Genomic DNA, 119,682 nt, shown 5'->3' with positions numbered 1-119,682 from the left:
AGCCCCCAGGAAGACGTCCCGTGGCAGGCAGAGACGATTTCAGGCAATGAGTGTGGCAGAACGGGCTCCAGCCCATGATGGCACCAGTAGACCAGTCAATCGAGGGATTGTGTTGCTGGAGCCAAGAGAATCCCAATACTCCAGGAACCTGTGGAGACTCAATTAGCAGGAATTGGATCGTCTCACTGTGGTTCCTCGAAAATCGTAGGTTGATGGGGGTGGTGTTGTGGGTGACCCGGCCTATAGAGCGCCCATCCAGCGCTCACATTCAAGGGAATGGAGAGGGGTTGAGTGGGGATGCCCAGCTCGGACGCCAGGGTAACGTCCATAAGACTCACATTGGCCCCCGAGTCGCCCCCGAGTCGATGAGTATCTGGAGAGACTTAGACTGGTCACCCCACAGCAGGGTGGCATGGAGAGGGGGGCAAGTAGGGGGAGAAGCAAAATTGTCCTTAAGACCCACCAGAGTACTCATTCCTACAAATGAGCTAGGTCTCTTGAAGGGACAGGTAGACATAATGACCTGCAGTATCGCAATACAGACAACTCTGGGTGTCTGCGTACGTGTTCGGCTGGAGACAGCCTAGCCCTGCCGTGCTGCATCGGCTCGGGAAAAGGGCTAGGCTGCATCGGCTCCAGAAAAGGTCAAACTGAGCTAAAGGGTAGAGCTGCTGCTTTCAAGGACTGGGACTCTAACCCGGACACTTATAAGAAATCCCGCTATGCCCTTTGACGAACCATCAAACAGGCAAAGCGCCAATACAGGACTAAGATTGAATCGTACTACACCAGTTACGACACTCGTTGGATGTGGCAGGGCTTGTAAACTATTACGGACTAGAAAGGGAAGCACAGCCGCAAGCTGCCCAGTGACACAAGCCTACCAGACGAGCTAAATTACTTCTATGCTCGCTTCGAGGCAAGCAACACTGAAACATGCATGAGAGCAGCAGCTGTTCCGGACGACTGTGTGATCACACTCCATAGCTGATGTGAGTAAGACCTTTAAACAGGTCGACTTTCACAAGGCCGCTGGGCCAGACGGATTACCAGGACGTGTACTCCGAGCATATGCTGACCAACTGGCAAATATCTTCACTGACATTTTCAACCTGTCTATCAGACCTCAAGATCCAGATGCAGAGGAGACAGAGGGCTGTGAGACAAAGGTTTAATTATTGATACATGAAAAGTGGGATGTATACGGATGGTGCAGGGCAACAGAAGACGAACAGCAGAGAGGGTTAAGAATCTTAGAGATGGGGAAAGGGCCGATAAAATGGGGGAAAGTTTCTGGTACTCCACCTGGAGGGGCAGATCCCGAGGGGACAGCCATATCCTATTCCTCTCGCTCAGGCTAGAGTGGGGGCTGATAACCCATCAAACACTCAAAAGGTGAGAGACCAGTGGCTGAGCGGGGAAGGGTGTTGCGGGCGTATTCCACCCACACGAGTTGCTGGCTCCAGGTGGTGAGGTTGGCGAAGACGAGTCAGCGAAGAGTTGTCTCCAGGTCCAGATGGGCTCGTTCTGACTGGCCGTTAGACTAGAGGTGAAACCAGGAGGACAGGCTGGCCGACGACCCAATGAGTGTGCAGAACGACTTCCAGAACCGGGATGATAACTGAGGACCACGCACGGTAGGTTCCTTCGTGTCCACATCCCCAAAGAACTATCATGTTCCAAACACACCAAGACAGTCGTAAAAAGAGGGCATGACAATGCATATTCCCCCTTAGGAGACTGAAAAGATTTGGGATGGGTCCTCCGATCCTCAAACGGTTCTACAGCTACACCATCGAGAGCAACCTGACTGGTTGCATCACCGCCATACGCAGAGGGTAGTGCGTACGGCCCAGTACATCACTGGGGCCAAGCTTCCTGCCATCCAGGACCTCTATACCAGGCAGTGTCAGAGGAAGGCCCTAAAAATGGCCAAAAACTCCAGCCACCCCAGTCATTCTCTCTGCTTCCGCACTGCAAGCAGTACCGGAGTGCCAAGTCTAGGTCCAAAAGGCTTCTAAACAGCTTCTACATCCAAGTCATAAGACTCCTGAACAGCTAATCAAATGGATACCTGGACTATTTACATTTTTCCCCCCCACCCCCATATTTATACTGCTGCTACTCTGTTTATTATCTATGCATAGCCACTTTACCTTGCCTACATATTACCTCAATTACCTCGACTAACATGTGCCCCTGCACATTGACTCTGTATCGGTACCTCCTGTATATAGCCTCGACACTGTTGTTTTATTGTTGCTCTTTTATTTGTAAAAAAAACAACTTTATAAACACGTACCTTTCTTAAAACATTGTTGGTTATGGTATTTGGCGCATGACAAAATTATAGCTTGAAAGGCCATGCCACAAAAGTCCAGAGAAAGAAAGAAAGAGAGAGAGAACAATGAATCTAAGACCCTTTTATAAGCAGTCGAGTTGTTCGGTTTCAAAATATAAGTTGTTGATCAATAGTATTACTGTAAAGTTAACCTTCAATCAGGTATCAGACCTAATATGCATCTCCCTTTTTCCACATTTTGTTACGCCTTGTTCTAAAATGGATTAAATTAATAATTTTCCTCATCAATCTACACACAACACCCCAAAAATTCAGCTCACGTGTGGTAAATTCAATTGATTGGACATGATTTGGAAAGGCACACACCTGTCTATATAAAGGTCCCACAGTAGACAGTGCATGGCAGAGCAAAAAAACAAGCAATGAGGTGGAAGGCATTGTCTGTAGAGCTCCGAGACAGGATTGTGTCGAGGCACAGATCTGGGGAAGGGTACCAAAACATTTCTGCAGCATTGAATGTCCCCAAGAACACCATGGCCTCCATCACTCTTAAATAGAAGAAGTTTAGAACTACCAAGACTCTCCCTAGAGGTGGCCGCCTGGCCAAACTGAGCAAGAACCCGAGGGTCACTGACATAACCCCAGTGTTCCTTTGTGGAGATGGGAGAACCTTCCAGAAGGACAACCATCTCTGCAGCAATCCACCAATCAGGCCTTTATGGTAGAGTGACCAGATGGAAGCCACTCCTCAGTAAAAGCACATGACAGCCCGCTTGGAGTTTACCAAAAGGCACCTAAAGGACTCTGATCTGATGAAACCAAGATTGAACTCTTTGGCCTGAATGCCAAGCGTCACGTCTGGAGGAAACCTGGCACCATCCCTACGGTGAAGCATGGTGGTGGCAGCATCATGCTTTGGGGGTGCTTTTTAGCGACAGGATCTGGGAGACTATTCAGGATCGAATGAAAGATGAACAGAGCAAAGTACAGAGTTCCTTGATGAAAACTTGCTCCAGAGTGCTCAGGACCTCAGACTGGTGCGAAGGTTCACCTTCCAATAGGTCATCAACCCTAAGCACACAGCCAAGACAGCGAAGGAGTGTCTTTTGGACAAGTCTCTGAATGCCTTTGAGTCTCCCAGCCAGAGCCCTGACTTGAACCCGATTGAACACCTCTGGAGAGACCTGACAATTGCTGTGCAGCAACGCTCCCCATCCAACCTGACAGATCTTGAGAGGGTCTGCAGAGAAGAATGGGAGAAACTCCCCAAATACAGGTGTGCCAAGCTTGTAGTGTCATATCCAAGAAGACTCGAGGCTGTAATTGCTGCCAAAAGTTCTTCAACAAAGTACTAAGTAAAGGGTATGAATACTTAAGTAAATGTGATATTTCCTTTTTTTTGTTTATATACATTTGCAAACATTTCTAAAAGCCTGCTTTCGCTTTGTCATTGTGGGGTATGGTGTGTAGATTGAGGGGAGTAAAAACGATTTAATACATTTTAGAATAAGGCTGTAACGTAACAAAATGTGGAAAAAGTCAACGGGCCTGAATACTTTCCGAATGCACTGTACGTGATGTAACCTCGGCTTCTCAGAGGTGAGACAATTGGGGTTAGAGAGATAATACAGAGAATCTGAATTCCTAAGACAACACAGGAAATTCTTGCATACAGTTGATAAGAAGAGTCACTTCGGGGGCTGCCCTCCGTAATATTTTGTGTAGATGGGTGAGATAAATCATCTATTTAATCCATTTTGAATTCAGGCGGTCACACAAGAAAATGTGGAATGAGTCAAGGGTTATGAATAGTTTTTGATGGGTCTGTATATACCTATTTATATTTCTTCTTACATTTTCCTATAATAACAACATTAAGTCTGGTTCATCCTTGCGAGCAATTTCCAAACGACTGAAGGTACCATGATAATCTGTACAAACAATAGTACGCATGTATAAAAACCATGGGACCACGCAGCTGCCATACCGCTCAGTGAGGAGACGCGTTCTGTCTCCTAGAGAAGAATGACCTTTGGTGCGAAAAGTGCAAATCAATTCCAGAACAACAGCAAAGGACCTTGTGAAGATGCTGAAGCAAACCGGTACAAAAGTACCTATATCCACAGTAAAACGAGTCCTATATTGACATAACCTGAAAGGCCACTCAGCAAGGAAGAAGAAGCCATTGCTCTAAAACCACCATTAAAAAAGCCAGACTACGGTATGCAACTGCATATGGGGACAAAGATCATACTTTTTGGATAAATGTCCTCTGGTCTGATGAAACAAAAGTAGAACTGTTTGGCCATAATGACCATCGTTATGTTTGAAGGAAAAAGGGGGACGCTTGCAAGCCAAAGAACACCATCCCGACCGTGAAACACAGGGGTGCCAGCATCATGTTGTGGCGGTGCTTTGCTCCAGGAGGGACTGGTGCACTTCACAAAATATATGGCATCATGAGGGAGGAACATTATGTGGATATATTGAAGCAACATCTCAAGACATCAGTCAGGAAGTTAAAGCTTGGTTGCAAATGGGTCTTCCAAATGGACAATGACCCCAAGCATACTTCCAAAGTTGTGGCAACATGGCTTAAGGACAACAAAGTCAAGGTATTGGAGTGGCCATCACAAAGCCCTGACCTCAATCCTATTGAAAATTTGTAGGCAGAACTGAAAAAGCATGTGTGAGCAAGGAGGCCTACAAAACGGACTCAGTTACACCAGCTCTGTCAGGAGGAATGGGCCAATTTTCACAGAACTTATTGTGGGAAGCTTGTGGAAGGCTACCAGAAACGTTTGACCCTAGTTAAACAATTTAAATGCAATGCTACCAAATACTAAATGAGTGTATGTAAACTTATGACCCACTGGGAATGTGATGAAATAAATAAAAGTTGAAATAAATCACTCTATTATTCTGACATTTCACATTCTTAAAATAAAGTGGTGATCAATCAATACAAACACTACAAAACAAAGAACGTAAATGAACGTAACGAAAACCGAAACAGTCCTATCTGGTGCAAACACAGAGACAGGAACAATCACCCACAAACACACAGTGAAACCCAGTCTACCTAAATATGGTTCCCAATCAGAGACAATGACTAACACCTGCCTCTGATTGAGAACCATATCAGGCCAGACATAGAAATAGACAAACTAGACATGAAACATAGAATGCCCACTCAGCTCACACCCTGACCAACCAAAACATAGAAATGTACAAAGTAAACTATGGTCAGGGTGTGACAGTACCCCCCCCCCCCCAAGGTGCGGACTCCGGCCGCAAAACCAGAACCTATAGGGGAGGGTCTGGGTGGGCATCTGTCCGCGGTGGCGGCTCTGGTGCTGGACGTGGCCCCCCTTCACCGTAGTCTTAGTCCCCCACCTTGTCCGCTTCCGTGACCTCCTAGCCACGGCAACCCTACTTAATAACACGGGACAGAGGGGCAGCTCGGGACAGAGGGGCTCTTCAGACTCCGGCAGCACAGGAGAGGAGGAAGGCTCTGGCAGATCCTGGCTGACTGGCGGATCTGGAAGAGTCTGGCTGACTGGCAGATCTGGAAGAGTCTGGCAGACTGGCGGATCTGGAAGAGTCTGGCAGACTGGCGGATCTGGAAGAGTCTGGCAGACTGGCGGATCTGGAAGAGTCTGGCTGACTGGCGGATCTGGAAGAGTCTGGCTGACTGGCGGATCTGGAAGAGTCTGGCTGACTGGCGGATCTGGAAGAGTCTGGTGGATCTGGAAGAGTCTGGCTGACTGGTGGATCCTGGCTGACTGGCGGATCTGGAAGAGTCTGGCTGACTGGCGGATCTGGAAGAGTCTGGCTGACTGGCGGATCTGGAAGAGTCTGGCTGACTGGCGGATCTGGAAGAGTCTGGCTGACTGGCGGATCTGGAAGAGTCTGGCAGACTGGCGGATCTGGAAGAGTCTGGCGGATCTGGAAGAGAATGGCAGACTGGCGGATCTGGAAGAGTCTGGCAGACTGGCGGATCTGGAAGAGTCTGGCTGACTGGCGGATCTGGAAGAGTCTGGCTGACTGGCGGATCTGGAAGAGTCTGGCTGACTGGCGGATCTGGAAGAGTCTGGCTGACTGGCGGATCTGGAAGAGTCTGGCTGACTGGCGGATCTGGAAGAGTCTGGCTGACTGGCGGATCCTGGCAGACTGACGGCTCTGGCTGCTCCATGCTGACTGGCAGCTCTGGCTGCTCCATGCTGACTGGCGGCTCTGGCTGCTCCATGCTGACTGGCGGCTCTGGCTGCTCCATGCTGACTGGCGGCTCTGGCTGCTCCATGCAGACTGGAAGCTCTGGCTGCTCCATGCAGACTGGCAGCTCTGGCTGCTCCATGCAGACTGGCAGCTCTGGCTGCTCCATGCAGACTGGCAGCTCTGGCTGCTCCATGCAGACTGGCAGCTCTGGCTGCTCCATGCAGCTCTGGCTGCTCCATGCAGACTGGCAGCTCTGGCGGCTTCTTGCAGACTGACAGCTCTGGCTGCTCCATGCAGACTGGCAGCTCTGGCAGCTCCTTGCAGACTGGCAGCTCCTTGCAGACTGGCAGCTCCTTGCAGACTGGCAGCTCTGGCTGCTCCATGCAGACTGGCAGCTCCTTGCAGACTGGCAGCTCTGTCTGCTCCATAAAGACTGGCAGCTCCGGCTGCTCCATGCAGACTGACAGCTCTGGCTGCTCCATGCAGACTGACGGCTCTGGCTGCTCCATGCTGACTGGCAGCTCTGGCTGCTCCATGCTGGCTGGCGGCTCTGGCTGCTCCATGCAGGCTGGCGGCTCTGGCTGCTCCATGCAGGCTGGCAGCTCTGGCAGCGCTAAACAGGCAGGAGACTCCGGCAGCGCAGGAGAGGAGGAAGGCTCTGGTAGCGCTGAACTGGCGGGAGACTCCGACAGCGCAGGAGAGGAGGAAGACTCTGGCAGCGCTGGAGAGGCGAGGCGCACTGTAGGCCTGATGCGTGGTGCTGGCACTGGTGGTACTGGACCGAGAACACGCACAGGAAGCCTGGTGCGGGGAACTGCTACCGGAGGGTTGGGGTGTGGAGGTGGTACTGGATAGACCGGACCGTGCAGGCGCACTGGAGCTATTGAGCACCGATCCTGCCCAACCTTACCTGGTTGAATACTCCCAGTCGCTCTGCCAGTGCGGCAAGGTGGAATAGCCCGCACTGGGCTATGCAGGCGAACCGGGGACACCGTGCGCAAGGCTGGTGCCATGTAAGCCGGCCCAAGGAGACGCACTGGGGACCAGATGCGTAGAGCCGGCTTCATGGCATTTGGCTCGACGCTCAATCTAGCCCGGCCGATACGCGGAGCTGGAATATACCGCACCGGGCTATGCACCCGCACTGGGGACACCGTGCACACCACTGCATAACACGGTGCCTGCACGGTCTCTCTAGCCCCCCGGTAAGCACAGGGAGTTTGCGCAGGTCGCCTACCTGGCATAGCCATACTCCCTGTGAGCCCCCCCCCCAATACATTTTTGGGGCTGACTCTCAGGCTTCCATCCGCGTCGCCGTGCTGCCTCCTCATACCAGGGCCTCTCCGCTTTTGCCGCCTCCAGTTCTTCCTTGGGGCGGCGATATTCTCCAGGCTGAGCCCAGGGTCCTTCACCGTCCAGTTCCCATGTCCATTCCTTCTCTTGCTGCACCTTGGGGCGGTTTAGCCCAGGGTCCTCTCCCATCGAGGATTTCCTCCCAAGTCCAGAAATTCTTGTTATGTTTCTCCTGCTGTTGCTGTTGCCTGTATACACGCTGCTTGGTCCTGTTGTGGTGGGTGATTCTGTAACGGTTCTCTTGTGGTGAAGGAGAGTCGGACCAAAATGCGGCGTGTAGATTGCGATCCATGTTTAATAAACAAACGTAAAAACACGAATCAATACAAACACTACAAAACAAAGAACGTAAATGAACGTAACGAAAACCGAAACAGTCCTATCTGGTGCAAACACAGACACAGGAACAATCACCCACAAACACACAGTGAAACCCAGGCTACCTAAATATGGTTCCCAATCAGAGACAATGACTAACACCTGCCCCTGATTGAGAACCATATCAGGCCAGACATAGAAATAGACAAACTAGACATGAAACATAGAATGCCCACTCAGCTCACACCCTGACAAACCAAAACATAGAAATATACAAAGTAAACTATGGTCAGGGTGTGACAGGCTGACAACTTTTGAAGAAAGTTTGGAGCTTGGAGTGAGATTTTCTATGTGAATTACATTGCCCCCCTAGCACAATCCCTAGAAGGGGGACTAGGACAATTGTACTTTTTTGAAGCCCATTTCCTGCCATTTTATGTATTTTGACATGGCTTAGGCCTATGACCAGGCCTAAACCAAGCATGCTGGTAACTATTATTATTTATTTATTTTTAGGTGGTTTGACACTTCATTCAGACGGTAATGAAATGACAACATAGACAAAATATGATGCCTTTATGAGTTGTGAGTCCCCCTACCATCTCTGCTTAGCATGGGCACAATACTAAAATGTCAACAATTTGATTTGATTCCTGGAGCATTTTAATATCCAATGCTAGTGTGCATGACATTCAAAATTCTCTGTGAATGGCTGCAAAAATACATAGCTTCATTCATTTTCAAAAACACAAGTAGGCATATCAGATTTTCAAATATGTGATTACACTGGCAAAATTTGGGAAGAAGTGTAATAATAAAATACATTCAGGGAATAACAGTAGTATTCTTGCTGACAAGCACAGTAGTTTCTATATTTTAGCCCATTGTTAAGAATGAGAATTGTTCCACTGATCAGACCAAATAAACTACATGGATAAAAAGACATCTTGAAGACAAGATGGGATAAATTTGCACCTACACCCTAACTAGACAAATTATTCTTATATGTACACTACCGTTCAAAAGTTTGGGGCCACTTAGAAATGTCCTTGTTTTTGAACAAAAAGCTCATTTTTTTTCTCCATTAAAACAACATAAAATTGATCAGAAATACAGTGTAGACATTGTTAATGTTGTAAATGACCATTGTAGCTGGAAACAGATGATTTTTTATGGAATATCTACACAGGCGTACAGGGGCCTATTATCAGAAACCATCACACCTGTGTTCCAATGGCACATTGTATTAGCTAATCCAAGTCTATCATTTTAAAAGGTTAATTGATCATTAGAAAACCATTTTGCAATTATGTTAGCACAGCTGAAAATGGTTGTGTTGATTAAAGAAGCAATAAAACTGGCCTTCTTTAGACTAGTTGAGTATCTGGAGCATCAGCATTTGTGGGTTCGATTACAGGCTCAAAATGTCCAGAAACAAATAACTTTGATCTGAAACTTGTCAGTCTATTCTTGTTCTGAGAAATGAAGGCTATTCCATGTGAGAAATTGGCAAGAAACTGAAGATCTGGCACAGAACAGTGCAAACTGGCTCTAACCAGAATAGAAAGAGGAGTGGGAGGCCCCGGGGCAACAACTGAGCAAGGGGACAAGTACATTAGAGTGTCTAGTTTGAGAAACAGACGCCTCACAAGTCCTCAACTGGCAGCTTCATTAAATAGTACCCGCAAAATACCAGTCTCAATGTCAACAGTGAAGAGGCGACTCTGGGATGCTGGCCTTCTTTTCAATATGTGAGATATAAGAGGTGTGCCGTGAGAGCGTGAGAAGAGAGTCAAATGCATTTGTCTCACGGCAAATGCGTGAGAGTTGGTAGCTCTGTAGCCGGGTGATTCTGCAACTTCGGGCACTTTGGCCCGGCAAGCTTTCAGAAATTAAAATGTATTGAAACACCATTTTACCAGTTTTATAATCGGTCTTTGATTTGTCTAGAAATAATATCTGATGTCTGCGATCGTACTATTCAGGAATTGATATACTTGTAATTTTTCTCAGACAGCCATAGACATGTCATTTCCATCACATCATTAAACATCCATTTTAGTTGAAAATGAAATATTTAAAAAAATTAACACATTTCTTATACGTTTGTACATGAACTTGCATTGAATATTATTTTAAAGTGCTTTTTAAGGTTTTCCTAAAATGAATAATTCAACACAATGCCTGAATGTAAAACTTGCCTTTGTGACAGCTGAAAATATTTATCATAAAAAAAGATATTTCCACCCAACCTTTTTGTGAGATTATGATAACAACCATATGATTTCCCTATCTAAAACAAATCAATGTAAATAATACACAATATACTAATTTACCTAATTTGTGGAATGTCCAACACAGGTGTGGAGGGTCACCTGCGTGTGAGAATCACCAAAGTGAACTGCCTGGATTTTACTGGTGTATTTGCACAGATAGTTCTCTCAGTGGCACAACTTTGGTTTTAGACATGGGGGGGGGGGGGGGGGGGGAGAAATAATTATTATAATTTGTTTAATCCGTGCATGGTCCTAAAGCACACCGTTGCCTCATTTTGTATCACATTCAAGGGGACAAAAATGCTGTGAAAGTTACTCCCCTGAGTTCTCTGCAAAGTCAACATGCACGATGATCTCTTTCCGCAGATTCTCTTCGTCTGGAGTATTGGTGTCGAATGTTGTACATGTTTCCCCAACTTCTCTTTCAATCCTTTGGAGAAGTCCTCCAGCAGAATATGCAGTGTGCCACACAAATGTCAAATGTTCAGTGATTTACTCCATGTTTCCCTCTTTGTTTTTCCTTCTCTCTCTCTCTCTCTCTCTCTCTTCAGCTTTGTTTTTCCACTCAAACCACCATGTCTGCTCACCAGCATCAAAGTCCGATTTCGAAGCTCTTTGGTTTGGCAAAGGGAGAACTTGCACTCTTTCTTCGGGTTCTCCCAGCACAAAGACTCAATAAGGTTCCCATTGTTGCTGCAGCTGATCACTTTGCGATGCTGTAGTTTGTCCCCCATGGACTGGAGGTTGGCGTGGGTTTTGGCATGGGTCCCTATCCTGGACCGTTTGGCTTGACACCCCAAAAATACATCTTTTAAAGAATTCATAGTAGGACATCTCTGAATATTCCCTCTTAAAATCCTGAATTGTGCCATTCAAGAAGCACTTCTGCCCCCCCCCCCCCCCCCTTTCCTCATTAGTGTCCTTTTTCCCCAGTTGTTGAACTGTTGTTCATAGAATCGAGTGATTTTCTCCTCTGTGGCTGTTCTAATTGTGTTAACCTGCTTTTTCCTGGAGTATTGACTTGTTGGCCTGTTTTCATTTGCCCTCAACGCTTTTGCTGAAAATCTAAATTCTCTGTTTGCAGCTTTGACCAGGCCATACTTTCTCAGGATGTTGCCTCTGAGCATTTTTAAGCCACTTGTTTGTCCTCTGGCAATGCACTTAAAAAATAAAAAAAACTTTTGCTTTAACTCTGCAATGATGGCATTTTGAAACAATAAAATCCTTCAATTTCTTCAGAGTTCCCTTCATTTTCTGTTTTGTCTTTGTTGAATCTTGTCTATCCATTTTCACCTATAGTTGAGCATACCTTTTTTTTGGTATTTCTCAGTTTTCCATTAAGCTTTTATCAAGTATGACTTTTGTCATGCAAGGATCTCTATGTTTCTGAGTGACTTCTTCCAACCTTTTTCCTTCCAGCAAGTATTAGACTTCTCTTTTCTGTTGCAGATTGTTACGCACACTTCTTGGTTGGGGGGGGGGAAACGCAACACCCTGCTACACTCAACTCCCCATGGAGTGAAAGAGGTATGTGACTGTAGGTACGGGTAAGGATGACAGAGGCAGAGAATATTACCTTTAACAGGGAATTCATTCTTCCTTCACAAGGTAATTTGGGGAAAGGGGCTGGACGGAAACAAAGCAAAGAAAGTAAGAGTTAAAGAGCCCCCTCTCCTACCTTACCTACCCACTACTTATTCTTAACGCCACCTGGTGAGCTAACCAAATACAGGGGGTGGTTCGCCCAGGTCTTACCAAGTGTACATAGACTGAGTACATACTACGGGTATATGTATGCCCGCAGGCCTCTTGCCTAAACACTCCCAAGGTGCCTTCCCCTTTCCCTAGGGGAACAAAAACAGAATAATTACTAACATAAAGTGAGCAATTTCAATAATCAAAAACACAGTCCTTTTGACATACACATTCCTCTGCAGGACCGGCTACAAAACACTTTACAACAAATTATACAGACCCCACAACAAAACACAGGAAATACAAAGAAGCTCTCTCTTCCTCAAAGGAACACTGGCTTTTCAAGCTGCAGAAGGAGTTTGTAATTGAAAACAGCTGTTTCCCCTGACGAGAGGGAGGGTTCAGAGCTCCAATCGTCAATGGGGCCGACCAATCGGCTGCTTAGAATCCAGGAAGCCATTTCCTGAAATACACTCATACAAGCACATACAAACCCAAAACAACACAAAAACTGGGGAACATAACACAGATGATGAGGAAGGGGTATAATAAGGGCATGCATCAGGGCAGGTGAGTTAGGGGCAGGTATGATGGCCTCATGTTCTGGCTGCAGGTCATCTAGTGACTAAGGTGTTGTGTGTTACCTGATAGGTAGGTCTGCATTGCAACTGTTTTCTTTAAAGTCTGTCATCTATTCCGTTGGTTGCATTTCCATTGCCATCTCTTGCTTCTTTGTTCTCGCTTTGTAAGCTTAAAGATGGATATCACTTCTCCCTTCTCTTTTTTCTTCCAGTATCTCTCCCTGTCTTTTTGCAGATGTTCCTGGTATCATATAGGATCGTTTTTTATTTTGTTTCTGTCTCCGACCTCTGTGCTGTTTTATGTGGCATATTCTAAAAACAAAGGAATACAAGTTAAGTTTTCCAATTGTGCACACCTTGGAGCATTTTCTAGATTAAAGTAATTTTAAACATGATTAAATAAGCCTAAAGTAAAAAGTAATAACATAATGGATTTTTGTCATTTCCACCACGTTCTGTCCTTTCCATCACAGTTAAGTTTGTGATGGAAATGACTGTGATGGAAATGACTGTGATGGAAATTACGCTTCTGCTGTTTTTGGAGATACACGACAGACTGCTTAGCATGCTTTGGCCAGTATTACAGCTAGCATATGGTTTACACTAAATACATCAAATATATATATATTTTTAAATCTAAATTCTACCACAAATTATAGAAATTGTTGGCTGTTTGGAAATGACTGACAATAAAAATATTCTCCACACAAACAATATTTACCTCGGTTTTTCTTCAACTTCTGGACGTCACAACTGGAACAACTGTCCTCTACAGCCATGTGCTTCAGTGTCACAATATGTTTCCATAATAACTTAGATTCTCTTGACAAAACTTTATTAATGAGGAATTTTCCCTCAGTGGTAGAAATGACACCACTACCAAAGGACAGGTATATTTTGTGTAAATAACAATATAAAGGGCATACTCACAATAAATATTGATATAGATTGAATTTAATTGATTCTTTCTCTAGAAGATAACATTACATCATGTGTAATTATTAATGTGTTCTCATGGGAAAACATAGTAGAAGCTCAAAAGTCTGGGTCAGGGACAAGGACAAGGGCAGAACAGTGAAATCGAGGTGTAAAATGCATCTGAAAAGTAACTAAAATACTTGATAGAGAGGTGTTGAAAAAAATGGGGTGATTTATAGTGTGAACTTAATAAAAACGTTTTTTTTAATAAAATCCCCAAAATTGACCCTGAGGACATAGAAGTTCCCGTAGTTGCAGAATTACTCGTTATTATCTTCTATTTTGCCAAAAGGCATATGTCTATATAGGCCTCAAATTAAAAACAAAACAAAACAATCTGTTCTATTAGTTGACGATATGACACATTGGCCTCTCATCTTATAAATTCCTTGCAGAGTATCAGATGTCACAATGACTGGGTGTTTTACATCTCTGAATCACATATCAAGCCCAATCTGATTGGGCAACCATAAACGTGACTGTAAAAAAGACGGGTTGGTATGCAATTAATAGCCTATCAATTCTCATAAAAAGTCTGAAAATATAGGACAAATAAGTCTGGACACCCGATGAGTCGACCTGACCTTCATATTTCTAGTTGAAACTTTTCCCTGACGTTTGTTCACAATAAGATATTGAGCTGGCCTACCGACATCCTAACTGAGTCTAATCAGGAATGCGACATCATTTTAGTGTACCGCACGCCATGGGCGTTACATTTACCGAAAGGTTGCAAGATCAAATCCCTGAGCTGACAAGGTACAAATGTGTCATTCTACCCCTGAACAAGGCAGTTAACCCACTGTTCCTAGGCCGTCATTGAAAATAAGAATTTGTTCTTAACTTCTTATGGTATAGGGGATGCTTGCCAAAAACCAGGGAAAATGCAGCGCGACAAATTCAAATAAATTGATATAAAAATCTAACTTTCATTAAATCACCTATGTAAGATACTCAATTAAAGCTACACTCGTTGTGAATCCAGCCAACATGTCAGATTTTAAAAAGGCTTTTCGGCGAAAGCATAAGAAGCTATTATCTGATGATAGCACAACAGTAAACAAAGAGGGTAGCATATTTCAACCCTGCAGGCGCTACACAAAACGCATAAATAAAATATAAAACATGCCTTACCTTTGACGAGCTTCTTTTGTTGGCACTCCAATATGTCCCATAAACATCACACTTGGTCCTTTTGTTCAATTAATTCCGTCCATATATATCCAAAATGTCAATTTATTTGGCCCGTTTGATCCAGAAAAAAACAGCTTCCAAAATGCGCAACGTCACTACAAAATATTTCAAAAGTTGCCTATAAACTTTGCCAAAATATTTCAAACTACTTTTGTAATACAACTTAAAGTATTTTTAAACGTTAATAATCGATCAAATTGAAGACGGGTCTATCTATGTTCAATACAGGAACACAACAAACCAAGCTACTTTTCAAGGCTTGCGCAACTCTCAACAGTGTTACGCAGTTCCTAGTTGGCCCTACTTCTTCATTGCACAAATGAATAACCTCAACCAAATTCCAAAGACTGGGGACAATAAGACTGGGGACAATATAATAATATGCATATCTTATATTCTTGGCATGAGTAGCAGGAAGTTGAAATTGGGCACACTATTTATCCAAAAGAAAGTTAACTGACTTGCCTAGTTAAATAAAGGTAATAAATAATTACATTTCTATCATGTTAAATGAGTGCAGTTGATACATTGTATAACAAATTTTGCTTCACCCAAGTGTAGCACATTTTGTAAGCATAGGTGGCAGAAATGATGAAAATTAGGATATCTAGCTAGGGCATAGGGTACTAGGGGGTAACGAGCCCCCCCTGTAATTCACATTAACGCCACAAGATGTGACAATTATTTTCCCAACACTTTCCTTGGCTGCCACTGCCAGAATAACGAAAACATTATTCTGTATCATCACAACTTTTGGAGATATTTCAACAAAAAATGTTGTGCTACGTTGCTAAAATGTATCAACTTTTGATCAATTTTCACAGAGTGCTAGATAAACGTGACACGTAGACGTGACAGAAAGCCTTAAGATAAAAAATCCACTCGTTTAGAGAGAAAAATTTAGATAATTTTTTTGGTAATTGGATGAGTGTGTTACCCCTTTATGGTTATGAATATGTGAAACCCTATGCCATAAATATAAAAAGTGTAAACTGTAGCCATTTATTTGCCTTTATAGTTAATTTGCCTAAGCATAACCTTCATCCAAGTAAAAACATTTTTCCAAATGTTGCTTTTTTGTGTCAGCAATTAGACATTGTTTTTAGGGGGGGCTTATTATCCCTTAGTAACCCACAGGAGATGCCAAACGGGAGGATTTCTATAAAATATCTTAAATGACCGATCTGCTGAAGTTGGTTACTTAACTAGCCAAGCTAGCTAACTTTAGCGACCTAGCTATTGTTTCTGTTTTGATGCCCTCAAGACTTCTATTGTGTCTGCTTTTTGTGGAGCTGCTGTAGCATAGTTATGAAGTATTTTGGACATTTTCCAATTTTGTTGTTATGCCAGTTATTCTCCTGTTGCTTGGCAGAACTGTGTGTGTGTGTGTGTGTGTGGTGTTGTATTCGGTTCTAATCATTGCCCTTTTGATACCCAGGCTAGAATAACACATTCATTGAATAGCCTAAGTAATTGTTAACTGCATCAGCTGACACTTGCTTGTTGTAGCTTCTTAGCATTCATTTTTGAAAATTAAAGATCTTGCTTGTAGAAGGTGGTGAAAGATATGTACTTGTAACAAATGAGTTAGTAAGTCAGCCAACATTGAACGTAAGGGTACAAGGTAAACCACCTAGCTAAGCAGCTAATGTTACCCTGTGCGTAGCACACGGTGGCTAGCTATCTAGCCATACAGCAAAGGGAGAGGAGAAAGTGGAGTACTGGTAGCCCATTTCTAGATCTGTAGCCATGCCAAAAACTGTCCAACAGTAGCCACGAGGGCATCCCCCCTCAGTGTGCAGTTGTCAGCTACAAGGCCATACATAGAGGTGTGAAGACTGTGTGTGTTCCACTCACTCCAGTCAAGGGCATCTAATACAAGGAGGGGATTTCAGCAGCAGCAAGTGCAGCTCCCAGTTATTCCAGTAGAGCTGAGGCTGGTCTAGGATGAAGCTCAGACGTTTTCCAGACTCCTTAGTGACCAACAAGTGGACAGCTTCTAGCTCTGGTCCAGAGTGTTCCCCCACTAACTCCCACAAAATACCTTGGCTAAACAGCACCTAGCCTTGAGAGTTGGGAAAATATAGTTATTTTAACTTGGCCATAAACCACTCTGGAACTACTAAACTACCTGCGTTACATTCACTGAGCTTTACAACCCTAAAACTAGGCAGTGACATGTTTGAACTGAGCTGTGTATCAGATTCATGGGTCTTAGATTCTCTGCTAAGACTGCCGTGTTGGGAGGGAGGAGAATCCGAACCAAGGAAAATGTGAGACACACAGAGAGCGGGTTCCAGACGTGGACTCAGAGGCTTAGGTGAAGCGTTCAGCTGTTTTGTCGAGTTCATAATTCACTCAGCACATCCTCACATTGCCTTGGTTCCCCTTAGCATCCGGCTATATTTAACTTCCATGCACCATCTATAATATCCTCCGCAAGTGAAGTTACTTCAGGAGCAGCACCTTGAAAATGATCTGTTCTAGAGACGGCAAAGTATTTAGCTGTTTCACCTGATGCCTTTCTGACCTGTGACCTTTTTAGCAAACGGGTTGCTAGTTTATACAGTAGATCCCCCTCCCTTCAATATATCACTCTTTATAGGGACATGGTAGCCTTTTTCTCTATCACTACAGATTGAAAGAGACCAATATCTCCCAGAATTCTTTTGATCGTTTTATCAGAAAATTGAAAGATCTGAATGGTGAGAGTGTTGCATCAGAAATCACTGCCTGCCTCTACTCTCTGATCCAGACAGTCAAGTTGGGAAATGGGCTGTTTTTCTACCGCAGCAGGATGGCATGGAGATTATCCTGTCGCTAGAGTTTCATCGGACTTAGTTGGGCTCTGGGACACATGGTTCTGTCCGTCAAAGTTAGGAAGAAAGCGGTACTGAAGAGATGGCGCCTGCTTTGTGTAGCTGTCTGGACCTGTTTAGGCTAGGAAACCCCACAGATAAATACCACATGGATTGGCAAACTTATAAATGTTATTTGGACATGTTTGCCATGCCGGCGAGTGGTGGGAGGAGCTAGGTGTGTGATGGAGGAGTGAGGGCGGGACTCATCAAGCCCTTTGGCATCTAAGTACAGTGCCTTGACTTATTCAACATTTTATTGTTAGCCTGAATTCAAAATTTATTTTTTTAAATTATTCTCACACTCATCTACATACAATACCCCATAATGACAAAGTGAAATCATGTTTTTAGAAATGTATTGACATTTAAATACAGAAATATCTATTTTACATAAGCATTCACATTCCTGAATCAGTACATTTTAGAATCACCTTTGGAAGCATTTACAGCTGTGTCTTTCTGGGTAAGTCTCTAAGAGCTTTGCACAATTGGATTGTACAATATTTACCCATTATTCTTAAATCAATTCTTCAAACTCTGTCAAATTGGTTGTTGATCATTGTTAGACAACCATTTTCAAGTCTTGCCATAGATTTTTCAAGCAGATTTAAGTCAAAACTGTAACTCGGCCACTCAGGAACATTCACTGTCTTCCTAAAAGCAACTCCAGTGTAGATTTTTTTTATTTTAAACTAGGCAAGTCAGTTAAGAACAAATTATTATTTACAATGACGGCCTACCCCGACCAAACCCTCCCCTAACCCGATGACTCTGGGCCAATTGTGCTCTGCCCTATGGGACTCATGACTGGTTGTGATACAGCCCAGGATCGAACCCTGGTCTGTAGTACTGGTCTTAGACCGCTGCGCCATTCAGGATCCCAAAGATAAATGCGGCCTGGTGTTTTAGGTTATTGTCCTACTGCAAAGTGAACTAATCTTCCACTGTCTGGTGGAAAGCAGACTGAACCTGGTTTTCCTCTAGGATTTTGCCTGTGCTTAGCTCCATTCTGTTTATTTTTTATCCTAAAAAACACTCCCTGGTCCTTAACGAATACAAGCATACCCATAACGTGATGCAGCCAATACTGTGCTTAAAAATATGGAGAATGGTACTCAGTAATGTGTTTTGCAGGATATGTGTTTTGGAATATTTGTATTCTGTACAGGCTTCCTTCTTTTCACTCTGTCAATTAGGTTAGTATTGTGGAGTAACTACAATGTTGTTGATCCATCCTCAGTTTTCTCCTATCACAGCCATTAAACTCTGTAACTGTTTTAAAGTCAAATCAATAGTCAAATCAAATTTTATTGGTCGCATACACATATTTAGCAGATGTTATTGTGGGTGTAGTGAAATGCTTGTGTTCCTAGCTACAACATAGAAGCAATATCTAACAATACACACAAATGTAAAATAGTTTAATTAAGAAATATAGAAATATTAGGATGAGAAATGTCAGAGTCTGGAGTATAAATATATATCTCTGCACGGTTTCCTTCCTCTAGGGCAACTGAGTTAGGAAGGATGCCTATATATTTGTAATCTTGAGTGTAATCCAAAGTGTAATTAATAACTTCACCATATTCAATGTCTGCGTTTTTTTTACCCATCTACCAATAGGTGCCCCTCTTTACAGGGGCATTGGAAAACCTCCTTGGTCTTTGTGGTTGAATCTGTGTTTGAAATTCACTGCTCAACTGAGGGACCTTACGGATAATTGTATGTGTGGTGTACAGAGATGAAGTAGTCATTCAAATATCATGGTAAGCACTACTATTGCACAAAGAGTGAGTCCAAGCAACTTATTATGTGACTTGTTAAGCACATTTTTACCCCCGCACTTATTTAGGTTTGCCATAACAAATGGGTTGAATACTTACTCACGACATTTCAGCTTTTCATTTTTTATTAATTTGTTAAAGTTTTGAAAAAGATAATTCTACTTTTACAATATGAGGTATTCTGGGCCAGTGCTCCAAAAAAATGTAAATGTAATACATTTCAAATTCAGGCTGTGACAGCAAAATGTGGAAAAAGTCAAGGGTTGGGAATCATTTCTGAAGGCACAGTAGATGGTATATCTGCGATGCCTAATTCCCGCTGTTACTTAAAAAAAAAGTATTTTATGTTTATTACCCTGAGCCATTCATCCCACTATTCAGAGGTCGTTGGGAAGTTTTAACCTAATGTGGCGCTACTGGGTGCGATACAATGGGGCACCAATTCATCCTGTCAACTTTAGCCAATCCTGCTCAACTTGGCAGCAATACACATCTCACAGGGGAATGTACTGTAGACCATTATGCAGGAGGACAAATGAGCTGATGAATGATAGCCCAGTGAAATAAGAGCTTAATATCACTTCATCTCTTGTGACCTTTCAACTGTGACTGCTGTGGCAATTCCACCATTGGCCCTCTTGCTTGATCCCTAACCTGTGCCTTTTTGGAGAATGACAGATATGGGTAAGCTATGCAAACACAGCATGTGATTTAACCACATCAGTCATGGTGTGTGAAAGGCACTGGCAGGAAATGGGTTTGGAGTGAGGAGTGGGTCAACAAATTATTTTTTATTTATTTATTTTTTTAAATATTTTTTTTGAATTTCTACCCCTTTTTCTCCCCAATTTCGTGGTATCCAATTGTTAGTAGCTACTATCTTGTCTCATCGCTACAACTCCCTACGGGCTCGGGAGAGACGAAGGTTGAAAGTCATGCGTCCTCTGATACACAACCCAACCAAGCCGCACTGCTTCTTAACACGTATCCAACCCGCGTATCCAACCCGGAAGCCAGCCGCACCAATGTGTCGGAGGAAACACCGTGCACCTGGCAACCTTGGTTAGCGCGCACTGCGCCCGGCCCGCCACAGGAGTCGCTGGTGAGCGATGAGACAAGGATATCCCTACCGGCCAAACCCTCCCTAACCCGGACGACGCTAGGCCAATTGTGCGTTGCCCCACGGACCTCCGTGGGGCAACGTCGCGGCCGGTTAGGACAGAGCCTGGGCGCGAACCCAGACAAGTGCATTAGAGTGTCTAGTTTGAGAAACAGATGCCTCACAGCACAACCGTTTTCAGCTGTGCTAGCATAATTGCAAAAGGGTTTTCTAATGATCAATTAGCCTTTTAAAATGATACACTTCGATTAGCTAATACAACGTGCCATTGGAACACAGGAGTGATGGTTGCTGATAATGTAGATGTAAAAATCTGCCGTTTCCAGCTACAATAGACATTTACAACATAAACAATGTCTACACTGTATTTCTGATCAATTGTATGTTATTTTAATAGACAAAAAATTAGCTTTTCTTTCAAAAACAAGGACATTTCTAAGTGGCCCCAAACTTTTGAACGGTAGCATATACACTGCTCAAAAAAATAAAGGGAACACTAAAATAATACATCCTAGATCTGAATGAATGAAATATTCTTATTAAATACTTTTTTCTTTACATAGTTGAATGTGCTGACAACAAAATCACACAAAAATTATCAATGGAAATCAAATTTATCAACCCATGGAGGTCTGGATTTGGAGTGACACTCAAAATTAAAGTGAAAACTACAGTACACACTACAGGCTGATCCAACTTTGATGTAATGTCCTTAAAACAAGAATGAGGCTCAGTAGTGTGTGTGGCCTCCACGTGCCTATATGACATCCCTACAACGCCTGGGCATGCTCCTGATGAGGTGGCGGATGGTCTCCTGAGGGATCTCCTCCCAGACCTGGACTAAAGCATCCGCCAACTCCTGGACAGTCTGTGGTGCAACTGGTTGGTGGATGGAGCGAGACATGATGTCCCAGATGTGCTCAATTGGATTCAGGTCTGGGGAACGGGCGGGCCAGTCCATAGCATCAATGCCTTCCTCTTGCAGGAACTGCTGACACACTCCAGCCACATGAGGTCTAGCATTGTCTTGCATTAGGAGGAACCCAAGGCCAACCGCACCAGCATATGGTCTCACAAGGGGTCTGAGGATCTCATCTCGGTACCTAATGGCAGTCAGACTACCTCTGGCGAGCACATGGAGGGCTGTGCGGCCCCCCAAAGAAATGCCACACCATGACTGACCCACCGCCAAACCGGTCATGCTGGCAGCAGAACGTTCTCCACAGCGTCTCCAAACTCTGTCACGTCTGCCAGTGGCGAATTTGCCAATCTTGGTGTTCACTGGCAAATGCCAAACGTCCTGCACGGTGTTGGGCTGTAAGCACAACCCCCACCTGTGGACGTTGGGCCCTCATACCACCCTCATGGAGTCTGTTTCTGACCGTTTGAGCAGACACATGCACATTTGTGGCCTGCTGGAGGTCATTTTGCAGGGCTCTGGCAGTGCTCCTCCTGCTCCTCTTTGCAGAAAGGTGGAGGTAGCGGTCCTGCTGCTGGGTTGTTGCCCTCCTACGGCCTCCTCCACATCTCCTGATGTACTGGCCTGTCTCCTGGTAGCGCCTCCGTGCTCTGGACACTACGCTGACAGACAAAGCAAACCTTCTTGCCACAGCTCGCATTGATGTGCCATCCTGGATGAGCTGCACTAACTGAGCCACTTGTGTGGGTTGTAGACTCCGTCTCATGCTACCGCTAGAGTGAAAGCACCGCCAGCATTCAAAAGTGACCAAAACATCAGCCAGGAAGCATAGGAACTGAGACGTGGTCTGTGGTTACCACCTGCAGAACCACTCCTTTATTGGGGGTGTCTTGCTAATTGCCTATAATTTCCAATGTATTGTCAATCAGTGTTGCTTCCTAAGTGGACAGTTTGATTTCACAGAAGTGTGATTGACTTGGAGTTACATTGTGTTGTTTAAGTGTTCCCTTAATTTTTTTGAGCAGTGTATATTTTATTGGTCAAATATTTGGGGAAGCCTGGCTTCCCTTGGCATCCATGAATACAAAACACTGCAAAGATTGCTAAAGTGTGACTGCCCTTGTGTTTCTTGGCCAGTTATATCATTTTGTTCACACATTAGGTTGTTTTTCAATATTACTTTGAGTTTGCTGCAACTGTCTGCTGCTAGGAATACATCGCCGTCTTGTCCTGAAGCCACTCCTGGACTGTCTTGGCTGTGTGCTTAGGGTCATTGTGCTGTTGGAAGGTGAACCTTCACCCCAGTCTGAGGTCCTAAGTGCTCTGGAGCAGGTTTTCATCACAGATGTCTCTGTACTTTGCTCTGTTCATCTTTCCCTCAATCCTGAATAGTCTCCCAGTCCTTGCCACTGAAAACATCCCTACAGCATGATGTTGCCACCACCATGCTTCACCGTAGGGACGGTGCAAGGTTTCTTCCAGACGTGACGCTTGTCATACAGGCCAAAGAGTTCAATCTTGGTTTAATCCGACCAGAGAATCTTGTTTCTCATGGTCTGAGAGTCTTTTTAACTCCAAGCGGGCTGTCATGTGCCTTTTACTGAGGAGTGGCTTCCGTCTGGCCACTCTACCATAAAGACCTGATAGGTGGAGTGCTGCGGAGATGTTTGTCCTTCTGGAAGATTATCCCATCTCCACAAAGGAACTCTGGTGCTCTGAGTGACCATCAGGTTCTTTGTCACCTCCCTGACCATGGCCCTTCTCCCCCGATTGCTCAGTTTGGCCGGGCGGCCTGCTCTAGGAAGAGTCTTGGTGGTTCCAAAATTCTTCCATTTAAGAATGATGTAGGCCACTGTGTTCTTCAATGCTGCAGCTATTTTTGGTACTCTTCCCCAGATCTGTGCCTCGACACGATCCGGTCTTGGAACTCTACAGACAATTCCTTCGACCTCATGGCTTGGTTTTTGCACCGTCAACTGTGGGACCCTATACAGACAGGTATCTACCTTTCCAAATCATGTCCAATCAATTGAATTTACAATAGGTGGACTCCAATGAAGTTGTAAAAACATCTCAAGGATGATCAATGGGAACAGGATGCACCTGAGCTCAATTTTGAGTCTCATAGCAAAAGGTCTGGATACTTAAGTAAATAAGGTTTTTACATTTTTAATTTTTAATACATTTGCAAAAATGTCGAAACCTGTTTTCACTTTGTCATTATAGGTTATTGTGTGTAGATTGCTGAGGAAAGGTTTAATGTAATCAATTTAAGAATAAGGCTGTAACATAACAACATTTGGAAAAAGTCAAGGGGTCTGAATACTTTCCGAAGGCACTGTATATTTAAAACGACACACATAGCCTACCTACTGTATATGTACAGAGAAACAAAATATTTAGGTCAAATAGGGGAGAGCCGTTGTACCGCGAGGGGTTGCTTTATCTGTTTTTTCAAACCAGATTTACTGTTCAACTGAGCAATCTGAGATGGGAGTTCCATGCAACCATGGCTCTATACTGTATAATTGTAGCGGGGTGCGTAATAGGCGGCAGAGAAGTCAGGCGCAAGAGAGCAGAACTGGGTAGTAACCGGAGATTTATTAAGCAAAACCAATGGCATCCAGAACAACAAGATAAATGGGCACAAAAATAACCCGCTGTGCACTCATGGGGAACGTGCACAAGCACTACAATAAACAATCCCACACAAAGACATGGGGGGAACAGAGGGATAAATACACAACAAGTAAATGAGGGAATTGAAACCAGGTGTGTGGAAAAACAAGACAAAACAAATGGAAAATGAAAAGTGGATCGACTATGGCTAGAAGACCGACGACGCCGACCACCGAGCGCCGCCCGAACAAGGAGAGGACCCGACTTCGGTGGAAGTCGTGACAATAATACTGTATGTTTTATTGAATTTGTTATGGTTTAGGTGACTGTGAAAAGACCCCTGATGGCATGTCTGGTGGGATAAGTGCGTTTGTCAAAGCTGTGTGTAAGTTGACTATGCACACAATGTTTCTTATAAAAAGAAGAAGTAATGCAATCAGTCTCTCCTCAACTTTTAGCCAAGAGAGACTGGCATACATGGTATTGAATTTAGCCGTCTGATTACAATGAAGAGCAAGATGTGTCGCTCTGTTCTGGGCCAGCTGCAGTTTTGTCCTTCTTTGTAGCACCTGACCATATGACTAGGTAATAATCAAGATAAGATAAAACTAGAACCTGCCGAACTTGCTTTGTGGAGTTTGGTGTCAAAAAAGAAAATAATCTCTTGATCATGGACAGACCTAGCTTTTCAACCGTTGAATCAATGTTTCGACCATGATTTACAATCCAAGGAATTTGCCGGAACAGGCACAAAACGAATTTGTTGGTCAGAGGAGAGCTTCCCATCCAATATGACATAAGCACAAATGGGAAAACCATCATAGCATGTTTATTATATAATTGTCTGGTGATTTATGAACTTGCGTGGGTATATCCACACTACTGATGCCGGGCAAGGCTTGCCTCACTGCAGTAAAGCCAAAGCTATCTTAGCGTGTGTAATAACACTGGTCTATTTTGGAGGAGAGGCTGACAGGAGAGATATGTCAGCTGTTCAGCATTAGGCTTTACCAAAGTAGAAAAAAAAGAGAAAGGGGCACTGGCTGACCATCGGCTCTGGAGACCGTGTGGTAGGCTAGCCCTCCAACCTGGGCATTCTCTCTCCTCGCCAAACCTTTGTTGTTAATCTTGAGGGATTTGGGGTGAAAGAAGACAAGGATCGGACATACCTTTCATGACAGGCGGACAGTTTTGGCAGCTTTTTTGTCCAGCTGAAAGTGGTATTTTTGTAAGGATACTGAGAGGGCATGTGAGGAAAGAGATTTTCCCAGAATACAGCTGAGCAGGCTTAAGGTGGGTACACCACCGTAGGTGGTCAGAGTTCTATTTCTGATACTGTATGTTATTGTATCAAAAGAAATCACTGCCATTGACCATTTTCTGGCGCTTATTTATATGCGTCAGGAAATTGATAATGATTGGGGACCATAATGCTCGTTGGTCTGAGAATTATAATATTACAGGCAGGTGTTCACGTGAACATTTAGTATAACTTCAAAGCTGCTTGGCGTTGTATCTATCTGATGTTCTGCTCTATGTTCCTGCAGTGACAAGTTGTGAGTATGTCATCCATCAATTAGTAGTGTAGACTGAATATCGTACTACGTGCTCACACTAGCCAGTTGCCCATTTGGCCAATGTTAATGTGATCCAGTCGTTTAGATTTTTTAACTTCTGTGGAAATGGATACATGGAAAATGACACAGTCCCGAGTGGGAGATGCATGACGGTTAATCATATATTCTCTCCACAGCTGTTTGGATATAGAAATATGTGAAGTGACTTTGGCTGACCTCCTTTGTCGATAACCTTATTGGGTTTCATGGCATTGGGTCTGTGAGACAATGTTGTCTGAGATTGAGAATGCGTTTTGTATTTCTGTATTGCGCACACGGCACCACGTGAGTAAAACCGATGTGACGTGGCAAGTCATTTGATGAGGTCTTGTCCTTGGATGGCCCTCCGCCATTATCAAGCTTCATGCCCCTCCGAGTGGGTGGAGTCTTAATAACCTTTCAACTCATCGATTGGTTAATGTTTTTGTATTCTATGTCAGTCAGTCATACTGATTGACACCTTTTCGTTTGTTTAACCCATTTCGAGGTGAATGGAGTCTCCTAACATACATACTACACATGTAGACTGCTGGAGGGGGCAGCACAGCTGACGCTAAATTGTCAGGTGACAGAGATGACTTGTCATCTTCATGATGTCGGGTGCCAGCCAGCCATGCCACATCACAGTATAGCCATGTTAAAGTGTTGCTCTCGAGTCCACGTTGGTCCTTCATTTTGAAAAATGTCTACGAGAGTGAGAGAGTGGAGGGGTTATTTACAAGTCAATAGGAAGGTTTCCTTGACTTATAGCATGTTAAAAAATATATATATGCATCAAACTGTGCCATTTTAGCCCTAGGGACAACCTAGATACATACGGACGGAAAGCCAACCACTATCAGAAGTGGTTGAAGCCACCCCTCCTGACGAACCATGGGAGACAAGTCTGGGAGCAAAGTAGCTGCTGCAAGTAAGGCCACATTCTATGCTGTTACTTTTCTTTTGACTTTGTTTTTCCGCTCTTATTTATTCAATATCCCCCCCCCCCCCACTTGTTGGAACATATCTTACTCTCTGTCTACAGAGAACCAGATCCATCTCCGGGTAGTGAAGGGGCTGGAGGATGTGGATGTGCGTGAGAGGGAGGGCTGCACGTTCGAGGTGACCCTCAACCTGTCCTACATAGCGGGCACGTGGACCAAGGACGGGGTCAGGCTACAAGCCAAGCCCACCTGTCACATCGCTGCCCATAAGAATAAACACACTCTCACCTTCACCCGGGTCACCGTAGGAGACACTGGCCTGTTCTCCTTCCAGACTGACGGCAGCCAAAACTGGATCCAAACCTCAGGCCAACTCACTGTCATAGGTAACAGCATGACAGAACACAACAGTTGAGAGGAATAATGCAACGGGGACAATTGTCTGACCCTCCCTCAGTCTAGCGTTTCTGTAATTGTTGGAAGTCTTATTGCCTATCTGTTTCTATGTTAGCCCGATATTTTCTCACTGACTTATCATCCAGACTAATGGCTTGGCGAAAAATACATGTAAAATCACAGATAAATCCCAGTACAGACCACAATACATCATAGCACATAATTTGATCGAATCGCATACTGGATCTCTAGGTAATGTGGGGCCTATCTGTCTGTGTTTGTCTCCCTGTGGTTGTCTGCCAGCCAGAGACATACAGATTGTGAAGGAGTTGGAAGATGAGGAAGTGACTGAGAGGCTGAGCGTGACCTTCCTGTGCGAGGTCAACTGTGAGGACGTGGACGGGCGTTGGTACAGCGACAACACCAGGATCAAACACGGAGACAACGTCAAGATCAGGCACGAGGGTGAGCATGGGCCACAACTGAGCCACAATGTGTTTATAGCTCCGTATACTTCCGATGATATGTATTAACCCTAGATGACTGACAGGAGGCACTGTTGAAATGCAGAGAAAGTTTTACCTTACTAAAAGTTGACAATGAACACTTTTTATAATTGTATAGTAACAGCTTTAACAGGTGTATTATATCTGTCTGCCTTGGGCATTTCATCACTTTACCTGAAGCAATCAACGATGACTTCATAGTGGCTTATAAGTATGCTATAACACACCATAGAGGTTATGATGTAGTAATAATGATGTGCTGCTCATTGACAAAAACAATACATTAGAATCATCACACTGATGGTCATAATACTGTATGATCCTTGAGGAAAAACTGACCAGCGCTATGTTGCTGTACATTATAAGTGGTTATAAACTTGGTGGTTCGACCCCTGAATGCTGATTGGCTGAAAGCCGCAGCGTATCAGACCGTATACCACGGGTATGTCAAAACATTTATTTTTACTCTTCTAATTACGTTGGTAACCAATTTATAATAGCAATAAGGATCCTCTGGGGTTTGTGGTATATGGCCAATATACCACGGCTAAGGGCAGTATCCAGGCACACCGCGTTGCGTCATGTGTAAGAACAGCCCCTTGCTGTGGTATATTGGCCATATACCACACCCCCTCGGGCCTTATTGCTTAATTCTAATTATACATATGATGCACTAGGAGTATTGGTACATGGAATTATGAGTCTATTTAAGTCTTTATGTGAGTGTATAACTATGCTTATAGGGCATTATTACGCTATCGTAGTGCATTATGAGTACATGTATAATGCATTACGCATATGTTCTTCCTAGAAAGTGTTACCATATTTTTTTACTGTCCCCATTAATGTTACTGTCCCCATTACAAAAAACACATACTTAAAGACATGCAATTTTGTCCTTGAAACATTTTATTAAAGTACAGTAGGATTCCATTCATTCCTATGGAGGACTGCTCCTACTGGGGAGTGCCAATATGGCGGCCGGTGGCTTCAAAGCCTCTCATTGGCCATTAAATAGCATCAGCAATCCAGGGGTTATACACACAATTGAAAATGACCAATGAAACACCTATTTCCATCTGAATACAGGTAAAACTCACACCATGTGCTTCAAGTCTGTAAGGCCAGCAAATGCTGGGGAGATCAAATTCACTGCAGACAGGGTCTCCTGCTATGCAACTCTCACGGTAAAAGGTGAACAACATCTATTTTTAGAATCAACGATCTCGATGTTCGTCAATGACAAAAAAAACTGTAATCTGGCCTCAGTGGCCTCATCAGGTGAAGCTTTAATAAACAATGGTTCAGTGTTACCCCTATTTCTACAGAGCTGCCTGTGCAGATAGTGAAGCCTCTGAGAGTGAAGATTGCTATGTACAAACACAAAGGACTGCTGGAGTGCCAGGTGTCCAGGGCCAACGCCCTGGTCAGGTGGTTCAAGAACAGGAGTGAGATCCAACCCAGCAAGAAGCACCAGATTGTTAGCGACGATGTCTACAGGCAGCTGCACATTGATGACGTGGCCTCGTCAGACGAGGACACCTACACCTGTGATGCTGGCGATGACAAGACCTCCTGCCAACTACTAGTGGAGGGTGAGATGCTCAATGTAATTCATTCTGACTTATTGTCTGGTCAGCTTAACATACTAGTTCCAATGTTAGGTATATTTTTATGCTGAATGTTCATAAGCAGTTTACAAGCAGACCTTCATATAAAGTGTTACACCCTCATACTTACCCGTAAGTCACCAAAACACATCATTCAACTAAACATACTACACGGCTAAAAGTATGTGAACACCCCTTCATTAGTGGATTCGGCTATTTCAGCCACACCTGTTGCTGACAAGTGTATAAAATTGAGCAGACAGCCATGCAATCTCCATAGACAAACATTGGCAGTAGAATGGCCCGTACAGAAGAGCTCAGTGACTTTTAACGTGGCACCGCCATAGGATGCCACCTTTCCAACAAGTCAGTTCGTCAAATTTCTGCCCTGCTAGAGCTGCCCCGGTTAACTGTAGGTGCTGTTATTGTGAAGTGGAAACATCTAGGCTCAGCCACGAAGTGGTAGGCCACACAAGCTCACAGAACGGGACCGACGAGTGCTGAAGGGCTTAGCACGTAAAAATAATCTGTCTTCGTTTGCAACACTCACTACCGATTTCCAAACTGCCACTGGAAGCAACGTCTGCACAAGAACTGTTCATTGGGAGCTTCGTGAAATGGGTTTCCATGGCTGAGCAGCTGCATATAAGCCTAAGATCACCATACACAATGCCAAGCGTCGGCTGGAGTGGTGTAAAGCTCGCCGCCATTGGACTCTGGAGTAGTGGAAAAGCATTCCCTGGAGTGATGAATCACGCTTCTCCATCTAGCAATCCAATGGACGAACCTGGGTTTGGCGGATGCCAGGAGAACGCTACCCTGTCCGAATGCATAGTGCCAACTAATAAAGTTTGGTGGAGGAGGAATAATGGTCTGGGTCTGCTTTTCATGGTTTGAACTAGGCCCCTTATTTCCATTGAAGGGAAATCTTAAAGGTACATTCTAGACAAGTCTGTGCTTCCAACTTTGTGGCAACAGTTTGGGGAAGTCCCTTTCCTGTTTCAGAATGACAATGCCCCTGTGCACAAAGCGAGGTCCATACAGAAATGGTTTGTCGACATTGGGGTGAAAGAACTTGACTGGCATGCACAGAGCCCTGACCTCAACTCCATTAAACACTTTTGGGATGAATTGGAACGCCGGCTGCGAAGCAGGCCTAATCTCCTAGCATCAATGCTCTTGTGGCTGAATGGAAGCAAGTCCCTGCAGCAATGTTCCAACCTCTAGTGGAAAGCCTTCCCAGAAGAGTGGAGGCTGTTATAGCAGCAAAGGGGGGACCAACTCCATATTAATGCCCATGATTTTGGAATGAGATGAGTAGGTGTCCACACACTTTTGGCCATGTAGTGTATGTTCACACTGATAACCCAACTATCTACATTACTCAATTCCTGGGTGTACACTTTCCTTTGAAGTAGCTCTAAGTGATGATGCTGATCCAACGTGTGCTCCCTGTGCATGCAGAGCAGGCGATCAGCATAGTGCAGGGGCTGAGGTCTGTGGAGGTGACCGAGCCCAGGGAGGCCATGTTCCAGGTGGAGACCAGCCTGAGGGCAGGGAGGCCCCCAAAGTGGACCCTGGACGGAGAGGTCCTGATGGACGGGCCTGAACTGAGCATAGACCGGCAGGGCACAGTGCACACCCTCTGCTTCATCAGCACGGACAGCTCTATGACCGGCCCTGTGCAGTTCAACGCCGGGAAGAGCCGCTCCACCGCACAGCTCACCGTGAAGGGTAAGGTTGATTGTCACCAAGTGGAAGTTGGAACGATGCCCTGCTTACTGTTGACAATGACCCTCCAGGCTCTAGGGTAGAGTACTGTATTGTGAGAGGTGTTTCCCGTTGGGTTCATACTTTGCTTTTTAATCCCTTAAACAGACTAAGATACAGTATTATATCATTATCCATCCCTGTGCCTTTCCAGAACGCCCTCTGAAAGTGGTCCAGCCCATGCCAGACGTGGAGGCTAAAGAGAACAGCTCAGTCACACTGAGGTGTCAGTTTGCCCCCTCCCCCAGGGTGGTGCGCTGGTACAGGGGCCGCACTGCCCTGCAGACATCCAGCAAGTACAGCATGAGGACGGAGAAGAGCCAGGCAGAGCTGACCATCTTGGGCCTCAAGGAGAACGACACTGGCCAGTACAGCTGTGTGGCTGGAGGGTCAAAGAGCACAGCCAAGGTCGATGGTGAGGATGCTGTTGAACATACAGTATTAAAGAGAACAACAAATATTTTTCAGGGACAAAGCTTCAACGTTCAGATGGTTGATCATGGAAATCAGCTTCATGCTTGATGAAGTGAAACTCTTTGTATAAAATGTAATCTACACTGCTTCACCTATACTGTGCAGCTTCAGTGATAATTCCAGATAAGCCAGTGTTTGGAGGATACATTGGCATGGGTGTGGTTACGCCAGAGACGAAGTCGAGGGCCGGCAAACCGTGCCAATATATCCTCCAAACACCTGCTTCGAGGACATTATCAAATAAAATGTTATTTGTCACATGTGCCGAATACAACAACCTTACAGTGAAATCTTTACTTACGAGCCCTTAACCAACAATGCTTTAAGAAGTTAAGAAAAATATGTGTTAAGTAAAATGATGTAAATAAGAAATAGAGTAACGCAATTAAACAGCACCAATAAAATAACTATGCATAGATAATAAACAGAGAGTAGCTGCAGCATATTAGAGGACCCTTTGATTAACTGTTCAGGGGTCGTATGGCTTTGGGGTAGAAGCTGTTAAACAGCCTTTCAGACCTAGACTTGGCGTTCCGGTACAGCTTGCCGTGCAGTTTGCAGAGAGAGCAGTCTATGACTAGGGTGGCTGGAGTCTTTGACAATTTTATGGCCTTCCTCTGATACCGACTGGTATAGAGGTCCTGGATGGCAGGAAGCTTGCCCCAGTGATGTACTGGACCGTACGCACAATCAATCAATGAAATGTATTTATAAAGCCCTTTTTTACATCAGCCCATATCACAAAAGTGCTATCCAGAAACACAGCCTAAAACCCCAAACAGCAAGCAATGCAGATGTAGAAGCACGGTGGCTAGGAAAAATTCCCTAGAAAGGCAGGAACCTATGAAGAAACCTAGAGGAACCAGGCTCTGTGGGGGGCCCAGTCCTCTTCTGGCTGTGCCGGGTGGAGATTATAACAGTACATGGCTAAAATGTTGAAACGTTCACAGATGACCAGCAGGGTCAAATAATAATATTCACAATGGTTGTAGAGGGTGCAACAGGTCAGCACCTCAGGAGTAAATGTCAGTTGGCCTTTCATAGCCAATTATTCCGAGTTAGAGACAGCAGGTGTGGTAGAGAGATAGAGTAGAAAAGGTCCGGGACAACGTAGCACGTCCGGTGAACAGGTCAGGGTTTCATAGCCGCAGGCAGAACAGTTGAAAATGGAGCAGCAGCATGACCAGGTGGACTGGGGACAGCAAGGAGTCATCAGGCCAGGTAGTCCTGAGGCATGGTCCTAGGGCTCGGGTCCTCCGAGAGAAAGCGAGAGAGAGAGGAAAAAAGAGAGAAAGAGAATTAGAGGGAGCATACTTAAATTCACACAGGACACCAGAAAAGACAGGAGAAATACTCCAGATATAATAGACTGACCCTAGCCCCCAACACATAATCCATTGCAGCATAAATATGGAGGCTGAGACAGGAGGGGTAGGGAGACACTGGCCCTGTCCACGATACCCCCTGGACAGGGTCAACCAGGCAGATATAACACCACCCACTTTGCCAAAGCACAGGCACCACACCACTAGAGGGATATCTTCAACCACTAACTTACTACCCTGAGACAAGGTCGAGTATAGTCCATTAAGATCTCCCCCATAGCACAAACCCGAGGGGGGCGCCAACACGGACAGGACCCACTGAACAGATGAGTCTTCAATAAAGACTTAAAGGTCGAGACCGAGTCTGCGTCTCTCACATGGTTAGGCAGACCATTCCATAAAAATGGAGCTCTATAAGAGAAAGCCCTACGTCCAGCTGTTTGCTTAGAAATTCTAGGGACAATAAGGAGACCTGCATCTTGTGACCATAGCGTACGTGTAGGTATGGATGGCAGCACCAAATCGGAAAGATAGGTAGGAGCAAGCCCATGTAATGCTTTGTAGGTTAGCTGTAAAACCTTGAAATCAGCCCTAGCCTTAACAGGAAGCCAGCGTAGAGAGGCTAGCACTGGAGTAATATGATCACATTTTTGGTTCTAGTCAAGATTCTGGCAGCCGTGTTTAGCACTAACTGAAGTTTATTTAGTGCTTCATCCAGGTAGGAGGAAAGTAGAGCATTCCAATAGTCTAATCTAGAAGTGTCAAATGCACAGATACATTTTCCTGCATCATTTTTTGACAAAAAGTTTCAGATTTTTGCAATGTTACGTAGATAGTTAACAGCTGTCCTTGAAACAGTCTTGATATGTTCGTCAAAAGAGAGATCAGAGTCCAGAGTAACGCTGAGGTCCTTCAGTTTTATTTGAGACAGCTGTACAACCATCAAGATTAATTGCCCAGATCCAACAAAAGATCACTTTATTTCTTGGGACCTAGAACTGGCATCTCTGTTTTGTCTGAGTTTAAAAGTAAAACTACCCTCTGTAGTGCCTTGCGGTCGGAGGCCGAGCAGTTGCCGTACCAGGCAGTGATGCAATGGTGCACCTGTAGAATCTTTTGAGGATCTGAGGACCCATGCTGAATCTCCTGAGGGGGAATAGGTTTTGTTGTGCCCTATTCACAACTGTCTTAGTGTGTTTGGGACATGTTAGTTTGTTGGTGATGTGGGCACCAAGGAACTTGAAGCTCTCAACCTGCTCCATTATAGCCTTGTCGATGAGAATAGGGGTGTGCTCAGTCCTCCTTTTCCTGTAGTTCACAATCATCTCCTTTGTTTTGATCACGTTGAGGGAGAGGTTGTTGTCCTGGCACCATACAACCAGGTCTCTGACCTCTTCAATATAGGCTGTCTCATCGTTGTCAGTGACACTGTTGTGTCATCTGTAAACTTAATGATGGTGTTGGAGTCGTGCCTGGCCATGCAGTCATGAGTGAACAGGGAGTACAGTATTGGACTGAGCACACACCACTGAGGGGCCCCCGTGTTGAGGATCAGCATGGCAGATGTGTCGTTACCTACCATTACCTCCCGAGTGGCGCAGCGGTCTAAGGCACTGCAGTCCCTGGTTCGAATCCAGGCTGAATCACATCTGGCTGTAGGGTGTCCCATAGGGCGGCGCACATTTGGACCGGCGTCGTCTGGGTTTGGACGGTGTAGGCCGTCATTGTAAATAAGAATTTGTTCTTAACTGCTTTGTCTAGTTAAATAAAGGTTAAACAAAAAATATAAATAAATACTACCTGGCGGTGGCCCATCAGGAAGTTCAGGATCCAGTTGCAGAGGGAGGTTTTTATTCCCAGTGTCCTCAGCTTTGAGGAAACTATGGTGTTGAACGCAGAGCTGTAGTCAGTGAATAGCATTCTCACATAGGTGTTCCTTTTTATACAACGGGTTACCAACATATTCAAATAATGATTTACATATTTTCATAAAAACTTTACTTCGATGAATGTATTCATACTATTTCCTCCTTCCACAAGATATTGTCACGATACAAATCTTTGGTTGCTACCCAAGCCGGCTGGTCGTTCATTCTATTCGTTCGGTTGCCAGAGACGCGACCCAGTCATTAATGTTTTTTTGTTCTGTATCTATGGATGCGACCCAGTCGTTCGGTCTAAATGTTCTATTGCCATACTGGCTGGCAACGTTCTTATCCCTTGCTTGCTAGCTAGCCAACTACGGCTAAATTACAGTCACATCAAACAGTGCAGACTGAATAACAACAAAGTAGCTGCATTTTCATTTGGTTAAGCTGTTTTCTAGTGACATTTATTTGGATAGATCCAATACAATGAGCTAATGATGTGTGATTTCACCTGGCATAAATAATGTGCTCTCTTGCCTGGTTCTGTTGTTCAAAGGAGCTAGCCAACAACACAGCTACAACAATCACTTCAAACTGAAGCTGGAAATACTGCAAATTAGCTGCACTTTCTTTCGTTTGACCTGTTTTCTATTGATATTTATTTGTATGTATCCATAGAAATGATGCTGATTCATGATTTCGACTGGCTGAGAAAAGCTGCCTGCCTGTCTGTCTCATTCCGACTCGAGATTCGTTCATTACTATGCGACAACTGGAGATCGAATTTGAATAATAAGACAATGTTGCAAATGTCGGAGAGACAGACAGTAAGGTTTAAACTATTCTCCGCTGTTGAAAACCAAAATGTTAGTCTAAAAGAAATGTGAGATAATGTCTAGATGCTTTTTATAGTGGAGATCAAGTTTATAAATTGCCTGGCTGGGCTGATGAGACAGTGGATTGCGCAGTCAGATGGAACAGAGTAAATCGGCATTTAAACATCAGAGATTTAGCCGGTGGTAACTTGTGGAAAAAACTCCGGCTGAAATGCGGTTATAATTAATCAGCATTCAGGATTAGACCCACCCCTTGTATAAAATATTAACGACAAGAAAACCCTTACACCATGGATATGAACTATATATACTTTTTTCAGTGCGAAGGCTGAAGATCGTAAGGCACCTGGAGCACGTGAAGGTGGAAGAGGATAGCAACGCCACATTCACATGTGAACTCAACTACGTGGTAGCCAATGTACAGTGGCTTCTGAACGACAACCACCTCAACGCCAACACTGTTGCCAGGATTCAGAACATGGGCACCATTCACAGCCTCACCATCAAAAATCTCCGCCCACAGGAGAGCAGGGTGACCTTCAAGGCTGGCCTTCTCACAGAGTCCACCTCCCTCAAGGTCAAAGGTATGCCTTGTACAGTTGTCACTTTTCACTTGTGAGCTGCCACTGCAAGAGTAATTGAGAAACTAATGTAATTCTAGTGGTTGTATGCTCCTAGTCAGTACAGAGTTTGTTTCTCCCCAATCTGGAGATCTAATTGGAAAATGAAGCAAATATAGTAGACTTGGTATTTCTGAGATCTGAAGATGATTAAAATGATCTCCTTAAGTAACTCTGAATGAGCAAGATATCTATCAGCTACTGATGCATGGAAGAACGTAAGAGATTTGGATTAGATCAGTAGCTAATGTGTTCGTACTGTTTTTCGTCTCCTCCAGAAAAGCCAGCAGTGTTCCTCAGGTCTCTAGAAGACATGTCAGGGGAGGAGGAGGGGAAGGTGTGTCTGCAGTGTGAGACCTCTAAGGAAATGGCCACCCCCGTCTGGAGGAAGGATGGTACGGTCCTGGACAGCAGTGACAAATATGAGCTGCTCATGTTTGGGAAGTCCTTAACGCTCATCATCCATAGTCTGAGTAAGGATGATGCAGGCCACTACAGCTGTGACTTGGGCACCAGCCAGACCAAGGCCAAGGTCACTGTACATGGTATGTATGGTCCAGATCATCAGTGAGGTCTGGTTCAGAAATTATTGGACCAGAAATCCATCTGATCCATTTGATCGTCAATCAATTGTCTATCACACTGAAATCTCCCTCCACAGACATTCACATCACCATCGCCCAGCGTATGAAGACCGTCTCTGTTCTGGAGGGCGAGAGCTGCAGTTTCGAGTGCATCCTCTCTCACGATGTCATCGACGAGCCCTCCTGGACCCTGAACGGTCAACTTGTGATCAGCAACAGCCGCATCCAGATCGGAAACAAGGGTCGCAAATACAAGATGACCATCAGAGACGCAACTGTGACTGAAGCCGGGGACGTAATCTTCTTCGTCAAAGACCTCAGCTGCAGGACCATGCTGTTTGTCAAAGGTGAGTGTCTGAAATGTATACGAAGCTGGGTGTCATCATGGCCAGTCATGACCTAATCTCATGAAAAGCAAAAAGAGTATTGCACTCAAGTAATATGAATTACTCTATAATGTGTGTTTGTTTCTAAAGAGAACCTATAGCGACATATGTCTGTGTCTCTGATGTGCCTCCCATGTGCCTGCTGTAAACATATGTGTCCCTAGAGAAAATCTGATGCGATATGTAACCCTACTCCTATAGAGAAGCCAGTGCATGTGTTCAGGGACATGATGAGCGTTAAAGCCACCCCAGGGGAGAACGCTGAGCTGAGCTGTGAGATCACCAAGCCTGAGGCCTTCATCCGCTGGCTGAAGAATGGCCATCAGATCAGGCACAGTCGCCCCAAGTACGAGATCAGTGTGGAGGACCACCTGGTACGGCTGGTTATCACGAACACCTGCATCAGAGACTCTGGGGAGTACTGCTGTGAGGCTGACGGCATTGCCACCCGGGCCAAGCTGGAGGTCAGAGGCAAGTACTGGGTGGTACTACAGTATTTCTGTAACGGTATAGTGCTGTTTAGAAAAGTTGTGGATTTGTGTCACATGCACATTCGATTAATTGTGACTAAACTTTGACTCGAAGCCTCAAGACTCAGGACTCGACTTTGACTTGAGACTGATGACTTGAACGACTTCTTTTAAAATGTTCTGGACAGTTTTTGTACTGCTTTTGTACCTTGTTGTCGCTCCATACACCTGCTCGGGTGTAGCACACAGGAAGTGCATTTAACCCCTCCCACCCCTGCAGAGCTGCAGCACACATTTGCTCGGGAGCTGCTGGACACACGGGCCGAGGAGAAGAGCAAGGTGATGCTGGAGTGCGAGACGAGACTGCCGGCCAAGCGGGTGACCTGGCTGAAGGGCATGGCAGAGCTCCGGGCGGGCAGGAAGTATGTGATGAAGCAGAAGGGCGTGGTTCTCTACCTCACCATCAGCTGCCTGGAGAAGGTTGACACCGACGTGTACACCTGCGATGTTGGCACCATGCAGAGCCGGGCGCTACTGACCGTGCATGGTAAGGCCATAGAAATAGAATGAATAGAACGCTCTTTCCCATTCAAGTCAGCATTCAGTGATAGGTGGAATGGCAGGCATTTTGAGTATACCCCTTCTATGCAGCTTGCGCGTTTCATGTTAAATCCCTGTGTGTGGGATCTCTGCAGGTCAGAAGGTGTTGATCATGGACGAGCTGGAAGATGTTGAGTGTCTGGAGAATGACACGGTGATGTTCAGGTGTCGTATCTGTCCCAGCGATTATGTTGGGGTCAAGTGGTACCTGGATGAGACCTTACTGTACACCAATGAGCTGAATGAGATCCAAGTGATCCCGGGGGGCTACCACAGCCTCACGTTCAAACAACTGGCTCGTAAAGACTCGGGCACCATCTCCTTTGAGGCAGGCGACAAGAGGTCCTACGCCTCGCTGCTTGTTAGAGGTAACGTCAGCGTAAAGTTGTTCTGTTTAATGAACATCTATTAACACACTGTACTATTACAACAACTATTCACAACATGTAAATGATGTGTCAATCATTTTTGTCCAGAGCGTATGTATTTGACATGTTGTCTATGTAATCTACCCTTCCCGTGGTAAAGAGAGACGTCCCACCATCACCAAAGCATTGGAGGACTGTGAGGCCATTGAGGGAGGCGGTTTGGTGCTGGTGTGTATCACCTCTAAGCCATGCCACATCCTGTGGTACAAAGATGGCTGCCTAATGTGGATTTCCTCGAGGTACCACGTCAGTCGCTCAGGTAACGAGGCCAGGCTGACCATCAGGGAGGTCAGTAACAGCGATGCTGGGGTGTACGAGTGCAGCGCTGGGTCGGTCAGCACCAAGGCTGTCGTCACTGTAAAAGGTGAGAACAGGACCTTTTCTCCTTCATTTGATCATGTAGTAAGTAGTAAGGTATGCGATAGTGGTCATAGCCAAATATGATAACAATTATTTCAAAAGACAAAACAGGATTACTTCTTTACCTGTTTGCTTTACAGCTCCCCCTAGAGTATTCTTGTCACAGTACAATGTACAGTATTACTCATTGGGAGATGCTGTTCTTTTTTCTATTCCAGCCATTCCAGCTGAGTTCACCCAGCCGCTGCAGAGCATGGAGGTAAAGGAGGGGGAGGATGTGACCCTTTCCTGTGAGTTCTCCCTGCCGGGGGTTGCGTTCCACTGGAGGAGGGGCTTGGAGACCCTCAGAGCTGGAGAGAGGTACCTGATGAAGCAGAAGAGGTCCTTCATCTCTTTGACCATCACAGGCCCGAAGCCTCAGGACTCAGGAGATTACACCTGTCAGTGCCGAGACCACAGAACCACAGCCAGCCTCACAGTCCACGGTAAACGCCATCCTTGCTTTTCATTTCAATTCAATGCATCATATGGAGTAAAAAATTATAATTTTGCATTATCACACCCACAAATTAAACCCAATCTATCTGAAGATTAATATAACTATTTTTCATAGACATTTTCCAGTGTCATTCAGTCTTCATGCCTGTTGGTGGTTAATACTAAAATATGGCTATTTACTCCCCAGCCATCCCCATCTCCTTCACACAACAGTTGAAAAATGTTCAGGCCGAGGAGGGCAACAGTTTAACGTTGCGCTGTGAGCTTTCTAAACCAGGAGTCCCTGTGGAGTGGAGGAAAGGGGAGGAGCTGTTAAAGAATGGAGTGAAGTTTCAGATAAGGAAGAGAGAGACCATATCGGAGGTTCAGATATGGAAAACTGTGCCTGAAGACAGTGGAGTCTACAGCTGTGAGTGTGCGGACCAAAAGACCACAGCCACCGTCAAAATCAGCGGTAGGAAGTTTCTCAGCTTTATTATGTTTTTATGTAGAGCTAATCTTTCCTGAAGTTACATTTTATAAATGTACATTTCGGACATTTACATGAAGGCAATAAAACATTTTTTTTTAAATGCTTGTACTATTGTACTATTCTCATATTTTCTTTCTTCATGTTTATTCAGCCCTGCCTGTTACCTTCAAACAAAAGCTGAGGAACGTGCATGTTGAAGAGGGGAACAATTTGGTGTTACACTGTGAGCTCTCTAAACCAGGAGTCCCTGTAGAATGGATGAGGGGAGGAGAGGAGCTGCTGAACAACGGAGAACGGTTTCAGATAAGACAGAGAGAGTTGGTCAATGAACTGAAGATAATAGATGCCAAACCTGAAGACAGCAATATCTACACCTGTGTTTGTGGCAATGTGGAAACCACAGCCGGTGTTACAGTCACAGGTAAGGGTTTGAGACAACTGAGAAAATATTTCAATTCACATTGAATTCATATCCATTGTGAACAAAATTGTAAGCAGTGCATCAGCATGAAATCACTGTCCTTTAAGTGAATATAAGGCATTTCATGTCTCTCTTTGCCATGGTGTCTTCCAGCAATTCCCATCACTTTCAAGCAAAAGCTGAGGAACCTGCAGACTGAGGAAGGGAACACCATCTCGCTGCACTGTGAGCTGTCTAAAGCAGGGGTGCCAGTGGAGTGGAGATTGGGAGGAGAGAGGATACTGCAGAATGGAGACAAATACCAGATCAAGCAGACGGACTCAAAACTGGAACTCCTCATCAGGGAGGCTCTGCCAGAGGACAGTGGAGTCTACAGCTGTGTGTGTCGAGACAAGAAGACCAAGGCCACTGTCAAAGTCATTGGTAGGGGGGGGGGGGATGCTCTGTGCTCTAATGAAACAACTGTCACTGGTGTTAATGGCATATAAACTTGGTTAAACTAGAGTCGACTAGAGGGTTCATTCAATGGCCTTCATCTTATCTACCGAAGGGAAAGGTTTCTCAAGGCTGTTCTAGCTTTCAGTACATTCAATGTTCACTCTATGATGAAATTGTTTTTTTTCCCCCAAGCTGTACCTGCCACCTTCAAAGTGGGTCTGAAGAAACAGGAGGCCCCAGAGGAGGGCAGCATAACCCTGCACTGTGAGCTGTCTAAGGCTGGGGTCTCAGTGGAGTGGTGGAGGGGGGAGACAGAACTGTCCCAAGACCTGTCTGGAGGAAAGTACCAGATGAAACTGGAGGGGAAAATAGCTGAGATGACCATTACCAATGTGCAACCGGAGGACATAGGGAAGTACAGCTGTGTCACTGGAGACCAGAAGACCACCGCTGAAGTTAAAGTGCAGGGTAAGGAACATTTGATATCAATGCTTTTCCTTCTAAATAAGCTAATTTACTTCTTTAGGTTAGAGGTGGAAGGGTTGAGTGACTCCCGCTTTGAGACCATAAAAATAGTTAGTTTCTATTTGTACTTCTTGCGCTCATACAATATGAACCAATGTTAATGTTTCCACAGCTCTCCCTGTAATGTTCACACAAGAGGTCCAGAACGTGGTGATCAAAGAGGGGGACAGTGGGGAGTTCTGGTGTGAGCTCTCCAAGCCTGGTGACCCAGTAGACTGGAGGAGGGGCAGAGTCCTCCTGAAGTCTGGAGACAAATATGAGATGAGGCAGGAGGGACGCATCACTAAACTGCTCATCCATAACGTGGAGGAGAGGGATGCTGGGAAATACACCTGTAAGAGTCGAGATGCCAAGTCAACTGCTGAACTGACCGTAACGGGTGAGTCAGACCAAACCTATGAATGCACTCTCAGACATTTTTCTTTTAATGTGTGGTCTGTGAACATGGCTAGATTTTTGATTAACCATGACTTCATTAGTTGTAAATTCTTGGTTATCTGCACAAACCCTGGCTATCATTTTGAATCAGTAATACAACATTGGGTTTAATGATGTATTTACTAAATATCTAACTAATCCCACAGAATTACACATACACATAATTAAATCATAACTTGATTACAAATTACTTCATAAAGGAAAAAGTCCCTAGCGGGCGGAACAGATATGACAGCTTGTTACACAAAAGAAAAGGGGCTTGGTTGAGTGAAGGAGTGGGAAGACTGAGGAACAAAGGGAAGAAGCTGGGCTATCGTAAATAGAGTATCTTATGCATTCTAAATTATCGCCCATTTGGAAAAGGAAAATGCAATAAATATTTACTCTGAGCTGCGCTTCGCTAGGTTGGTGGTAGATGGAAGGCCGTGTTGCCAAACCAAGTCCTTTGTCCTTTGAAGAATGTCTCTGGTGGTCAATTGGATACGTTGTAGTAACGCCGTTGTGTGATAGACGGGCTCTGTCTGTTCCTTCCTAACCCTCATTTGCAGTGGCTGTTTCTATCTCAACGGCTAGGAGATATCACTTCTGTAGTGAATAAGAGTTCAAAGTTCACACCATTCGCAACCAAAGCTCACGCTGATGTTGGCTTCGTTCTGACATAGGACCGTCGTCCTACATCCCCGGAACAGGAAGTTCTATTGTCGTCAAGGGCTTATATAGGAAGGGAGAGGAGGGTGTGTTTGAAAAGTTTTATAGCCCATGTCCCGTCACAGGGCGGGACACTGATTGAGCAGCCCTATCTTATGAAAACCCACATCTCACATTTTAGAAGCTAAAATCACATTTCATCCCATTACAAATAATTTAATATTCAAACATTTAAATTGAACAACAATTCCATGTGAATCCGATAACTCTGTAGACTTTCCACTGTAGAGTTTGTCATCTTATCATTGATGAGAATGTCTCAGGTGACAACCGAACTGACATCATACTCATTAAGTACCACCGCATATGTTCAATTGTTCGGATTACCAGAATATAGTTCATTTCCCCCCACCTACTGATGTTCCCAGAATCTCTATGTTAACCAAGGGTTTTGCAAATGTAACCTCAGTAGGGTAGAGAGAGGAAAAAGGGGGGAAGAGGTATTTATGACTGTTATAAACCTACCCCCCAGGCCAACGTCATGACAGTTCTATATCTTCCTGTGGACCCATGATTTAAGTACTCAGCACTGAAAGAGCTTTGTCCCTTACTTGTAACTGTTTGGTTACCTGCTTATTGTCCTGTAAAGGGTTAATAGATCAGAGTCCTTGAATATGAACGTTGTCAGGCAAGTTCAAGGACCAGAATGCTCTATATGATTTAATCCTTTACAGGACATTTATGACTGGGATTACTGCAATCGAAGTTTCTTGAAACCACTGTGTGCAGAAAACAAATCCTCAGATCAGTGTTACTGCGAGTCTTTTGGTGGTTGCTGTCTGTGTGTAAGTTGTGAAGTGAGCAGAAAATGGATCGCTGTGGTCATTATCCTCCTGCTCAACCTTTTCAGTGATCCAAAGAGGCTGCCTAGTAATCGTATGTCTGGGGCACACAAGTGCAATAACTAGGCATACCCAGGGCTGTGGCGGTTATGAAATGTCATTAGCTGGTGATTGTCATGCAAATAACTGTCGGTCTCACGGTAATTGACCGCTAATTAACATAAACACATGTAGCATCTCCTGGCTTCCGCACATAGCCCACAAGCCCCCGATGCAGACCTTTGGAGCATCTAGTTAAATAAAGGAATAAATAAAAATCTACATTTTAAAAAGTCTAATAGACCCATGTAATATAGCCTACACCTTCACAATAAATCCATTCTTTCTTTTAAACAGGTCTAAAGAAGCATGATATGAAGAAAATGTAGTTTATTTCAGAAGAACAGAATAGCATTCTCTGATGTTAGGTCCTGATCTGGTTATACCAAATGGCTGTGGGCTACACTTGTTCATTTAGCAGACAAGATTTGCTTAGAATTCCTTGGCATTATTTTATAGTATGAATAATACAGTTGAACAAAGCTGAATAAAATAGAAAGGATATTTTCTCCAAACAATTTGAGGGAGTGAGCAAATATGGCTGTTCTGTGTTGAGCGGTATTCCTATATGCTTAACTTAGAGTTATTAATGTAACTTTCGTTGTTCTACAAATGTTGGGCTATATATTTAGATTTTTATGCAACTCTAATGATAATTTGAAAAAAGTTGCTTGAAAGGCATGAGCTCTGCTTAGTTTTTTTTGCGCAGGCTACACACACTACATCAGTCACTTATTCACAATTTGACAAGCACTTGATAATGCCTAGAATTTAACGGAATTCAACGGCAGCATCACCTTTGTGTGGCGTACTGCACCGTAATAAAATCCATACCTTTTGTGCCAGTGGCCGTTGTACCTCTCTCCCTGAGTGCTGTGCGCTCCGAATCACCTCTCACTCACATGGCTCTCCATCAAGTGATCGGGTCTTTCTCACAGGCTACAAGTGAATACAGACACATCGGGGACTCAACTGCGCGCACCCTTATTCAATTCCGAGGTGCGTTTTGAAGATATTGGAAGAACTGTCCATATTTACTTTGCGTCAGCCAACAAGATGAGTAGGCCTAACGAACAGCAAAAGAACTAGCCTATGTCAATCTACTATCCCCCATAGTACAAAAGTCGACCTATTCTGTGTGAGAAATAAATATTCCAAACATAGTCTGGGACAGTTGTGGGGTGCAATAGATCCCAAATTAATACAACCACTAGCATCAAAAAAATTTTTTACGCAATGTGGCTGATGCAACAGATCAGAACGTTCAGCTTAAAATGTTGATAAACTATTAGGCTATTTCTTCACATTATAAGCGCAGCAATGCGCACATGGTAGTAGGCAGTAAGCGCAAATGTTTCATTAGCGGAAAACACCATTATCAAAAGTTACCCAAATTCAATTATGCATGTAATGCTTTTATTATAAAGGGGAATTTTTATGATGAAAGTTATCTTTCCCAAACTTGAAACTCACACATTGCTTATGTATGCCAGTTAGGCTTTACACCCCTTGTAAAGTGGACTAATGTGTTTAATTTTTTTGGACACTTTAGTTGTGATACAAACCTTATCAAAACATATAGGCCTATGGGCTAGCCTACATGAGGTGTGCGACTATGATTAGAAGAAATCGGGGAAAAATGTGTTGTTTTTTATGCGGGGCATCATTCAAATCAAATTTATTTATGAAGCCCTTCTTACATCAGCTGATATTTCAAAGTGCTGTACAGAAACCCAGCCTAAAACCCCAAAACAACAAGCAATGCAGGTGTAGAAGCACGGTGGCTAGGAAAAACTCCCTCCCTGATAATATATCATTCACAAGAGATAGGCTAATATTGTCACCCATCAGACTATTCTTGATTTAATCTTGCCTTTACATATACAAAATAATATGTGTGAAATTTGTTTTGATTTAGAATGGACCCTTATCATGCACTTGTATCGAAACAGGGACAACAAGAAAAAAAAAAAAGTAATCTATGCATTTAAATAGTGAATGGAGGACGCTTTTCATATGGTTCATTTTCATGCAAGCCAGGTAGGCTATACTCCTATTGTAAATATAAACAATGTGCTTAATATTAGGAAAGTTGAGAAATAAATCTAGAAGGCCTAGCCTATAGAAAGCTGATGTGATCCTCCTCTTTTTAGTAGAGGCCATCACTCTGTTTTCTCACGCAATTGCATAGCCTATAGAAATGTTGCACAACATGAGCTCTCATGGGCTCTCATGAAGTGTTTGATTCGATTTTTGATAACATTTGCATTGATGCCAGAGTGATTAGTGGGGCAATAGAGTGCTGAGTACCATGCAGTTAGCAAGTTTGGTAGGCTACTAATGATCATCAGCAGCATCATAGCTTGGAGAAGCCTAATTACCGTGACTAAACGGCCACATGGAATTTGACTGCCTTCATAACTTGTGACCGCCAACCCTAGGCATACCACATTTAACTCTTCATTTAGTCAACAAAAAACAGTGCAAAATGAATGGGACGTTGCTAAGGAGACCGTGCATGTTCATCACTGATTCTTCAATGAGCAACGAGCCAGTAAAATGCCCTGTTGCCTGTAGCAATGTGCCTGAGAACCAATAATAACATTGTCTCGCAGCGCTGCTCTGAAAGTGAAAGAATAAACCGGATGCTGCATCAAAAAAAATATGTCTCGTCATTGTGAAGAAGAGTACTGTATTTCAGCTTTCATTCCACCCCAGGAAATCCAAAAGCTCCTCTGGATTAGTGAATTCTCTCTGTGACAGAAGTACAAGCATAAAGCATGACATGGACTAGCCCATTGTCCTTTCCACGTGCAAGTTGTACTACCACTCACTACTGTTCCTGGTTTTCCTCAGGCCCACCCCCCACTTTCAAAGAACAGCTGAGGAATGTGGAAGTTGAGGAGGGTAAGACTGTGACGCTACACTGTGAACTGTCTAAAGCAGCAGCCTCAGTTGAGTGGAAGAGGGGAGCAAAGCTGTTGACGAATGTAGCCAAGTACCAGATGAGGAAGAAAGATTTACTGGTGGAATTGAAGATTATCAACGCGAATCTGGAGGACAGTGGGGTTTACGCCTGTATTTGTGGCGAACAAAAGACCACAGCAACTGTTACAATAAAGGGTGGGTATATTTTGGTTATGTTAAGTGCAGAAGTCATGAGTTGTTTGATGTCTTACGGAGATGTTGGAGAAAGCTTGAATGTTTAATTGGGAAAATGGACTGCAGATTTAATCAATAGGACACACGTTTTGTATTCAATCCCAGTCGCTTACATAAACAAAGGGAAATGTAGGTTTCATGTAGGTTTCGACTACCCTCTCCTATGGTGTCTTTCAGCTCGCCCAGTCACATTTATAGAAGAGTTGAGGAACGTTCAGGTTGAGGAGGGCAACACTGTGACGTTGCGCTGCGAGCTCTCCAAAGCAGGGATGTCGGTTGAATGGAGGAGAGGAACAGCTCTTCTGCAGAACGGAGAGAAGTACCAGATGAAGCAGAAAGATGCAACGTTGGAGCTGGTCATCAGGAAAACCTTGCCCGAGGACAGTGGTGTCTACAGCTGCGTGTTGGAAGACCAGCAAACCTTCGCCACCATCATTATCACTGGTAGGAGGAACACTTTTTGTTGTAGTGTGTCTTCTTGACATTCAAAATTCACAGTGTACCCTTCAATCCCACACACGGTTGATGTTATGGGTTTGTATCATTCTTCAGCCATTCCAGCCACTTTCAAACAGACGTTGAAAAACCAAGAGGCTCTAGAAGAGGGCAGCGTGACGTTGCGCTGTGAGCTGTCTAAATCGGGGGTCCCTGTGGTGTGGCTGAAGGGAGGGGAGCTGCTGAGGGAAGGTGAGCGGCACCAGATGAAGCAGGAGGGCAGGACCGTGGAGATGGTCATCAGGAATGCGGTCCTTCAGGATGCTGGGGAGTACAGCTGTGTCACAGCCTGCAACGTCAAGACGACAGCTGATATCAAAGTTAGGGGTATGTTCCAAAACTGACGTTCAGGCCTGCTCAACACTAATATTTTGATGTGCTTCTGAAAATGTCAATGTCTTTAAATGTCGTGTTTGGATTAAGTGAATTTTCTATAAGGAGGGATGGGGATACACATGAGATTGACCCTGCTTGTCAAATAACATGCCACTGATGGATAGAAATCAAAGCAGTTGAGCCAAATGATGTTTCTCACGGTCTTAAATATGTCTTCTTGTCAGCTCTCCCTGTAATATTCACACAAGAGGTCCAGAACGTGGTGATCAAAGAGGGGGACAGTGGGGAGTTCTGGTGTGAGCTCTCCAAGCCTGGTGACCCAGTGGACTGGAGGAGGGGCAGAGTCATCCTGAAGTCTGGAGACAAATATGAGATGAGGCAGGAGGGACGCATCACTAAACTGCTCATCCATAACGTGGAGGAGAGGGATGCTGGGAAATACACCTGTAAGAGTCGAGATGCCCAGTCAACTGCTGAACTGACCGTAACGGGTGAGTCAGACTGGTTATATTGACACACTTTGAGTATACACTTAGTTATATGTTGTTAATATGTATGCAACAAAAATATACTGTATAAACCCTCGAAGACATAGGCCTTATACATGCCCTTTGTATTTGTGACTGCATCTGCTTGCAGTTTCTGATATTTCATGGGTCCGTGCAGTAACTGAGTTTGACACTTTTCCGCTGTGAGGACTTTATAGGAGTTTTACGATTTACTTTTGCTTGTTGTCCCCAGCTCCTCCCGTCACGTTCACGGTGAAGTTGAAGAACCAGGAAGTCGAGGAGGAGAACAGTGTGACGTTATTCTGCGAGCTCTCTAAACCAGGACTGACGGCAGAGTGGAGAAAAGGAGAGGAGCTGCTGAAGAACGGAGTAAAGTACCAGATAAAGAAGAGAGAGGCAACGATGGAACTGACAATAAGGAATGCAGTGCTCGAGGACACCGGATTCTACAGCTGTGTTTACGCAGAAGCCAAAACCACCGCCACTGTCAACATCACCCGTAAGAGGAGTTTGCTCTGAACTGAGAGTGCTCTTAAATCTTGAAAACTCAACAGCTGACATGCAACATTTATGGGGATTGTATTAACAGTGAATTTATATAAAATAAAATAAACAATTAACAAAATATAAAAATATTATTTTTGAGTAAAATATCCCTTTAAGCACTTAATGACATATTTGCAAAGCACTACAAATGGTTGGTTTGGATCTCATGTCCTCAGCCATTCCTGTCACCTTCAAGATGGGTCTTAAAAACCAGGAGGCCTCAGAGGGGGGCATCGTGACCTTGCGCTGTGAGCTGTCTAAAGCTGGGGTTCCGGTGGAGTGGTGGAAAGGGGAGGAGGAGGTGAGCCCTGGAGGAAGGTACCAGATGAAGCTGGAGGGAAAGATAGCAGAGTTGCACATTAGAAACATCCAGCCAGAGGACGTGGGGGAGTACAGCTGTATATTCGGAGATCAGAAAACCACTGCTGAAGTCAACGTGAGAGGTACGTTACTGTTGCCTGGCTGTCATTTTGTGTTTGTTGGACATGAAATGCTCATTTACCAGGAAACAAAGTGTTGATGTATGGGCCTCCCCAGCAACTGTAACAAAGTGTTCTAGAATTCGCAATAAGCAAGAGGTCAATGCAATTGCTCTCTCTAGGAATAAAACAATACATATTCAATATATTCTAGAACAATGTTTTGCCATGACAGACAAATCGTAGCCTACACAGTATCGTATATACTCTGTGTCGTGCAATGGCCCCAAAGGACAAGGCATTTTCTGATGATGTCGCTCTCTGGTCCATACAGCTGCTGCCTCAGTGTTCTTTGAGAAGGAGCTGGAGAGCAATGTGGTGATGGAGGGGAAGTCCGTGGTCCTCTCCTGTGAGGTATCCAGTGCCACTGTCCCCGTCACCTGGAAGAAGGATGCCTGCCTGGTCACAGATGGGGAGAGGTTCATTGTAAAAAAGAAAGGTCCCGTTCACACCCTGGAGATCGAGAAGCTGAGTCTGGAGGACGCCGGGGAGTACAGCTGCATCACTAGGGGAAAGAAGACCACGGCCATGCTGGTTGTGAAAGGTAGGCCTAACCCAATCTTAGTGGGGGCTGAAGTAAATCTACAGTACTGCATATCCTCTTTAAACTTACACAATTATAGGAACACAATGAGTCTTTGTTTCACCCTGTTTTGGTACGTGATTAGTGTGGGTAGAGGATAGCTTATATCTTTTCCACAAACATAAGGGATGGTGGTAGACCATCAACCAGATAAGATGACTTAATTGCATTTTTTTGCATAGGTCATCAAATCTCTGTATGGCTTGCTACATTAACCTATTAAAAACGCTCCGGAGTCTAACTCTTTCTCTACAGAGCGTGTGAAAATATTGTCCGGACTGAAGGACATGAAAGTCACAGCCGGGCAGGACGCAGTGTTTGTGTGTGAGCTGTCCCACGCCGAGGTGAGTGAAGGCGAGTGGTGGCTGGGCTCCAGCCCACTGCAGAAGAACGAAATGAACCAGATGAGCTTTGAGGGCCACCAACACTGCCTGGTCTTGACCATGACCACCCCGGAGGAGACCGGGACCGTGGCCTTCGTGGTTGGGGAGGAGAGAACCTCTGCCCAACTGCTAGTTGTCCCCAAACCCAAAGGTGTGCTGCCTCTTTTAATTTGTTCATGGACAGTACAATGCAAAATTATTCTCTTTAACCACTCATACAGTATGTGTATGCAATTAGGGCGCATTTACTTAGTTTAATCTGTTTCCTGTCTCTGTCAGTACACATTGAGAAGAAGCCCCAGGACATTGACATCATGGAAGGGGAGACAGCCACCTTATCCTGTACGACCTCTGACCTCATTACCCCTGTCACATGGAGAAGGAACAACATGCCCCTCCTGAACGGAGATAAGTATGAGACGCGTAAGAAGGGCAAGCTCAACCTCCTGCTCATCCATGAGACGGAACCAGAGGACTCTGGGATATACTCCTGTGACACTGGAGACATGCAGAGCGATGCCAATCTGACGGTCAATGGTAAAGACATAAAGCAACGTTGTTTTTCTGTACCTTAGTTAGAGTACGTTATTCTTTGACTTATCCTCGTGGGCTATTCTATGGGGATATTCTGTAAGTGCAATACTCACCTTAAGATGTATTTTATGAACATGTGAGTGAAACTAACTTTCTTCCATCTACCCAGAGCTACCACCGTACTTCGAGGAGGAGCTGCAGGCTGTGGAGGCTGAGGAAGGGGGCACAGCCTTTCTGTTTTGTGAGCTGTCTAAGCCCGGAGTCCCAGTCCAGTGGAGGAAAGGCCGGCTGCCTCTCAGGCCCAACAGGAAGTACCAGATGAAACAGGACGGCTGCGTGTTTCAGCTACACATCCTGGAGCTGAAGTCCGAGGACAGTGGCAGCTACTCGTGCCAGGCAGGCTGTGTGGAGACCACCGCCTCTGTGTCTGTGAAAGGTATGTGTGTGATTGGTTGTGTAATGGCACACACCTGCTGCATGTAGAGGACGCACACCTCATCAAATCAAATCAACTTGTAGTCGTCTCATGCGCCGAATACAACAGTGAAATGCTTTATTACGAGCCCCTAACCAACAATGCAGTTTAAAAAATACAGATAAGAACAAGAGATAAAAGTAACAAGTAGATTACAGATAGATTTACAGGTAGATTGAATAGCAGCAGTGAAATAACAATAGCGAGACTATATACAGGGGGGTACCGATACAGAGTCAATGTGCGGGGGGCACTGGATATTTGAGGTAGTCTGTACATGTAGGTAGAGTTATTAAAGTGACTATGCAAAGATGACAACAGAGAGTAGCAGTGGTGTAAAGAGGGAGTGAGAAGGGTTGGGGGGCACTGCAAATAGTCTGGGTAGCCATTTGACTAGATGCCTAAAAGCCTCCGGTACCATTTGCCGTGCGGTAGCAGTGATGACAGTTTATGACTAGGGTGGCTGGAGTCTTTGACAATTTTTAAGGCCTTCTTCTGACACCGCCTGGTATAGAGGTCTTGGATGGCAGGAAGCTTGGCCCCAGTGATGTACTGGGCCGTTCGCACCAACCTCTGCAGTGCATTGCGGTCGGAGGCCGAGCAGTTGCCATACCAGGCAGTGATGCAACCAGTCAGGATGCTCTCGATGGTGCAGCTGTACAACAGCTCATCACGGTCATATTCAGTGCAACAAAACTCCAAGAAGTATAAACTATAAACACAAATATATTTGTACTGTACACATTTTGAGAGTTGACTTTCCTCTGTGTTCAGTTAAAGTACTCATTGAGAAGAAGCCCCGGGACACCGTCGTCATGGAAGGGGAGATGGCGACCTTATCCTGTACGACGTCTGACCTCACTACCCCTGTCACATGGAGACGCAACAACATGCCCCTACTTAACGGAGACAAGTATGAGAACCGTAAGGAGGGCAAGCTCAACCTGCTTCGCATCCACAATGTGGACCCAGATGACTCTGGGATATACTCCTGTGATACTGGAGACATGCACAGCAGCGCCAATCTGACTGTCACAGGTAAGGATTTCCCACCATCTAGAGAGAAGCAACATAACCAGGAACTCAGGTGTATCTCAGGGGGTCACAATATTCAGAATTCTTTCTGTGTATTACTCACCCTAACATTGGTCAAATGGAACATAGATGTGTAAGAGAGGGCAACAATGGGAGGGTGGGACAAGCTTGTATTGGGTGGAGTAAATAGGGGAGAACTGGGACAGAGTTGTGGAGTGGGATGTTTTTGGTTTGGGAGACAGAGAAGGAAGAACATAATAATACTAAGAATTAGACAGGACCCAAATATAACAGGTATCGATCGGTATTAGTAAACATGAATATAAAATAAACATATTTGCAGGTGATCTCCTGATATACCTGACCAATTTTGAAAACTCAATGCCCTCTTTGCTAAAAATATTTTCAGAATCACTAACATCTCAGGATATAAAATTATCGTGGAAAAGACAAAATATTGGAAAAAAAATCATAATATCTCATGACATACAGCAATCCTTTAAGTGGATAACAAAACATATGAAATACTTAGGATGCTTAATAAGTGACAACAAACAACAAATATATAAAGATAACATTATTCCATTACTCAACAGTATGAAATATGATGTAATAAAATGGAATAATCTTCCCATAAACCTTACAGGTAGATGACATTTCTTTAGACTGGCATGACTCCCAAAGTTTTTGCATTTATTTTCAGGTAATACCAATTACCCCACTGAAGACGTTCTTTAAAAAAGTATACTCGTTATAAAATCCATAGAAAAAAAAGGAAAGTTTGACATCTTCCTAAATCTGAGGCTGGTTTTTATCTTCCAGACTTGGAATTGTATCAACTCACTACCCAATAATTTAACTTGCTACATATAGGTAAATGCACTAAAGAGGAACAATGGGTACATATTGAAGATGTGCATGCTCATCCCCAGAATCTTTTCACGTGTCTATTTTCAAAGGACAAAGCTAAGAACATAAATAACTTTATGTTTTAATAAGGACACTATAACAATATGGTGGAAAAATGTACGTACTCTGCAAGAACCAGTATCTCTCCCTAAAAACACAACCTTATTGAACAATCCTTTGGATAGTTTTTCAGAATTCACTGATAAATTGATCCACATCTTACAATATTACAGTACAATATTTTGAATAATCTCTTTCTATTACTCACCCTAACATTGGTCAAATGGAACATAGATTTGGAATTCCCTTATTGTCTTCCAACTACCTAGAGCTGGCTCCATGCTTTGAAGAAGAGCTGCAGGCTGTGGAGGCTGAGGAAGGAGGCACGGCCTTCCTTTCCTGTGAGCTGTCTAAGCCCGGAGTCCCAGTCCAGTGGAGTAAGGGCCGGCTGCCTCTCAGGCCCAACAGGAAGTACCAGATGAAACAGGACGGCTGCGTGTTTCAGCTACACATCCTGGAGCTGAAGTCCGAGGACAGTGGCAGCTACACGTGCCAGGCAGGCTGTGTGGAGACCACCGCCTCTGTGTCTGTGAAAGGTATGTGTGTGATTGGTTGTGTAATATCACACACCTGCTGCATGTAGAGGACTCATACCTCATCAAATCAAATCAACTTGTATTCGTCTCATGCGCCGAATACAACAGTGCAATGCTTTATTACGAGCCCCTAACCAACAATGCAGTTTTAAAAAATACAGATAAGAACAAGAGATAAAAGTAACAAGTAGATTACAGATAGATTTACAGGTAGATTGAATAGCAGCAGTGAAATAACAGTAGCGAGACTATATACAGGGTGGTACAGATACAATGTGCGGGGACACTGGATATTTGAGGTAGTATGTACATGTAGGTAGAGTTATTAAAGTGACTATGCATAGATGACAACAGAGAGTAGCAGTGGTATAAAGAGGGAGTGAGAAGGGTTGGGGGGGGCACTGCAAATATTCTGGGTAGCCATTTGACTAGATGTTCAGGAGACTTATGGTTTGGGGGTAGAAGCTGTTTAAAAGCCTCTTCGAACTAAACTTGGCTCTCCTGTACCACTTGCCGTGCGGTAGCAAATAGCAAAGAGGTCAGTCTATGACTAGTGTTGCTGGAGTCTTTGACAATTTTTAGGGCCTTCTTCTGACACCGCCTGGTATAGAGGTCTTGGATGGCAGGAAGCTTGGCCCCAGTGATGTACTGGGCCGTTCGCACCACCCTCTGCAGTGCATTGCGGTCTGAGGCCGAGCAGTTGCCGTACCAGGCAGTGATGGTGCAGCTTTACAACAGCTCATCACGGTCATATTCAGTGCAACAAAACTCCAAGAAGTATAAACTATAAACACAAATATATATGTACTGTACACATTTTGAGAGTTGACTTTCCTCTGTGTCCAGTTAAAGTACTCATTGAGAAGAAGCCCCGGGACACCGTCGTCATGGAAGGGGAGACGGCGACCTTATCCTGTACGACGTCTGACCTCACTACACCTGTCACATGGAGACGCAACAACATGCCCCTACTTAACGGAGACAAGTATGAGAACCGTAAGGAGGGCAAGCTCAACCTGCTTCTCATCCACAATGTGGACCCAGATGACTCTGGGATATACTCCTCTGATACTGGAGACATGCAGAGCAGCGCTAATCTGACTGTCACAGGTAAGGATTTCCCACCATCTAGAGAGAAGCAACATAACCAGGAACTCAGGTGTATCTCAGGGGGTCACAATATTCAGAATTCTTTCTGTGTATTACTCACCCTAACATTGGTCAAATGGAACATAGATGTGTAAGAGAGGGCAACAATGGCAGGGTGGGACAAGCTTGAATTGGGTGGAGTAAATAGGGGAGAACTGGGACAGAGTTGTGGAGTGGGATGTTTTTGGTTTGGGAGACAGAGAAGGAAGAACATAATAATACTAAGAATTAGACAGGACCCAAATATAACAGGTATCGATCGGTATTAGTAAACATGAATATAAAATAAACATATTTGCAGGTGATCTCCTGATATACCTGACCAATTTTGAAAACTCAATGCCCTCTTTGCTAAAAATATTTTCAGAATCACTAACATCTCAGGATATAAAATTATTGTGGAAAAGACAAAATAATGGAAAAAAAAAATAATATCTCATGACATACAGCAATCCTTTAAGTGGATAACAAAACATATGAAATACTTAGGATGCTTAATAAGTGACAACAAACAACAAATATATAAAGATAACATTATTCCATTACTCAACAGTATGAAATATGATGTAATAAAATGGAATAATCTTCCCATAAACCTTACAGGTAGATTACATTTCTTTAGACTGGCATGACTCCCAAAGTTTTTGCATTTATTTTCAGGTAATACCAATTACCCCACTGAAGAAGTTCTTTAAAAAAGTATACTCGTTATAAAATCCATAGAAAAAAAAGGAAAGTTTGACATCTTCCTAAATCTGAGGCTGGTTTTAATCTTCCAGACTTGGAATTGTATCAACTCACTACCCAATAATTTAACTTGCTACATATAGGTAAATGCTCTAAAGAGGAACAATGGGTACATATTGAAGATGTGCATGCTCATCCCCAGAATCTTTTCACGTGTCTATTTTCAAAGGACAAAGCTAAGAACATAAATAACTTTATGTTTTAATAAGGACACTATAACAATATGGTGGAAAAATGTACGTACTCTGCAAGAACCAATATCTCTCTCTAAAAACACAACCTTATTGAACAATCCTTTGGATAGCTTTTCAGAATTCACTGATAAATTGATCCACATCTTACAATATTACAGTACAATATTTTGAATAATCTCTTTCTATTACTCACCCTAACATTGGTCAAATGGAACATAGATTTGGAATTCCCTTATTGTCTTCCAACTACCCAGAGCTGGCTCCATGCTTTGAAGAAGAGCTGCAGGCTGTGGAGGCTGAGGAAGGAGGCACGGCCTTCCTTTCCTGTGTGCTGTCTAAGCCCGGAGTCCCAGTCCAGTGGAGTAAGGGCCGGCTGCCTCTCAGGCCCAACAGGAAGTACCAGATGAAACAGGACGGCTGCGTGTTTCAGCTACACATCCTGGAGCTGAAGTCCGAGGACAGTGGCAGCTACACGTGCCAGGCAGGCTGTGTGGAGACCACCGCCTCTGTGTCTGTGAAAGGTATGTGTGTGATTGGTTGTGTAATATCACACACCTGCAGCATGTAGAGGACTCATACCTCATCAAATCAAATCAACTTGTATTCGTCTCATGCGCCGAATACAACAGTGCAATGCTTTATTACGAGCCCCTAACCAACAATGCAGTTTAAAAAAATACAGATAAGAACAAGAGATAAAAGTAACAAGTAGATTACAGATAGATTTACAGGTAGATTGAATAGCAGCAGTGAAATAACAGTAGCGAGACTATATACAGGGTGGTACAGATACAATGTGTGGGGACACTGGATATTTGAGGTAGTATGTACATGTAGGTAGAGTTATTAAAGTGACTATGCATAGATGACAACAGAGAGTAGCAGTGGTATAAAGAGGGAGTGAGAAGGGTTGGGGGGGCACTGCAAATATTCTGGGTAGCCATTTGACTAGATGTTCAGGAGACTTATGGTTTGGGGGTAGAAGCTGTTTAAAAGCCTCTTCGACCTAAACTTGGCTCTCCTGTACCACTTGCCGTGCGGTAGCAAATAGCAAAGAGGTCAGTCTATGACTAGTGTTGCTGGAGTCTTTGACAATTTTTAGGGCCTTCTTCTGACACCGCCTGGTATAGAGGTCTTGGATGGCAGGAAGCTTGGCCCCAGTGATGTACTGGGCCGTTCGCACCACCCTCTGCAGTGCATTGCGGTCTGAGGCCGAGCAGTTGCCGTACCAGGCAGTGATGCAACCAGTCAGGATGCTCTCGATGGTGCAGCTGTACAACAGCTCATCACGGTCATATTCAGTGCAACAAAACTCCAAGAAGTATAAACTATAAACACAAATATATATGTACTGTACACATTTTGAGAGTTGACTTTCCTCTGTGTCCAGTTAAAGTACTCATTGAGAAGAAGCCCCGGGACACCGTCGTCATGGAAGGGGAGACGGCGACCTTATCCTGTACGACGTCTGACCTCACTACACCTGTCACATGGAGACGCAACAACATGCCCCTACTTAACGGAGACAAGTATGAGAACCGTAAGGAGGGCAAGCTCAACCTGCTTCTCATCCACAATGTGGACCCAGATGACTCTGGGATATACTCCTCTGATACTGGAGACATGCAGAGCAGTGCTAATCTGACTGTCACAGGTAAGGATTTCCCACCATCTAGAGTGAAGCAACATAACCAGGAACTCAGGTTTATCTCAGGGGGTCACAATATTCAGAATTCTTTCTGTGTATTACTCACCCTAACATTGGTCAAATGGAACATAGATGTGTAAGAGAGGGCAACAATGGGAGGGTGGGACAAGCTTGAATTGGGTGGAGTAAATAGGGGAGAACTGGGACAGAGTTGTGGAGTGGGATGTTTTTGGTTTGGGAGACAGAGAAGGAAGAACATAATAATACTAAGAATTAGACAGGACCCAAATATAACAGGTATCGATCGGTATTAGTAAACATGAATATAAAATAAACATATTTGCAGGTGATCTCCTGATATACCTGACCAATTTTGAAAACTCAATGCCCTCTTTGCTAAAAATATTTTCAGAATCACTAACATCTCAGGATATAAAATTATTGTGGAAAAGACAAAATTATGGAAAAAAAAAAAAATATCTCATGACATACAGCAATCCTTTAAGTGGATAACAAAACATATGAAATACTTAGGATGCTTAATAAGTGACAACAAACAACAAATATATAAAGATAACATTATTCCATTACTCAACAGTATGAAATATGATGTAATAAAATGGAATAATCTTCCCATAAACCTTACAGGTAGATTACATTTCTTTAGACTGGCATGACTCCCAAAGTTTTTGCATTTATTTTCAGGTAATACCAATTACCCCACTGAAGACGTTCTTTAAAAAAGTATACTCGTTATAAAATCCATAGAAAAAAAAGGAAAGTTTGACATCTTCCTAAATCTGAGGCTGGTTTTAATCTTCCAGACTTGGAATTGTATCAACTCACTACCCAATAATTTAACTTGCTACATATAGGTAAATGCTCTAAAGAGGAACAATGGGTACATATTGAAGATGTGCATGCTCATCCCCAGAATCTTTTCACGTGTCTATTTTCAAAGGACAAAGCTAAGAACATAAATAACTTTATGTTTTAATAAGGACACTATAACAATATGGTGGAAAAATGTACGTACTCTGCAAGAACCAGTATCTCTCCCTAAAAACACAACCTTATTGAACAATCCTTTGGATAGCTTTTCAGAATTCACTGATAAATTGATCCACATCTTACAATATTACAGTACAATATTTTGAATAATCTCTTTCTATTACTCACCCTAACATTGGTCAAATGGAACATAGATTTGGAATTCCCTTATTGTCTTCCAACTACCTAGAGCTGGCTCCATGCTTTGAAGAAGAGCTGCAGGCTGTGGAGGCTGAGGAAGGAGGCACGGCCTTCCTTTCCTGTGTGCTGTCTAAGCCCGGAGTCCCAGTCCAGTGGAGTAAGGGCCGGCTGCCTCTCAGGCCCAACAGGAAGTACCAGATGAAACAGGACGGCTGCGTGTTTCAGCTACACATCCTGGAGCTGAAGTCCGAGGACAGTGGCAGCTACACGTGCCAGGCAGGCTGTGTGGAGACCACCGCCTCTGTGTCTGTGAAAGGTATGTGTGTGATTGGTTGTGTAATATCACACACCTGCTGCATGTAGAGGACTCATACCTCATCAAATCAAATCAACTTGTATTCGTCTCATGCGCCGAATACAACAGTGCAATGCTTTATTACGAGCCCCTAACCAACAATGCAGTTTAAAAAAATACAGATAAGAACAAGAGATAAAAGTAACAAGTAGATTACAGATAGATTTACAGGTAGATTGAATAGCAGCAGTGAAATAACAGTAGCGAGACTATATACAGGGTGGTACAGATACAATGTGCGGGGACACTGGATATTTGAGGTAGTATGTACATGTAGGTAGAGTTATTAAAGTGACTATGCATAGATGACAACAGAGAGTAGCAGTGGTATAAAGAGGGAGTGAGAAGGGTTGGGGGGGGCACTGCAAATATTCTGGGTAGCCATTTGACTAGATGTTCAGGAGACTTATGGTTTGGGGGTAGAAGCTGTTTAAAAGCCTCTTCGAACTAAACTTGGCTCTCCTGTACCACTTGCCGTGCGGTAGCAAATAGCAAAGAGGTCAGTCTATGACTAGTGTTGCTGGAGTCTTTGACAATTTTTAGGGCCTTCTTCTGACACCGCCTGGTATAGAGGTCTTGGATGGCAGGAAGCTTGGCCCCAGTGATGTACTGGGCCGTTCGCACCACCCTCTGCAGTGCATTGCGGTCTGAGGCCGAGCAGTTGCCGTACCAGGCAGTGATGGTGCAGCTTTACAACAGCTCATCACGGTCATATTCAGTGCAACAAAACTCCAAGAAGTATAAACTATAAACACAAATATATATGTACTGTACACATTTTGAGAGTTGACTTTCCTCTGTGTCCAGTTAAAGTACTCATTGAGAAGAAGCCCCGGGACACCGTCGTCATGGAAGGGGAGATGGCGACCTTATCCTGTACGACGTCTGACCTCACTACCCCTGTCACATGGAGACGCAACAACATGCCCCTACTTAACGGAGACAAGTATGAGAACCGTAAGGAGGGCAAGCTCAACCTGCTTCGCATCCACAATGTGGACCCAGATGACTCTGGGATATACTCCTGTGATACTGGAGACATGCACAGCAGCGCCAATCTGACTGTCACAGGTAAGGATTTCCCACCATCTAGAGAGAAGCAACATAACCAGGAACTCAGGTTTATCTCAGGGGGTCACAATATTCAGAATTCTTTCTGTGTTTTACTCACCCTAACATTGGTCAAATGGAACATAGATGTGTAAGAGAGGGCAACAATGGGAGGGTGGGACAAGCTTGAATTGGGTGGAGTAAATAGGGGAGAACTGGGACAGAGTTGTGGAGTGGGATGTTTTTGGTTTGGGAGACAGAGAAGGAAGAACATAATAATACTAAGAATTAGACAGGACACAAATATAATAGGTATCGATCGGTATTAGTAAACATGAATATAAAATAAACATATTTGCAGGTGATCTCCTGATATACCTGACCAATTTTGAAAACTCAATGCCCTCTTTGCTAAAAATATTTTCAGAATCACTAACATCTCAGGATATAAAATTATTGTGGAAAAGACAAAATAATGGAGAAAAAATAATAATATCTCATGACATACAGCAATCCTTTAAGTGGATAACAAAACATATGAAATACTTAGGATGCTTAATAAGTGACAACAAACAACAAATATATAAAGATAACATTATTCCATTACTCAACAGTATGAAATATGATGTAATAAAATGGAATAATCTTCCCATAAACCTTACAGGTAGATTACATTTCTTTAGACTGGCATGACTCCCAAAGTTTTTGCATTTATTTTCAGGTAATACCAATTACCCCACTGAAGACGTTCTTTAAAAAAGTATACTCGTTATAAAATCCATAGAAAAAAAAGGAAAGTTTTACATCTTCCTAAATCTGAGGCTGTTTTTAAATCTTTCAGACGTGGAATTGTATCAACTCACTACCCAATAATTTAACTTGCTACATATAGGTAAATGCTCTAAAGAGGAACAATGGGTACATATTGAAGATGTGCATGCTCATCCCCAGAATCTTTTCACGTGTCTATTTTCAAAGGACAAAGCTAAGAACATAAATAACTTTATGTTTTAATAAGGACACTATAACAATATGGTGGAAAAATGTACGTACTCTGCAAGAACCAGTATCTCTCCCTAAAAACACAACCTTATTGAACAATCCTTTGGATAGTTTTTCAGAATTCACTGATAAATTGATCCACATCTTACAATATTACAGTACAATATTTTGAATAATCTCTTTCTATTACTCACCCTAACATTGGTCAAATGGAACATAGATTTGGAATTCCCTTATTGTCTTCCAACTACCTAGAGCTGGCTCCATGCTTTGAAGAAGAGCTGCAGGCTGTGGAGGCTGAGGAAGGAGGCACGGCCTTCCTTTCCTGTGAGCTGTCTAAGCCCGGAGTCCCAGTCCAGTGGAGTAAGGGCCGGCTGCCTCTCAGGCCCAACAGGAAGTACCAGATGAAACAGGACGGCTGCGTGTTTCAGCTACACATCCTGGAGCTGAAGTCCGAGGACAGTGGCAGCTACACGTGCCAGGCAGGCTGTGTGGAGACCACCGCCTCTGTGTCTGTGAAAGGTATGTGTGTGATTGGTTGTGTAATATCACACACCTGCTGCATGTAGAGGACTCATACCTCATCAAATCAAATCAACTTGTATTCGTCTCATGCGCCGAATACAACAGTGCAATGCTTTATTACGAGCCCCTAACCAACAATGCAGTTTAAAAAAATACAGATAAGAACAAGAGATAAAAGTAACAAGTAGATTACAGATAGATTTACAGGTAGATTGAATAGCAGCAGTGAAATAACAATAGCGAGACTATATACAGGGTGGTACAGATACAATGTGCGGGGACACTGGATATTTGAGGTAGTATGTACATGTAGGTAGAGTTATTAAAGTGACTATGCATAGATGACAACAGAGAGTAGCAGTGGTATAAAGAGGGAGTGAGAAGGGTTGGGGGGGGCACTGCAAATATTCTGGGTAGCCATTTGACTAGATGTTCAGGAGACTTATGGTTTGGGGGTAGAAGCTGTTTAAAAGCCTCTTCGACCTAAACACAAATATATATGTACTGTACACATTTTGAGAGTTGACTTTCCTCTGTGTCCAGTTAAAGTACTCATTGAGAAGAAGCCCCGGGACACCGTCGTCATGGAAGGGGAGACGGCGACCTTATCCTGTACGACGTCTGACCTCACTACACCTGTCACATGGAGACGCAACAACATGCCCCTACTTAACGGAGACAAGTATGAGAACCGTAAGGAGGGCAAGCTCAACCTGTTTCTCATCCACAATGTGGACCCAGATGACTCTGGGATATACTCCTGTGATACTGGAGACATTCAGAGCAGTGCCAATCTGACTGTCACAGGTAAGGATTTCCTATCAGAAATTTCCTATCATATCCAGGGACTTATCCAGGGACTTATCTTGTGGTTATTTCCTTTATTATCAAATGAGGAAACACAAACTTATCACACAAGTCAGAGTTATACTTAAACTAAATCTTTATTCACTTATTAATAAAGATCTTTGTATACTTTGTTTCGGGGCTCTCGATGACTCATCTAAGGGTGGTTCGTCGACCAGCCATCATTATTGTAGATCACTCACAAGTGAATGATGTGAGTGCTCTACAATAATGATGGCTGGTCGACGAACCACCCTTAGATGAGTCATCGAGAGCCCCGAAACAAAGTATACAAAGATATTTTATAGCAAAGATACACCCCCTTAGTCTATATGACAAACAACAGATGTGTGGAATGGGTCACAAGGTTGGGTCACGAGGTTGATTTGTATGAAAGAAATGAATCATTCACAGCAGAAGATATCTGCGGTAAATCCACTGTCAGCATTAAGCCCCAGAGGACCGCTCAGTTCAGAGACACAATATACTTCTAAGAACCCACTATTCTGTTGCAACCATTTGATGCAATAACAGTATTATAACATAATATTGTAATTTCGCTCCTCCATTTTGAGAATTCTCTCAACTTTAAAGAAAATGACACGATTTAGAAACATTAATTCACATGTAGAAAACAAATAGGGCAGCAAACAACTTTTGACTCAAACATACAGGAAAAAAACTCCCTTGCACTTGTATACAACCGTTGTAAATGACCATACGTTGGTTCATTGAGCCTTTAACCTTAACATAAAATTATCCTTCATTGGGAATGATGTAAACATTGAAACATCGTTAACAAATGATCTGCAGTTTAAATCGAAGTACATTTTTCATCAGTACGAAACAAATCATCATGTTGATGCTAAGCATATATACATAATAACTATTTCCATCCCAGAAACTAAAATGAGCATATCTTATTGGACAAATCAAAGTAGTGACGATTTTGTGCTGGTCAAGGGCAGACAGGTCTGGATTGAACCAAGGACTATTTCTATTCCTAGTTCAATTTTTTTTGAATGGGGCATGCTTATTTAAGATGGTGAGGAAGGCACTTTTAAAGAATAGCCAGGCATCATCTACTGACGGGATGAGGTCAATGTCAGGATACCCCAGCCAGGTCAATTAGAATGGCCTGCTCGCAGAAGTGTTTTAGGGAGCGTTTGACAGTGATGAGGGGTGATCGTTTGGTCGCAGACCCATTACGGATGCAGGCAATGAGGCAGTGATCGCTGAGATCTTGATTGAAAACAGCAAAGGTGTATTTGGAGGGTGAGTTAGTTAGGATGACATCTATGAGGGTGCCCGTGTTTACGGATTTTGAGTTGTACCTGGTAGATTCATTGATAATTTGTGTGAGATTGAGGGCATCAAGCTTGGATTGTAGGATGGGTGTTAAGCATGTCCCAGTTTAGGTCACCTAGTAGCACAATCAATTCACATATGGTATCGAGGGCACAGCTGGGGGCAGAGGGAGGTCTATAGCAAGCTGCAACAGTGAGAAACTTGTTTCTGGAAAGGTGCATTTTTTGAAGTAGAAGCTCGAATTGTTTGGGTACAGACTTGGATTGTAATACAGAACTCTGCAGGCTATCTTTGCAGTAGATTGCAACACCGCCCCCTTTGGCAGTTCTATCTTGGCGGAAAATGTTATAGTTAGCAATGGAGATTAAGGTTTTTGGTGGTTTTCCTAAACCAGGATTCAGACACGGCTAAGATAGGGTTATCAGAGTGTGCAAAAGCAGTGAGTAAAACAAACTTAGGGAGTAGGCTTCTAATGTTAAACATGCATGTAACCAAGGATTTTACGGTTACAGAAGTCAACAAATGAGAGCACCTGGGGAGTGGGAGTGGAGCTAGGCTTTGCAGGGCCTGGAGTAACCTCTACATCACCAGAGGAACAGAGGAGAAGTAGGATAAGGGTACAGCTAAAAGCTATTCAAACTGGCCCTCTAGCACGTTCGGAAGAGAGAGTAAAAGGAGCAGATTTCTGGGCACGATAGCATAGATTCAAGGCATAGTGTACAGACAAAGGTAAGGTAGGATGTGAGTACATTGGAGGTAAACCCAGGCATTGAATAAGAGAGATATAGTCTCTAGAGATGTTTAAACTAGGTGATGTCATCGCATATGTAGGAGGTGGGATAACATGGTTGGTTAAGGCATATTGAGCAGGGCTAGAGGCTCTACAGTGAAATAAAACAGTAATCACTAACCAGGACAGTAATGGACGAGGCATATTGATATTAGAGAGAGGCATGTGTAGCCAAGTGAACATATGGGTCCACGGCGATTCAGGCAGTTAGCAGGCCGATGCTAACACGCCAACAGTTAGTAGGCCGGGGCTAAACAAGCTAGCAGTTAGCAGACCGGGTTAGCAAGCAAGCAGTTACCAGGGGCTAGCAGTTAGCAGACTGGTGCAGGCAAGCTTGCAGTTAGTAGACCGGGACTAGCAAGTTAGCCTTTGGGGGACGTCACGATGGGGGTAAGTCTGTTTTTGCCTTGTCGTGCGGTGACGTCGACAGACCAGTCGTGGAGTTAGTAGGGTTCCAAGTAGCTCTAAGTAGCTAGCAGGTCAACAGAATGGGCCTTCAGCGGGCGTCGCGCCTGAGGGGCCTGTTGCAATCCTTGGGCAGGTTATGTCGGTATTCGAGTCGTAGAGGATCGGTGGGGTTCCGTGCCCCGTACCGGCAGTAGAAGGGGTCCGGATATTGTAGCCCAGCAAATGACCAATGATATGCGTCTTTGAGTCTACTAATGCTCCGATCATCCTCCACTGACTCGGCGCTGTTTATGTCTCTACGGTGTCCCCTCACACAGGACCACACTCAGAGCCTACGTAACAGAGGCTTTTCTTAAAAACTTGACTTTGTGTGGTTCGCTCACCTATTTAAACAAACAAAAAACTATTTTCGGGATGTGGTATCCACTCGGCTCGCTTCCTCTTAGATCTTAGGCGGGTCCATCTGCTCCGTTCCCGAAGTGTGGTCTCCCTGAGATTGCAAGTTTGAGGGATCCCTTGTGCACGATTTACCCAGGTCGTCAGGAGCGGTCACCAAGTGAAGATTCACATCCCCGTCTCCAAATGTCGTGGTTAATTCCTTTATTATCAAACGAGGAGAGACAACCAAATCACACAAGTCAGAGTTATACTGGGTCTTCATTTCCTGTGGCAGTCCTCATGAGAGCCAGTTTCATCATAGCACTTGATGGTTTTTGCGACTGCACTTGAAGTAACTTTCAAAGTAATTTACATTTTCCGGATTGACTGACCTTCATGTCTTAAAGTAATGATGGATTGTCATTTCTATTTGATTATTTGAGCTGTTATTGTCATAATATAGACTTGGTCTTTTATCAAATAGGGCTGTATTCTGTATATCACCCCTACTGATTGGCACAACTGATTGGCTCAAACGCATTAAGATGGAATGAAATTCCACAAAGTAACTTTTAACAAGGCACACCTGTTAATTGAAAAGCATTCCAGGTGACTACCTCATGAAGCTGGTTGAGAGAATGCCAAGAGTGTGCAAAGCTATCATCAAGGCAAAGGGTGGCTACTTTGAAGAATCTAAAATATACACTATCGTTCAAAAGTTTGGGGTCACTTAGAAATGTCCTTGTTTTTGAAAGAAAAGCAAAAAGAAATTGTCCATTAAAATAACTTCAAATTGATCAGAATGTAACGCTCGTCTGATGAAGAAGGAGTGGACCAAAGTGCAGCGTGGTACGTGTTCATGATATGTATTAAAATCTGAACGCTAGAACAAAAAAAACTAAGCGAGAAACAAACAGTTCTGTAAGGTAACTAAAACTATACAGAAAACAACTACCCACAAACCCAGGTGGGAAAAAGGCTACCTAAGTATGATTCTCAATCAGAGACAACGATAGCCAGCTGCCTCTGATTGAGGACCACACACGGCCAAACACAAAGAAATAGAAAACATAGAAATAAAGAAACTAGAATGCCCACCCTAGTCACACCCTGGCCTAACCAAAATAGAGAATAAAAGCCTCTCTATGACCAGGGCGTGACACAGAAATACAGTGTAGACATTGTTAATGTTGTAAATGACTATTGTAGCTGGAAACAGCAGATTTTTAATGGAATATCTACATAGGTGTAGAGAGGCCCATTATCAGCAACCATCACTCCTGTGTTCCAATGGCACGTAGTGTTAGCTAATCCAAGTTTATCGTTTTAAAAGGCTAATTGTTCATTAGAAAATCCTTTTGCAATTATGTTAGCATAGCTGAAGACGGTTGTTCTGATTAAAGAAGTAATAAAACTGGCCTTCTTTAGACTAGTTGAGTATCTGGAGCATCAGCATTTGTGGGTTCCATTACTGGCTCAAAATGGCCAGAAACAAAGAACTTTCTTCTGAAACTCATCAGTCTATTGTTCTGAGAAATGAAGGATATTCGATGCGAGAAAGTGTTTACCACTGTGCACTACTCCCTTCACAGAACAGCGCAAACGGGCTCTTACCAGAATAGAAAGAGGAGTGGGAGGCCCTGTTGCACAACTGAGCAAGAGGACAAGTACATTAGAGAGTCTAGTATGAGAAATAGATGCCTCACAAGTCCTCAACTGGCAGATTCATTACATAGTACCCGCAAAACACCAGTCTCAATGTCAACAGTGAAGAGGCGACTCTGGGATGCTGGCCTTCTAGGCAGATTTCCCCTATCCAGTGTCTGTGTTATTTTGCCCATATTAATCTTTTCTTTTTATGGGCCAATCTGAGATATGGCTTTTTCTTTGCAACTCTGCCCAGAAGGCCAGTGTCCCGGAGTCACCTCTTCACTGTTGACATTGAGACTGGTGTTTTGCAGGTAATGAAGCTGCCAGTTGAGGACTTGTGAGGTGTCTGTTTCTCAAACTAGACACTCTAATTGCAAAAGGGTTTTATAATGATCAAATAACCTTTTAAAATGATAAACTTGGATTAGCTAACACAACGTGACATTGGAACACAGAAGTGATGGTTGCTGATAATGGGCCTCTGCACGCCTATGTAGATATTCCATTAAAAAAATCAGCTGTTTCCAGCTATTATAGTCATTTACATCATTAACAATGTCTACACTGTATTTCTAATGAATTAGATGTTCTTTTAATGGAAAAAAATGTGCTTTTCTTTCAAAATAAGGACACTTCTAAGTGACCCCAAACTTTTGAACGGTAGTGTATTTTTTTAACACTTTTTTGCTTACTACATGATACCATATGTGTTATTTCATAGTTTTGATGTCTTCACTATTATTCTACAAAGTAGAAAATAGTACAAATAAAGAAAAACCCTTGAATGAGTAGGGGTGTCCAAACCTTTGACTGTTACTGTATGTAATGTATAAAATAACTGTTTTATACTGTGATCCTCCCCTTCTATGGAATGCCCGCTGCCTTCATATGTCATTTTGACATATTCTATACAAGTAAAGACCAACCATTTTCTAAAATTGAGTTAATTGTACTTTACATGGTGAAAAATACACATTGATTTCATAGTATATCCCACCAGTGGCAAATCTGGTGTTTTTTAGATGTAATTCATACTATATTAGATCAAATCCAGACAGGAACTATTATTTTAGCATGTGACCTAAATCATACATTCGATAAGATTGACTGATGTAGTAATAAAAAGGGAGCCTCCAAAGAGGCTGAAAAATGTTCTCTACAAATACCTTACAGGACACCTACAGGTGACTATTCCCACCTACAAAAGACATTTCATTTTTTTCTCAAGAGAAACGCCATTCAAGAATTGACTACATTTTCTTTCTCTAAAAATGCACTCAGCAATTTACTGGATAAAGAAAAATCATGATATAGTGATACTGGATCATTCTCCGGTATCATGCTTAATTACACCAATAGAAAATGCACTTAGCGACAGAATTTGGAGAATGAACAGCGCGCATCTTATAGACCCGAAATGCGTTAAATATGTAAACGAAAGACTAAAACCTTTACCATTACAAATGACAGAGAGGACAGGGAAAAGCTGACCCCTGACATAATTTGTGATTCCTTTAAGGCGTACATTAGGACAGGGTTTTGTACATGTTTGCCCCAGCACTATTCAAATAACCAACTAATCATCAAGCTTAGATTATTTGAATCAGCTGTGTTTCGAATGACCTTTTCCTATTAAAAACTTTGAAAGCATTCAGCATTCCAGCTGAAAAAATACATTTCATGAAAATATTGTATAAATGTCCAAAGGCAGGGGGCACAAGACAGGGATGTCCCCTCTCCCCCTTCCTGTTTGTACTGGCAATTGAACCGCTTGCAGAAATAATTAGACAAGACCCCAATGTAAACATGAATATAAACTAAACTTATTTGCAGATCTCCTGATATACAGTGCCTTGCGAAAGTATTCGGCCCCCTTGAACTTTGCGACCTTTTGCCACATTTCAGGCTTCAAACATAAAGATATAAAACTTTATTTTTTGTGAAGAATCAACAACAAGTGGGACACAATCATGAAGTGGAACGACATATATTGGAAATGTCAAAAAATTTTAACAAATCAAAAACTGAAAAATTGGGCGTGCAAAATTATATCAATAATTGAAAACTCAATGCCCCCTTTGCCAAAAATATTTTCAGAATACTCTAAAATTAACTTGGAGAAAATGAAATAATGTTGATAGGAAAAAGAATAACTCATAATCTACAGCAATCCTTTAGGTGGACCATAAAAAAGATGAAATACTTAGGATGCTTAATAAGTCACAAAACACAAAAAATATATAAAGATAATTTTATGCCATTACTCAATTATATGAAAGTAGATCTAATTAAATGGAATAATCTTCCCATAAATCTTAGAGGTAGAAAAACCTCTTTAGAATGGCATTGCTTCCAACGTTTTTGTATCTATTTTCAGTAATACCAATTACCCCACAGAAGACATTCATAGAATAAAAAGGAAAGTTTTACATCTACTGTACATAAGTCTGAGGGTGGTTTTAATCAACTTGCTACCCAATACCTTTTCTTGCGACATAGTTAAATGCACTGAAGAGGAACAATGGGAACATATTGAAGATGTGCATGCTTATCCCCAGAATCATTTTAAGTGTCTAATTTCAAAGGTTAAAGCTAAGAACATAAACAATGTAATTGTTAAGAATACTATAATATGGAATAAAATGAATGTTGTTTTACAAGAACCAATACCACTCCCTAAAAACACAACCTTATGGAACAATCCTTGAATAGCTTTTCAGAATTCACAGATAAATGTATCCACATAATTACAACATTACAATAAAATATTCGGAATTATATTACTGTCTTTGTATTACTCAGCCTGACATTGGTCAAATGGAACATAGATTTGGAATTCCGTATTATCTCTCCAGAGCTGCCTCCATACTTTGAGGAGGAGCTCCAGGCTGTGGAGGCTGAGGAAGGGGAAATGGCCTTCCTGTCCTGTGAGCTGTCTAAGCCTGGAGTCCCAGTCCAGTGGAGGAAGGGCCGGCTGCCTCTCAGGCCCAACAGGAAGTACCAGATGAAGCAGGACGGCTGTGTGTTTCAACTATACATTCTGGAGCTGAAGTCCGACGACAGTGGCAGCTACACGTGCCAGGCAGATGGCGTGGAGACCACCGCCTCTGTGTCTGTGAAAGGTATGTGTGTGATTGGTTGTGTAATTAGCACACACCTGCTGCATGTAGAGGAATCACACCTCATTACAGTCATATTCAGTGCAACAAAACTCCAAGAAGTATAAAGTATAAACACTAATATATGTGTACACATTTTGAGAGTTGACTCTCCTCTGTGTCCAGTTAAAGTACTCATTGAGAAGAAGCCCCGGGACACCGTCGTCATGGAAGGGGAGACGGCGACCTTATCCTGTACGACGTCTGACCTCACTACCCCTGTCACATGGAGATGCAACAACATGCCCCTACTGAACGGAGACAAGTATGAGAACCGTAAGGAGGGCAAGCTCAACCTGCTTCTCATCCACAATGTGGACCCAGATGACTCTGGGATATACTCCTGTGATACTGGAGACATGCAGAGCAGCGTCAATCTGACTGTCACAGGTAAGGATTTCCCATCATCTAGAGAGAAGTAACATAACCAGGAACTCAGGTTTATCTCAGGGGGTTACAGTATTCTGAATTCTCTCTTTGCATTACTCACCCTAATATTGGTCAAATATAACATCGATTTTTAATTCCCTAATTGTTCCGTCTCTCCAGAGCTGCCTCCATACTTTGAAGAAGAGCTGCAGGCTGTGGAGGTAGAGGAAGGGGGCACAGCCTGCCTGTCCTGTGAACTGTCTAAGCCTGGAGTCCCAGTCCAGTGGAGGAAGGGCCGGCTGCCTCTCAGGCCCAACAGGAAGTACCAGCTGAAGCAGGACGACTGTGTGTTTCAGCTACACATCCTGGAGCTGAAGCCCGAGGACAGTGGCAGCTACACGTGCCAGGCAGGTGGTGTGAAGACCACAGCCTCTGTAGCAGTAAAGCCTCTCCCAGCCAAGACAGAACCTCCCAAGACAATGCCTCCCACAAAGGCTCCCACGAAGGCTGCCTCTCCCACACCTCCACCAGGGCCAAAGAAACAGGGCATGATCTGGACATCCATTGTGGGGTCAGAGAAAGACCTGGAGCCTGAGGCAGAGACAGTGGTAGACCTACATGAGAAACAGTCAGTAAGGTCTATAGGTAAGGAGACTAAGGTAGACAAGCAGGAAAAACAGCAAGTCAAACAGACAGTAAGAGCTATGGTGAGGGACACAGAGGAAAAAAAGCCATTGAAGTCTATGGTTAAAGAGATTGAAGTAGACCACATGGTGAAACAGCCAGTGCCCCCAGCGAGACGAGCATCTATAATGTCAGATACTGGAATAGACCAAGTGGTGAAACAACCAGTTCCACTAGTGAGACAAGCATCTATAATGTCAGATACTGGAATAGACCAAGTGGTGAAACAACCAGTTCCACCAGTGAGACGAACATCTATAGTGTCAGATGTTGTGGTAGATGAGGTTAGGAAACAGCCAGTTCCACCAGTGAGACAAGCATCAGTAGTGTCAGATGCTGGGATAGACCAAGTGGTGAAACAACCAGTTCCACCAGTGAGACGACCATCTATAGTGTCAGATGTTGGGGTAGATGAGGTGAGGAAACAGCCAGTTCCACCAGTGAGACAAGCATTAGTAGTGTCAGATGCTGGGATAGACCAAGTGGTGAAACAACCAGTTCCACCAGCGAGACGAGCGTCTGTAGTTTCAGTTTCGGCTACTGGGGTAGATGAGGTGAGCAAACAGCCAGTTCCACCAGTCAGACGAGCGTCTGTAGTTTCAGTTTCAGATACTGGGGTAGACGAGGTGAGGAAACAGCCAGTTCCACCAGTGAGACGAGCATCTATAGTGTCAGATGCTGGGATAGAGCAAGTGGTGAGGAAACAACCAGTTCCACCAGCGAGACGAGCATCTGTAGTTTCAGTTTCAGATACTGGGGTAGATGAGGTAAAAAAACAGCCAGTTCCACCAGTGAGACGAGCATCTATAGTGTCGGATGTTGGGGTAGATGAGGTGAGGAAACAGCCAGTTCCACCAGTGAGACGAGCATCTGTAGTTTCAGTTTCAGATACTGGGGTAGATGAGGTAAAAAAACAGCCAGTTCCACCAGTGAGACGAGCATCTGTAGTGTCGGATGCTGGGATAGACCAACTGGTGAGGAAACAGCCAGTTCCACCAGCGAGACAAGCATCTATAGTGTCAGATGCTGGGATAGACGAGGTGAGGAAACAGCCAGTTCCACCAGTGAGACGAGCATCTATAGTGTCAGATGCTGGGTTAGACGAGGTGAGGAAACAGCCAGTTCCACCAGTGAGACGAGCATCTATAGTGTCAGATGCTGGGTTAGACGAGGTGAGGAAACAGCCAGTTCCACCAGTGAGACGAGCATCTATAGTGTCAGATGTTGGGTTAGACGAGGTGAGGAAACAGCCAGTTCCACCAGTGAGACGAGCATCTATAGTGTCAGATGTTGGGTTAGACGAGGTGAGGAAACAGCCAGTTCCACCAGTGAGACGACCATCTATAGTGTCAGATGTTGGGTTAGACGAGGTGAGGAAACCGCCAGTTCCACCAGTGAGACGAGCATCTGTAGTGTCAGATGCTGGGTTAGACGAGGTGAGGAAACTGCCAGTTCCACCAGTGAGACGAGCATCTATAGTGTCAGATGTTGGGTTAGACGAGGTGAGGAAACCACCAGTTCCACCAGTGAGACGAGCATCTGTAGTGTCAGATGCTGGGTTAGACGAGGTGAGGAAACTGCCAGTTCCACCAGTGAGACGAGCATCTATAGTGTCAGATGTTGGGGTAGAAGAGGTGATGAAACAGCCAGTTCCAGCAGCGAGACGAGCGTCTGTAGTTTCAGTTTCGGATACTGGGGTAGACGAGGTAAGAAAACAGCCAGTTCCACCAGTGAGACGAGCGTCTGTAGTGTCAGATGCTGGGGTAGATGAGGTGAGGAAACAGCCAGTTCCAGCAGCGGGGCGAGCATCTGTAGTTTCAGTTTCGGATGCTGGGGTAGACAAGGTGAGCAAACAGCCAGTTCCACCAGTGAGACGAGCGTCTGTAGTTTCGGATGCTGGTATAGACCAAGTTGTGAAACAGCCAGTGCCACCAGCGAGACGATCATCTATACTGTCCGATGCTGGCGTAGATCAGATAGCTAGATCTAAAAAGAAGATGGATATAGAAATAGACCATCAAGAGAAACAGCCAGTGAAGTCTATGGTGAAGGAGACAGAGATAGAACAGAGGGATCAACAGCCAGTAAGGTCTACAGTGCAGGAGACTGAAAAACCCAAGATGGTGGAGGATGATAACCAACTCCATATCTCAGAGGATGAGTCCTTCACAGAGGCCCACACCCAGGTAACAGTCAACCAGAAGACCAGCAAGCCTGTAGTCGCTGTTGCTGGAGTTCCCAAGGGGCTACAGATGACTCAGCAAGTTGACGAGATTGCACTTGACAGTGTCGAGGACGAACATGAGATGTTGGAAGCTGCCATCAAGATCCAGGCAGCTTTCAAGGGATACAAGACCCGCAAAGACATGCGGCCCATCTTCAAGCAGGTGTTTAAGAACCAGAGTGCTGAGACCAATGGTACCATCCAGCTGGAGTGTAAGGTGGAAGGGAAGCTCAACGCAGTACGCTGGCTGAAGAACAGCCAGGAGGTCATAGGAGACCAACGCCACCGCATGAACACCTCAGAGGATGGCGTCTGCACACTGGTGATCATCAACATGTCTGCCATAGACACTGGGGTCTATACCTGTGAGGTGGTTAACACGTTTGGTGTGTCCTCATATAATGGTAACATTACTGTGGGTGAACCTCAAATGCCTCCATCTTCTACCCAGAGGCCCGCAGCCCCATCCCAGCCCTCCACCCCTTCTGTGCATCCAGTCCTGGCCTCCATTGGCCCTCTCCAGCCAGTCCAGACCTCCACTCCTGGGAAGGAGACTGTGGATTCTGTGGATTCTGTGGAGTGCGAGGGGATCTCCCTGTGGCAGACCTACAATCTAACCAAGGAGGATCCCCGCAGGACCCTGCAGGAGAGGAGGAGGGCCTCCCTTATTGCCGCCAGCTCTAGTAAGTCAAGTTAGAAATATGTCCTTAATACGTGACCTGGGTCATATGCAGTAATTGTGTCTGCATTTGCTAGGAGTGAGTTGTAGCTGTTTGTTGATAGACTGATATTCATCTTTGTCTTATTAAAGGGGCCATTTGTACATCCCCTTTTTGGACTCCGGTCCGTAAGTTGGAGAATTCAGAAACAGCTTTTTCCTGCAATCTAGAGCCAAAATCATTAAGCGTAATTCTATGTAAAAAATATTGTCATTATTCTGCATATCTTTTAAACTGTCTGTGTCCTCCTGACCGGTGTTTCTTTTTTAAAAGAAACTAAATATGGTATCTCTGTATCTGCTAAAATCTGGGTAAAATATTGAAAGAAATGTGAGTCTTATTCAGTACATTTAGTTTATTGCTTGCTTTTCTAAGTCTACCAATCTTGCCAGCAGGCATGCCAGCTAAAATGGTTAGACAAGCTTCTTATGAGGTTGGGAGATTGGGAACCTATCTGGGCTAGCTAAAACCAACTTCATCCAATTGTTAAGTGGCTAGTGGTATTACAGAGAGGAAAAAAAAAATCTTATTTTATATAAAAAACAAAAATACAGAACAAATCTGAGGGGGCACGTGCCCCTGTGCCATCTATGGGCATGCCACCTCTGCTGTATACCCTCAAAACATGGTTAAAACTATCATTTTGATCTCATCGATGGTCATTCCTTGCATCCATAGCTCTGTCAATAAATTTGATTGTACTTACATTTCTCCAGTCCCATCCCTCAGATGTTCACCAAAGCAGTACCTGGGTGGCCGCTTTGTTATTGTTGAATTGCAGATTGCCCCTTTAACTGACAATTATCATTTATTTTTCTCTGTTTCCCCAGTGTCTAGTCCCTCTGACTACGATACAGCTCCAGATTTCATAGAGCCTGCTGACATAATCCCCAAAGATCACCCCAGGTAAGCCAATCAAAATCATAATTTAACATGTAGCTATATCCTCCTGTTCTATGGCATTATCGTTTGTTAATAAGAAAATATATTCCCACAGGGAAAAGGAAGCCATTAAGTCACAGGACCAGTTATCCAATAAGGAGGATGAAGAACAGAAAGTCACGTCTCAACCACCCAGGCATTTTAAGGCCAAAGGTCAGCCATATTCTGTTATGTTGTTAGATCGAAATAGTGAGTTGTTACCTTTTGTGGTGATGGTATTTCACATGTTGTACTGAATCCATTCACTTGAACACTAATGGCTGTAATGTAATATCATGCACATATAATGGGTTGCACTCTGCATTGTGTTGTGAAGAGTTGAGACCGTTATATAAATAAAAAATAACAGGCATTAGTTCAATGCCTCTTAACTGCATCTGCACCTTCTCCAATAAGAGAAGACACAGTCATGCTTAGACCTATGCATTGCATGTGGCACCAGAATTTGCATACCAGTGACGTGCAGTGAGGTCGGTGGCTGGATAAACACCTACAGTACTCACAAATAAACATTGGTGGATCCCAAATTCACCATACAATAGATAGCTCCAATAACCAGAGTTACATAGGCTATTAACCAAAATTGACAAGCAATTTTCATAAAATGTAAATACCAATGTAGCCAAGAAACAACAAGCGATAGCCTCTGATAGCGACCTATTTCATTGCTATCATCTGACAAAAACACACTGCTCAACTGAGTTTAGCCATAAACCGATGTAGCATCCACAGCTACAGCTGATAGGTGGTACTAAAATACCGATATGTGGACACATTTCATCCGAATAATTCACCAGTCAAACTCCAAAACCTTTCACAATGGATTTACAATTCTTCCAATGATCATGGCTACTCCGTGCCACTAGTGTGAAGTGAAGTAGCTGGCTAGCTAGCTGGCTAGCTAATCAAATGTGTGGCTTTCTGATCACAGAGATCAGAAATATAACACAATGTCAAGGATACATAAAGTTATAGCTAGTTACAACTGAATAGCGAAGCAACATTTTATATTAAAATAAAACAAACCAATGCATGACGCAGTCAGCTAGCTAACAAGCCTGCTACACTAACTAGCTAGCTGCTTGGAAACAACAATCAAAACAAGTAATCCATTGTAGTTTTTACACTCGCAAACATATTTACAATGAAATAGCAAATGCGACATACAGTTTATTCACAATGTATTCAGACCCCTTCACCTTTTCCACATTTTGTTACATAACATCCTTATTAAAAATAGTTTGTTTTTCTTTTCAATCTACACACAATAACCCCAAATGGAAAAAAAAAGGTTTTGAGACATTTTTGCTAAATGAAAACAAACAATTGAAATATCACACTTACATAAATATTCAGATCCTTTACTAAGTACTTTGTTGAAGCACCTTTGGCAGCAATTACAGCCTAGAGTCTTCTTGGGTATGAGGCTACAGGCTTGGCACACCTGTATTTGGGGAGTTTCTCCTATTCTTCTCTGCAGATCCTCTCAAGCTCTGTCAGGTTGGATAGGGAACATCACAACACAGCTCAGGTCTCTCCAAAGATGTTTGATCGGCTTCAAGTCCGGGTTCTGGCTGAGCCATGCAAGGACATTCAGAGACTGTTGTCTTGGCTGTGTGCTTAGTGTCGTTGTCCTGTTGGAAGGTGAACCTCCGCCCAGTCTGAGGTCTGAAGCAGGTTTTCATCACGGATATCTCATTCCCTCAATCCTGTATAGTCTCCTAGTCCCTCCTGCTGAAAAACATCCCCACAGCATAATGCTGCCACCACCATGCTTCACCGTAGGGATGGTCTCAAGTTTCCTCCAGATGTGGTGCTTGGCATACAGGCCAAAGAGTTCAATCTTGGTTTCATCAAACCAGAGAATCTTGTTTCTCATGGTCTGAGAGTCATTTAGGTGCCTTTTGGCAAACTCCAAGCGGGCTGTCATGTGCCTTTTTACTGAGGAGTGTCTTCCATCTGGCCACTCTACCATAAATGCCTGATTGGTGGAGTGCTGCAGAGATGGTTGTCCTTCTGGAAGGTTCTCCCATCTCCACAGAGGAACTGGAGCTCTGTCAGAGTGACCATCAGGTTCTTGGTCACCTATCTGACCAAGGCCCTTCTCCCCCAATTGCTCCGTTTAGCCGGGCGGCCAGCTCTAGGAAGAGTCCTGGTGGTTCCAAACTTCTTCCATTTAAGAATGATGGAGGCCACTGTGTTCTTGGGGATCTTTAATGCTGCAGAAATGTTTTGGTACCCTTCTCCAGATCTGTGCCTCGACACAATCCAAATCAAATCAAATCAAATCAAAATCAAATCAAATTTATTTGTCACATACACATGGTTAGCAGATGTTAATGCGAGTGTAGCGAAATGCTTGTGCTTCTAGTTCCGACAATGCAGTAATAACGAACAAGTAATCTAACTAACAATTCCCCAAAAAACTACTGTCTTATACACAGTGTAAGGGGATAAAGAATATGTACATAAGGATATATGAATGAGTGATGGTACAGAGCAGCATAGGCAAGATACAGTAGATGATATCGAGTACAGTATATACATATGAGATGAGTATGTAAACCAAGTGGCATAGTTAAAGTGGCTAGTGATACATGTATTACATAAGGATGCAGTCGATGATATAGAGTACAGTATCTACGTATGCATATGAGATGAATAATGTAGGGTAAGTAACATTATATAAGGTAGCATTGTTTAAAGTGGCTAGTGATATATTTACATCATTTCCCATCAATTCCCATGATTAAAGTGGCTGGAGTAGAGTCAGTGGCATTGACAGTGTGTTGGCAGTAGCCACTCAATGTTAGTGGTGGCTGTTTAACAGTCTGATGGCCTTGAGATAGAAGCTGTTTTTCAGTCTCTCGGTCCCAGCTTTGATGCACCTGTACTGACCTCGCCTTCTGGATGACAGCGGGGTGAACAGGCAGTGGCTCGGGTGGTTGATGTCCTTGATGATCTTTATGGCCTTCCTGTAGCATCGGGTGGTGTAGGTGTCCTGGAGGGCAGGTAGTTTGCCCCCGGTGATGCGTTGTGCAGACCTCACTACCCTCTGGAGAGCCTTACGGTTGAGGGCGGTGCAGTTGCCATACCAGGCGGTGATACAGCCCGCCAGGATGCTCTCGATTGTGCATCTGTAGAAGTTTGTGAGTGCTTTTGGTGACAAGCCGAATTTCTTCAGCCTCCTGAGGTTGAAGAGGCGCTGCTGCGCCTTCCTCACGATGCTGTCTGTGTGAGTGGACCAATTCAGTTTGTCTGTGATGTGTATGCCGAGGAACTTAAAACTTGCTACCCTCTCCACTACTGTTCCATCGATGTGGATGGGGGGGTGTTCCCTCTGCTGTTTCCTGAAGTCCACAATCATCTCCTTAGTTTTGTTGACGTTGAGTGTGAGGTTATTTTCCTGACACCACACTCCGAGGGCCCTCACCTCCTCCCTGTAGGCCGTCTCGTCGTTGTTGGTAATCAAGCCTACCACTGTTGTGTCGTCCGCAAACTTGATGATTGAGTTGGAGGCGTGCGTGGCCACGCAGTCGTGGGTGAACAGGGAGTACAGGAGAGGGCTCAGAACGCACCCTTGTGGGGCCCCAGTGTTGAGGATCAGCGGGGAGGAGATGTTGTTGCCTACCCTCACCACCTGGGGGCGGCCCGTCAGGAAGTCCAGTACCCAGTTGCACAGGGCGGGGTCGAGACCCAGGGTCTCGAGCTTGATGACGAGCTTGGAGGGTACTATGGTGTTGAATGCCGAGCTGTAGTCGATGAACAGCATTCTCACATAGGTATTCCTCTTGTCCAGATGGGTTAGGGCAGTGTGCAGTGTGGTTGAGATTGCATCGTCTGTGGACCTATTTGGGCGGTAAGCAAATTGGAGTGGGTCAAGGGTGTCAGGTAGGGTGGAGGTGATATGGTCCTTGACTAGTCTCTCAAAGCACTTCATGATGACGGATGTGAGTGCTACGGGGCGGTAGTCGTTTAGCTCAGTTACCTTAGCTTTCTTGGGAACAGGAACAATGGTGGCCCTCTTGAAGCATGTGGGAACAGCAGACTGGTATAGGGATTGGTTGAATATGTCTGTAAACACACCGGCCAGCTGGTCTGCGCATGCTCTGAGGGCGCGGCTGGGGATGCCGTCTGGGCCTGCAGCCTTGCGAGGGTTAACACGTTTAAATGTCTTACTCACTTCGGCTGCAGTGAAGGAGAGACCGCATGTTTTCGTTGCAGGCCGTGTCAGTGGCACTGTATTGTCCTCAAAGCGGGCAAAAAAGTTGTTTAGTCTGCCTGGGAGCAAGACATCCTGGTCCGTGACTGGGCTGGGTTTCTTCCTGTAGTCCGTGATTGACTGTAGACCCTGCCACATGCCTCTTGTGTCTGAGCCGTTGAATTGAGATTCTACTTTGTCTCTGTACTGGCGCTTAGCTTGTTTGATAGCCTTGCGGAGGGAATAGCTGCACTGTTTGTATTCAGTCATGTTACCAGACACCTTGCCCTGATTAAAAGCAGTGGTTCGCGCCTTCAGTTCCACACGAATGCTGCCATCAATCCACGGTTTCTGGTTGGGGAATGTTTTAATCGTTGCTATGGGAACGACATCTTCAACGCACGTTCTAATGAACTCGCACACCGAATCAGCGTATTCGTCAATGTTGTTGGCTGACGCAATACGAAACATCTCCCAGTCCACGTGATGGAAGCAGTCTTGGAGTGTGGAGTCAGCTTGGTCGGACCAGCGTTGGACAGACCTCAGCGTGGGAGCTTCTTGTTTTAGTTTCTGTCTGTAGGCAGGGATCAACAAAATGGAGTCGTGGTCAGCTTTTCCGAAAGGGGGGCGGGGCAGGGCCTTATATGCGTCGCGGAAGTTAGAGTAACAATGATCCAGGGTCTTTCCACCCCTGGTTGCGCAATCGATATGCTGATAAAATTTAGGGAGTCTTGTTTTCAGATTAGCCTTGTTAAAATCCCCAGCTACAATGAATGCAGCCTCCGGATAAATCGTTTCCAGTTTGCAGAGAGTTAAATAAAGTTCGTTCAGAGCCATCGATGTGTCTGCTTGGGGGGGGATATATACGGCTGTGATTATAATCGAAGAGAATTCTCTTGGTAGATAATGCGGTCTACATTTGATTGTGAGGAATTCTAAATCAGGTGAACAGAAGGATTTGAGTTCCTGTATGTTTCTTTCATCACACCATGTCACGTTGGCCATAAGGCATACGCCCCCGCCCCTCTTCTTACCAGAAAGATGTTCGTTTCTGTCCGCGCGATGCGTGGAGAAACCCGCTTTTATTGCGTCTCTCCAGTGAGCCACGTTTCCGTGAAACAGAGAACGTTACAGTCTCTGATGTCCCTCTGGAATGCTACCCTTGCTCGGATTTCATCAACCTTGTTGTCAAGAGACTGGACATTGGCAAGAAGAATGCTAGGGAGTGGTGCACGATGTGCCCGTCTCCGGAGTCTGACCAGAAGACCGCTTCGTTTCCCTCTTTTTCTGAGTCGTTTTTTTGGGTCGCTGCATGGGAACCATCCCGTGGCGCTGGTTGTAAGGCAGAACACAGGATCCGCATCACGAAAACATATTCTTGGTCGTACTGGTGGTGAGTTGACGCTGATCTTATATTCAGTAGTTCTTCTCGGCTGTATGTGATGAAACCTAAGATGACCTGGGGTACTAGTGTAAGAAATAACACGTAAAAAAAACAAAAAACTGCATAGTTTCCTAGGAACGCGAAGCGAGGCGGCCATCTCTGCCGGCGCCGGAAGTTTGGCGTCGGCAGAGCTATAATTCCTTTGACCTTATGGCTTGGTTTTTGCTCTGACATGTACTGTCAACTGTGGGACCTTACAGTTGAAGTTGGAAGTTTACATACACCTCAGCCAAATACATTTAAACTCAGTTTTTCAAAATTCCTGACATTTAATCCAAGTAAAAAGTCCCTGTCTTAGGTCAGTTAGGATCACCACTTTATTTTAAGAATGTGAAATGGCAGAATAATAGTAGAGACTGATTTATTTCAGCTTTTATTTCTTTCATCATATTCCCAGTGGGTCAGAAGTGTACATACACTCAATTAGTATTTGGTATCATTGCCTTTAAATTGTTTAACTTGGGTCAAACATTTCGGGTAGCCTTCCACAAGCTTCCCACAATAAGTTGGGTGAATTTTGGCCCATTCCTCCTGACAGAGCTGGTGTAACTGAGTCAGGGTTTGAGGTTCTGCCCAAAATCTTCTATAGGATTGAGGTCAGGGCTTTGTGTCGGTCACTCCAATACCTTGACTTTGTTGTCCTTAAGCCATTTTGAAACAACTTTGGAAGTATGCTTGGAGTCATTGTTCATTTGGAAGACCCATTTGCGACCAAGCTTTAACTTCCTGACTGATGTCTTGAGAGGTTGCTTCAATATATCCACATACTTTTCCTCCCTCATGGTGCCATCTATTTTGTGAAGTGCACCAGTCCCTCCTGCAACAAAACACCCCCACAACATGATGCTGCCACCCCCGTGCTTCACGGTTGGGATGGTGTTCTTCAGCTTGCAAGCCTCCCCCTTTTTCCTCCAAACATAATGATGGTCATTATGGCCAAACAGTTCAATTTTTGTTTCAAGAGACCAGAGGACATTTCTACAAAAAGTACGATCTTTGTCCCCATGTGCAGTTGCAAACCATAGTCTGGCTTTTTTTATGGCAGTTTTGGAGCAGTGACTTCTTCCTTGCTGAGCGGCCTTTCAGGTTATGTTGACATAAGACTCGTTTAACTGTGGATATAGATACTTTTGTTCTTGTTTCCTCCAGCATCTTCACAAGGTCCTTTGCTGTTGTTCTGGGATTGATTTGCACTTTTCGCACCAAAGTACGTTCATTTCTAGGAGACAGAATGCGTCTCCTTCGTGAGTCGTGTGCCGGCTGCGTGGTCCCATGGTATTTATACTTGCGTACTATTGTTTGTACAGATGAACGTGGTTCCTTCAGGCTTTTGGAAATTGCTCCCAAGGATGAACCAGACTTGTGGAGGTCTACAATGTTTTTCTTCTGAGGTCTTTGCTGATTTGTTTAGATTTTCCCATGATGTCAAGCAAAGAGGCACTGAGTTTGAAGGTAGGCCTTGAAATACATCCACAGGTACACCTCCAATTGACTCAAATGATGTCAATTAGCCTATCAGAAGCTTATAAAGCCATGACATAATTTTCTGGAATTTTCCAAGCTGTTTAAAGGCACAGTCATTTTAGTTCATGTAAATTTCTGACCCACTGGAATTGTGATACAGTGAAATAATCTGTAAACAATTAATTGTGTCAATTGTGTCAATGCACAATGTTGAGGTCCTAACCAACTTGCCAAAACTATAGTTTGTTAACAAGACATTTATGGAGTGGTTGAAAAATGAGTTATTTTGACTCCAACCTAAGTGTATATAAACTTACGACTTCAACTGTAGATAGGTGTGTGCCTTTGCAAATCATGTCCAATCAATTGAATTTACCATAGCTGGACCAATCCAGTTGTAGAAACATCTCAAGGATGATCAATGGAAGCTGGATGCACCTGAGCTCAATTTCAAGTCTCATAGCAAAGGGTCTGAATACGCATGTAAATAAGGTATTTTTGTTTTTTATTTGAAATAAATTAGCAACATTTTCTAAAAACCTGTTTTCGCTTTGTCCTTGTGGGGTATTGTGTGTAGATTGATGAGGGAAAAAGTATGTAATCATTTTTAGAATAAGGCTGTAATGTAACAAAATGTGGAAAAAGTGAAGGGGTCTGAATACTTTCCCGAATGCACTGTATCACTTTATATCTAGCAAGATATTAGCTATGTCTTACCTTTTCAGGTAAGACAAAGTCATTCCCATTCCTTACATCTACAAAGCAGAAGTAAATGTCCAAGATATGCGTCAAAATCTCAGTTAAAACGTTAGACAAGTGGACCATCCAGTTCTCACTCTGTTCACGTGCCCGACTTCTAGCAGTGACGTAGAGGGTGTCATGGTGTTTGCCTGTGCACAGCTTACCCCAGCAATAGCCACACAACATGATTAGGCAATGTACATGCTCAAAATATGGAAACGGCTTGAATGTAGCTATTTCAAGCGAGGCAAAGCAGCTATGCCTATGCTAACCCTTTCCACTAACAGTGACTAGAGTCAGATGGTTGCTAGCATCAAGGCTTTTAATGGCTTTGAATGTATGGAAAGAAGGTTGAGGCAGTTGTAGCAAATGTTGAGATTGAGCATAAAAAGCACCAGAATCATTGAGAAAAAAACATTAGATAACAAAAAACATCACATGTTATTTGGATAGTTCTGATAGTCCTTTTTTTTAAAGTTTAGTAATTTAGCAGACGCTGTTATCCACAGCGACTTAGAGGAGCAATTATGGTTAAGTGCCTTGCTAAAGGGCACATCAACAGATTTGTTCACCTTGTCAGCTCGGGGATTCGAACCAGCAACTTTTCAGTTACTGGTCCAACACTAACCCGCTAGGTTACCTACCTCTACAGATGGTCATACTATCAACAAACTATTTTTAACCAATTTTTTAAATGTAATTTAACCCTTATTTTATCAACTTACCTGGTAAAATAAGAGTTAAATATGTATGTTTAACTATCTGTTGATAAGCAACTGCTTGCTAAGTTTACGGTTAGGTTTAGAATAAGGGTTAGGGTAAGACTAGGGTTAGGGTAACGGTTAAGATTTGGGCTAACCCTTATCCCTTAGCCTTAAGGTAAGAGTTAAGTTTAGGGATTAGGATAAGGGTTAATGTTAGGGTTAGGGTTAGTAGATAGTTGATATCTTACTGATAGTCTGTAGAGCATCTACAGATGGACTATCCAAATAAAGTGTTACCAAAAATCATATATATTTTTTCTTGTATTTAGCTTATCAAAAAAGTTGGTATTATATTATGAGATTTTCACAAGGTAATCACTGCCTACCCTGACTACACATCACTGTATCATACAACGTATAATACATTATAATATGAAGAATAAAAAAATGATACATCCCATTGTAATTCTCAAACAGATAAGGGTAACCTGCACTGAGTTATAGAAATAGGCATCAGTTCAATGTGTGTCTTAACTGCATCGGTGCCTATTGGATAGTAAAGCAATATCACTTTCAGTGCGTGACCAGTGAGAATACAATTCGTTTCACCAAAGGAAAAAAAAGACTCAAATGTTAGGCTGCGCAGCTAGCATAGAATGCTAAAACAACACCGAGAGCTAGCAGCTCCTGCTCAAGAACATTCCATTGAGCTTGTGTACAAGAATAACATTCTAGACAAACATAATTCCGACTCAATGTTCCTTTATGAATAATATTTACAAGGACTATATTTCACAATTGTAAATGGAAATATAGTTTAATGTTTTAGCAGTGCAGACAAAATACCTTCTCTAATAGAGCTGAAGACAAGAGAAAGTGAAATTGACAACGTTCATGGGCGATGGACCAAACCATTTTACACATTTTTGAACGTCATATTTTCTTATAACAGCTCCGCAAAACTCAGATGACAGATGCGGATTCGTATTGATTTGACAAATTATACACCATAATGCATGGTAAAATAACAAGACAATAAAACAAGTAGAACATTTATTCAGAAACACCATCATCCCAGAAACCCTAGACCCACCTGGACAAAAGGAATGCCCATATGAGAACGCTGTTCATTGACTACAGCTCAGCGTTCAACAGCGCCCACAAAGCTCATTACTAATCTAAGAACCCTGGGACTAAACACCTCCCTCTGCAACTGGATCCTTGACTTCCTGATGGGCCGCCCCCAGGTGGTAAGGTTAGGCACAACACATCTGCCACGCTGATCCTCAACACGGGGGCCACCATGGGGTGCGTGCTTAGTCCCCTCGTGTACTCCCTGTTCACCCACGATTCCAACACCATCATTAAATTTGCTGATGACGCAACGTAGTTGGGCATGATCACCGACAACGATGAGACAGCCTATAGGGAGGAGGTCAGAGACCTGGCAGTTGGTTGCCAGGACAACAACCTCTCTCTCAATGTGAGCAAGACAAAGGAGCTGATAGTGGACTACAGGAAAAGGAGGGCCAAACAGGCCCCCATTCTCATCAACGGGGCTGTAATGGAGCGGGTCTAGAGTTTCAAGTTCTTTGGTGTCCACATCACCAACAAACTATCGTATTCCTCCTCAGGAGACTGAAATGATTTGGCATGGGTCCCCAGATCCTAAAAAAGTTATATAGCTGCACCATCGAGAGCATCCTGACCAATTACATCACCGCCTGGTATGGCGGTACACAAGGTAGTGCGTACGGCTCAGTACATCACTGGGGCCAAGCTTCCTGCCATCCATGCTTCTATACAAGGCTGTGTCAGAGGAAAGCCCCAAAAATTGTCAGACTCTAGCCACCCAAGACAGACTGTTCTCTCTGCTACAGCACGGCAAGCGGTACCGGAGCACCAAGCCTAGGTCCAAAAGGCTCCTTAACAGCTTCAACCCCTATACGACTGCTGAACAATTAACCAAATGGCAACCCGGACTATTTGCATTGACCGCCTCGTTATTGTTATTTTATTGTGTAACCTTTCTTTACTAAAGTTTATTCAGTAAATATTTGCTTAACTCTATTTTCTTAACTGCATTGTTGGTAAGTAAGCATTTCATGGTACCTGTTGTATTTGATTAGATTTTTTGAATAATCCCTAAAAAGGGACCTAATTGACCCAGTCCACTCTTTAATCACTCTGCTCATTCAAAGTAAGAGTGGCAAAAGTACAAATGTAATATCTCTGGTATGTCGAAAGCTATCTACAGTATTTCATAACCTAGGGAAAGATGACGGTGCTAACCTTTGCACACTTCTCTCACCACTTCTGAACGTCCCATCAGTACCTGATGCCATGTTGAGGACTCCATCCCCCAAACACTATCATGCCCACACACCTGCTGCTCTTACAGGCTCTGGCTCGGAGTCAGATTGTGACGAGGATAGAATAGAGGTACAGTATGGTTTGAACGTGGAGCCCTCTTTCAAACAATTTGTTCTGATAATATTTTCATTGAGACAAAAAGTATACTTAAAAAAAAATCTCACTAATGAATACAGGTCCTTATACACTAACATTTGCTTGGACAAGCAGATAACCACCTTTTTTTTTTTTACCAACCTCTTTTCCATAGACATTTGATATATACGTGGCCAGAGCTAACTGCAGTCCTCAACAAGGTGGCAACAAGGAGAGCTTTGTGTTGAAGGAGGGTCAGTACGTGGAGGTCTTGGACTCTGTCCACCCGGAGAAGTGGCTGGTCCGCACCAAGCCCTCCAAGACCACCTCCTCACGCCAAGGATGGGTCTCTCCTGCATACCTGGAGAAAAAGAGAAAGGTATGAGGTCATCAGTATGTCCTGGTTGGGCATAAAGGATGGGCGTAAAATGGACAACGTCGACATGTTTTGACCGTGCAAACAACCACGTTTTGTGTTTCGTCATGTAAACAGGATTCGGCAGAGGTGATGATAATATTTCACTGTGCATTAATTCAAGCGTTCATTGTTTTTTTGTTGTTGTAAAGGAGACATTCCCACAAATGAGAACACCACAACAGGAGCTTGATGTACCAGGGTCTACAGGAGAGAACTACAGGAGAACCCTAAGGTGAGTGAACAAATATTACTTGATTACACAGTGTGTTCCGAAATATTTGATTCACATCGTTTCTTAAAGACAACTGTCTACATTCCCTTCTGTCTTTAGCCAATTAATCCAGGGGCTGATTGATGGGGAGGAAGAGTTTGTGAAGGAGATGAAGGAATTCATGTCCCACCACCTGCACCACTTAGACACCAGCCCTCATGTCCCTATCAACATCATCAACCAGAAAGAAACCATCTTCCGCAATATAAAGGACATCATGGCTTTACACGAGAGGTCGCACCTGTTCTCTTTGTTGAGAGGGAGAGCTGGTTTTTAGTGCTGACGTTTTTTACTTGTGTAAATGAAATGTTAGAAAATAAATTGAAATAAATACTGTCCTTATTTTCCTACCCCATACTCAGATCTATTCTGCCCAGTCTGAGTGAGTGTTCTACTGACGATGACGTGGCCATGCATCTGGTCAAACATGCAGTGGACTTTGAGAAGTATCTGCAGTACATGGTGGGCCAATCACAGGCAGAAGCCTGTGTCACTGACAAGACCATCCAGCAGTACTTCAAGGTATGCAATCCAATAATTTACCCATAATGCACAAAAATCGACCCCCCATTCCCACAAGAAAAACTTTGCACTCACATGCTCCCAGTTTTCCATACTAACATTCACGCGTATGGAACTTTGTGTTCCAGCAAAACACGGAAACACACCCTGAGCACCCGGAAACTGCAGTCCTGGATGTCATCACCTTCTTACAGAGACCAGTGGAGAGGATTCAGACCTACCAGGCCTTGCTCAAGGTTAGTGCTCATCATCTGATTCTAAATGTCCATGTCGACACCTTTCTGAAGCCTTAGACCATGTATTTCTCCCTGTGTTTGTGTTGACAGGAACTGATCAAGAACAAGGCTAAGTGTGCGAAAAGCTGTCTTCTACTGGAAGATGCCTTCTCCATGGTGTCCTGTCTGCCCTGGCGCTCTGACAACCTACACCAGGTGTCTCTAATTGAGAACTACCCTGCCCCACTCACTGCACTAGGAGAACCTGTCCGCCAGGTAACTCACCCTTCCTGAACCCCTAGTTTATCTCCATAGAATGTCAGTCCTGAAAGGCTGAAACAGTTCCTAGTTTTCATCCTCTCCTTCTAATACTAATTCAGTCCTGATACACCAGATGAGTGCAGTTAAAGACATGCTCCGGAACTTTGGTGACTACTAAGTATTTTTTAACCCTCCCACTTTGGGCTGGATGTATCAATATGTCGTTCATACATGCAAAATATATGACCAGAATTTCTGTTTTACATCTAGCAATTCGAGTTGTAGCCAAAGAGCTTCAGCCCCTCGCCATTTGAGTGACAGATAGCAAGATACACACACAGCAGAGCGAGAGAGAAAGCAATGATGTGGTGCACATCTACACATCTCAGTTGCGGGCAAATACTGTACATGGGCACCCTTGCACATTTCTTCTCAAATAAATTGAAATGTCAAAAAAATGTTTTGGCCACCACACCTTGTAATAGGACTTTTAACATTGCAGAACCAATTTAATTTGTGTAAACTTAAATGTACATCTTAATTTAGAAAATAAAGACAAATGGCATAGACAAAATTATTGGCAACCTGGAGCTAGTACTTGGTTGCACAGCCTTTGGCCAAGATGACTGCAAGCAAACATTTCTTGTAGCCATCAATGAGCTTGCTGCACCTTTCCACGGACAATTTGGCCCACCTTTCAGCAGTAAACTGCTGTAATTCCTTAATGTTTGAGGGGTGCTCTCCAACAACTGCTGTTTTCAGATCTCGCCATAGGTTTGAATGTGTTTCAGATCTGGACTCTTTGCTGGCCACTCCAGAACAGTCCAGCATCTCTTCTTAACCATTCCTGGGTGTTTTATGATGTGTGTTTTGAGTTGTTGTCCTGCTGGAAGAACCACACACTTCAATGGAGTCCCAGTTTTTGAACACTGGGTTCAACATTGGACTCCAAAACACCTGGTAATCTGCTGATTTCATGATGCCTTGCACACTTTCTTGGCCCCCAGTACCAGAGGCAGCAAAGCAACCCCACAGCATTATCAAATCTCCCCCATGTTTGTTTGTAGGGAGGGTGTTGTTTTCATTGAATGCTTCATTTGGCCATCAGTAAACACAGCGCTGATCTGTATTGCCAAAGAGCTCTAATTTTGTTTCGCTGGTCCACAGAACATTTCCCCCAGGATGTATGCTTGTTTTGAGAAGTTCAGTCAGCCTTTCTTGTGGCCACTTTAGCAATAACAAAGTGTGGAAACAATGTTTATTTTAGGAGAAGTATGGAATTATTTAAGAAAATTGCAAGGGTGCCAATATATTTGACCGCAACTATGTGATGCAGTACGGGGGGCACCTTTTGGCTGGCAAGCTCTACTTTCAGAACTACTGGCTAAAAAGTATATAAAAGTATAAGATCATCTCTTTAATTACCAGGTCGAAACAAAAACCAGACATTTTTTTGTCCCTCCAGGACCAGAATTGAACAGCCCTGGTTTAGAATATGCCAACATGCCTAAACTACCTGAGCTGTACTGTAACAAACAGCGGAAGTTTGTTTCTCAGATGCTGATGGGGATACAGCATCATTGGAAGTTGAATGTCAAGGACATAGCTTATAATGTGCCATCTTGATCTCGCATTGGTGCAGAAATTAGCTCACTCATGTTTTCCTCATCAATGATCCAGTTCCTCCTGAAGCTTTCATCCCACATCTCTCCTCCTCCCAGGGTCCTTTCACTGTGTGGGAGGAGTCTCCCGAGATCAAGACGTCCTCCAGGGGCCACCAGAGGCAGGTGTTCCTCTTCAAGGACTGTGTCTTGCTCTGTAAGCTCAAGAGAGACCCTGGCATGAACTCTGACACCTACGCCTTCAAGAACAAGATGAAGGTGAAAACCTGCCCCTTGACCTTTGCCCCAGTCAATGTAAATGCATAGACCAATTCCTCTGTGCCAAGCTTATGTTACCAACCTGGGTTTGAACCCAGGTCTCCTGTGAACCACAAGATTGTGTTATCTCTTGGAGATAAAAACTTACGCGTTAGCTTGGGGAGATAACACACGTGGTAAGTCGAGACTATTCACCACATTTATTATGGTTTCTCCGAACCATCTCCATGACACACAGAGTGCCTTCCTTGTAATATTAACTTACTAACTCCCCTTCCACAGCTGAATGATGTGGAGGTGAAGGAGACGGTGGGGGGAGAGGAGAAGTCCTGGGGGCTGTGGCACGAGCATCGGGGCTCAGTGAGGAGGTACACACTTCAGGGCCGCTCCGCCGTGCTCAAGCTGTCCTGGCTCAAAGACCTGAGAGAGATGCAGCAACGCTCCAGCCTGACTGACAGCAGTGAGTTCCTCTGACTGTCTTTTGGCACTGTCCATTGTTAAGTTTGTCTAATACACACTCTTAGTAAAAAAAAAGGGCTCCAAAAGGGTTTCTTCAGCTGTCTCCATAGGAGAACACTTATTGGTTCAAGGTGAAAACCCTTTTTGGTTCCAGGCAAACCATTTTGGGTTCCATGTAGAACCCTTTCCCCAGAGGGTTCTACTTGGGGAGAGCTGAAGAACCCTTTCAGGTTCTAGATAACACATTTTTTCTAAGAGTGTACGAACACTGGCTTTATCTTCTGTTAACTCTGTCCAGCATGAACTCTATCCAATGTTGGATTTGGGCAGCACTAGATTTATTTTTCCTCATCTCTTCCCATTATTACAGTAGTCATGTGTGTGTTTCTGTAGGTCCACCAGAGTTTGAAGTTCTTCTGGCTGACTGCACCACAAAGATCGGGCAGACAATTAAGCTGGCCTGCAAAGTCACAGGAACACCCAAACCAGTGGTCAGCTGGTTCCAAGGTATACAAACAAGATGGCTTGCATAGGATTTGTTCTTTTTTAGTTGTTTTTAGCAAATAGTTTAACCATATAGATTTGAGCTTTAGACTAGTTAGCCAGCCATTCGGGAGTAGTGTGGAAGTTCAGGGAGTACAACCTTGTGTACCAAATTTAGCAAGCAGAATGAGGTATGTCCTGTTCTTTAACAGCAGTACGATCTCTGACGCTCTGATATGACATCACCTCCCTAGATGGCCTGGCCCTAGAGGATGGCCCCCACCACATCATCACTGCAGACCGGGCAGGCACCTGCTGTCTCATCATGGATGGGGTCACTCCTGAGGACTCTGGACAGTACTTGTGCTACGCTTCCAGCTCTGTGGGCCATGCTAGCACACTGGCCAAGATAGTGGTGGATGGTGAGTCCACGTTCACTTACAGTAGCTCTGGGGCTGAACTAAACAACCACAGTCCGGGATAACAGAGCATGCATTTCATGTTAATGAATATTAGGGCTAAAGAACACTAGAATACAACAAACATAGCCATATGATTGTACTCTCTAACATGTTACGGTATTCTCCATGGCATATTGTGCAAAGGTAATGCGTAGAGTGAACGAACTCATTATTTCCTGTCCTACAGCACCCCCCAGATTCCTTACCAGGCTGCAGAGTGTATGTCTGCTGGAGGGAGAGGACATCAAGTTTATCTGTTCCACACACAGTACTCCTTTACCCCGAGTCAGGTATGGTACAGTAAACTGGACAGGATTTACTGTATCCCCCTACAATGTCATGGGAACCTGGCTAGTACCTGCTTGATTCCCATTAAGATCGTCCCACATGTTGTTATTTGGTTGTGTGCCCTGGTATGTTTATGACAGTTGGTTTAAGGATGGCAGAGAGCTGACAGACCAGAGGAAGTACCACATAGAGAGTGACGCCCGCAGTGGGATCCTCACGCTCACCATCATGAACCCTGGAGAGACAGACCTGGGACAGTATAAGTGTGAGGTAGGCCTACAGTACATGTATGAAACCCTGTACTTCATATGTAATAATTGTTCCTAACATACAGGTAATAGTAATAACTATAATACTTTATATAAAACCCTATAAAAAAAAGAACAAGGACACCGTACAGCAAAGAGTGGAAAAAACTAAACGGGGATTAAACAATTAAAATGAAACAAAAGTTACTTATCTTCAACTAGGGCTGAGTAAGGGGGCGAGCTAAGCTGAGGGAAAAGGTAGGTTTGAGTTCGGCCTTTGAAAGTGGTGATGTAGTCAGAGTTGCGGGTGGCTGGGGTGAGAGAGTTCCAGAGCTTGGGGGCAGTGGCGCTGAATGGCCGGTCCCCCATGGTGCACAGTACAGGTATAACATTGAAGGTACAATATACTGTTGCTGTTCTTTATAGCAATGCATTCTTTGAGCTTTTGTGCACTGTTATAAAACAGTGCCGTTTTAAAATGTGAAATCCTGTCATGTTTTAGCTGTGGAACAAGTTGGGCAGTGCCAAGAGTAAAGCAGAGATGTGCTCCGCCTTTGCACAAGTGATGGACAGTGAGCCTGACCAACCACAGGCCATCTTGATCCAAGGTACAGTAGGAGAGTTCCCTCCACCAAATCAAGGTAAATGTCCACCTCGGAGTCAGGTCACAGGTTTTGAGAAGAAGGCTACAGTAGAGATGTTCATCTTTAGTGTCCACATGTTCTACACTATAAGACATGATGGCAGTCTAATACAATCTAGGACAAGGACCCTATAGGTCTAATTATTTTCTGATATCTATTGAGAGACAAGGGAAAGTATTGTTTTTATCCCAGTTTTATTCTGTGGACAATACAAGCTCAGTGTTAACTGAAGAGGGATCAGAAAAGCACATGCCATGGTCCTTACTTAGTTTCACCTCACCTCACGTTCACCTACTTTACCTCAGATCACTTTACTTCACTTCACTTTATCTCTGTTTTCATGCTGTCAGTCGTCATTGCCATTCCTCGTGTTCAATATGGATTGTCTCATTACCCAGGTTACCCTTTCTATCCCATTTCATTCCAAACACCCGTGAAACCATAAACACTTCCAGTCACCGACATTAGCAATCAACATAGATATCATATCCTGGCTAGTTGTGCATATTCATGAAAGACATTGATACACTTTAGTATTGGATGTTTTTGCTTGTGTTTTCATCATGTTTCCATCTTTCAGAAATGACAAGCATTGGAAAGGACCGGGTCCTTTCCTCCCATTTGACTGATCTTGATGGATTTCCAAAAGCTTTTCCAAACAGGATAAATAAGGGGCCATAGCTCATTTACATCTCAGGGTGTTTCCCGGACACGGATTTGAACCTACAGTAGTCCTGGAGTAAAACTCTTTCAATAGACACTCTCCTTTGAGTTTACTTTTTAGTCCAGGACTAGGCTTAATCTATGCCCGATAGATAACGGCCCCTCAGAGTCCATATCAGGACCCCGAAAAGTCGATTGATTACGACACAGCAGTAATCCTTGCTGTATCCATATATCTGACAAGTGCATATTTTGTCATTTAAAAACAAATAATACAATTAGAATACTGGCATTGCTGTATCTATCAATCACTTTCCTTCATGAGCTATGATTCCACCTCTAAGTAGTTTTCCCTTTGGCTTTTGGACACCAGTTGATCATGTGAGTCAATCCATTCTCTGTAACCCTCCTGCTCTCCATCTTCTGTAGTCCCCGAACAGGAAGTACCTCACAGAGCCTTCATGTTCACAGTATCATGGACCCAGTGCATGTGGATGGGTCCTCTCTCCTCTCCAACGCATGCCCAGTTAACTCTCCACTCCTACCCATACAAGATGGTCATGTGCTGGGCATCAGGCGCCCCTTATTCCCCCCCCCCCCCCCCCTGGGGAGTGGGCATGTGTCCATGTCCTGTTCATGGGCTGATTTACAAACTATTGGGTGTCCTTCAAGTCTGGAGGTAAGATGTGCACTGGTTATTGTGTTCCTGTGAGTCTGGAGGTAAGGGTACTGTACGTTCCTAACATTAGCTTTTAGCATATTTCTCATTCATTCTACATTTTTAAATAGACAGTTGCTGATGTCTCGACACGCTTTGCCTCGGTCACAAATTAGCATGGCTTCAAAAAATATATTCATTGTAAAGGCCAGTTAATAATATGAATTAATGATTTTGGACTATTAGACCCGAACGGCACCTAAGAGCATCAGTATGAGAGAGGTGTCATTGTGCTTCCAGACTCCGACTCAGAGGGCTGGTCCACTGCCATGGTGAAGCAATGGCTGCAGACAGACTTCCACCCCACCTCTGTTGTCAAAATGCTCTTCCAGCCTGGATACCCTCAGCCGTGAGTCTGCCTGCCAGAACTGTGATACATTCATCATCCTACTGCACCATCTCTATTTTTATCCCAATATATATTTTCTCTACAGAGCCGAGGGTAGCCAAGAGGAAAGGGACCCTACCGCCAGAGGACACGTGGAGGCTCCACAGTTCCCCACTGAGCTCGAGGAGAGACCGGAGGTTGAGGAGGAACTTTATGTTCCTGAGGCCATAGAGGAAATGCCAACATGTACTATACTTTGCAATTATGCATACACACTGTAGTTCCTTATTTTCTAAAAGAGGTGGCCACTGTGCCTAAGACATGAATCATCTCATGAAATGACCTCACTTCCTGTCTCCTCAGCTCCTCCCTCCATCCAGGTGCCGGTGGAGGACCTGTGTGTGGAGCCTGGTCAATCAGCTACCTTCACCATCATCATCACAGGAAGGCCCACCCCCGAGATTCAGTGGTACAAGGTTGGGACGCTTCAAACTTCCTCAATCTAAGTCCACCTTCATCTCATTCACTGTTATAATTCACTTAATCCAACCCTCGTTATGACATTCCCCAATATATTTAAGCATAGCTGACACCGCCGGACATAACTAACCAAAACAATTAATCAACTGAGTAGTACGAGCATGGTAATTGTTGGTGTTCTCCTCCACGGCTTGGCCCCTGTGCTGTCGTAGAAGCTGTGCCTTAGTAGTGTCTCTCTCATATGATTGGAGGATGGAGAGGAGCTGTTGGCCACTGAGAATGTGGAGGTGGTCCAGAATGGTGCCCGCTGCTCTCTGACTGTGCTGTGCCCGGAGAGTGAGGACGGTGGCATCTACACCTGCTGGGCCTATAACGACATAGGACACACCTCCTGTCAGGCTCGGCTGACAGTGGAGGAGGGTAAGACCTCAGTACACACCTATGGTGTCTGTCAAATTAATAAAAAATGAATCCCCCTTGTACAGCAGCGCACTACTTTTCACCTGATTCATGTGTCTTTCCGTTCACTGTCCTTATTTTTTTACTGTCATTCAAACTAGCCGATGCCAAACCTATGACAGATGTAACACAAAATGCCTAGAAGATGAGCATCCTAATCCCCAAATGCAGCTGAAACACCACACATGTGATGCTCTCTGGCTGACTACATGTGACTGCATGGTCCTGGTCCTCTTTTCTGTAGGTCCACTGGAGTCGCAGGAGAGAGAGGTGGAGCTTGGGAAGAGGAGGAAGCTGCTGTCTGTGTATGACGTCCATGAGGAGATTGGGAGGTAAGTACACATTTAGTTGGGTGTCATATTTTGCACTGCAGCAATCGGTCAAGCTGCAACTGTGGAGGTGACGGTCCCTTTGGCTGTGTTCCAATAAACTAAAATGGGTTCCGTCCTTTTTCTCTTCTCCCCGTGTCTGTAGAGGCACGTATGGGGTGGTAAAGCGGGTTACCCACAGGAGGACGGGTGAGGGCTTTGCCGCCAAGTTCCTGCCCCTGAGGAGCAGTACGAGGACCAGGGCGTTCCAAGAGAGGGACCTGCTCTCCCGGCTGGCCCACCCCAGGGTGGCCTGTCTGCTGGACTTCTTCTCTACACGGAGGACCCTGGTCCTGGTCACCGAAGCGTATCCTTCCCCATGGCGCTTTTAGCCACTTCACCGATGAAGACCTAAGGGTGGAGATGTAGTGCTCAATTTGATCCATGTTTTAACACGGCACATCGTTCTTAATACCATAACGTAGCTGCTCTTCTCGCGGTCTCCTTGATCATTTGCTGTCGAAGGGATCAGTCAGCGAGAGAGAGGTAAAACCTTCGCTCTTTTGACTGTAAAACCCAATCTTGTTGAACGGTGTTTGGAGTTGACCCCTGTTTTGCCTGGATGCTAAGGCTATTATGACTGCCCCTATGATGTTTATAAACTGCGTTCATGGTACCAGGTGCAGATGTACATTCAGCAAATCCTGGAGGGAGTTGGTCACATCCACAGCATGAACATCCTACATCTGGACATCAAAGTAAGTTTGCATGTTTCGTTTGGTTGTTCATGCATTCACTTTCGTTTTGTGCACATTGAAACAATGCACCCTGGTCAATAGTTTGACGGACAGCTTAGTCCGTGACATGGTAAGTTCCCTCACCCACCATCTGCCATTGGAATTCAATCACACAGCCGGACAATATCCTGATGGTGTTTCCACCCAGAGAGGAGATCAAGATCTGTGACTTTGGCTTCTGTCAGGAGATGGACACTTCCAGACACCAGTACAGCCAGTTTGGCACTCCTGAGTTTGTGGCCCCTGAGATCATACATCAAGACCCCGTCACTATAGCAAGTGACATCTGGTAAGCGAAACGTATTATCTGTTTCAGTACATCTGTACCACTGTATGTGACATTCCAATCATATGAATGGGAAAATGTGACGATTTATCGCGACAGAAATATTTTCTCTCTTCTTTGTCAGGTCCATTGGTGTTGTGGCCTATTTATGGCAAGTACTGTATGATTTATGATTATTATTTTTTTTAAATGCAATATTTGAGTCTCATCATATAGTACATGGAGTGTTAAGTGTTGAAATCATGCTGTGTCCTGTCAGTCTGATGTGCCGCTGTCCGTTCGTGGGGGAGACGGACCGGGCCACTCTGATGAGGGTGGGGGAGGGGACACTGAACTGGGACGCACCCGACCTCACCTACAGGAGCACCGGTGCCCAGGGCTTCCTCCGCACGGTCCTGCAGCCAGACCCAGTGTAAGATACACAACCATCGACATGAATGAAGATATTATCATTTCTTATATGGATATAACTCTAATTGATTTGGTTCTCTCCTTAGAAAGCGACCAACTGCATTTGAGTGTCTGGAGCACGAATGGTTCCAGGTAAGAATTACATACACAGTTTGTTTCTGTCTCAGCCGGGTTGGTGGAGACAAATAAAATGGAGGAAAACAATGAATCTTGTCTAACACATTCTCTCTTGTTGATTATGTTGTCAGGGTGAACATGAGGATGAGACTGATGATATCAATACAAGGGCTCTGAAAGTCTTCATCTCAAGGAGAAAATGGCAGGTACAATAATAACATGCAGGGCTCTATTTTAACAAACCTAATGCAATGATAAAGTGGTAGTATTATAGGTTCGGGGGTGTGTCGGAAATATTTGTGCTATTTTTACAAACGGAATTATGGGCGCAGTAGCTGGCGTTGGTGCGAAAGGGCTGGGTTTTGATGACTAAACAAATTGGAGGCTTTAAGCCTCACTGGCCAATCTGAACATGCTCCATGGCTAAATATTTGGTTGCTTCAAGTTGTGTATTTACAATACATGTATTCCCTTTATGTATTGCCTTGTCATCAACTCCAATTTCAGTGTTAGTCCGTTATAGCCTAGTTTGTTAAATAACCTACAGAAACATAGCCTAGTTTGTTAAATAACCTACAGAAACATAGCCTAGTTTGTTAAATAACCTACAGAAACATAGCCTAGTTTGTTAAATAGCCTACAGAAACATAGCCTAGTTTGTTAAATAGCCTACAGAAACCAAAAATATGTTGAACATGTTTTCAGTCCACATTGTTCTAAGTAATTGCATGTCTTCAATAAGGAAACATATTGTTAAACATAGCATTCACACTGGAGGCTAGGCCTACTGTAAATTGCTTTATGGCTGATTCACGGACATGTCAAACGTACGATTAAATTCACTATTGATAAGGCTAAAAAGAGTGAATAATTCTAATTAGAATCTAAATTAAACAAAAACTGGTTTTAAATAGGGTACAGTATGTCTAAATACAGCTACAGGCACCATAATTGCTTCCTGTGGGCATATAATATCAAGGCAACGCAGACAATAGAGGGTTTTATGCACATCCAAACTTTTCACAGAAGATGGACAAAGATACAATATATAGAGAATGTCCACTCGAAGCACATGATGCCGCGGAGCTGAGCAGACGTTGACAAACCAAGCTCTTCAAAGTTATTCCATTATTACCTAAATAACAACGTTGAAACAATATTCTAACATCGGCTGATAAAGAGCCATGGCCCTCCGACCGAGAGGCAAGAGGGATGACCAAAACGTTGTTGATTCCCAAGATAACGATAACGCTACAGCTAGCAAGATTAGCATTAGCCCTCATAACTCAGACGACAGTTCCAGACTGTTGCTCTCGGCAGCCTCTTGAGAGCCTGCTGACATGCTGGCTACTCTCCTCCGGGGAATTCAGGATGGTAACAAAGGCCTTTCTCTGAAAATTGACAAGAAATCGGCTGAACTCCATTCTTCCATTGATGACCTGAAATCCTCCCTGAATGATCTCCTTTTGAGAACGACTGAGGCTGAGTTGTGCATTAGCACAGTTGAAGATACCATCACTCGACATGACCAGGTTCTGATATAACTGCAGAAGGACAATGCCTACCTCAGGTAGATCAGATCAGATGGAGAAGCAGAGCAGACGTAGTAATATCCATGTGGTGGGATTGAAAGAGGACAGCGAGGGCCGTGACCCGGTCCGTTTCTTCACTCAATGGATCCCGGAGGTCCTAGGCATAATCAACTTCACCAAGCCGCTGGAAATCGAACGCGCCCACAGAACATCAGCGCCGAAACCCCGGTCAGAAACACATCTTACAGCCAGTGAACACAAGCAATTGAAGAGGGAATGGGTAGGACAAGTTTTTGCGTCCTCTTTTAACTCCAAAGCAAGAGGAACTGCAATTTTGATAAGTAGACACATCCCCTTCTGCGTCATCAACACCATTTCGGATCTCTCTGGCAGGTTTGTTTTGGTGCAGGGGAATATGTTTTCGGAGTCAACAACACCATCTCTGATCCCTCGGGCAGGTTTGTTTTGGTGCAGGGGAATATGTCTTCGGAGTCAACAACACCATCTCTGATCCCTCGGGCAGGTTTGTTTTGGTGCAGGGGAATATGTTTTCGGAGTCAACAACACCATCTCTGATCCCTCGGGCAGGTTTGTTTTGGTGCAGGGGAATATGTCTTCGGAGTCAACAACACCATCTCTGATCCCTCGGGCAGTTTTGTTTTGGTGCAGGGGAATATGTTTTCGGAGTCTTGAACCCTATTGAATATTTATGCTCCTGACTTCGATGACCATATGTTTATTCAGAATGTCTTCCTTCAGGTTGCTCAAGCACCACAGTTCTTGATAGGTACTCTGATAAACCCTCACTTCTTACCAAAGCCGACAAGCTCACCATGTCATTCATGAAAGATCTCTATTTACTAGACATCTGGAGACAGTTGCACCCACAGGATAGGGACTACTCTTTTAATTCACACCCACACGCATAGATAGCTTTTTACTATCGACCCAACTGTTTCATAGAGTGTTAGATATCGAGTACCTCCCCAGATTGTTTAGTGACCATTCTCCTCTGGTATTATCAATCTCCATTCTTACCAAGGTAAATGGAGCATATAGATGGAGACTAAATTCTACACTCCTAAAGCAACCTGAATTTTGTGCATTCATCAAAGAGCAGATCAATATTTTTACTTTGACAAACAAACAAACCTTCTGCTCCTTACAGTTTCATTCTTTGGGACACATTGAAAGCCTATCTGATGGGACAGATCATTTCCTATACTAAAGGGTTGAAGAGAAAACACGGTGCGGAACTGATTGCCCTTGAATCTAAAATCTCTGAGCTAGAGAAAACCTCCCAAAGAGGCCCGACTAAAGATCTATACAGGTAAATAAAAAACTGAAATATAATATTCTGAACACATATCAAGCTGAGAGGGCCATCACTAAATCAAAACAGCGTTATTACGAGCTTGGAGAGAAAGCTCACAAAGTATTGGCATGGCAACTGAAAGCAGAGGAAAGTAAGAGGACAATTAATGCTATAGAAACTCTTACTACTGAGATATATTTAGACCCTAATAAAATGAATGACACGTTTAAGAAATACTACGAAGACCTCTACACTTCCCAAACAAGCGATGATCTATCAGAGATCGACTCCTTTCTCTCCTCTCTCAACCTCCCATGCCTGTCAGAGGATGACAGAGAGCGCCTGAGTGAACACTTCTCAGTTCCTGAATTGTTGGAGGCCATTAAATCCTTACCTTCTAATAAATCTCCTGGGGAGGATGGCTTCCCTCCAGAGTTCTATAAAGAATTTAGGGAGCTGTTGGTCCCCTACCTTATGGAGGTACTTAAAAAAGCCGGGAAAGACAACTGCTTTCCAGAGTCTTTCTCTCAAGCAGTGATTACTGTGAAGAAAGGGAAAAACACGCTAAAGTGCGCCTCCTATAGACCAATCTCTCTCCTTAACACAGATTGTAAACTGGTCACCAAGATGCATTCTAAGAGACTGTCTTCCCCTGTTGGTCAACCCAGATCAGAATGGCATTATAATTAATAGAATGTCCTCCAGTAATGTCAGAAGGTTCTTTGATATAATTCATCTTGCTAACAAAAATGAAATACCTAGTGTCGCAGTCTCCCTCGACACTGAAAAGGCCTTTAATAGGGTTGAATGGCCATACCTCTTTCGCGTCTTGGAAAAGTTTGGTTTAGGTACCGTGTTTGTAAATTTGATCAAATCCCTCTACAAATCTCCTAAAGTTAGGATTGCTAACAATGGGATTACTTCCTCCTCTTTCCCTCTATATAGGGGGAACAGACAAGGTTGCCCAATTAGCCCCCTCCTCTTTGCCCTCGCCATTGAACCGTTGGCTGAGGCTATTAGAACGTGCCCTGACATACATGGCTTTGAGGTGGGCCCCCATACCCATACGTTATCACTCTTTGCGGACCACCTTATCTTATTTCTAACGAAGCCAGAACATTCCCTCTCTCACTTGCAGATCCCACTACAGTGTTATAGTTCTTTCTCTGGATATAAGGTCAATTTTGATCAAAATGAAATCTTACCATTGTCTGTCTTTGACCACCATACCATCAAGCACAAGTTTCCTTTTAGATGGTCTCCTATGGGCTTCACATATTTGGGCCTAATGGTGGATGGTCACCTGAACAACCTATATAAACTCAATCTTGCCAGCTTGTTGCAAAAGGTGGAGGGTAACCTTTGTAAATGGATGGACTTGCCTCTCACTCTACTGGGTAGAATAAATGTAATTAAAATTAATGTCCTGCCCAGATTTCTATATTTGTTTCAATCTCTCCCTATCCCTGTTCCCACGGCATTCTTTTCCCCTCTCGACAAGCTGACTTGCTTGCTTGTTTGCAGGTGACCAAATACTTATTTTCCACCATAATTTGCAAATAAATTCATAAAAAATCCTACAATGTGATTTTCTGGAGTTTTTTCTCATTTTGTCTGTCATAGTTGAAGTCTACCTATGATGAAAATTACAGGCCTCTCTCATCTTTTTAAGTGGGAGAACTTGCACAATTGGTGGCTGACTAATTCATTTTTTGCCCCACTGTATATATAAAAAAAGAGAATGTCCCCTCACCGTTATACTGTTTGATAAACATAATGGAACCATCTTACAGATCGTATTCACATTTCTTCAGAAATAGCAGACGACTCCTAAATTACATTTCATGCCAGCTGGACGTTCTCATCATAAAGCCAGGATGGTGAATCATTCTAAGTTTAGCTTTTAATCAAATTAAATTCCGCCATAGCACCAGCTGGAAATAGAGTAAGCCACCCAGAAAAATACCACTTGAGTAAAAGTCTAAAAGTATCTGGTTTTAAATGTACTTAAAACGTCTTAGGGATAGCCCCCTTTTTTAAAATCTTTGCCTAAAATGACATACCCAAATCTGCCTGTAGCTCAGGCCCTGAAGCAAGGATATGCATATTCTTGGTATCATTTGAAAGAAAACACTTTGACGTTTGTGGAAATGTGAAGTTAATGAGGAGGAGAATATAACACAATAGATCTGGTAGAAGAAAATACAAAGAAAAAAACTACTTAAAAAAATCTTTGAAATGCAACAGAAAGGCCCCAAATCTAGCCATCACTCTGGTAATTACACTGCTGCCATCTTATGGACACCATCGGATGTGCAAAGTTTCAGACAACTTGAAGTATGAGCAAGGTAGTCACCCAGGTACATTTGGGCAAATCGTGAAGGAGACATTCACATACCATTTTTCTGCAAGAATATCGTCAAATCTGTTTACTTGGACTTTGATTTTGATTTTCCAGTATTAGTGACATCGGGTGCTGTAGGTCTCCTGGAGGGCAGGCAGTGTTCCCCCGATGATGCGTTGGGCAAACCGCAACACCCTCTGGAGAGCCCTGCGGTTGTGGATGGTGCAGTTGCCATACCAGGCGGTGATACAGCCCGACAGGATGCTCTCAATTGTACATCTGTAAAGGTTTGTGACGGTCTTAGGTGCCAAGACAAATTTCTTCAGCCTCCTGAGGTTGACGAGGCACTGTTGCACCTTCTTCACCACACTGTCTTTGTGGGTGGACCATTTCAGATTGTCAGTTATGTGTATGCAGAGGAACTTGAAGCTTTCCACCTTCTCCACTACGGTCCCGTCGATGTCGAAAGAGGCGTGCTCCCTCTGCTGTTTCCTGACTTCCACGATCAGGTCCTTTGTTTTGTTGATGTTGAGGGAGAGGTTATTTTCCTGGTACCACCCCGCCAGGGCCCTCACCTCCTCCCTGTAGGCTGTCTCGCCATTGTTGGTAATCAGGCGTACGACTGTTGTGTCGTCTGCAAACTTGATGATTGAGTTGGAGGTGTGCGTGGCCACGCAGTCATGGGTGAACAGGGAGTACACGAGGGAGTGGAGCACGCACCCTTGTGGGGCCTCTGTGTTGAGGATCAGTGAAGTGGAGGTGATGTTTCCTACCTTCACCATCTGGGGTTGGCCCGTCAGGAAGTCCAGGACCCAGTTGCACAGGGTGGGGTTCAGACCCAGGGCCCTGAGCTTAATGATGAGCTTGGAGGGTACTATGATGTTGAAGGCTGAGCTATAGTCAATGAACAGCATTCTTACATAGGTATTCCAGTGTGCAGTGCGATGGGAATTGCGTTGTCTGTGGATCTATTGGGGCGGTAAGCAAATTGAAGTGGGTCTAGAGTGCCTCTCAATGCAGTCATGGAGTTCAGTTGACATCTTGAAGCAAGTGGGAACAGCAGACTGGGATAAGGAGAGATTGAATATGTACATAAACACTCCAGCCAGCTGATCTGCGCATGCTCTGAGGACACGGCTAGGGCCGGCAGCCTTGCGAGGGTTAACACTCACTGTCTTACTCACTTCAGCCACGGAGAACGAGAGCCCACAGTCCATGGTAGCGGGCCGCGCCGGTGGCACTGTTATTCTTAAAGCGGGTGAAGAAGATGTTAATCTTGTACAAGAGCAAGAAGTCCACTATGAATAGCTCTTCTCCGCCGGCTTCGTCTTGGAGCAGCCTCAGGGATAAGATAAATTGCCCTGGGGAGTACGAACAAAGGATTCAAATCTGGAAAGTTGTATTCCTGGTCGTAATGCTGGTGAGTTCCCGTCGCTCTGATATCCAAAAGTTATTTCCGGCTGTATGTAATAACGGGAGAAAAAAAAACGTTCTGGGCTAATAATGTAAGAAATAACACAAAAAAACGAAATACTGCAAAGTTGCTTAAGAGCTAGAAGCAGAGCTGCCATGTCTGTCGGCGCCATCTTGCCATCAAGATTGTATCGTTGCTTATGTACGAGTCAGATAAAATAAATTGTTGTTGATATGGCATTGTAGGACGACTGAATTCTTTGGAGGAGCGTGTCTTTGGTAATTGGACGAGGGGCGCTCTTTGAAAATTGGAATGGATAGCCTACTTGAACAAGCGAAATGTAAGTATGTGAATTGTGAATATTGAAAAAAGCATGAGGGCAAAATCCTCAAATATTTCAAAGCTCAGTCAACCATTTAAAACCCCTTTATTCATAGGCTACTTTTGGCTAATGGCCAGGATAAAAAGACACACCTACTGTATGCGATGCTGCTAAACCAGCCTTGATTAAGGGAAAAGTAGGCTATGATTGGTTTTTAATCAAATCGAAATGGGGAAACCAATTTTTTTATGTTCATAAATACGAGATTCACAGGCAAAAAAGGCACATCTCTCCTTCCATGGTGACTGTGCGTCATGGCTAGATAGGCTGCGCTTCCAGTCTCAAAATCCATTCCATTATCAACTACTTCCTTTAAGACGTGCTTTTTGTGGGTCTTAAACTTCCCACCAGCGCTGCAGCAAATTGTCACTTTTGCACTTGTTTTTAAGTGCACACCTCAAATTTTGCCACCCCTCCCACCTCAGCGCAAGCGAGCTGATGTTAGACAGGTAAATCGCGGAACCTGGCTTTAGGGCTGGAAAATGCCAGTGCGCCAGTTTTAACATGACAAAATTGAACTGTCTTTTCCCAGCTCTGTATGAATGCTCTGTCTTCTCTCTCACCTGCATTCTCTCCCCTCTCTACCCAGCGTTCTCTGACCTGCCTGGGCTCGGTGCTAATCCTGAAGCCCATCCCAGAGCTGCTGGATGCCCCTCTTCGGGAGACCTCCATCACAGCCCCTCGGGACCCCCATGAGCCCAGCAGCACCTCCATGAGCAGCGGCTCCTCCTCTGAGTACGACGAGGCCGATGCCTGGGACTTCTTCCACCATTGCACCACAGCTGACGAGGATGAAGACGAGGAGGAGGAAGAATTTGACCCCCTCATGGAGAGAGCCAGGATCCCTGAGCCCTTTGCCAAACTGAAATTGGAGGAAGAGGAGGAGGGGACCATGGAGGAGGAGGACGAGGAGGAGGAGGAGGAGGAGATGGGAGGACAGATGAGAGTGCTGGAGAGGAGCCTAAGCAGGCAGTCTTTAGGGTCCTCGGATGCGTCACAGCAGCCGACCCCCCAGAGGGAGAGGAGGGTCAGCCGAGAAAGCAGCCCATCCCTATACCTCTCCGAGGGGGATGATGGCTCCGCGTCCGGGAGTGAAGGAGGCTGCATCGCCAGGAGCAGCCTGATCCGCAGCACTTTCTACAACAGCTCCGCGCAGCTCTCGCCCATGTCCGCTCACCACATGACCCTCAGGGACAAGTTCCAGGCCAAGAAGCAGGAGAGGGGCCGCAAGCCGCTCCGCAGAAGCCTCTCTAGCCGCCTCAACGAGCCTCTCATTGAGTATGTGGAGGACGAAGGCGAGATCAATCACGGGCAAAGGCGAGGGTCTTTGCAGTCGTCCATGCTCAAGTCCTGCTCCTTTGACAGCGGGGTCAGCCTCTCGCACAATGCACCACCACAGAGGAGGAGCAAGTCGTTGGACGAGTACTCCCGACGCTCACCAGGATCCGCCAAATGTAGAGAAGAGGAGAGTGCTTTGAATCTTAAGGAGGATTTCACTGACAAGGAGGAAGAGGAGAAGAGCTTGGATGTTTCCCCTCTCCAAGTGAGAGGTAGAAGAGGTTCAGTGGCAGTGGCTCCCAAACAGCTTATGGCCAGGCTTCAGGAACTATGTGCAAAATCGCCCCATGCTGGTCCAGAGAAGAGCCTCAGGCCAGAGGAGGAGGCGGGGAACCTGGCTGGCTCTCAGTACTCCCTGGCTGAGTCCCTCATCCTGGAGCATGGCTCTGAGGGCTCCAGCAGGCTGGACTCTTGTGAGGAGCTGTCCCACGGCTACCCTGCAGCCACACAAAGAGGGAGAGCAGGGGATGAGTATGATGACCAGGAGGAGCCCCTGATCACAACGTCCCCCTGCTCCCTGCTCCAGGGGTCTGAGGCTGTGGAAGCTAATAAGGAGCCCCAGTGCCGGAGCGGCCAACTTCAGATCCCACCGAGAAGGACAACCCACCCCAACCAGAACTCAACGGCAAGAAATAATGGTAAGGTAGAGAAGACGATCCTGCCGGTGAAACCCAGCCCCAGCCTGTCCTTCAAGGCCCCAGAGAGACCCTCGAGGGCCAGCGACACAGAGGCACGTCTCCAGAGGCACGCGTCCACCCCGGCCCTCCAGGCCAAACCGCCCTCGGGGAAGTCTCCTAGGATGTCACCCAAGGTTGGGTTGATGAATCTGTTACGTAGGCAGTCCTGGGCGGGGCATTCCTACTCACAACTGGAGGGCACGGAGCAGGGACCCACGCTAGGGGAATTGGAGCCCAAAACCCCCACCATGTCACTCAGGAAAAAGATGAGGGCATCAGCCTCTAGCCTCACCAAGCTGTTCACCAAATCGTCCAGCAAGGAGGACTTAACGAAGGGAGGTGAGCTACCATGCACTTTTAGTTTCGTACACTTTTTCCGAATGGGATCCCTCTCATGTAGTGGAAACAATCAGAATGTCCACCCTTTATGTTTCTTGGTGTGATGCAGGGCCGATTGTAAAGGGTTCCTCTCCTGCTCCACCTGAGCAAAAGGCGAGCGCTGGCTTGGAGAGTGCTAAAAAGAAGTCCACATTATTTTCATTTAAAATACCTAAAATACCTGCATTCAAGAAGAACAAAGGTGAAGTATATTTGGACTCAATTTGCAATCTACTCAGCAGCCAAAAGTCTAATGTTTTATCTTTCTGTTTTCTCTCCAGAGATGCTCATCCACCTGACCAGGCCTGATGTGCACCAGTTGGAGGCAGGTGGATTTCTGCTGGTATGGAGACCAGTGCAGTCCAGCAACCCAGTGGTTTACTGTGTTCAGTACAGCACAGACGGTACGAAAAACACATTTTCCACAGAAATGTGTATGTCACCGGAGGCTGGTGAGGGGACGATGGCTCATAATAATGGCTGGAATGGAGTAAATGGAATGGTATCAAGCACATGGAAACTGTGTCTGATGTGTGTGATATCATTCCGTTTGTGCCGTTTCAGCCATTACCATCCGCCCGTCCACCCCAATTTAGTACCATGAGTCGCCGTACCACCAGCCGCCTTTGGTGTATGTGCAGTGAAGTGAAGCGACACTAAATTGAACAAGTTTAACACTGTCTACCGGATGTTGACGATGATGATGATGATGATGATGCCCCTGTTGCACATGAAATATTATAATTATAAAACATTCTCATACCCTCTACTGCCACAGGTGGGGAGTGGAAGCTACTGTGCGAGGAGGTGACAGACAGTTGCTACGTAGTGAAGGACTTACTCAGAGGAGCAGGATACGTATTCAGGGTGGGCTGCATCACCAAGAAGGGGGCAGGACCTTTCAGCGACCCTTCGCCCCCTGTTGTTATGGCAACCCATCCTAAAGGCAATTAGTGTTAATTGATGAAAGTTTGTTTTTGTGCTCTACGTCCCTTTTTGAGTCTGTGGCCAGACATAACAGTTCTCCTTTCATCCACAGAGACCCACATTCCCCTCATCCAGACCGAGTACCCAGGATCAAAGGGCAGTGGGTCAAGAGGTCAACCTAGCCACAAGACCTACAGCTTCCTCGCAGAGATCAACAGGTACTGGACGGTCAACACTGGGTTAGGAAAGTTGGTGTTTTTTTTCTATGCGACGCGAATGTGTACTCATTGAGCATTTATTTACTGCACATCTGTCCTTCCTACCTGTAAAGCACAGATGTGTGTGCAATCTCTCTCACTGTCTCTCTCTCGCCGTGTTGTCCATGTCAGGGGTCGTTTCAGCGTGGTGACCCAGTGTCAGGACGGCCAGAGCCAGCAGCTGTTTGCTGCCAAGATCACCCCATACAGGCCAGAAAATAGAGCACTGGTGCTCAGGGAGTACCAGCTGCTTAAGAAGCTCAACCACCCCCACCTGGTGCAGCTGCACACGGCCTACATTACCCCCCACTGCCTGGTGCTCATCCAGGAGCTGTGTGCTGGCAGAGAGCTGCTCTACAACCTGACTGAGAGGTCAGAAAGACACAGCTGCCTGCTTTACACTGCAACATTACTTTGTAGTATTTTTGGGGGTGTGTTAGTTTTGTACCGTTGCCTGGCTAATGGGCTTTGCAATTTCCAGAGTGTGTATGCAAAATGTGTTATTTACTGTACTTGGTAAAGATGCAGAAGATGGGTTTTAGATATACCATGTTCCCCCTCCCTCCTTTTTTACCCCAAACAGAGATCTTTATGCTGAACTCCATGTGGCAGAGCTGCTGGCTCAGATCCTGAGTGCTGTGGACTATCTGCACAGCCGCCGCGTCGTCCACCTGGACCTCAAGTCGGACAACATGCTGGTGACGGACCGCAACGTGCTGAAGATCGTAGACCTGGGCTCCGCTCAGTCTTTCACACCCGGACAGACCCTCAACATAGAGGACATTCCGGGACAAGAGAAAGGTACATCAAGAGAACGACTGGAAAGGATGAGCGGGGAGGATGGGTGGATAGGGATGATAGGCTGAACAAAAGCTTGCCTAACTTCATCACTCAACTTTGCTCTTGAAGAACAGTTTTATCCGTCTTCCCATTTCACACAGAGACTCCATCGAGGGCCTCTCCACAGACAACGGGCAGAAACAGAATGGCAGATGGGGGTACGCTAACCCAATGTTAACTGTTATGCCTTTCCTAACCCTTACCCTAACAGCACTGAAACAATGCCAAACCTTAATTAACCTAACTATTTTTCCTAAACCTAACCTTAACCATAACCTTAATTCATTTCAACCTCTGTGTTCTGCCGCTGGAATATAAACGTTCTTCCTTGAAAGATTGACTTCAATTCACTGGCACGTACTAATGGAAACAAGGGAATGTAAAACTCTTATGAAGAATGCCCTCTCGATCTGTCATGTTTTGTCAGTTTACATTGTCCTTCCTAAAGCTCCAGAAATCCTCGACGGACAAGGAGTCGGACCTGAGACCGACATCTGGGCTATTGGGGTTTTGGCTTTTATAATGTAAGTAAGAAGGGTTGTTCCACGAAATGAGTGCCTTTTGTGTCCCTTTTAATATTTTAAGTAGAAATTGTGCACAAGTGTTGCATTTTAAAAGCCAGTTACATTAAATGAAGACCACATGGACGATTCAATATATCTGACTTGCTGAAGTGCCAAAATTGAGCATTTTGACATATCCCTCTGTGCTCCCTCTGTGACTTCTAGGAATATATGAACCTATTTAACCTGAACATGTTTTCACCGTCATTGTAAAGCCCTAATTATTATGTTGTTTTGACAAAGTCATTTCTGGCTTCTATTATTTATTTAATCTGACCCTGTTAAGTGAACTGAACTCAAATTTGAATATGGTGAAACTTTTTCCTTTTTAAGTAGTCAAACCCCAGTGTAAAAGCAGGTGAGCTGGTTCTACTCGTTTTGGCCATTTTCTGGGGTTTTGTGGTGGAAACTGAGCGGGTCGAGCACAACACTTTAACCCTGTTACCCATAGACAGGCTAGAAATGTTTTAACAATGTCATTTTTTTGTGAAGCTTGCATGGCTTTTTGTTTTGTTGTCAATTAAGACCGTTTTCCAGAGAAAAACTGAATCCCCCTGCAGGCCGGATTGAATGGGCTCGCGGACCGGATTCGTATGTTTGACACCCCGCTATACAGCCATACTGCCATTTCTCCACTGATATGAGGGGACTGCGAGGACACACACACACACACACACTCTAACACACACACATTATTTTTGTTATTGTATTGCTTGTATTAGTATTGTAGTATCGTTGAATTTTAAATTTGTGTGACTGGCCTCATCTATCAGTGTTTTGTTACTCGTCATGTTTTGTGTTTTTTGTGGACCCCAGGAATAGTAGCTGGTGCTTCTGCAAAAGATCCAAATAAAGATCCAAATAAACAAATATGTCCTCCCTCTCACCACCTAGGTTGAGTGCAGATAGCCCGTTCCATTCAGACCTCAACTGGGAGAGGGACAGAAACATCCGGAAGGGGAAGATCCAGTTTGGCCGCTGCTACCCTGGCTTGTCAGAGGGAGCAATCAACTTCATAAAGAACACACTGAGCATCAAGGCCTGGTGAGTCGATTGACCACATCTGACCAGGACCTATACAGTACCCATTGCCTATTTGAGATAGTCAAGCACACCCACAGTTGTTTCATTGAGGGGTAATTGATAGATAGTGTTAACAAACCATTTCAGAATGTTCCTGATGTGTTTCATCTGATGCGTTTCTTCAGGGAGAGACCCTCGGCGGCTGAGTGCCTCCAGAACCCGTGGGTACGGGGCGAGCGGGCCCCCTCCAAACACAGAGACTCCATCTTGTGTTTCTCCACAGACAAGCTGCAGGCTTTCCTGACGGAGAGAGAGGTGAAACGAGACCAGGTCCGCACTAAGCTGCAAGGACCGTTCTTCCAATAATTACACTTCTCTCTGTTTAGAGTAGGGCTTGTAAGGACTTACACATGAACTGGCGCTGGATGACGTCTCTTCGTAGCCCAGATCCTGATCACAAAATATGTGACCTCTTACAAATGTTGACCTAAAATGGAGAGTGGTCAAATGTGTGTGTATCAATGGCTGCCTAGAGTTTTGTTAAAAGTTTGTCTGAAGGACTTGGACTTTGGCTTTGGTTGAATGACAGCGCCATGGTATCAGGGAAATGTTTAGTTAAATGCTTCCTGCAAATACTGTTGCATGAGTTTGAAAACATGATGATATTGATGTGTAAAATGCATCATCCCTTTGAGTTTGCAGCATTGGACACTAAACACATTTGACATTTACATTTTAGTCATTTAGCAGACGCTCTTATCCAGAGCGACTTACAGTTAGACGTTTGTAATAACAAAGGCTGTTGCATCTCGCCATTCAGACAATGTTTGTGTTTTTTTTTGTGAATCTTAGCAATATGTTTGTGGTTCATTAGCCAAAGGGAAAGATCAGAGGAGGATTCATGTGCCCAAAGCATAGCAAGGGCCCCTACCAGAATACAGCTTTGTCTCAAGGGCCCCTACCAGAATACAGCTTTGTCTCACAAAGGGAGGAACATTGAAATATTTATATATAAATATCGATAGATATTTACACTACTGCAATGTTCTCAGCTGTCTTATTGTTATGTATAAATGCAGAAACAGATTGTATCAACGGAGAATAAGATCACGAGTAAACGAAGCATATTTTTGATGATCCTTTGTTTGATTTCATGGCGTATACCTTGTGACGGGTGACGGATGTACCTGAAAGGCTAATTAAACAGTATGTCAGTGGTAAGTTTGACCTGCTTTTTATTCATCTAGCTCAGTTGCATGCAAAAACAGACACACCAAAACACACACGTTTTCCTTTCTGCTGGAAGGCTACAGCAAGTAACCTGAGAGTTAAACTGACCACCTCAGGACTGACCTGTGACCTCAGGACTGACCTGTGTGTTGAGTGCTCGGGTCCTTACCCAGCCAGTTACATGTTCATCCACAAATACACTCAACAACACACATCCCTCCCTTTTTTTGTGTAACATTACTCAAGAACTTTATCATTGATTAAAACCAAGAGAGAAAATTAGACTACAGGATACAGAATGGTTTCTTACTATTGGACCAAAAAAACGGTTTAGATTAAAAGACAGTGTAGTGTTTACCTCAAAGGTATTCCACTAATGTGACATTTCACAGCTAAGACAGTTTCATAGTTTTACTACTTCTCGGGTTGTTTGTCCATGATATGTTGGATGGTCATCACACATGTTAAGTCAGGGGCATGTTAAGTATAATGTCGAACCTTGACAATGAAGGTTTAGGGGAAGGTCTAGTGGCTTTGGCAGTAGTTTCTATTTGTCTACAGGAAGTAGACATTTACTAGCATCTACTGTATACTCGACACGTACTGTTGAAGTCAGAAGTTTACATACCTCAGCCAAATACATATAAACTCTTGTTTTTCACAATTCCTGACATTTAATCCTAGAAAAAATTAGGATCAGCACTTTCTTTTAAGAATGTGAAATGTCAGTATAATAGTAGAGATGATTATATATTTGAGCTTTTATTTCTTTCATCGCATTCCCAGTGGGTCAGAAGTTTACATACACTCAATTAGTATTTGGTAGCATTGCCTTTAAATTGTTTAACTTGAGTCAAACGTTTCGGTTAGCCTTCCACAATCTTCCCACAATAAGTTGACAGAGCTGGTGTAACTCAGTCAGGTTCGTAGGCCTCCTTGCTCGCACACGCTTTTTCAGTTCTGCCCACAAATGTTCTATATGATTGTGATGGCCACTCCAATAGCTTGATTTTGTTGTCCTTAAGCCATTTTGCCACAACTTTGGAAGTATACTTGGGGTCATTGTCCATTTGGAAGACCCATTTGGGACCAAGCTTTAACTTCCTGACTGATGTCTTGAGATGTTGCTTCAATATATCCACATAATTTCCCTTCTCATGATGCCATCTATTTTGTGAAGTACACCAGTCCCTCCTGCAGCAATGCACCCCCACAACATGATGCTGCCATCCCCGTTCTTCACGGTTGGGATGGTGTTCTTCGGCTTGCAAGCCTCCACCTTTTTCCTCCAAACATAATGATGGTCATTATGGCAAACAGCTCTTTTTTTGTTTCATCAGACCAGAGGACATTTCTCCAAAAAGTATGATCTTTGTCCCCATGTGCAGTTGCAAACCGTAGTCCGGCTTTTTTATGGCAGTTTTGGAGCAGTGGCTTCTTCCTTGCTGAGCGGCCTTTTAGGTTATGTTGATATACTTTTGTACCTGTTTCCTCCAGCATCTTCCCAAGGTCCTTTGCTGTTGTTCTGGGATTGATTTGCACTTTTCGCACCAAAGTACGTTCATCTCTAGGAGACAGAACGCGTCTCCTTCCTGAGCACTATGGCGGCTGCGTGGTCCCATGGTGTTTATACTTGCGTACTATTGTTTGTACAGATGAACGTGGTACCTTCAGACATTTGGAAATTGTTCCAAAGGATGAACCAGACTTGTGGAGGTCTACAATTTGTTTCTGAGTTCTTGGCTGATTTCTTTTGATTTCCCCATGATGTCAAGCAAAGAGGCACTGAGCTTGACGGTAGGCCTTGAAATACATCCATAGACTCCAATTGACTTAAATGATGTCAATTAGCCTATCAGAAGCTTCTAAAGACATCATTTTCTGGAATTTTCCTAGCTTTAAAGGCACAGTCAACTTAGTGCTTTTAAACTTCTGACCCACTGGAATTGTGATACAGTTATAAGTGAAATAATCTGTCGGCAAACAATTGTTGGAAAGATTACTTGTCATGCACAAAGTAGATGTCCTAACCGACTTGCCAAAACTATAGTTTGTTAACAAAAAATTGGGTAGTGGTTGAAAAACTAGTTTTAATGACTCCAACCTAAGTGTATGTAAACTTCCGACTTCAACTGTACCTATCAAATGTCCCATTCCCTTACCCATTTCTCATGATCTATTGACTCTAAGAATGTAAGACAATCTTCTTGAGTCCTAGGCAGGTGTTGGAAGCAAAATTGTTTTTCAATTGTTTCGTTTTGAACAGAACCATTATTATAAAAATGTCAGAAATGTTAAATAACATTATTAACCGTTTTTTCAAGTGGTTTCCTTGCTTTTAAAATAACGGTTCTGTTCCGGAACAGTACAGATCACTTTCGTTCTGATTCTGTTTCTCGAACCAGTTCCAACCCCTGGTCTCAGATGCATATTGTATGTTTCTCTGCAACGCTCAGAACAGTTCTTTATGTGGCTAAATCTGCTGATGTCTCAGGGGAGTGGATCTTATTGTGTTTCAGTGTTGATGCAGTATCATAGATGGTGTAGTTCATGCTGGAGTAAAAGTCTTCATATCTCCCGTAAAGTACCAGGCAAGAGGAAGACTGGGACACTGTTTACTGTAGCTCATTATGACTTGATGACCTCCTGAACTTTTGTTATTTCCTGTTGAGGAGAGGAGTAGAATTATGGACAAATTATGAGCATTAGGCCATACAAATGTAATTAAATGTGATTACCCTCTTTACTTATCTCAAAAATAAAATAAAAATCTGAAAAATGTAAAATTTGTACAGGAAAAATTGCAAGATTATATGAAAAATATGGCCTCAATCTTTCAGTAAAGAGGTACACAACTTCCTCTCAGATAATGGCTGAACAATGCCTCTTTTAGCCTCACCAAGAGGTTAGCCTCACCAAGAGACTTGATTGGGTCGGTAAGTGTTGGGCTAAGGTCGCTATAGTATTTTTTTTTTTAAAGGCACACTTGCTTTTTCCATTCGCTTTTTGCCTCAATTTTCAAAAAATGTCATCTGTGAAACATTTAATAAAATCTGTATGGCCTTAGGAAGGAAAAGGCACAACTCTCGCACACAATTGCCAACTTGGGTAACACTGTACCATAATTTAAGATGCCCCTATAAATGTGTAACTACAAAGCAATAACTGTAGAAAAAACAGTTACATACGACGTGTGATGTGATAACATAGTAAGAGTTTATCAGTATAGGTTATTACACAACTGGAACACAGACTGTCATTTACCTGTTGAAGGTATTTACCTGTGTTCTATTTTATGTTATTACACATTTCTTTGTTCCAGTGTGTAACTAATATGTTTTGTAGTTACACTTTTGGAGGTCACCTGTGTATTACCATGTTATGAACTCCAATCTAAACGCGTAACATTGCTACATGTAACTACAAAGGGTCAGTAAAACCAAATCACCGGGTAGTCTCAGGGGTTGACATGGTCTTGATATGTGGATCTTAGTAGACTATGACCTGGTAATCTTTCAAAATCTCAAACTGAAAAATCAAGAAAAATAACTGTAACTTCATCACTTAGGCCCCGATTCCTACTGGAGTTTAGAGTGTGTAAATAGAACGTTATTCCCTTTTTATCCAGCCTTTCCTTCTCTATGAATATTCTGGCCTTGAATTTAAGCATGAGTATATCTTGCTATTCACCCACTATTGGTTTGAGGTGGAGTTCAAATAACAACCTGGTCTCAAGACATTTCATACTATTCTGTATGTAAATCCGAGACGACAATCCATTTAGTATATGTTACATGTCGTATGTTTACATGCTGTAAGACAGATGATTACTTAAGGCAAAAAAGCGTATAAAGCGAACATCTAGCAACCCAAAGTTTTCGAATCTGAATCTCATCGCGGACAACTTTAGCATTTTAGCAACTTTTCAACGACTTACTACTTTTTAGCTACTTTGCAACTACTTAGCATCTTAGCTAACCCTTAACTTAACCCTTTAGCTAACCCTTTACCTGAGCCTAACCTTAACCCTTTAACCTAACTCATAAACTTAGCCCTAACCCTAACCCCTAGCCTAGCTAACGTTAGCAAGTCATTTGTGATTCACGAGGAAACCAGGAATAAGGTAGAGCGAAAACCTGCTGGTTCCAAGATACAAATAAAAGCCTTCTCCATGCACTGTAATTTATACATTGATAAGAGCTATTGATAAGAGTTAGGTAAATGGAGAAGTGGATTGTATTTTTCACTATGATGCCTGGAGATGAATGTGAAACCAGCCATATGGAAGTAAACTGAACATCATATCAACATGGCATGTACTGCAGCCCCGTTATTCAGAATTATAATTGAATGCCCTCATAATTTGCATGAATTACATTTGGAGACCCAAGCTATGTATAGGCTTCTGTAGGGCTGAACCTGGCGGGTTGATGACTTCACTTTAGAATGTTTTGATCATATGCCCAGGCTTTTCTCCATTTTATTTTAAAATGTGTATCATGTTAAATATTTGCCACTATCTGGAGACACAGTCAGTATTTTATTCATAGTCTACCTACTTTCATTTTTTTAAATTGCCTAAATAATCTACAATATCCAACTATTTTAAAATCTACCAGTTGGTCCTGAAACAGAGATTAATATGCATAGATGGCATTTTTTTCTCCATTGATCCCTATATTCTGAACCTGCTCTCTCAATATATTTGGTCTCTTGATTCTGTCGACAGAATTCAAACGAAAGGTATACCGTATTTAAACAGATGACTTGAGATAAATGTACTGAAACCCCCATTGAATGAAAACTCCACAAGAAAATCTGTTTGCCAGTAAGTGGGCTGGTTTTCAGTGGTTGAATGAAATGTATTCAGAGCAAGTTAGGCGACTGAAAAAAGGTAAGCTTGTATACCAAATACTGAGAAGTGCCTAGGAAAGGAATACTGTACATTCCTGGGATTGGGCCCTTCATGCCCACAACAATACATCTAGCTCTAATGTAGGAGTAGCAATACTTCTTGATGACATCATTAATCAACCAAACAAGCCTGAGCCAGCATCGGGCTGTCACTCACACACTCAGCATGGAATAATGCGACCAGCAACAACAACTGCTTAAAACAACCTGTGGTAGCCTAACACCATCACTATCACCAATAGCCTAGTGGTGACAACAGTGACACATCAAATAGGAGAGAGACATTTTTGGAAAACACATAGACATGGCATAAAGAAAGAGAGCATTTACACACAGCATACTGTTAAAAATCAACCCATTCCTTTGAAATGCACAACTATTACTTTCCATTGCAGAAATATTTTATCACGTTCAGCACACAGAATAACTGGTGATCTAAAGTTTAAACGCAACATGTTTAGCAGGAAATATTTTCAGCGAGATAGCTAACAGCAGCTGATAGAGACAGTGCCACTCACCAAATGATGATCATTTGAAAACAGTAGGCCTTCAACTTAAGTTACTCAATGAGAGGGTGCAGCACTGAGCTAGCCTGCAACTTCACTTCCTGGAGTAGCTCAAACTGCTTCAATTGGTTTCAATGTGCTATTAAGTCTTCACATAGGAAGTAATGGTGTCACGTGATGATTGCTTTGTCATTCATATATAGGGGCTCCTGAGTGTCACAGCGGTCTAAGGCACTGCAACTCAGTGCTATTGGAGTCACTACAGACTCTGGTTCGATTCCAGGATGTATCACAACCGGCTGTGATTGGGAGTCCCATAGGGCGGCACACAATTGGCCCAGCGTCATCTGGGTTAGGGTTTGGCCAGGATAGGCCGTCATTGTAAATAAGAATTTGTTCTTAACTGACTTTCCTAGTTAAATAAAGATTGAATTAATTAATTAACATGCGGTCTAGTGTCTGAGGGCCTCGCCAATGGCTGATTTAGCTAGCTAGATTTGTCTCCCCGGAGACCACCAAAGAAGAATCCCGACTGGACCTTTTTTTCTCTTCCGTGTTTAACCCTTCCCTTTCCAACACAAACTGAAGAGGTGAAATCAGAATATAATTTAAATGATTGAAAAAAATATTTAAATTTTAATTTTTAAAAAGAACACATCATTTTACACATCCTTAGACCTTTTCTGAAGGCTTTTTCTCACAGATCCCCACTGATCAAATGTTACGGTTAGAAGAATGTTGTCACGAAGGTTGCACATGTATTTACAATGTGCTTACCCAAGAGCAAGCAACTTAAGGTAGAGTGAAGTAAACCTTTTTGAATTACTATATAGTTACAAAGTCTCTTTGTTATAGGTCTATTAAAGTATTTTGCCTTGTGATCTCATGTGGCAGGCCAAAGAAATCCATCCATGCAAAACCTGCCGAATAGAAGATCCTGTATACGTTGTATTTTCAACCAGCAGCTACCGGGACATAACACTGATCACATTTTTTTCAAACTTTTTACAGTGTTAGTTTCATCAGCTGTGCAAAATGATACAAAACACAGGAAAAAAACAGAAGTTTGACTGCACTGGGCCTTTAATGGATTTAATAAAGATTCATATTCAAAACCAATCTCATTTAATACAATGCTGTAGACGAGTAGCTAGGCCTGTAGCTACATTACATTGTCAAAAACAAACATTGTAAACAATGTACAAATCTGTGTCTTCAATTGTGCATCTAAAAAGTTCCTTTATGAATATTTTGAATTGGTTGTATGCCATAAGCGCTAAAAAGTTATCATGAGGAGATAGTGGCCAGGTTAACAAAATCAAAGCAGGTCTTACCCTTTCCAAAAACGGTAACTACATATTAAGTTGCTTGCTCTTGGGTAAATACATTGTAAATACATGTGTATATCCTTTATAACAACATTGCAATTACAAAGTTGGTTGTCAAATGTTGTGACATAGTACAAAGTAACCAAAAGGGTTATGCCTCATGTCGCCTCATTTACACATTTGGGGTTGGAGTTCTTGACATGGTAATACACAGGTGACTTCCAAAAGGATAATTACAAAACATATTAGTTGCATACTGGATCAAGGACGTTGTGTAATAAAATAACTACATAAAATAGATTATGAGTCACTACACACGTGGAATTGCCTTCATTCAGCGAGTGGATTTGTGTGGAATTACCTTCAGCGAGTGCATTTGTAATTACAAAGTCCTTGTTCCAATTGTGTAATTACCAATAAACACTATTAAAATGAAATTAAATAGCAGGTTTGGCCTTGAAAGGCCTTCATCAGAATCACATCCGACATTTCCTGTTGAGACAGATATGAGAATATAAAGTGTGTTTACAGAACCTCAGTACAAAAATGATTCTTGTCCAACGTGGACATCGCGTCATCAACAACTCCTCCATCCACTCTTTAGACAATCATCCACTTTTCAGACTCACCTCCTTAAGAACACTTTGCAACTTCTCATAGGCCTCATCCAAGTCGCTGTTGACAATGACAATGTCAAACAATCCAGGCTCGTTGCCTAAAATAGTGAAGAAACAAATATGGAAATACTACTCAAATCATGCAATGGACCTATCCTTAGTTCAAATCCCATCCCTCAAGCATGTGTCATCTTAAAACCAGTTAACACAGGATAGTATGGGGGACCTACACTCCTCCATGTCAGTCCGGGCTTCTTCCAGGCGGCTCTGTATTTTCTCCTCTGTCTCCGTCGCTCTACCCCTCAGACGTTCTTCCTGTCCATATCAATGGTCCCCAAAAACAATGACAGTTTATACAGTAGCAGAGAGGTAGGCAACTAGATTCAGACGCGGGCTGCTTCCTTTCGGAGCGAATGGTCAGCGGGCCAGAACATAATCATTTGTACACTACAAACAGACCACAAATAAGCTCAAAGATATTATGTATTTCACAATAACATAATTTCATAATCACATATTTATCAATTTATTCATAGGAATACTAGGGAACAGGATTCATGAATGACTTATTTTTTTGTTGAATTCCTAGTGATTTAACAGTCTTCTTGGTCAAACAACATATGTTTTCTTATTTTTTTACTTAAAACTTTGGGGGGCCAAATAAAAATCGCTTAGGGGCCAAATTTGTCACCTGTTGCGGATCCCTGCTGTGGAAGAACCCTGTGGAATGTATGGTTGTGGACTCTTACCAGGACCTCAATAGAGGGGGGCTGGATAGAGATGTAGATTGGGTCCAGGTTAGTCTCCTTGATGTGTCTCACTCCTGCGATATCCACGTCCAAGATACAAATGAGGCCCTTGGCCCTCACGTCCTGTACAGCACTCTTACTGTGGAGAAAACAAATAAAATAGCTATGTTTCTTCATTGCATCCACGATTTCACTAAAACAAACTAGAAATGATATATCTTTCCACAACTATCACTGATTCATACTATAAGACATTTCGGTGCCAACAGAAAGTTCCCGAAAATATACTCTACCTTGTTCCGTACAGATTGCCCGAAAACTCATCAGTCTCAATGAATTCTCCCTTGTCAATATCCTCCTGCATAGCCTTCCTGTTTGTGAAGTGGTAATCTTGAAACGTACAGGAGAAAAGAAGACGAGGTTAGTCATCAGTCAGCCTGGATGGAGTTCTCTCAAAACAACTGTGGGTAAGTTCACAGGGTACAATACATTTATATTGATTAGTAATCAGGCACTAGAAAATGTTTTATAGAAAGAATGCAAGGACAAGTATGGGTAGACAGGGACATTAGCATTCACATCACTACACATTACTGTGTCCCTACCATTGTGATTATCTTATTCCTCCACAACATCACAGTGGATCTAACACAGTGGGGAGAACTCTGTAGGTAACACAGGACAACCTTGTCACGATCACATTTACAGGGACAACAACACTCATATTGAACCTAGAGCCACTGACGTCAACACATACACATATAGCATCACAACATTACAGGTTTGTTCAGAATGAATCCCAGCACATTACAATGTGTCCAGGTAAAAGGTAGATGGATAGAGGATTTCAATGGATGAAAGTGAAAATGATTTAAATGA

The 119,682-nt window shown here is 43.8% G+C and overlaps 2 protein-coding genes across 5 annotated transcripts in view; one reads left to right on the top strand and one right to left on the bottom strand.

Annotated features, from left to right (window-relative positions):
- The first annotated feature begins 25,266 nt into the window (after positions 1 to 25,266).
- obscna (obscurin, cytoskeletal calmodulin and titin-interacting RhoGEF a) lies at positions 25,267 to 110,680 on the top strand. The gene is made up of 83 exons (XM_031838076.1): positions 25,267 to 25,511; positions 26,628 to 26,744; positions 26,859 to 27,143; positions 27,457 to 27,618; positions 28,749 to 28,853; positions 28,988 to 29,254; positions 30,734 to 31,003; positions 31,194 to 31,454; positions 35,863 to 36,126; positions 36,441 to 36,707; positions 36,824 to 37,093; positions 37,334 to 37,603; positions 37,883 to 38,149; positions 38,298 to 38,570; positions 38,731 to 38,994; positions 39,209 to 39,475; positions 39,676 to 39,942; positions 40,112 to 40,381; positions 40,535 to 40,804; positions 41,012 to 41,287; positions 41,457 to 41,723; positions 46,228 to 46,494; positions 46,711 to 46,977; positions 47,086 to 47,355; positions 47,589 to 47,855; positions 48,106 to 48,372; positions 48,596 to 48,862; positions 49,173 to 49,442; positions 49,737 to 50,015; positions 50,144 to 50,401; positions 50,568 to 50,834; positions 51,648 to 51,911; positions 53,147 to 53,413; positions 54,260 to 54,523; positions 55,758 to 56,024; positions 56,894 to 57,157; positions 58,392 to 58,658; positions 59,505 to 59,768; positions 61,005 to 61,271; positions 61,818 to 62,081; positions 69,510 to 69,776; positions 69,939 to 70,202; positions 70,362 to 73,772; positions 74,639 to 74,714; positions 74,806 to 74,903; positions 85,637 to 85,746; positions 85,928 to 86,131; positions 86,320 to 86,402; positions 86,502 to 86,675; positions 86,804 to 86,963; positions 87,092 to 87,199; positions 87,290 to 87,454; positions 89,161 to 89,319; positions 89,602 to 89,779; positions 90,172 to 90,285; positions 90,516 to 90,683; positions 90,910 to 91,012; positions 91,151 to 91,280; positions 91,761 to 91,866; positions 93,524 to 93,632; positions 93,718 to 93,857; positions 93,975 to 94,087; positions 94,343 to 94,511; positions 94,795 to 94,882; positions 95,025 to 95,225; positions 95,344 to 95,404; positions 95,539 to 95,616; positions 95,772 to 95,944; positions 96,066 to 96,092; positions 96,201 to 96,353; positions 96,439 to 96,484; positions 96,601 to 96,675; positions 104,046 to 105,810; positions 105,920 to 106,051; positions 106,131 to 106,253; positions 106,628 to 106,795; positions 106,889 to 106,994; positions 107,166 to 107,405; positions 107,617 to 107,834; positions 107,975 to 108,031; positions 108,322 to 108,397; positions 109,331 to 109,480; positions 109,645 to 110,680. Exons 2-83 carry the CDS (start codon positions 26,708 to 26,710, stop codon positions 109,823 to 109,825), a joined length of 20,673 nt encoding a protein of 6,890 aa, XP_031693936.1. The 5' UTR covers positions 25,267 to 25,511; positions 26,628 to 26,707; the 3' UTR covers positions 109,826 to 110,680.
- A 2,061-nt stretch (positions 110,681 to 112,741) lies between these two features.
- LOC109902937 (guanylate kinase-like) overlaps positions 112,742 to 119,682 on the bottom strand; it is a 21,531-nt gene continuing 14,590 nt past the window's right edge. For 2 of the 4 annotated variants that reach the window (XM_031786363.1, XM_031786365.1), the window contains 5 exons: positions 119,097 to 119,193; positions 118,804 to 118,942; positions 118,285 to 118,369; positions 118,067 to 118,152; positions 112,742 to 113,353 (listed from right to left, as the gene is read on the bottom strand). In XM_031786363.1, the coding sequence (XP_031642223.1) occupies positions 113,318 to 113,353; positions 118,067 to 118,152; positions 118,285 to 118,369; positions 118,804 to 118,942; positions 119,097 to 119,193 (443 nt within the window). In that variant the 3' untranslated portion in view covers positions 112,742 to 113,317. Of the gene's footprint in view, positions 113,354 to 116,998; positions 117,930 to 118,066; positions 118,153 to 118,284; positions 118,370 to 118,803; positions 118,943 to 119,096; positions 119,194 to 119,682 lie in introns of those variants that run through there. The other 2 variants (XM_031786362.1, XM_031786364.1) reach the window with 2 other exon arrangements.

The sequence above is a fragment of the Oncorhynchus kisutch genome, linkage group LG13 (assembly GCF_002021735.2).
Source record: "Oncorhynchus kisutch isolate 150728-3 linkage group LG13, Okis_V2, whole genome shotgun sequence".
In the NCBI taxonomy this organism is placed as follows: Eukaryota; Metazoa; Chordata; class Actinopteri; order Salmoniformes; family Salmonidae; genus Oncorhynchus; species Oncorhynchus kisutch.
Note: the sequence above shows the minus strand (reverse complement) of the source record. Positions and strands in the feature narration are given on the sequence as shown.

What these genes read in the sequence shown, in the direction of transcription:
- obscna (XM_031838076.1), top strand. Translation starts at nt 26,708, where the DNA reads ATGGGAGACAAGTCTGGGAGCAAAGTAGCTGCTGCAA. An exon ending in GAGCAAAGTAGCTGCTGCAA is followed by an intron (nt 26,745 to 26,858) that starts GTAAGGCCACAT and finishes CTCTGTCTACAG; the next exon opens with AGAACCAGATCCATCTCCGG. An exon ending in ACCTGGAGAAAAAGAGAAAG is followed by an intron (nt 86,132 to 86,319) that starts GTATGAGGTCAT and finishes GTTGTTGTAAAG; the next exon opens with GAGACATTCCCACAAATGAG.